Source organism: Dermochelys coriacea, chromosome 4 (genome assembly GCF_009764565.3).
Source record: "Dermochelys coriacea isolate rDerCor1 chromosome 4, rDerCor1.pri.v4, whole genome shotgun sequence".
In the NCBI taxonomy this organism is placed as follows: domain Eukaryota; kingdom Metazoa; phylum Chordata; order Testudines; family Dermochelyidae; genus Dermochelys; species Dermochelys coriacea.
The window spans coordinates 145,307,326-145,414,943 of NC_050071.1; the positions used below are offsets into that span (position 1 = coordinate 145,307,326).

General features: G+C 63.9%; 6 protein-coding genes across 31 annotated transcripts; 3 read left to right on the forward strand and 3 right to left on the reverse strand.

Moving 5' to 3' along the window:
• The first annotated feature begins 17,558 nt into the window (after positions 1–17,558).
• Positions 17,559–33,635, forward strand: LOC119854379 (drebrin-like). 12 transcript variants are annotated; one of them, XM_043512915.1, is made up of 17 exons: positions 17,560–17,782; positions 23,051–23,103; positions 23,675–23,787; positions 25,408–25,482; positions 26,540–26,677; positions 27,003–27,080; positions 28,418–28,569; positions 28,703–28,757; positions 29,093–29,167; positions 29,570–29,690; positions 29,983–31,183; positions 31,268–31,318; positions 31,361–31,386; positions 31,420–31,944; positions 32,338–32,489; positions 33,021–33,078; positions 33,276–33,635. In XM_043512915.1, the coding sequence occupies exons 1-17, from the start codon at positions 17,697–17,699 to the stop codon at positions 33,368–33,370; spliced, it is 3,054 nt and encodes a 1,017-aa protein (XP_043368850.1). In that variant the 5' UTR covers positions 17,560–17,696; the 3' UTR covers positions 33,371–33,635. The 12 variants fall into 12 exon arrangements, with proteins under 12 accessions (XP_043368849.1, XP_043368850.1, XP_043368848.1 ...); XM_043512918.1 differs by having other exon boundaries at positions 17,561–17,782; positions 29,983–31,093; positions 31,226–31,318; XM_043512920.1 differs by having other exon boundaries at positions 17,564–17,782; positions 29,983–30,589; positions 30,920–31,183; positions 31,361–31,944.
• Positions 26,476–63,099, reverse strand: RTKN (rhotekin). Of its 12 annotated transcripts, XM_038398652.2 has the most exons (14): positions 52,239–52,303; positions 51,124–51,567; positions 43,562–43,761; positions 43,380–43,441; positions 40,754–40,807; positions 40,521–40,638; positions 39,966–40,190; positions 39,795–39,889; positions 39,511–39,617; positions 38,747–38,878; positions 38,098–38,263; positions 36,357–36,461; positions 35,908–36,016; positions 33,775–35,503 (listed from the first exon to the last, which is right to left on the reverse strand). In XM_038398652.2, the coding sequence occupies exons 2-14, from the start codon at positions 51,226–51,228 to the stop codon at positions 35,497–35,499; spliced, it is 1,485 nt and encodes a 494-aa protein (XP_038254580.1). In that variant the 5' UTR covers positions 51,229–51,567; positions 52,239–52,303; the 3' UTR covers positions 33,775–35,496. The 12 variants fall into 12 exon arrangements, 10 of the variants coding, with proteins under 10 accessions (XP_038254575.1, XP_038254580.1, XP_043368861.1 ...); XR_006280676.1 differs by lacking the exons at positions 35,908–36,016; positions 51,124–51,567; positions 52,239–52,303 and adding exons at positions 26,476–26,487; positions 62,638–63,097 and having other exon boundaries at positions 34,299–35,503; XM_043512926.1 differs by lacking the exons at positions 51,124–51,567; positions 52,239–52,303 and adding an exon at positions 62,638–63,097 and having other exon boundaries at positions 38,747–38,875.
• Positions 63,100–69,186: 6,087 nt separating this feature from the next.
• INO80B (INO80 complex subunit B) lies at positions 69,187–75,845 on the forward strand. The gene is made up of 5 exons (XM_038398659.2): positions 69,187–69,393; positions 71,309–71,504; positions 71,884–72,002; positions 72,581–72,756; positions 73,152–75,845. The coding sequence occupies exons 1-5, from the start codon at positions 69,333–69,335 to the stop codon at positions 73,614–73,616; spliced, it is 1,017 nt and encodes a 338-aa protein (XP_038254587.1). The 5' UTR covers positions 69,187–69,332; the 3' UTR covers positions 73,617–75,845.
• Positions 75,846–82,082: 6,237 nt separating this feature from the next.
• On the forward strand, positions 82,083–88,460 carry WBP1 (WW domain binding protein 1). Of its 4 annotated transcripts, none has more exons than XM_038398657.2 (4): positions 82,083–82,200; positions 85,327–85,433; positions 86,024–86,185; positions 86,758–88,460. In XM_038398657.2, the coding sequence occupies exons 1-4, from the start codon at positions 82,124–82,126 to the stop codon at positions 87,435–87,437; spliced, it is 1,026 nt and encodes a 341-aa protein (XP_038254585.1). In that variant the 5' UTR covers positions 82,083–82,123; the 3' UTR covers positions 87,438–88,460. The 4 variants fall into 4 exon arrangements, with proteins under 4 accessions (XP_038254585.1, XP_038254584.1, XP_038254586.1 ...); XM_038398656.2 differs by having other exon boundaries at positions 82,102–82,207; positions 85,331–85,433; XM_038398658.2 differs by having other exon boundaries at positions 82,102–82,197.
• Positions 88,461–89,395: 935 nt separating this feature from the next.
• MOGS (mannosyl-oligosaccharide glucosidase) lies at positions 89,396–92,794 on the reverse strand. Its single transcript, XM_038398653.2, has 4 exons — positions 92,582–92,794; positions 92,290–92,507; positions 91,622–91,812; positions 89,396–91,436 (listed from the first exon to the last, which is right to left on the reverse strand). The coding sequence occupies exons 1-4, from the start codon at positions 92,613–92,615 to the stop codon at positions 89,699–89,701; spliced, it is 2,181 nt and encodes a 726-aa protein (XP_038254581.1). The 5' UTR covers positions 92,616–92,794; the 3' UTR covers positions 89,396–89,698.
• Positions 92,795–94,761: 1,967 nt separating this feature from the next.
• On the reverse strand, positions 94,762–101,560 carry LOC119854383 (programmed cell death protein 4-like). Its single transcript, XM_038398654.2, has 11 exons — positions 101,335–101,560; positions 100,054–100,327; positions 99,257–99,354; positions 98,888–99,001; positions 98,496–98,717; positions 97,883–97,980; positions 97,629–97,743; positions 97,414–97,521; positions 97,075–97,185; positions 96,650–96,789; positions 94,762–96,354 (listed from the first exon to the last, which is right to left on the reverse strand). Exons 1-11 carry the CDS (start codon positions 101,380–101,382, stop codon positions 96,303–96,305), a joined length of 1,380 nt encoding a protein of 459 aa, XP_038254582.1. The 5' UTR covers positions 101,383–101,560; the 3' UTR covers positions 94,762–96,302.
• Positions 101,561–107,618: the final 6,058 nt, after the last annotated feature.

Sequence of the window (107,618 nt, forward strand, 5' to 3'; positions counted from 1 at the left end):
ATGCTCTAATAAATTTGTTAGTCTCTAAGGTGCCACAAGTACTCCTTTTCTTTTTGCGAATACAGACTAACACGGCTGCTACTCTGAAACCTTACTTTGTGTAATGACACATCCACTCCCAGTCTCTATTCAATCCTAAATTAATTGTATCCAGTTTGCAAATTAATTCCAATTCAGCAATCTCTGGTTGGAGTCTGTTTTTGAAGTTTTTTTGTTGAAGAATTGCAACTTTTAGGTCTGTAAATATTTCCTGTGATCAGTTTTGAATTTCCCCCGACCAGTTCCAGCATGCTGTGAGGTGGGGAGAACAGGAGCTCCACTCCCCCTTCTCTAGCCGTCACTATTTTATAGCCTTAGCCTGCCCAACCTCATTGGTCTCCTCCCTCCAGCAGCAACCCCTGCCTGGTCAATGCCTGCTCATGGGAGAGTTTCTCCAGGCCCCAATTCATCCATATCAACCACCTCTGACCCCTTCTAGGTGTTTCCAGTGTGAGCCCCCAGGGATTGGTTCTCAGCCCTGTGCCATTTACAAGTTTTATCAGTGACCTGGCAGAAAACAAACTCATCACTGACAGAGTGCAGGTGACACTGTTAGCTGAGGTTCTTTCAACCCAAAGCTCTTGGTAACTTTTACTCTGTGCGAGGTGGTGTCAGGAAATAAATCAGGGGAGACACGGCCGTCCGATTGATAAATGGCTGGAACAAACAGGACAACACAAGAGTGCTTTCACTTAAAGCTAAACTTTACTTAGTCTCAAGCACTTTATACACACGTCCACAACAGGTTAGTAAAACATCCCCAACCCTTGATAATTAGCAAAGCTGAGTGTGGCTCTCGAGTGGCACAGCGCAGCCCGTCTGCTAGTGGGAAACACAAGATGCATCCAAAGGGAGAGTCCAGTCCTGAAGAGTCCCCCTACCTCAAACTTTTTCCCCTTATTTATACATTAGTAATAGAATGACGTCCCTTAAAGCATCCTTGTTAAGTAAGCAGTTTCAATGGTCAAGTGAGAAGTTCCTTCTGATTATCAATTAACCATGTGTGGGATTTTCCAGAGTTTGAAGCCTTGAGGCCCCAGTAGACAATCCTAGGGCACATCCTGCTCCTCTAAGATGCATGCATCAGCAACTTCAACACAGTTCTTATCAGGAAGGAGGTGGGGTCAAGCTGTCCTCTCTGTGGCACCCAAAACCCCCCCTCCCCTCCTGCCTTGGTTAAACTGAGAGTGCTGAATGGCCAATTTACAGCCTGCTGACTTGGCTGCTTTTAGCAATAAGCCATAGTGGTTTCAACACAATGATTGGGGGAGTGGTAAATAATGAAGCAGACAGGTCAGTGATACAGCGCGATCTGGATCCCTTGATAAACTGGGTGCAAGCAAACAATATGTTTTAATAGAGCTAAATGTAAATGTCTACACCTAGGAATAGAGAATGCAGGCCATACGTACAGGATGGGCGACTCTACCCTGGGCAGCAGTCACTCTGAAAGAGCTTTGGGGCTGGGGTGGATAATCAGGTAAACATGAGCTCCCCGTGTGACTCTGTGGCTAAAAGGGCTAATGTGATCCTGGGACGTATGTAAACGGGGGAATCTGGAGGAGCAGTGGAGACCGTGATTTTCCCTCTGTATCGGGCACTGGGGTGGTTGCAGCTGGAATGCTGTGCCCAGGTCTGGTGTCCACAATTCAAGGAGGATGTTGATAAATTGGAGAGGGGTCAGAGAAGAGCCAGGAGAACGATTAAATGTTTAAATGTTTCTATTCCAAAAACCTCCCTCGTCGTGACAGACTCATGGAGCTCAGTCTGTTTAGCTGAACAAAGAGCAGGTTATGGGGTGACTTGATCCCCGTCTCTAAGTACCTACATGGGGAGAAGAGCTCGGTGTGGCTCCAAAGCTCGTCTCTCTCACTAACAAAGATCTTACCTCCCCCACCTTGTCTGTGTGTGTGGAATAGAAATTTGGTAGCAGTGGGCTCTTCAGCCTCCCAGAGAAAGGTGTAACAAGGTCCAAGGGCTGGAAGTTGAAGCTAGACAAATTCAGCCTGGAAATAAGGTGCAACAGGCAGGGACGGGTAATTAACTGTTGGAACAATTTACCCAGGGTTCTGGTGGATTCGCCATCATGGGTCATTTTGAAATCCGGATTGAATGTTTTCCTAAAAGCTCTGCTCTAGTTCACAGTTTCCTAAAAGCTCTGCTCTAGGAATTAGTCCGAGGCCGGTCTCTGGCCTGGGCTGTACAGGAGGTCAGACTAGGTGATCACAGTGGTCCCTTCTGGCCTTGGGATCCATGAGTCGGACTGTCCTGGGGGGCGGGGAAGGGGCTCCCAGCACTGTGCACAGCATCTGGATGGGCCCCCGGTCCGTTTGTAGAGCAGTGTTTGAATATTCTCCGTAGCGTCCTCCCCATGCAGCCAAAGACTTTGTTTGCTGCTTTGCCCACAGCTGCACATTGGCTCAAGAACTCATTTAGCTGCCCACAGTGATGAGTTTCTTGGCTTGATCCAGTTATTCCAGACCCTTGTTTCCTCCAATGCGCAGTACTTTGCATTTGTCCACCTTGAATTTCATCTGCCATCCTGATGCCCATTCCCCTGGCTCAGTCAAGTCTCTCGGAAGTTCCTTACAATCATCTCTGGTCCTGACTAGCCTAAATAACGGTGTCAGTTGCACATTTTCCCACCTCCCTTCTCACCCCATCTTTCCGGATCATTAATAAATGTATTAAACAACCAGGGATCTAGTACTGAGCCTCATGGCTCCCCTTGCGAACCTTCCACTGGGATGGAAACTGTCCATTGAATCCTACGCTTTGTTCTCTGTCTCCTCTGCAGGGCTTGATCCCGGACAATACTTTGCCCCTCACCCCATGGTGACTCAACAGCCTCTTGCCCAGGATCCTGTCAAAGGCCTTTTGAAAGTCTGAATAACTATGTCAGCTGGTCTCTTTCATCCGTTCCTTTGCTGACACATTCACCACCCTGTTCCAAGAGACACAATTTCCCTTGGCAGATCCCTGCTGGTTCGACTGACCCCATCGAATCATGATTTCCAGGTGATTTGTTTTATTCGATATTTAATTATCAACTCAGCCAATGCCCCAGCAGCAGCTGGGAGGCTGACGGGTCTATAATTCCTTAGACCAACCCTAGCGCCTTTTGAAAATACGGGTGCAATATGTTCTGCCTCCTCTGGAGAAGCAACTGTGTTTAATGAGCAACTGGAATCTTTCTGTTAGCAGCTCAACTGTTTCAGACTCAAGCTCCTTCAGAACCTAGGGCTGGACCAGCTGGGTCCCGGGGCTCCCAGCCTTTCACACCCTCAGTTTGCTCCAGCACCTCTTCTTCTGACCCTCCACCTCCGAGATCCCCTCAGCCAGGCTGGAATAGGAAACCCCATTTTGACAGCGGTAGCTGTTGGCTCTTGGAAATCCATCTCATCCCTCTGCCGTATTGCTGGCTGTGGTCTGTGGTCTGTGCTCCTGCTGCTGTCTGTGTGGCAGTGTGCAGAGAGGGTCGGGGGTGGCCTGGTTCACTGGGGTGATGGCTAGGCACTGGGGGAGGGGGCCCTGCTGTCTGTTCCGAGGCTGTTGGGGAGGGCCCAGGACAGAGCTGGGGAGTGCTGGAGAGTGCAGGAGGCTAGGGCACTGAAGCGGACTAAGTGGCTAATCCCCCCTTTGTGGTGGGTGCTGATGGAGCGGGAGGGGATCGCATGCTCAATGCTAATCCCGCAGGGTGTGCCACTTGGCAGAGCTGCAGATGTGAGGCCAGATGGTGGGGATGATGGGCAGGATCCCCTGGGAGAATAACATGAGGGGGAAAGGAGTCCAGGAGAGCTGGCTGTATTTTAAAGAATCTTTATTGAGGTTACAGGGACAAACCATCTCAATGTGTAGAAAGAATAGCTAATATGGCAGGCAACCAGCTTGGCTTAACAGTGAAATCCTTGCTGATCTTAAATATAAAAAAGAAGCTTACAAGAAGTGGAAGCTTGGACAAATGACCAGGGAAGAGTATAAAAATATTGCTCAGGCATGCAGGAGTGAAATCAGGAAGGCCAAATCACACCTGGAGTTGCAGCTAGCAAGAGATGTTCAGAGTAACAAGAAGGGTTTCTTCAGATATGTTAGCAACAAGAAGAAAGTCAAGGAAAGTGTGGGCCCCTTACTGAATGAGGGAGGCAACCTAGTGACAGTGGATATGGAAAAAGCTAATGTACTCAATGCTTTTTTTGCCTCTGTCTTCACAAACAAGGTCAGCTCCCAGACTACTGCACTGGGCAGCACAGCATGGGGAGGAGGTGACCAGCCCTCTGTGGATAAAGAAGTGGTTCGGGACTATTTAGAAAGGCTGGACAAGCACAAGTCCATGGGGCTGGATGCGCGGCATCCGAGAGTGCTAAAGGAGTTGGCGGATGTGATTGCAGAGCCATTGGCCATTATCTTTGAAAACTCATGACGATTGGGGGAGGTCCCAGACGACTGGAAAAAGGCTAATATAGTGCCCATCTTTAAAAAGGGAAGAAGGAAGATCCTGGGAACTACAGGCCAGTCAGACTCACCTCAGTCCCTGGAAAAATCATGGAGCAGGTCCTCAAGGATTCAATTCTGAAGCACTTAGAGGAGAGGAAAGTGATCAGGAACAGTCAGCATGGATTCACCAAGGGCAAGTCATGCCCAACTAATCTAATTTCCTTCTATGATGAGATAACTGGCTCTGTGGATGAGGGGAAAGCAGTGGACGTGTTGTTCCTTGACTTTAGCAAAGCTTTTGATACAGTCTCCCACAGTATTCTTGCCAGCAAGTTAAAGAAGTATGGGCTGGATGAATGGAAGATAAGGTGGATAGAAAGCTCGCTAGATCGTTGGGCTCAACAGGTAGTGATCAATGGCTCCATGTCTAGTTGGCAGCCGGTATCAAGCGGAGGGCCCCCAGGGTCGGTCCTGGGGCCGGTTTTGTTCAATATCTTCATTAATGATCTGGAGGATGGTGTGGACTGCACCCTCAGCAAGTTTGCAGATGACACTAAACTGAGAGGAGAGGTAGATACACTGGAGGGTAGGGATAGGATACAGAGGGACCTAGACTAATTAGAGGATTGGGCCAAAAGAAATCTGGTGAGGTTCAACAAGGACAAGTGCAGAGTCCTGCACTTAGGACGGAAGAATCCCATGCACCGCTACAGACTCGGGACCGAATGGCTCGGAAGCAGTTCTGCAGAAAAGGACCTAGGGGTTACAGTGGACGAGAAGCTGGAGATGAGTCAGCAGTGTGCCCTTGTTGCCAAGAAGACTAACGGCATTTTGGGCTGTATAAGTAGGGGCACTGCCAGCAGATCGAGGGACGTGATCGTTCCCCTTTATTTGACATTGGTGAGGCCTCATCTGGAGTACTGTGTCCAGTTTTGGGCCCCACACTACAAGAAGGATGTGGAAAAATTAGAAAGCGTCCAGCGGAGGGCATCAAAAATGATTAGGGGGCTGGAACACATGACTTATGAGGAGAGGCTGAGGGAACTGGGATTGTTTAGTCTGCAGAAGAGAAGAATGAGGCGGGTTTTCAACTACCTGTAGGGGGTTCCAAAGAGGATGGATCTAGACTGTTCTCAGTGGTGGCAGATGACAGAACAAGAAGCAATGGTCTCAAGTTGCAGTGGGGGAGATTTAGGTTGGATATTAGGAAAAACTTTTTCACTAGGAGGGTGGTGAAGCACTGGAATGGGTTACCTAGGGAGGTGGTGGAATCTCCTTCCTTTGAGGTTTTTAAGGTCAGGCTTGACAAAGCCCTGGCTGGGATGATTTAGTTGGGGATTGGTCCTGCTTTGAGTGGGGGTTGGACTAAATGACCTCCTGAGGTCCCTTCCAACCCTGATCTTCAATGATTCTATGATTCTATGATGGGAGGGCATGCTCTGTGCTGGGGGCTCTCTCTCCTCACCAGGTTTGGGAGGTGAGGAATGAGTCGGTGCCCTGCTCAGAACTCCCCTGGGCCACAGCCCTGAGCCCAGTGCACTGGGTACTCCAGGCCCACTTGGCCCACGTGTTCCTGCAGGGTATGAAATGGAAACATAGATGGGTCAATGCTATGAGCCCTAGTTTGGGGAGCCCCTGTTGCACTGTATTCTAGCCAGCCAGTGGGGTGGGTATGGGGCTGGCTGGCTGGTAGTCAGGCAGCATATGTAGCTGGCTAGCTGACTGATGGGGTATGGAGTAGGCTGGCTAGCTGGTGGCATATGGGGCTGGCTGGTGGGGTATGGGGCTGGTTGGCAGGGTATGGAGCTAGCTGGCTGGCTCATGGGGTATGGGGCTGGCTTGCAGGGTATCGGCAAGCTGTCTGTCTGATAGGGTATGGGGCTGGTTGGCAGGGTAGCGGGTGGGTTGGCTGGCTGGTGGAATGTGGGGCGGGTTCCTGGGATATGCAGCCAGCTGGCTGGTGGGGTATGGGGCAAGCTGGCTGGCTGGTGGGATACAGAGCAGGCTGGTGGGCTTTGGGGTAAGCTGGCTGGCTGGTAGGGTATGGGGCAGGCTGGTTGGCTGGTGAGGTACGGGGCAGGCTGGTGGGGTATGGGGCAAGTTGGCTGGCTGGTGGGGTACAGGGAAGGCTGGTGGGCTTTGGGGCAAGCTGACTGGCTGGTGGGGTACGGGGCAGACTGGTTGGCTGGTGGGGTATGGGGCAGGTTGGTTGGCTGGTGGGGTACGGGGCAGGCTGGTGGGGTATGGGGCAGGCTGGTGGGGTACGGGGCAGACTGGTTGGCTGGTGGGGTATGGGGCAGGCTGGTTGGCTGGTGGGGTATGGGGCTGGTTGGTGGGATATGTGGGCCGGCTGGCTTGTGCAATTTGGGCGGGTTGCTGGGATATGCAGCCAGTTGGCTGGTGGGGTACAGGGCAGGCTGGTGGGGTATGGGGCAAGCTGGCTGGCTGGTGGAGTACGGGGAAGGCTGGTGGGCTTTGGGGCAAGCTGACTGGCTGGTGGGGTACGGGGCAGACTGGTGGGGTATGGGGCAAGCTGGCTGGCCGGTGGGGTAAGGGGCAGGCTGGTGGGGCAAGGGGCAGACTGGTGGGGTATGGGGCAAGCTGGCTGGCCGGTGGGGTATGGGGCAGGCTGGTGGGGTATGGGGCAAGCTGGCTGGCTGGTGGTATGGGGAAGGCTGGTTGGGTGGTGGGGTATGGGGCAGGCTGGTGGGGTATGGGGCAAGCTGGCTGGCGGGTGGTACGGAGAAGGCTGGTTGGCTGGTGGGGTATGGGGCAGGCTGGTGGGGTATGGGGCAAGCTGGCTGGCTGGTGGAGTATGGGGAAGGCTGGTGGGCTTTGGGGCAAGCTGGCTGGCTGGTGGGGTACGGGGCATGCTGGTGGGGTACGGGGCAGACTGGTTGGCTGGTTGGGTATGGGGCAGGCTGGTGGGGTATGGGGCAAGCTGGCTGGCTGGTGGGGTATGGGGCAGGCTGGTGGGGTACGGGGCAGACTGGTTGGCTGGTGGGGTATGGGGCAGGCTGGTTGGCTGGTGGGGTATGGGGCTTGTTGGTGGGATATGCGGGCCGGCTGGCTTGTGTAATGTGGGGCGGGTTGCTGGGATATGCAGCCAGTTGTCTGGTGGGGTACGGGGCAGGCTGGTGGGGTATGGGGCAAGCTGGCTGGCTGGTGGGGTACGGGGCAGGCTGGTGGGCTTTGGGGCAAGCTGGCTGGCTGGTGGGGTACGGGGCAGGCTGGCTGGCTGGTGGGGTACGGGGCAGGCTGGTGGGCTTTGGGGCAAGCTGGCTGGCTGGTGGTGTACGGGGCAGGCTGGTGGGGTACGGGGCAGACTGGTTGGCTGGTGGGGTATGGCGCTGGTTGGTGGGATATGCGGGCCAGCTGGCTTGTGCAATGTGGGACGGGTTGCTGGGATATGCAGCCAGTTGGCTGGTGGGGTACAGGGCAGGCTGGTGGGGTATGGAGCAAGCTGGCTGGCGGGTGGTACGGGGAAGGCTGGTTGGCTGGTGGGGTATGGGGCAGGCTGGTGGGGTATGGGGCAAGCTGGCTGGCTGGTGGAGTACGGGGAAGGCTGGTGGGCTTTGGGGCAAGCTGACTGGCTGGTGGGGTACGGGGCAGACTGGTGGGGTATGGGTAAGCTGGCTGGCCGGCGGGGTAAGGGGCAGGCTGGTGGGGTAAGGGGCAGACTGGTTGGCTAGTGGGGTATGGGGCAGGATGGTGGGGTATGGGGCAAGCTGGCTGGCTGGTGGGGTAGGGGGCAGGCTGGTTGGCTGGTGGGGTATGGGGCTGGTTGGTGGGATATGCGACCGGCTGGCTGGTGGAATGTGGGGCTAGTTAGCAGGGTATGGGGGTATAAGGCCTAAGGCCTTTGTCTGCAGCCAGGTTAGGAGAGCAGCAGCCATGAGCCAAGAAGCAGGATGTCACATCCTCACATTCCATCCAAATTACATTAAAACGATGTCATATCGGGCTGTTAAGGAAGCTCCTGTCCTAACAGCTCCCACCATCACCAGAGAGAGAAACAGAGCTTAAGATGGTTAAAGAAAACTTAGTTTCACAGAATTCTGTCTGGCAAGAAACCACTTATCAATAGTTGTGGTTGTGAAACCCTCATTTCTTTATTGTTTTGTCTTTATGGCCCCCATTTCTCTATTGTTTGTCTCTATGGTCTCTGTCTGGCTCTTTGATTGTTTCTGTCTGTTGCATAACTAATTTTGCTAGGTGTAAATCAATTAAGGTGGTGGAGTATGATTGGTTCAAAGATTGTTTTACAACATGTTAGGATTGGTTAGAGAATTGTTTAGTAATAACTTAGTACAACGATTGGTTAAGGTACAGCTAAGCGGGACTCAAGTTTCTCTATTTAAACTGTGGTCCAAGAAGGAGACCAGCAGAAGGAACAGAAGAAGAAGAAGAAGGAAAGACCTGGAAGAAGAAGAAGAACTCACCTCTAAGACACAGCCTAAGATCAGAGCTGTTAAGAATCCTCTGCATGACCGAGATGTGCAGCAACCAGAATCCAGACGAGACCGACCTTGCCTGGCCAACAGGGAAAGTCTCCCTGCCTGATCAGGACTGGTGAGCTTAGCACTGTATGCTTAGCGTGTGTATTCTGCTTGGTAATGGTTAATAAATAGAGGATAAGGATATTACTGTGTAAGGCTCTTTCACTGGTGAAAGGTCCTGCACAGAGAGTATGCCCTGAGCCCTAGGAATTGGGTAAGGGTGGGTGCCCTAGTGTGTGTATAACAGAGAATGTGTGCAGGTAACAGGGCGGGCTGGGTGACTGGTGGGGTATGTGACTGGTTGGCAGGGTATGGAGTGGGCAGGCTGGCTGGTGGGGTATAGGACTGGCTAGCTGATGGGGTGGGGGGACTGGCTGGCAGAGTAGGATTAGAAAACTTGCCTTATAAGTGATAGACTCAAGAAGCTCAATCTATTTAGCTGAACAAAGAGAAGGTTAATGCCTGAATTGATCCCAGTGTATAAGTACCTACATGGGGAATAAACGTTTAATAATTGGCTCTTCAATCTAGCAGACAAAAGTAGAACCTGATCCAATGGCTGGAAGTTGAAATTGGAGAAATTCAGCCTGGAAATAAGAGGTAAATGTTTAACAGGGAGGGGAATTAACCACTGGAACACGTTACCAAGGGTCGTGGGGGATTCTCCATCCCTGGCCATCTCTCAATCAAGATTGGATGTTTTGCTACAAGCTCTGCTCTAGATATGATTTGGGGCTGATTTCTGGCCTGTGCCATGCAGGAGGTCAGACTAGATGGTCACAATGGCCCCTGCTGGCCTTGCAAGCAACGAGTCTATGGATTAATGGATGGAGAGGGTAAAATTGTTACAATGATACAGAAAAAACAGAAGTGTTTCATAAATATTTATTTTTTATATCTGGAAAGGAGCAGGAAGAAGTATTCGTATCATGTGAGGATGATGAAATACTTTCCAGGCCATTATTAACCAAAAAGGATGTAAAACAACAACTACCAAGGGGGATAAACATTTTCAAATCAGCAGGCCCAGATAACTTGCAGCCATGAGTCCTGAAAGAGTTGGCTGAAGAGCTCTCTGGTCTGCTGAGGTTGATTTGAAATCAACCTGGGAACCCTGGGGAAATTCCAGAAGGCTGGCAGAGTGCTACCTCTATGCCACGCTTCCAGAAGGGCAGCTGGGCTGACCTGGGTCCCCATATGCTGGTTAGCCTGGTGTCAATCATGGGCAAAATCATGGGAAAGCCGATATGGGAGTCAAACGACAAAGAATAAAAGGTGGGAATGTTATTAATGGCAGATGACGTGTTTTTACAGAAAACAGGTTTTGTCAAGCAAACCTGAATCAATTCTTCGATGACATAAGAAGATTGGTTGGCAGAGGTAACTGCATACATGAAACATACTGACAGGTTTCAGAGTAGCAGCCGTGTTAGTCTGTATCCGCAAAAAGAACAGGAGGACTTGTGGCACCTTAGAGACTAACAAATTTATTAGAGCATAAGCTTTCGTGAGCTACAGCTCACTTCATCAGATGCATGCCATCCATGTAGCTCACAAAAGCTTATGCTCTAATAAATTTGTTAGTCTCTAAGGTGCCACAAGTCCTCCTGTTCTTTTTATGAAACATACTGTGAGACTTTTGTAAGTCATTTGACTTAGTGACGCAAAATATTCTGATTACAAAATTAGCTGATTACACAGTATCAGCAGAACACAAGCTGAATGGATTAAGAACTGGCTAACTGACAGACATCATAAAATAGTGGACGATCACCATTGAATGGGGGCATTTTTAGGGGGGCCCACAGAAATCAGTACGGGCCAGATTCTAGTCACTATCTTCATCATTGATCTGGAAGTAAATATGGAATCCCTGCTGTTACAATGTGTGGATGACACAAAGATTAGTGGTAAATAACAATGAGGACAGAGGACCAGAGACTTGGATCGCTTGGTATGCTGGGCCCATTCCAACAAATGGGTTTAATGCATCCAAATGTGAAGTTCTACATCAAATGATCTTGATACATTGGAGAATTGGACTGAAATGAATAGGATGAAATTCAGTAAAAACACATGCAAACTACTGCGCTTAGGAAGGAAAAATCAAACACCCAGCTACAAGCGGGGGACTCCCTGGCCAGACGGTCGCGCTGCTGGAAAGGAGCTGGGGGTCTAGTGGGTCACAGATCGAGTGTGTGCTGGTAATGTGGTGCAGTGGCATAAGAAGCTAAGATCTTTCTGGGGTATCTCAACCACAGGTCATTGTCCCGCTCTGCTCGGCACTGGGGAAGCCTCAGCTGGAGTCCTGTGTCCAATGCTGGGCACCGTGCTTTGGGAAGGAGGTGGACAAACTGAAGAGAGTCCAGAGGAGAGCAAGAAAAATGGAAGCCGGGTGAGAAAGCATGACCTGTGTGGACAGGTGGAAAGAATTGGGCATGTTTGGCCTAGAGAAGAGAAGGCTAAGGGGGGACCTGATCACTGTCTGCAGATATGCACCGATTGTTATAAAGAGGACGGTGACCAATTGTTCCCCATGTCCACCGTGGGTAGGACAAGACGTAATCGGGTTCGTTTACACTACAGGGAGATTCAAGTTAGATAAGAGGAAAAATGTCTGAACTCTCAGGGGAGCTAAGCTCTGGAACAGGTGTCTGGAGGAGCTTGTGGAATCCCTTCACTGGAGGTTTTTAACAACAGGTGGGACAAACTCGCATCAGGGGCCTCTGGATTTACTTGGTCCTGCACAGTCAGGGGCCTGGGCTAGATTTCCAGCCATTCTGTGTTGGAGGACCAAGGAACTGCAGGCCATAGCTACAGAATTGAGGCTGGATCCTGAACAAAGATCCAAGGGGTGGTAGTGGACAAGCATCTGAACGTGAGCTGCCAGGGCGCTGCTGGGAGCTATCAATGGGCTTAGTGAGCAGGAGCAGGGACATGCTTTTCCCTCTGCATACGACGCTGGATCCTGCGTCCAGTTCTGGTGCCAACATTTTTTAAAGATTTTGGAAAATTGTAGAGGGTCAGAAAGGAGCCACCGAAGGATTCAAGGGCTGGAGAAAACATGTGACGGTGAGAGGCGGAAGGCAACCTGGTTAGTTTAGCAAAAGGAAGATTGAGGGGTGATGTGATCACATGGGTAGATACCTCAGGATTTTGTCCCCAGGGACTGACGGGCTCTGCAGCCTAGTGGAGAGAGGCCGAACACGAGCCAGTGGCTGGAAGTCGAAACCAGACACATTCCAATTCGAAGGAAGGCCCCCCTTTTTTCACAGTGCGGGTGATCAGCCGTTGCAACAACTCCCGAGGGCAGTGGGCAAGACTCCATTCCTTGACGTCTCCAAGTCCAGCTGGCTGCCTTTCTGAAGATGTTTGAGCACAACACAGTAGGGCCCTGCAACCCAACCCCGATGGGACCCAATACAAGCCTTGGGTTTGGGTCAGGTCAGGAAATGCCCCAGCCCCAGGGGCCCATGGGTGGGGTTGAAGCAGTGGCAGTGGCTGCATGTCCCACTCCTGCTGGCCACCTCCCTGCACTGGGTGCGCTATGGAATGAGTGAGTCGCAGCGCTCTTCGCTGGGCAGCGCACCCATAGCAGGAGCGGGCACACAGCCGCCAGTGCCGGTGCCCACCCCATGGGCAGGAGGAGCCCACCCCAGGATAGGGGGCAGCGACACGGACTCAGGTTTGTAGGAAAGGGTCAGCGTCGGGTTGGAACATGACAGGGTTCCTGGGCTCGGGTGGGTTTGGGTCCGGATCAAACGTAACAACGTGGCCCTAGCTGACTTCTCCAACCCCAGTTATTGGGCTCCCAGGGAACAGGGGCCGTTCTCTGGGCAGCAGGTCAGACGGGATCAGCTAACAGTCCCGTCTGGCCATGAACTCTCACTGACCTATCCAAGCCTGTCCTAGGATCTCTGGGGCATCTCCCTAGGTCAGTGGGGGCAGGGACCTGCCCCCGGTCATTGCGGGCTCTGCTCCCCCATGCCAAAGGCATGCAGGGACTAGTGCCCCTCCTCCTCAATCTGGGTTACTGCCCCTGAGTTACTGCCCACCCCCTGGGCTAGGAGACACCTGCACGCTGACCATTGAGGGGCCTGCCCTGGATCACTGCCCTGGGGCCGGCTGCGCAGAGATGCTCTGAGCTCCCCTCCACCCAGCCGAGCAGCAGGGACAGCACCCTCCTCCCTGACCCATCCGTGGGGTGGGGAGCTCAGAGGAGGAGGCATAGGGTTGCAGGGGGTTCGGGGTGCTGGGTGCTTGGAGGAGGAGGCCTGGGGGTGCAGGGGGTTCAGGGTGCTGGGTGCTCAGAGGAGGAGGCCTGGGGGTGCAGAGGGTTCGGGGTGCTGGATGCTCGGAGGAGGGGGCCTGGGAGTGCAGCGGGTTTGGAGTGCTGGGTGCTCGGAAGAGGATGCCTGGGGGTGCAGGGGATTCAGGGTGCTGGGTGCTCAGAGGAGGAGGCCTGGGGGCACAGGGGGTTCGGGGTGCTCAGAGGAGGAGGCCTGGGGGTGCAGGGGTTCGGGGTGCAGGGGTTTGGGGTGCTGGGTGCTCAGAGGAGGAGGCCTGGGAAACAGAGAACTGTCCTCCACCCACCCCGCACCTGGGCGTGCCAGCCCCCCAGCCCAGCACACTGGAGCCCCGACTCCCAGGGGCAGGCTGTGCCCACAAGGTGGCGTCAAAGGGAAATTTATGAAACTAAAGGACTAGGCTCAGCACTGGGGCCCCTGCTGCCTGATGATGGGAGGAGATGGGGGATGGGTGCTTGGAGGAGGGGGTACTCAGATGAGAGGTGCATTGGAGTTGGGGGGCTGTGTGCTGAGATGGGGGCTGGGGGGCCGTGTGCTGTGATGGGGGCTGGGTCTGGGGGGCTGTGTGCTGAGATGGGGGCTGGGAGTTGGGGGGGCTGGGTGCTGTGATGGGGGCTGGAGCTGTGTGCAGGGATACAGGATGGCGTGTATATGGAACTGCACAGGATCATCTGTGGGCACTCGGGGTGGAAGTTGGGAGTGCCAAGGACCTGAGTCCTCTTGTTTCCCCCACCCGTGCTGGGCCCAGCCCCGCCATCTCACCAGCCCCCAAGAGGCAGTGGGGAGTAGCAGCCTCCCTGGGAGTGGAGAGTGCGTGGGAACAGGCCAGTTGCACAGCATGCCAGGGACACCCATGAGCCAGAGCCCTGACACCCGCACAGCAGGGGCCTGAGAGCGGATGCTGGGGGCGGCCCGCCCACCCACCGAGATCAGCCATGGGCAACTGGCCAGTGGCAAGAGAGGGAGTCTTCGAACAAGGCAGGATACCGGGGTAGATGGGCCCCTGGGTCTGGCCCAGGTTGAGGAGGGGATTACTGAGCTCGATGGGCCCATGGGTACGGTCCAGGGCTGGGGGTGGGGATGCCAGGTTGTAGAGAAGCGTGGAAGGAGCTGGGTGGCTGGGCCAGGCTCGGCTGAGATGGAGCAGGACTGTATGGCCCAGTGGTTTGTTGCGGGGGGAGGCAGCCCCAGCCACTCCTCCTGCGTGCCCGGGTGCGGCCGTGATGTGGCTCATCCCAGCTGTGGGAGCTGTGCACAGAGGGCACTGCCCCTGCATTCTTCCAGCTGGCCAGTCCTGGCTCTGCGAATATTTTCCTGGGGCTTTGGGGTTTTCGTTGGTGGTTTCATTGACCTAATAAGGGAACAGGCCACTCACTGCTGTGGCCTCTGCCAGCTGCCCCGGGGCCAAGGGCTGAGCAAATGCCAGATTCCAAATGGGGGGGGCAGCGCTGCCCCCTTCAGCCTGTTGGGCTCCCAGGATGGGAGATGGAGCCGTTGGGGAGCTGCCTCCCAGGGCCACATTGCCTGGGACAGTGACAGCCCCTGGGGACAGAATGTGGGGCCCGAGCAATGCAGCAGGCCCTATCAGAGCCCGGCTGCCCGTGTCATGGGACCATTCGCCCCCCAGCCTGGGGACCTCACACACTCGGCACACGCATCCTCCCGAACCCCAGAGATGTTGCTTCTGCATAGCCACTGCCCCCCAGTCCCCACTTGGGGGCCACAGCCCTTGGCATCCCAGGTAGTGACCCGGCAGCCCCGAGCACCGGTGCACCTCCTGGCTGCTTCAGCAGCACCTGAGTGTTTCCGCAGGCTCTACATACACTGGTTCTGCCACAGATTTTCAGCTGGAGACAAATGGGGTCTAGCCCCAGTGGGATCGGACAGAGAGAAGGACATGCTGGGTAATAAATGCCCCTGTGCTGGGCAGCTCCAAGCTCTATGTGGGTACAAAGGACTTGTCTACACCTCAGAGTTAATTTGGATTAAGTAGAGTACAAATTTAAAGTGCACCAGCTATTCTGGACTAACTCCATTGGGTGCCCAAGCCCCAACTGACTGAGTCTTGGAGGAGCTCCTGGATCAGAATCCCCACTGGACAGAGGGGGAAACTGAGGCACAAAGAAAGGGAGGGACTCACTCTAAGGCATTACACTGCGTCATGAACAGAATCCAGAAACCTTGGCTCCCAGCCCTCCTGGGCTCTTACCACTAGCCCCACACTCCCCTCACACTACTGGGGACAGAACCCAGGAGTTCTGGTGCCCCGCCCATTCCTCTAACCACTAGCCCCACTCACCTCCCAGAGCTGGGCAGAGAACCCAGGAGTCCTGGTGCCCTGCCCCCCACTCTAACCACTAGCCCCACTTGCCTCCCAGAGCTGGGGAGAGAACCCAGGAGTCCTGGCGCCCTGCCCACCGCTCTAACCACTAGCCCCACTCGCCGCCCAGAGCTGGGGAGAGAACCCAGGAGTACTGGCACCCTGCCCCCCGTTCTAACCACTAGCCTCACTCCCCTCCCGGAGCTGGGGAGAGAACCCAGGAGTCCTGGTGCCCTGCCCCCAGCTCTAACCACTAGCCCCACTCTCCTCCCAGAGCTGAGGAGAGAACCCAGGAGTCCTGGCGCGCAGCTCCCCGCTCTAACCACTAGCCCCACTTGCTGCCCAGAGCTGGGGAGAGAACCCAGGAGTCCTGGCACCCCACCCACACCTCCTCTAATCACTAGCCCCACTCCCCTCCCAGAGCTGGGGAGAGAACCCAGGAGTCCTGGTGCCCAGCTCCCCGCTCTAACCACTAGCCCCACTCCCCTCCCAGAGCTGGGGAGAGAACCCAGGAGTCCTGGTGCCCAGCTCCCCTCTCTAACCACTAGCCCCACTTGCCTCCCAGAGCTGTGGAGAGAACCCAGGAGTCCTGGCGCCCAGCTCCCTGCTCTAACCACTAGCCTCACTCCCCTCCCGGAGCTGGGCAGAGAACCCAGGAGTCCTGGCGCCCTGCCCCTCCTCTAACCACTAGCCCCACTCGCCTCCCAGAGCTGGGGAGAGAACCCAGGAGTCCTGGTGCCCCACCCCCACCTCCTCTAACCACTAGCCCCACTCCCGTCCCAGAGCTGACAGAGAACCCAGGAGTCCTGGCGCCCAGCTCCCCGCTCTAACCACTAGCCCCACTCGCCACCCAGAGCTGGGGAGAGAAAACCCAGGAGTCCTGGTGCCCTGCCCCTGGCTCTAACCACTAGCCCCACTAGCCTCCCAGAGATGGCAGAGAACCCAGGAGTCCTGGCGCCCAGCTCCCTGCTCTAACCACTACCCTACTCCCCTCCCAGAGCTGGGGAGAGAACCAGGAGTCCTGGCGCCCTGCCCCCTCCTCTAACCACTAGCCCCACTCGCCTCCCAGAGCTGGGGAGAGAACCCAGGAGTCCTGGTGCCCCACTCCCACCTCCTCTAACCACTAGCCCCACTCCCCTCCCAGAGCTGGCAGAGAACCCAGGAGTCCTGGCGCCCAGCTCCCCGCTCTAACCACTAGCCCCACTCGCCTCCCAGAGCTGGGGAGAGAACCCAGGAGTCCTGGTGCCCTGCCCCCGGCTCTAACCACTAGCCCCACTCGCCTCCCAGAGCTGGCAGAGAACCCAGGAGTCCTGGCGCCCAGCTCCCTGCTCTAACCACTAGCCCCACTCCCCTCCCAGAGCTGGGGAGAGAACCAGGAGTCCTGGCGCCCTGCCCCCCCCACTCTAACCACTAGCCCCACTCCCCTCCCAGAGCTGTGGAGAGAACCCAGGAGTCCTGGCGCCCAGTTCCCTGCTCTAACCGCTAGCCCCACTCGCCTCCCAGAGCTGGCAGAGAACCGAGGAGTCCTGGCGCCCTGCCCCCCCCCACTCTAACCACTAGCCCCACTCGCCTCCCAGAGCTGGCAGAGAACCCAGGAGTCCTTGCGCCCAGTTCCCTGCTCTAACCACTAGCCCCACTCGCCTCCCAGAGCTGTGGAGAGAACCCAGGAGTCCTGGCGCCCAGTTCCCTGCTCTAACCACTAGCCCCACTCGCCTCCCAGAGCTGTGGAGAGAACCCAGGAGTCCTGGCGCCCTGCCCCCTCCTCTAACCACTAGCCCCACTCGCCTCCCAGAGCTGGCAGAGAACCCAGGAGTCCTGGCGCCCCGCCCCGGCTCAGGCTGTCGGGCCGGGTTCTGCCCCCCACGGGGCCGCTCAGCCTGTTCCGGCGCCTTCCCCCGGGCACCTCCTGCCCCCGGGGCGCCCCTCCGTGCCCGGCCCCCTCCCGCCCCTTGCGTCCGCCCCCCTCGCGCAGCTGGGCTGGGCTCCCGGGTCCCTCCCCGCGGGCTGGGACCGGGGCCGGGCAAGGCGGGGCCGGCGCGGGGCTCCCTCGCCAGGAGCTTTCCGGGCCCGGCAGAGCGGGGAGCGCGGGGCTGAGCCATGAGCCGGCCCGACCTGGACACGCACCGCCTGGCGCTGCTGGCCGCCAGGGAGGACATCGTGGGCCGCCGCGCCTCCACCGGCTGGTGAGCGCCGGGCCGGGCCGGGCCGTGCGGGGGGTGCAGAGGGTGGGGGTGGGGCGCTGTGCGGGGGGTGCAGTGGGATGGGGCAGTGGCAGAGAAGGGTGGGGTGGGGCACTGTGGAGGGGGTGCAGTGGGATGGGGCAGTGGCAGAGAAGGGTGGGGTGGGGCACTGTGGAGGGGGTGCAGTGGGATGGGGCAGTGACTGAGAAGGGGCCTGGGACACTGTGCAGTGGAGTGCAGTGGGATGGGGCAGTGGCAGAGAAGGTGGGGCACTGTGCAGTGGGTTGTAGTGGGATGGGGCAGTGGCAGAGAAGGGTGGGGTGGGGCACTGTGGAGGGGGTTGCAGTGGGATGGGGCAGTGACAGAGACAGAAGGGTGGGGTGGGTCGCTGTGCGGGGGGGTGCAGTGGGATGGGGCAGTGACAGAGAAAGGGGGTGGGATGCTGTGCGGGGGGGCAGTGGGATGGGGCAGTGGCAGAGAAGGGTGGGGTGGGGTGCTGTGCGGGCGGGCATAATGGAGCGGGTGTGTGAGGAGCTTTGGGGGACAGAACAGACTTTCCCAGAGCCCTCTGCTTGGAGCTGAACCTCAGCGGCGCTCTCTGCCCCCCTCTCCCCGCGGTTGGGGTTGAGAGACCAGGACCCTCAAGGCAAAGCTGGTGTCACTGGCATTGCCTGGGGCTTGGGCACTGCCATGAGCCCAGGCCTGTGAGGTCCTGGGTCTTCTCCAGGGAGTCACTGAGCCCGTGAGCCTGCATTCTGTGCACTGTTCCCACGTGACAGGGAGCAGGAGCTGGGGAAACTGAGGCACGGAGCAGGCAAGTGGCTTGCCCAAGGTCACACAGCAAGTTAGTGTCAGAACCAGAACCCAGGAGTCCTGCCTCTCTATTCCCCCCCGTCCCTCTCCCCGGACTCCACTCTCCCCACAGAGGTGGGAATAGAACCCAGGAGTCCTGCCTCCCAGCCCCCGCTGTTCAAAAGCTCGCTGGACCGCAGGGTGTTTGGGGGAAACAGCAGCTGTCTGACTGCCAGAGAACAATTCCTGTTTTAACCCGCACCTCTAGCAAGGCGCTGCCAGGCTGCCTTTAACTCGCCCCTCCCAGCTGCCACTGCCCTCCCACAGGGAGTCATCTCCCCCCCCCCCCCGGCCCATGGCGGGAGCACCAATTGCCCCTCCCCCAGGACAGTGGGATTTCTGCGAGCGGAAAATGTCGAGGTTGCAGTTCTGCGGAGTGGCTGGCTGGGGTTTCGGGGGGGGGGCTAGTGAGCGAGGGAGGGGAAGATGGGAGGACCGTGGTTATGAAATGACCATGGATTTTGGACTTGTTTTCCAAGCCGCTTAAGAGGAGAGGAGTTCACGGCACTTGCCGGACAGGAGCTGGGCTGCTGAGCTCTGCTAATCCAGGGAGTGGCTCTGGGGAAGGCCATAGGGACAGGAGACAGGACCTCTTACAATTCTGTCACCACCCAGCAGGGGGTGCTGTGAGGGGTGGGGCAGGAGTGCTGGCTGGGCTGGGGGCTCCTGGCAACTCCAGCCCCGGCCTCTCCCAGCATGATCCCAAAGCGCCAAGTAGGGCCACAGGGCAGGGACTGTGGGTGCGTAGCTGGAAGCCAGCAGTGGGATTCAGGGGAGCTGTGCGAGTTATCCGGGTGAGGATTGAGCCCAGACTCTGGGGCCATCGCACTGCCCTGGGTGCTCCCTCTGGTCCCGCAGTGGCACCGGGACGGGCCCTGTGGAGACGCGCCGGGAGGAGGCGCTGGGGCATGTGGGGGCGTGGGGGTAGCGATGCTCCCTGGGCCCTTTAGTTTTCGGCCCTGGAGCGTGCTGCCAAGTCTTGCTCCCTCGCAGAGGGCGGCTCCAGCTAAGGCCCTGGCCTCCAACGAGGGCACTGGAGTTAAACAGACATTAGGGACAAGCAGCCGTCCCGTCTCCCGCACCCTCTCCAGGGGAGAGGGGCCCCGCAGGAAGGAAGCCCCCCCATTAACTTGCCCTCCTAGGCCAGACTCTCTGTCCCCGGCACAAGGCTGCAGGAAAACCCCCCACACTCCCTCCAGTCTCGCGTCCCCAGCGCCCCTCCTCCCTCGCCACGGTGCTGGGACGGGAGCAGGGCTTCCTCCAGAAACCACATGCAGCTCTGTGGCTTGGCCTGTTTCTCTTTGGGCCCAACTGAGCGGTGACGTCGCCCTGTGGGGACGCTGGGCACAACCCAGGCAGGAATTTAGGGGGCAGCGGCAGGCAGGAGCTGGGGGGGAGGGGCTGAGCCCCCATCACCATATCCCCCATCTTAGCCACCTTCCCTGCCCCCCAAGTGCATGGCACCACTGCTCTGCCCCTCAGCCTGACTCTGGCCAGCTCCCACCTGCACTGGGGTTCCCTGGCACCAGGGTGTTTTTACTGTCTGTGCAACGCCCTCCCCGAGGGGTTGGCACCCATTTCCTGCGCCCCGCCCAGGCAACAAGGCGCCTGTGTCAGTGAAAGCCCTGCCCAGCATCTGGCCCAGCCGTGCTGTGGGAAGCCAGAGCAGCTCCAGTTTTACACCAGAGCAGGATCTCGCCCCTGTCGGTCTCTGGCATGCCAGACCTGCCTGTGTTCAAATGAACACGCAGAGCCACATGCGTGTTCTCGGAGCTCCGCAGCTGCGTGTGCTCGGAGCAGAGCGTGTTGTCACATGTACTGGTAATTGGTGCCGCGCAGAGACAAAGGGAGCTGGGGGGAGCGCAGGCGGGTTGGGGAAGGCTTGGGGAGACAGCCTCCCTGGAGAGAGGGACTCGAATTCTCCGGGATCCGAGCCAGCTTCTCTCGGTTCTAGCGCCCTGGCCGCGGCTCCAGGCCCCTCCCGCCCCAGGGGCTGGGGCTGCTCACAGGCTCGTGCCCCAGTCGGTCTGGCTTGGCCAAGAGGCACTGAAAGGGGCCGTGATGGGTCCCGGGTCAGGGGGACTGGCCTCTAGGGCAGCTTCTGTGTACGTTACTCCCCCCACATTATCCCTCCCTTGCTGGGCCTCAGGATTGCTTCAGATGCACCGCAGCGGAAGCTGAGCAAATTAATTGAATGTGTCGTGTCTTGGAATGGCAGCATTGCAGGGAACAGGGCCAGAGAGCAGGGGGGGAGCTCCCGGCGACTCCAGCCCCGGCCTCTCCCAGCAGCGGGCACTGGGGGGCGGGCAGGCCAGGGCAGGAGCTGCAGAGGGGGGAGCTCCCAGCGACTCCAGCCCTGGACTCTCCCAGCAGGGGGTGCTGTGGGGCGGGAGTGGGGCAGGAACTGGGTGTGGGGGGAGGTCCCAGTGACTCCAGCCCAGTCTTTCCCAGCAGGGGGCATTGGGGGGGGGCAGGGCAGGAGCTGGAGCGGGGGAGCTCCTGGTGACTCCAGCCCTGGCCTCTCCCAGCAGGGGGCGCTGTGCGGGTAGGGCAGGAGCTGGCTGTGTCAGGAGGGAGATGGGGGGGGAATCAGTGTGGGAGTGCTGCCCATTGGGGGCTGTTTGTGGGCCATGTGCGCCCCTTTGCGCTGAGCCAGGCAGGGGGACCTGGCGGGGGTGCTCTTGCCACAGGTGGTCCTGCCATTGTGCCAGATCTTGCAGCCCCATTGTCCTGGAGCGGATGCTGTCGGATGCACTTCCATACACTGAGCCAGGAGGGGGCTGGGGTGGAGGAGAGGCTGGGACGGGGAGGGGCTGACCGGAGGGGAGGCCGGGGGGGAAGGGGCTGACCGGAGGTGAGGCCAGGCCTGCAGGTGTCCTGGGGGTCTCTGGGCAGGGGCAGAGCAGCTGGAGCTGTGGAGGCTGGGGGTGAAGTGTGTGGGGCAGGGGCTGGTGCTTTCCTGTCCCACTGGCCCCTGAGCGGGTGGCATGTGCCATGAGGGAACCCACGTGCCCAGGGTGGGGGAGTCGCCTGCAGCCCCTGGCCCCCAACCTCTTTCCTGTCTGAGCCTCTCAACGGCCTGCAGGAAAGGCCCATCCTCTGTGGCCATCCCTGGCGGGGGGGGGGAGGGTTGGGGGTGGGAGGGTTTGCAGGGGCTCGGCACTCGGGAGCAAGAGACCTTTGCAGTTTGACCCCTAGCACTTGGGGATGGAGCAGCCTGTGCAGGGGTGGGGCTGGCACGGGCGGGGAGGGCTCTGCCTGTGGCAGAGTGACTGGCATACGCCAAGGGCTGGCCCCCCGTGGGGGGTGGGGAATGCAGAGGAGTGAGGCAAGGTGGGATATGGTGGAGGGGGAAGCTAGACTGTCTCAGGCCACTCTCTCGGCGGGGAGATGGATCTGCCCCAGAGCCCCGGACAGGAGATGGGAGGGGAGCATGTTGCCTGACCCCCTTTGGACTCTGTATTGCAATAGACCTGCCGGGCGCTGGCCTTGTGCCGCCGCGTGTCAAACTGCCCCGTCCCGTACACTGCCCTACAGGCGGCGGTGCAGGGCGCAGAGCCCTGCAGGGGGCGGTGTAGGGGATGGGGCGGTTCTGACCCACGGCGGTGCAGGGCACAGAGCCCTGCAGGGGGCAGTGTAGGGGACGGGGTGGTTCTGAGACACACGGTGGCGTAGGGGACGGGGTGGTGCTGACCCATGGCGGTGCAGGGCGCAGAGCCCCGTGGGGTCGGTGTAGGGGACGGGGTGGTTCTGACCCACGGTGGTGCAGGCCGCAGAGCCCCACGGGGGGTGGTGTAAGGGATGGGGTGGTTCTGGCAGGCGGCGGTGCAGGCCACAGAGCCCCACGGGGGGTGGTGTAGGGGAAGGGGATGTTCTGGCAGGCAGCGGTGCAGGGCACAGAGCCCCGCAGGGGGCAATGTAGGGGACGGGGTGGTTCTGGCTGGTGGCGGTGCAGGCCAAAGAGCCCCACGGGGGGGTGGTGTAGGGGAAGGGGCGGTTCTGGCAGGCAGCGGTGCAGGGCGCAGAGCCCCGTGGGTGGCGGTGTAGGGGACGGGGTAGTTCTGGCAGGCGGCAGTGCAGGGCGCAGAGCCCCGCGGGGGCAATGTAGGGGCAGGATGGTTCTGGCAGGTTCGTGGCGCTGCCGTGGGTCAGAACCCCTGCTCTATGTTACACAGATGCCCCACGCAGGCCTGGGGTCACTGTTCCCGGGAGTCTGGACTGTCTCTGTCCTGCCAGACTCTGGATCCAGCCCCTGGTTCGGGCGGTCGGTATAATGGGCCAGTATCTGTGGAGGGGTTGCTGGGCTGGCAGCCCAGGGGTGGGGGGGAAGCAGGTATTTGAGCTGGGGGTGGTGGAGGAGAAAATTGGTTGCCCCAATACCCCCTGCCCCGTCTGACCTCCCCTTCTGCCCCACTCCAGGGCCATCTTTGCGTATGGGAAGCACAATGAGCTGAAGCTCCTGGACTCGGGAGGTAAGAGGTGCCGGAGCCCTGGATCCACAGCCCCCTCTCCCAGCCACCTGCTCCGCAGGAATCCGTGGCCAGCGCTGCAGCTAAGGAGTGGCCCCCTGGCGCTGCCACCCGGCAGCTCTCTAACGTCCCCCAGCAGTGTGGGCCGGCGTCCCGCTGAGAGACCTGCCAGCGCCCCCCATGCCGGGACTGCACCCAGATACAGGAGAGATTCATCGATAGTCACAGAACCGGGGCTCGCTGTCGCAGCGCCCTGGGGCCAAATGGGGCCAGCCCTGAGGGCTGGGGAGAGCCCCCCCTGCTGAGCTCCCCACTCTGCTCCCTGCAGCCCAGCGCCCCCTAGTGCAGCCCTGATGGCCCGGGGAGAGTGCCCCCCGCTGCCCCCCGCTGCCCTGCTCCCTGTGGCAAGCGCCCCCTGTGTGGGCAGTAGGGATAAGGATGGATAGGGAGGCTGCCCCAATACCCCTCTCGCAGACAGGAAGTGGGGGCAGCAAGTGGTGGGGGTCTGCCCCTGTATCCCCTGGAGCACTCTGGGGGGCTGGGCCCTGCTAACACCCCCCCGGTCTTATTGCAGCGGGCGGGGCAGACGAGCTGGCAAGGAAGTTCTCCAGTAGCAACGTCATGTATGGCCTATGCCGTGCCCAGGACCCCGGCTCCGGGCAGCCCCACGTTGTCCTCATCAGCTGGGTGAGATCACGGGACGGGGGGCACTTGCAGGCCGGGTGGGCATGGAGGGTCCCAGCCCCAGCTGGGGAGGGGGTCCCTTTGCCCTCTGCCAGGGGTCAGACTTGCTGGGGGTGCTTATAGCACCCCCTAGTGCCTGCCGCAATGCAGCACCCACCTGAATTTTTCTGGGTCCCTGTTTGGGGGTGCTGGGCCTGGTTGGGGCGCCGGGTCCCTGGTGGGGGGGCTGCTTGGGGGTTTGGGGCCTGTCCCAGGCTCCTCATCAAGTGCTGCGGGGCCTCCCCACCCGCTGACTCACTCGCTGGCAGGGCCCAGCTGCCACAACTGCTTCTCATTCCTGCTCACTGGGGTGGGGCGGGGGGGGCACGGGTTGGGGGGGACTCAGTGGATGAGTGGGGAGCAGGGAGTTTGGGGGCAGCGGGGGGGTCACATATGGGGCCCTAAGCAGCTCCTTGTCTCTCCCAGCCCCTTGGCATCCGATGGGGGGAGGGGCTCGTCTGGGCTGTGTACCCCCCTGCAGGCCTGTGTCTGTGTGCAGCCCCACCCCCCGTGTGTGCTGCCCCAGGTGCAGGGAGCTGCGTGTGCCCACGTGCCCTGAATACGCCGCCTGCTCTGGCATGGGCTGCACTCGCGTCACTGACATGGCCCCCACCTGGGGCGCAGGCTGTTCTCCGCTCTGCACAACGCAGCCGCAGCCCCCCTGGAGGGCCAGCAGTGGGGGGCTGGGGGCGGCAGGCCCTGGGCGCCCCCACTTCCACAATGAGCTACTCCAGCTCTGGCGTCTTGCAGCAGGGGGCACTGTGGGGAATGGGGTGGGAGCCCTGGCTGTGAGGGAGCCCCCCCATTCCAGCTTTGGCCTCTCAGCAGATTGGGGTGCTTTCTTGCCCCCGACACCTGACTCCCCAGTTCTGAGAGCTCTGGAGCCGGCTGCCAGTTCCCCCACACCCGGCCCTGGTGCTGTCTGAGCAGAGCCCGGCTGCGAATCTGATCCCTGGGGGAGCCCCCAAGCGAATCAATACTGTCCTGGGTGAGCTGTCGGCCCAGAGCCCCCCGGGGTCCGTGGTTCTGGGCAGCAGGGCCCCGCCCTCTGGGGCAGGGGGCATCCAGCTCTGGGAGGACGGACCCAGCGCTCTCCGGCTCCTGGCAGGCACTCCCAAAGACAATTGCACACTGCAGGGTGGGGTCAGTTGGGGGCTCGATTAAGGGGGCCAAGTGACAACCAAGGGGACATAAGGCTCTGCAGGATATCTGAGGGGAAATCAGGGGGACGGGGGGCAAGTGGGCACTTGGACGACTGAGGGGAATGGAGGGAAACTGAGGAAGGGAACCTTTGGGGTGACTCCAGGGACAGCGCCCTGCAGGGGAGTGGACTCTTAGGTGAGCCCCAGCCCTGGTGATGAGTGCAGGGGCTGCCTGCCATGCTCAGTGAAATTCTGTATCCACAGAGAGGCGGGGGAGCCGGGTCTCTTCTGGGGGGCCCCTTCTCCAGGGGCTGCAGGGGGAGCACACGGCAGCCAGCCATGGAGGCGCAAAGCCCAGCAGGGGGTGGAGTGAGCTGGCCTGGTCTGGGGCCCTGCTCTGGCACTGGCTGCCCGGCTGAGCTGATGTCTGCTTGGTGCCCAGGTGGGGGAGAAGGTGCCAGAGTCCTACAGACAGACCTGTGCGGGGCATCTGCCTGCCATCAAGGCCTTCTTCAAGGTGAGCTCCTGCCCGGCGGGTGGCACCACAGGGAACTTGGGCATTGCAAGGGGTACATGAGAGACAGGAGTCAGAGAGACTGTCTGAAAGGGGGTGCTGTGGGGGCGGGGCAGGAGCACTGGCTGTGGGGGAGCTCTGGGCTACTCCAGTCCCAGCCAGTTCGAGCAGGGGACGCTGTGCGGAGCAGGGTAGGAGCTGGCTGTTGAGGGGGCTCCTGGCCACGCCAGCTCCGGCCTTTCCCAGCGGGGGACAGTGTGTGTGTGGGGAGGGGGTGTCCAGCCTTTTTCGCCGTTTCAGCTCCGGGCTGTGGCTGTCTGGCTGCTTCCCCACTGCCCTAGCCCCTGCCACGTCCCTGGTGTTTGGCTTTGTTTCCGTCCCACTCGCTCCCTGGCTCTCCCCCAGCTCCCTCGGACACCCCTCATCCCCCGCCCCCGAGCTGGAACCCCTGCCCTGGGTGGCCCCTGGCCTTCGGACACTTTGCTCAGCACATTCCCACCACTGCTAACTCGGGCTCTGCCGTTCCCAGCCCTGGCCCGGCTCCCTGGCCCCGGAGCTGTGGGGCTTTCCCCGGGCAGGAAGGGGGTGGGGGAGCAGCTGGGGCCCGTCTGTTGCTTGTGTCTCCCCCGTTCCCAGCGCTGGAGCCTTCGCTCAGTGCAGGGGTGCTCCCCTCCCCCCAAGGGCCGGGAGCAGGCCCCTGGTGAGTGGCCCTCTCTGTCCCATCATCCCTCAGCCCGGGCACCCAGCCTCCTGCATGGCCTAGCCCCAGCAGCCAGAGGGAAACAGTCTCCACCATCTGGAGCCCAAGAACCTATAAACACCCGGGAATGGAGCCAGGGATGGGCAGGAATCTGCCAGAGACAGGCTGCAACCAGCCAGCCAGCGTCCCGCCCGATGCGGGTACGGGCCGGAGCTGGGAGCAGGCTGTATCTAGGGCCTGTGGCAGGAGAGCCGCCTTCCCCTCTCTCAGGCTGGGGTGGGAAGGACAGCTGGGCTCCCCTTGGGGGGCTCCCAGGCTGGGGCGAGCAGAGGTGAAGCTGTCCTCCCCTCCCTTGTGCAGGAGGCCAGCCTGGTGCTGAGCGCCCGCCGCCCCGAGGAGGTGACGCAGGAGGGGCTCCACCACGTGCTGTCCCGGCTCGCGCCAGCAGGGGGCAGCGTCTCCAGGCAAGCACCAGCCAGCAGCTCCGAGGAACTGGTGGTGAGTGGGGGGGGTGGGGGGGTGAGGGAAAGTGCGTGGACTGGGGCCAGACGGACAGATGCTGAGGGGTGCATGGAGGGAGGGGCCGCTGGGGTTTCCCTCTGGGCTGCATTGGCACTTGCTCCCTGCAGACGCGCCAGGCTGACATGTCCTGCACCAGGCGCAGATGGGAGCCTGGTTGGGGCAAGGGGGGCTGACGTGGCATGCAGGGCCCTGGGACCCTCCCCCCTCACTGAGCTCCCATGGCCCAGCACAGGGATGGAGATGTCCTAGGGAGGGGGCTGCTCTGAGCCCTCCTTGGACCCATTTCTGCATCTCACCGCAGGGCACCAACTACAGGAAAACGAACCCCGCCCTGGAGATCCGCAGGACCAAACGGGACTCGTTCTGGGCGCAGGCTGAGGTGAGCAGACAGTGCAGTCCCAAGAGACCCCCTGCACAGGTCATGAGCCCACCCCAGGCCCTGCCCCATGCCTCTGCAGCCGGGAACTGCACCCACAGCCAGGGCTCCTGCCCCGCTCCCCACAGTGCCCCCTGCTGGGAGAGGCTGGGGCTGGACTAGCCCGGAGCTCCCCCCATAGCCAGGGCTTCTGCCTCACTCCCCACAGTGCCCCCTGGAGCAGGTTAAGCAGGAGGTGCGGGAATGCTGAATGAGTGGGACATTTGGACTAGTCTAGTGGTTCTCAAACTTTTTTTCATGGACCACTTGAAAATTGCTGAGGGTCCTGGCGGACCCCTTAATGATCTTTCCAAATGTTGTTTGTCCCGTTAGCTCGCGAGTACAAAGCGCTTTGGATAAAAGTGCTACATACAAAAACTTAATAATAATTACCTTACTTTGTTCTACAAATAAAAGCACACAGCTCATATTTTAATATCAGTCATCTCTCCCCCCGCCGTGGCAGCCCCCAAGCTGGGCTCAGAAGGAGGGGGGTCTCCCCCCCTCACCCCTCTGTGGCAGCTCCCGAGCTGGGCTGGGAAGGATCGGGGGGTCTCTCCCTCTCTCCCCTGCCATGGCAGCCCCCGAGCTGGGCTGGGAAGGAGCGGGTTCTTTCCCTGGCCGCTGCAGCCCTGGAGCTTGAGGAAGTTGCCTCTTTCTCTGGACGCCGTCCCAAATTCCCACCCACCCCCTCTTCTCACCCCACTACCCCCTCCCACCTACGCCCTAGTCCTCCCAAGGCCACCACCGCACCTTACATGTGGTGGGCGACCCTTCGTTCTCTCGTGTGTGGCGGTCCAGGTGCGCACCTTAGAAGGGACTATCTGCGGACCACCTGACTTGAGTTTGCAGACCACAAGTCCCTCTGTGCTCCTTGCTCCCAGGGCCAGGCTCTGGTCTCCCAGCCTCAGGCTGATCCCTGCGGGGTTCTGGGCTCTGATCCTGCCCTGCCTCCCCGTGGCTCCCGTCAGGGCTGAGTCCCCCAAATGTTCCAGTGAAGGGGGGTCTCAGGCAGGTTCCCTGCAGTACTGCCCTGGGGGAGACGACTTGGGCCCCTGCCTTGGGAGCAGGGCTGGTTGGAAATGCAGAGGGAGGGAGCAGTACCCGGGCAGGGAGACTGGGCCAGGCGCTGACCTCCCCACCTTGCTCTGGGTGTTGGTGGGAGCTCAGCACCTGGACACGGGGATCGGTCCTTGCCCCTGCCCTGCAGGGATCCCCTCACTGCCCTGCCCCCGCCCCGGTGCTGGAGGCTGTTTGGGGTCCCCCGGAGCTCAGCCCCCAGTGCCCTGTGCTGCACCCAGAGGGAAGAGGAGCAGCGGAAGGAGGAGGAGCGCCGGCGGCTGCTGGAGGAGCGCAGGCGCTGGGAACGCGAGCGCATGGAGGAGGAGAAGAGAGAGGCGGCTGAGCGAGAGCGCAAGTTCAAGGAGAAGGAGAGGCTGATCGAGGAGCAGAGGTGAGTCCCCCAGGGCTGCCAGGCCTGGCACCCCGCCCCATCCCGCAGGCCTGCCTGGGAGCCCTGCACCCGGCCGAGCCAGGCCCCGCCAGGGCTCGCGAGCTCCTAGGCTGACCTGGGTCCCTCCCTGCAGGAAGGAGCAGGCTCGGCTGGAGGCCGAGGAGCGGAGGAAGGAGAAAGCCCGATGGGTGAGTGGAAGCTGTGCCCGCCCTGCCCCTACGTCAGGGAGCTGGCAGCCAGCACTGGGCTGGCGGTGAGGTGGGGCCGAGCAGGAGACGGGACCGGCAGGGAGGGCTGGGGGCCATGCCGGGGCCGGGGTGGGCACAGGCTGAGTATGGAGGGGCGCAGGAGATGGCACAGTGCGTCTCTCAGCTGGGAGCCAGCCCCCAGGAAGGAGCATGAACCAAGGCAGGCAGCGTGCAAGGAGCTGCGGGGAGAGGATGTGGGGGCCCACCCCCCCTCGAACTGCCCCCACTGCTAAGTGCCCCAGCTCTCTGAGGGTCTCTGCCCCATCCTGTCCCAGGAGCAGCAGCAGCGGGAGCACGAGGAGGCCATGCGGGACCGGTTCCGGCGTAGCGAGTCCATCGAGAAGGCAGTGGTAAGTGATGGGAGCCTAGAGACAGCAAGCACCCCCTTCTGGGCCGGGCCTGCCCCAGCCTCCTGCCCCCCACCTGGCCAGGACGCCCCCTTCTGGGCCGGGCCTGCCCCAGCCTCCTGCCCCCCACCTGGCCAGGACGCCCCCTTCTGGGCCGGGCCTGCCCCAGCCTCCTGCCCCCCACCTGGCCAGGACGCCCCCTGCTGGGCCAGGCCTCTCCTAGCCTCCTGCCCCCCACCTGGCCAGGACGCCCCCTGCTGGGCCAGGCCTCTCCTGGCCTCCTGCCCCCCACCTGGCCAGGACGCCCCCTACTGGGCCAGGCCGACGCTAACATCCTCCCCACTCAGGCCGGGATGCAGAGCCCCCTGCCCGGCCCCTCAGGCCCCCCCACTCTGTGTGTTGCAGGAAGCGGCCACGCTGGTCTCCCGGCGCTCACAGAATCCCCGGGAGTTCTTCAGGCAGCGGGAACACTCCAGCTCCACTTCGGGTGCCCAGTCGCCCCCCTCGCCCCTGGGTGTCAGGCCAGGTGAGTGTCTCAGCCCCCAGCGCCCGCGCTCTCCTGGGCACTTTCTGCTGGATGCGGGATTTGGCTTCACTTCCTGTCCTGAAATCCTGCCTTGCTGGGAGCTCTTGGATCAGGTTTGCTGCCTGCAAACCAAGCCTGCCATTTGCTGGGGGCATGAGGGAGCTATTAGGGGCCTACGGGTTAAGCAGCTGCTGTGTTCTCCCCCGAGGTGGCTGCATGACAGTGGTGGGTGATGGTGCGGGAGGGGCAAGGGAAGCAGCTGCTGACAATCTCCTCTGTGCTTTCCCCCCAGGAGCACCCCACAGGCCATACCTGCGCTACCAGCGCAGCCTGACTGAGTCTGCCTACATCTTCCGCCGGCCAGAGCCCCCCACTTCGCCGGGTGACTTCCTCCCGGCCCCCTCCAGCCCTCACACCTCTGAGTCCTGCTCCAGCACGGCTGCCCCTCCTGTCAGTCCACGCAGACCTACACCCCTGCCCCCCGCCAGCCTGCCTGGGACAGGGCCCTTGTCCCCCACCAGCCCAACTTGGGCCAAACCCCTACCTCCCACCAGCCCGCGCAGGACAGGGCCCTTGTCCCCCACTAGCTCACCTTGGGCCAAATCCCTACCCCCCACCAGCCCGCCCGGGACAGGGCCCCTGTCCCCCATCAGCCCACCTTGGGCCAAACCCCTGCCCCCCACCAGCCCACCCAGGACAGGGCCCCTGCCCCCAGCTGTTCAGCCCAGGACCAAAGATCTGTTCCACATCAGTCCAGATGGAACCATGATTCTGCCTCCCATCAGCCTGGCTGAACCCGGGACTCTACCCCCTGCCCCCTCTGCCAGAGCCAGGTCTCCACCCCTTGCCAGCCCTCCCACAGCAGGGTCTCCACCCCTTGCCAGCCCTCCCAGAACTTGGTCTCCACCCCCTGCCAGCCCTCCCAGAGCCGGGTCTCCACCCCCTGCCCCCTCTCCCAGAGCCGGGTCTCCACCCCCTGCCAGCCCTCCCAGAGCCGGGTCTCCACCCCCTGCCCCCTCTCCCAGAGCCGGGTCTCCCCCCCCTGCCAGCCCTCCCAGAGCCGGGTCTCCCCCCCCTGCCCCCTCTCCCAGAGCCGGGTCTCCACCCCCTGCCAGCCCTCCCAGAGCCAGGTCTCCACCCTCTACCCCCTCTCCCAGAGCCGGGTCTCCACCCTCTACCCCCTCTCCCAGAGCCGGGTCTCCACCCTCTACCCCCTCTCCCAGAGCCAGGTCTCCACCCCCTGCCCCCTCTGCCAGAGCCGGGTCTCCACTCCCTGCCAGCCCTCCCAGAGCCGGGTCTCCACTCCCTGCCCCCTCTGCCAGAGCCGGGTCTCCACTCCCTGCCAGCCCTCCCAGAGCCGGGTCTCCACCCCCTGCCCCCTCTGCCAGAGCCGGGTCTCCACCCCCTGCCCCCTCTGCCAGAGCCGGGTCTCCACCCCCTGCCCCCTCTGCCAGAGCCGGGTCTCCACCCCCTGCCAGCCCTCCCAGAGCCGGGTCTCCACCCCCTGCCATCCCTCCCAGAGCTGGGTCTCCACTCCCTGCCAGCCCTCCATCCCCTGCCCTCTCTGCCAGAGCTGGGTCTCCATCCCCTGCCAGCCCTCCCAGAGCTCGGTCTCCATCCCCTGCCAGAGTCAGGTCTCCCCCCACTGCTAGCCCTCCATCCCCTGCCACCCCTCCCAGAACTTGGTCTCCTGCCCCTGCCAGCCCTCCCAGAGCAGGGTCTCCATCCTCTGCCACCCTTCCCAGAGCCGGGTCTTCTCCACCCCCTTCCTTTTCCAGAGCCGGGTCTCCACCCTCTGCCAACCCCCCACACCCTGTCAGCCCTCCCAGAGCTGGCTCTCCACCTCTTCTCTCTTTACCCCTTGCCAGCCCCCCTTCCCCAGTGTCTCTGTCCCCCAGCATCCCCCATGGGGCTGGGTCTCTGAACCAGCCCCCAGCTACATTTCTGCCCATGGAGGAGGGTGCCCCTTGCATGGATCCCCTTTCACTCCAGGGCCCCTCTGAAAGCTCCCTCCTGGCAGAGTTGGTGCCCACTGAGGGGCCCCATGGCAGGCTCCCAGATGTGCAGACTGGGCCCCTCTCTGACCCCACTAACCCATTACTGGCCATGGGGGAGCCTGCTCCAAGCTGCCCAGTTCTCTCCAGCGCAGGTTCCCTCTCCGTGGAATCTCTGCCTCAGCCCGCACCCTCGTGGCCCTGGCAGCCTGGCACCTCCACGGCTGCAGCCCCCATGCCTGGCAAGGACCCCGGGGCAGGTGGGTGTTCGGGGCACAACGGCATCGTCACACGCGCGCGTGCGCACACACAGGGAGCTGCCGGGCTGAGTCAGCACTGGGGTCACCTGGGCTGGCAGGTCTGTCCCCCTCCCCCAGCAGGAAACCCCCCGGCAGGTCTGCCCCCACCCCCAGCACTGCCCCCGGCAGGATACCCCCTGGGGAGGGCACCACGCAATGCTGCTTGGCCGGCTGTCACGCGGGGGCGTTCTGCTCCAGGGGGAGGCGGCGGGATTCCTGAATTGCCGTCAGCCAGGCTGGCAGAGTGGGGTACCTGACGGAGCCCAGCAGCCCCTGAGCCAGCTTGGACTGCCGCCCGCTGCTCTGGCAGCAGAGCGAGTGCCAGGCACTCAGTCCTCACCCATCTCCCCATAGGTGGAGAGGCACAGGTGGAGCCCCCCCACGGGCCTCGCCCGGCACCAGGGGCCAGCCCGGCCGAGCTCCTCCTGGAGTCGGGACACAACGGCATAGCAAGGCAGGAGGCCAGGAGGTGGCCAGAGCTCACGGAGCTGGAGCCAGGAGAGACGGTAACAGAGCCAAAACCTATGAGGAACTTTAATGTCAGGGGGGGCAAGTTCAGGACGTGGGGCCTTTCCCCTCCAGGAGGTGCCAACTCCAGCTGGGGGTGGCTGGCTCAGGGAGTGGGGAATGGGCTACAGGGTCTTTCCCCTCTAGGGGCCGCTGGCTCCGATCTGCCCCAGGGCAGGGGACTGGCTGGCTCAGGGGAGCGGGGCATGGGGCCTTTCCCCTCTAGGGGGGAACCGGCTCCAATTGGGGCCCATGTCAGGAGCTGTTTCCATGTGGCATCAGCTCAGGCTCCCTCCGCAGGTGTCCCCATTGCAGCCCCCTCCCACCACCTGTGGCAGGCTGCATGGGCCCTGGACCCCAGAGTACCTGCCCCATGGGGGGCCAGAGGGAGCAGGGAGGGGGCACTTTGCCAGTCCCAGTTGGTCTGTTGGCAGCCTGGCTTAGTCCCACTGCCCAGGTGAGAGCTGTGCCCCTACCCCCAGTGGGAGGGCCCCGTCCTGCCCCCCTTCAGCACCCCTCTCGTCCCGCAGGGCGCCCTGAGTGGCGGTGCCAAGCTCCAGCTGCAAGCGGCGTGGGATCCCCCAGCAGGTACCGCGGCTCCGGCCTCCGCACTTCGGGACTCCCCCAGGGAGCGGGGGAGGGGCTGCCCTGCCTGGGATCCCCCGGGAATGGGGTTGGTGGGGGAGAGGCAGCCTGGCCAGGATGCCTTGAAGAAGGGAAGGGAGGGCTGGGGGGGTGATACCCCAGCAATGGCTCCTGTGGCTGAGCTGCCTGTCTCTCCACAGGGGGCACAGCCTGGGTCTCTCTGCAAGGCGGCGCCAGGCAGGTGGTGCTGGAGGGGGGGGAGGCTGCCGAGGGCCCCTCCCCCCCCACTGCATAGAAAGCAGGGGCTGCCGGACCCCAGCACTCGCCTCATCCCACAGGGCCAGCGTGGGCTCGGCTTTACTGACTGCAACTCGCCGCGGGGCTGCTCGGATCACCCCTCCCCCCCCACACACTCTGGGGTGCCTGTGGGCCCAACCCCTGCACTCTGAACCTCTGGCACCCTGTTCTCTGCTCGCTGGGTGAGCCCCCAACCCACCATGGTACCCAGGGACCTGGGCTGTGGCCTCCAAGGCCTAATAAAGGGAGCTGTGGGAACTTGCCATGGGTCTGGCTTTGGCTTCTCTGCCCCTCCCCTGCCCGTGAGGCTGGGGCCCCTGGACTCATCCCCACCATGGGGCTCAAGGCCACTGAGCCAGCCTGGTACAGGGGAGTTTTGTCGAGGCATGGCCCAGCCCTCCTGCTAGGGACAAGGCTCAAACGCTCGCCCCTGAGCCCCCAGCAGCTGTGAGCAAAACAGCCCCCAACCCTTCCATTCTCACCAGGGCCAGGGGTGAGTCATGGGGGGCCCAGTACCCGGGTTGGCCTCACAGGAAGGAATAGAGGGGGGTGTTGGCTGGAGGCTGTCGGGTGCTGAGCAGGGGGCACCCCACCAGCAGAGAGTGACCCAACCCCACCTGACCTGCTTTGGGGCGAGGGGGCAGGGCTCCCCCCTGTGGGGGCTGAGTTGTGTCCCTCTCCAAGCTAGCCGGACCCATGGGACCCAAACTAACCGGACTCTCTAGCTGTGACATCAAAGCTGCCTGCAGGGCCCAAGCTTATGGGGTGGGTGATGGCAGGTGGGGCCCAGTGACCAACCTACCCCTGGCAGGGCTGATCCTGCCCCCCTCCCCTATCACCCTTCTACAAATCAGAGACTGGGAACATTAAATACATTTTAATGCATATTAATGAAGTGGCTATAGCCTCAGTTCCCTCCCCCAGACAGACAGCCCCATGGGGGGAGGGGCTATGCATGCGCCTTCAGGGGAGCTGGTCTGTTTTTGGGGGGCAGCAGCTGGATGGGGCTGGTAAGAGTAAGTGAGGAAAAGCCGTTAGAGCTGGAATTTGGGAATCCTCAGGCCCCTCCCCTTTAATGTCACCTGTGGCAAAAAAATTCCAGTTTTTTTTGTCCCGAAGCCCCCTCCCCTGTTCAGCCTTTGCTCTGAAGCTAGATCGAGAACAGCTCAACCACCCCTCCCCACAACACGGGCACAAGGCCACCCTGGAGAGGGGGCACCAGCCCACAGGCTGCCCCACTTCCTGTGTGTCTGTCTGGTCAGTGGGGACTGGGGGGTGAGCTCAGCACCTCTTGGGCAGGCCCTTGGCTCAGGTCTCAGCTCAGGCAGGGGAGCAAGTAGGCCCCGGGCCCCAGGCTGGGGGCTCAGCCGGTTGTTCCTAACAGCCCTCCCCAGCAGATGCCAGGGAACTCGCAAGGGATGCCCCAGGTGGATACAGGGGGGCCCTGCTGTGGTCTCCCCACAAGCTAGTGCCCGGTGGGGTCCCTTGGCCCTGCGTGAGCGATGTCCCCTGGGGCACGGGCTCAGCGGGAGGACGGGGTGGGGAGGTGCCGCTGTGCAGGATGGAGAACAGACACTGCAACCCAGCACTCCTGGCTGGGGCAGGGAGGCCATAGGGCTGGCTGGGCCATGAGGGGGCCCCTGCTGGGAGCATCTCCCCCGTCACCTCCAGTCACCTCCTGTCCTGGTCAGGGTGCAAGTGCCAGCTCTGGTGCCCCCTGCTGCTCAGACCTGGGACTGCAGACAGCCACGTGGATCCAGATTGGGGCGGGTGGGGCAGCGGCCCTGGCGCTCCGACTCGGGGGTGTTGCTGCCGCTGCTGGAGGAGCTGGTGTGGGGGGGGCCAGCAAGCGGGCGCAGGGCAGGGGCCTGGCCTTTCCCAGCACGCCCCTTCAGCGTGCTGAGCCTGGCGTCCAGGGAGAGCGTGCGGGGCCGGCCCCATGCCGGGCGTGAGCGAGAGGGGCTGGGGCTGGCGCTGTCGGAAGTGATGCTGGCGTGGGATGCGCTGAGCAGGGGCCCCTCGAAGAGAGACAGCCATGGGGGGCAGCCCAGGTCCGACCGCAGCTCGAGGGCCGTCACCCGCTGCGTCAGGATGTCCGTCACGGCCTCAATGTCGTCCACAGGCTCAATAGCTATGGGGCAAGGAGGTGGGGGTCAGGATAAATGTCTCCCAGAACCACCAGCTCCCACCTGCCCTGCTTCCCACAGCACCCCCAGCTGGGAAAGGCCCAGGCTGGAGCAGCCAGGAGCCCCCCCCCACAGCACCCCCAGCTGGGAAAGGCCCAGACTGGAGCAGCCAGGAGCCCCCCCCCACAGACAGCACTCCTGCCCTGCGCCCTAGACTTGACCCTGAGTGGTCACTGCCCCGGGGGGAGGGCGGGGTGTCCCTGAGGCGACAGGCACGGGGGTGCCAGTTTGGTCCTGTGTTTGTGGTGGGGGCTACTGCCGATAAAGGCCACTTGGAGCAAGGGCCCTGCGGAGGTCTGGGCCCACCTGTGCCAGGCCAGCTCCATGCGCCCCCCGCCCCGTACGTCACCTGTCGCTGTAATAGGAGGAGAGAAGCGCCCGAATCTCAGCGGAGGCAGCGTTATCCTGGAGCAGGAGCCCCTCGCAGGCCGAGGGGGGCACCGCAGGGCCAGGGAGAGCTGGTGCCCGGGGGCAGCCCGGGAGAGGGACAGAGACAGAAGAAGGGAAGGGAGGCAGCGCCAGGAGGGGAGAGAAAGGGGAGTGGTTACAGAAACATACACCCAGGGGTGAGAGTCAGACAGGGGCAGTGAGTGGGGGGGTCACCCCCACAGCAGCGGGGTTAGGAGAGAGCGGGCAAGGGCCCTGCAGACAGGAAGCCAAGACAGACAGACAGACAGAGAGTGCACAGAACCGTGCCCAAGCCCCCCCACAGACTCCCCCGTGCCAGAGACCTCCTGCCTCCCCAATGCTGGGCCTTCCGTGCCCATCCCCAGGACGGGACCCTGGGGGGCCCCTTACCCATCTCGTGGTACAGGGAGCCCTGCTTGGCCAGCAGGGCCGGGGGCTTGCGTGGCGACGGCACCTCAATCTTCATGAGCTCATCGCAGCACTGCTTCCACTGGCCTGCCGGGAGAGGAGGGGCAGGGTCACTCCACAGCCCCCCTAAACACCTGGGGGGGTCAGTGCCCTGAAAATGTCAGCAGGGAAGGACAGACGTGCTCTGCCCCCATGTGGCTGGTTTGTGTATTGACACCAGCTGCACTTGTTTCAGAGTAGCGGCCGTGTTAGTCTGTATTCGCAAAAAGAACAGGAGGACTTGTGGCACCTTAGCGACTAACAAATTTATTAGAGCATAAGCTTTCGTGAGCTACAGCTCACTTCATCGGATGCATCATCATGTAGCTCACGAAAGCTTCTGCTCAAATAAATTTGTTAGTCACTAAGGTGACACAAGTACTGCTTTTCTTTCAGCTACACTTGGTGCCTCATCCCCCCTCTCCCCCAGCTTCTGGGGCAGCCCCCATGGGCAGTAACTCTGGTGCCCTTTACCCACAGACAGACGGGCTGTGGGGCCTGCACCAGGGCACTCCAGCTGGCACAGCTGCCCGTCCCAACTATGGCACGGCCTGACCACACAGCATCCGCTGTTTGAGCTCAGAGCACCTGGGGTCCCTGGAAAACACAGGTCCCAGCCCCACCCACTCCTCTGGGGGAAGGGCTGCTGTGACGAAGTGGGAATGTTCTTAATGTTCTCTCTGAATACTGTGTGGGTGCCTCAGTTTCCCCCAGGCATTTCTTAAGTATCCAGGTGGTTGGATAAGGGGGTGGGATTGTGGCAGAGCCCTAGGGCGCAAGTGTGATGGTGTCTGCATAGAGAATGGCCGACACCCAGTCTCCGGGCGGGCGACTGATGGCCTGGGCCCCTCCCCTGCAAGGTGAGAGCGAAAGGGTTGGAGAACAAAGGGATCAGGTGGCCTCCTGGCCCGGGAAAGAGACAAAGGCCAGAGGAGGGGCTGGAGAGTTTCAGTTTGGAGCTGGCTGGGGAAATGGAGGGAGGCCAAGATGGGGCTCTGGCCTCCCTGCCCCCCAAGACTGACCTGACTGAGGGGTCCTGTTCCTACAAGCTCTGTGTTAGACCATGTTCCACATCCGATGAAGTGAGCTGTAGCTCACGAAAGCTTATGCTCTAATAAATTTGTTAGTCTCTAAGGTGCCACAAGTACTCCTTTTCTTTTTGTGAATAAACCTTCTGTTTTACTGGCTGGCTAAGAGTCACGTCTGACTGCGGAGTTGGGGGGCAGGACCCTCTGGCTGCCCCAGGACCCCGCCTGGGCGGACTCGCTGTGGGAAGCGCACGGTAGGGCAGAGGATGCTGGATGCTCTGAGGTCAGACCAGGAAGGGGGGAGCCGGATGAGCTGTGTGTCCTGCAGACAGGCTGCTCCCAGAGAGGAGACTCCCCCAGAGTCCTGCCTGGCTTCGTAGGGAGCAGCTCCAGAGCATCGCCCGGGGACCCTGTGACAGCTGCCCAGGGTCCCCATCCCATTCTGTGTCGGCCTGGCTCTGCCCCGTAGCGGGCCTGGGCTCCCACTGGCTCCTGGGGTCTGGCTCTATTCCTGGGCCCCGAGTGCCCCCCCAGCACCCAGCTGTGCCCCTGCCAGCTCCCCTGCCCCCAGCTATGTCCCCCCAGGCTCCGGCTGTGCTCCCCCCAGCCAGCTGCCCCGCCCATGTCCCCCAAGTCCCTGGCTGTGCCCCACTCACTCAGATCATAGAAGTGCTGCCAGAAGGCCTCCATCCAGCGCTGCGTGTCGGCCCGGCTCTCCGCCAGCAGCGTGTGCGTCACCTCCTCCCCCCCATAGCGGTTGGTCACCGACATGCTCTGCAGCTTGTTCCTGGGGTCCTTCTCCGTGGCCCGGATCCGCGTCTCCTGCCACAGCAGAGACCCCTCAGCCCGGAGCCCAGCCCCCCATCTGCCCCCGCTGAGACCCCCCAGCCTAGCCCCAGCTCCCTTCCCCACCTCTGTGACACAGGCCAACCCAAGGCTGGAACCTCCCCCCGCAGAGATCCCTCAGCCCCCAGCCCCAGGCCCGACACCTCCCCCCGCCCCCCGACACAGGCCAGCCCCAGCAGCTCCCCCCGCCAAGCCGAGCCCAGCAGGGAATCCAACCCCAGCCATCCAAGAAGCAGCCCAGGGCAGGAGCCCCCAGTTCCACAGCGCCAGGCCCAGGGAGTGAGCTGGGACCCCAAGGGCAGCATTGTACCCAGCCCCCCAGCCAGGCTTCGCGGGGAAGGGGTTGGGATCGGAGATGCGGCGACAAGGTGGGAGGTTGAGGAGAGGCTGTAGGGACCAGCCCTGCCCCGATCCGCCCTCAGTGCCCAGGGGCCCTGCTGCCCACCCCCCGCCCCTCACCTTGTTGATGGCGATGGTAAGCGCCGGCTCCACCGGGGCCTCGGCGTCCTGGGGCCCGCGGTAGCAGAGGAGGTTGGAGCCCCGCAGCACGCAGTACAGCCGCGCCCAGCTCTGCTGCTCGCCCATCTGCTGCTGCAGCCGACACAGGCCAGGCCGGGTTAGGGCAGGGGACGCGCCCCGGGGGGAAACGTGCTCATTTCCACCCCACGTCCAGCCTCACGTGGCAGGGCCCAGCCTGATGGCTCTGGGGAGGGCTGGCTCCCTGCGCTGTTGCTGCCCTGTGCAGGGGTTTAAGCCCCGGGCCTTTGCCATAGTTTCTGGGACGTGGAAACCCTCACGCTAGAGACTGGGCTGGCGCTGAGACCCGGCAAACTCAGTCCTTCAATCCACAGCTGCCAGCTGGGAACGACCTCTGGTCACCTCAGAAGCGCTGAGCTTCTAAGGCACCAGGCGATCCAGTGTGAGCCCCTGCCTGGCGCAGGCCGAGGGCCCAGCCAGGGACACCGGGCTGGCTGGAGAGCTGGGAGAAACAGACGGCCAGGCTGGACTGAGAGATCCAAGTGATGGAAACATCCGCCAGGGTCCTGGGTAACATGAGGCTGGAATAGGGAACTCAGAGGGGAGAGACCCCGTGTCCCATTCCCCATCCCCGACCCAGCCTGCCCCACCAGGGAGCCAGATCAGGCCCGGCGCCCCCTAAGGAAAGAGGCCCCATGTCCATGCCCTCCCCAGCACAGGCTCTCCAAGCTGGGCTGCGAACTTACTTGCAATTTCAAGAAGCCGCACATCATCTGCTGGGCCATGCAGTTGGGCTGGGCAGCCAGACGGCAGCACATGCTGCCATAGAGGGGCAGCCAGAAGGAGCTCTCCTCTGCGGGGGAGAGACGGGGAGTCACCGGGGTTACACGGGGCTCTGTGGGGTGCAGAGGGGGCCAAGCAGCCAGCAGAATTCTCTGCAGGTATCACCAACTCCATGCCCTGCCTCCCTGCTCCTCCCCATCCCTTACCCTGCACTCCCTCCCCCCCCCCCCGCACCCTCCACTCTTACCATTGCTGGTGATGGCCAAGTCATGGGTGCGGAAGCTGTCCTGAACCTCAGCCAGGGAGAGCGCGGTGTGGGCCAGCAGGTGGTACTTGGGGCCCCTGAAAGGGGTGGAGAGAGGGTTAGGGTCCAGCGGGCCCTGGGGCACACGGCAATGAAAGGGGAACGGGTACTCACACCAAGCTGGGGGCCGGCAGCAGGAGGGGGCTGCTCCCCCCATTACTCACGGGGCTCCCCGGGGCCCCGTCCAACGCCGCACGCAGCCGTTTCCCGGAGGAGCGTCCCAGCGAGCTGCTCAGTTTGCTGGCCAACTTCTTCGGGGTGCTACCGAGCGCAGAGTCCTCCTCCAGCCCCACGCTGTACAGCTCCACCTTCAGCTCGAAGTCCGGGCCCGCCTCCGTGCTGCCGGGGAGAGAGCCATCACAGCCCGGCCACTGCCAGGGAGCTCCAGGCCAGTCCTCCCCGGCCTCTCCCAGCGGGGGCGCTGAGGGGAGCGGGACAGGATCCCAGGCTGTGGGGGGGGAGTTCCTGGCTACTCCGGCCTCTCCCAGAGGGGGCGCTGTGGGGAGCAGGGCAGGATCCCTGGCTGTGGGGGGGGAGCTCCTGGTTACCCAGACCTCTCCCAGCAGGGGGCACGGTAAGATGCAGAGGGGGGTGCTGGCTGTGGGGATCTCTGGGAATATGCCCCCCTGGGGAGGGGTAGCTGCTGCACAGGGAGGCCCAGTTACTCACAAGAGGACCCCATTTTCGAAGCAGATGTCGGTGAGCGTCCGGTCCACGAGCACCATCTCAGTGTCATAGATCTCCACGCCGAGCTGCAGCAGGCAGAACACGGCACAGCGGTGCAGGTCTGGCAGGAGGGAACCCGCCAGCGTCAGAGAGAACCCCACCCCCCTGCCGAGCCCTCCGCCAGGGCCTGGCCCCTCCACCTCCACAGTACCCCCAGCCCCACCCCTCACACTCACCTCCCTTGTTTTTGAAATACTCCGTGTCCTTCCACATCAAGGGGATCCGGAGATCTGGGGACGGAGGAGAGATGGTTACAGCAGGGGCTGGACTGGGAAAGCAACGAACCCACCACACTGCCAGACAGCTGGGGACGGCAACCAATGGGGGGGGGGGGAAGAGGCACAGAGTGCGCATGGGGTGGACACTGGGGGGCACAGGGCAGGTCTGAATCTCAATGCAGATTCGCTGGGCCTTTGAGTGACCCCCAAGCTGACCTCGGAGGCAGCTCCCCCCTCCCCTCACTCTCAGTAGCTCCCTCCTCTTTCCCTGTCCTCTGCTGCTCCCCAGACCAAAGCTTAGGGCCAGGAGCACCCTAAATGCCCCCCAGAGATGCTGCCCACTTGGGAGTCACCTTTCCTGGCTCTCCCAGCCAGGTTTGAACTGACACTGCAACCCGCCATAGCTGGGCGCCCCTCCCCGGGGAGCTCCCGGTCTCCTGGGCAAGCTGGCACCCAGGGTGGGCGAGCACCCTTGAGCAGGGATGAGTGCACTGAGGGCAGGCAGGGAGCGGGGGCCGGTCTGCAGGACCGGGAGGCGGCCGCGGGGCGGGCGGGGAGCGGGGGCCGGTCTGCAGGACCGGGACGCGGCCGCGGGGCGGGCGGGGAGCGGGGGCCGGCCTGCAGGACCGGGACGCGGCCGCGGGGCGGGCGGGGAGCGGGGGCCTTTCTGCAGGGCCGGGGGGCAGCCGCGGGGCGGGCGGGGAGCGGGGGCCGGTCTGCAGGGCCGGGGGGCGGCCGCGGGGCGGGCGGGGACCGGTCTGCAGGGCCGGGGAGCCGCCGCGGGGCGGGCGGGGAGCGGGGGCCGGTCTGCAGGGCCGGGGAGCGGCCGCGGGGCGGGGGCCGGTCTGCAGGGCCGGGGAGCCGCCGCGGGGCGGGCGGGGAGCGGGGGCCGGTCTGCAGGGCCGGGGGGCGGCCGCGGGGCGGGCGGGGACCGGTCTGCAGGGCCGGGGAGCCGCCGCGGGGCGGGCGGGGAGCGGGGGCCGGTCTGCAGGGCCGGGGAGCGGCCGCGGGGCGGGGGCCGGTCTGCAGGGCCGGGGAGCCGCCGCGGGGCGGGCGGGGGAGCGGGGGCCGGTCTGCAGGGCCGGGGGGCGGCCGGGGAGCGGGGGCCGGTCTGCAGGGCCGGGGGGCGGCCGCGGGGCGGGCGGGGAGCGGGGGCCGGTCTGCAGGGCCGGGGAGCCGCCGCGGGGCGGGCGGGGAGCGGGGGCCAGTCTGCAGGGCCGGGGGGCGGCCGCGGGGCGGGCGGGGAGCGGGGGCCGGTCTGCAGGGCCGGGGAGCCGCCGCGGGGCGGGCGGGGAGCGGGGGCCGGTCTGCAGGGCCGGGGGGCGGCCGGTCTGCAGGGCCGGGGAGCCGCCGCGGGGCGGGCGGGGAGCGGGGGCCGGTCTGCAGGGCCGGGGGGCGGCCGCGGGGCGGGCGGGAGCGGGAGCCTTTCTGCAGGGCCGGGGGGCGGCCGCGGGGCGGGCGGGGAGCGGGGGCCGGTCTGCAGGGCCGGGGGGCGGCCGCGGGGCGGGCGGGGAGCGGGAGCCTTTCTGCAGGGCCGGGGGGCGGCCGCGGGGCGGGCGGGGAGCGGGGGCCGGTCTGCAGGGCTGGGGGGCGGCCGCGGGGCGGGCGGGGAGCGGGGGCCGGTCTGCAGGGCCGGGGAGCCGCCGCGGGGCGGGCGGGTCCCAGGCCATTGACCCCCCCGGAGCCCCCCCACAAAACAGACTGAGCTGCATTTGTGGTGCTCTGGCACCACCTGCAGGGCCCCGAGGGGAGTGCGGTGCCCAGCCGGAGCACCAAGGCTTCGGGGCACGGGACGAGCTGGCCCAGTGGGCACGGCAGTGCTCCTCCGCCAGCCCTCGACCCACAGGACCCCTAGGGACGCTGCCACGCGCTGAGCCCCTGGGGAGCATGAGCAAGCGGGCAGGATGCCCTCAGCCCCGGGCTCAGCTGCAGCCTCGAGCTGCAGAGTCCCACTGGCCCTGTTGTCCCCACGGCCGCACCGCGGCAGCTCCCGTCCCGGCAGCCCTCATGCGGGCAGAAAGTGGCTCTGTGCCACGGTGGCACCCAGCCGAAGCTCGTGAGCGAGTCTGCGGCCTGGCGGGAGGCAGGGGGTGGGGCAGAGCAGAAGTTCCCACGTTCCAGGCCAGTCCCCCAACCACCAGACTACTGTGTGCCCCTCCCCCCAACCAGAACCCCTCCCCCTGCAAAGCAGCGGTCCTGCCCCCAGCCCCCGCTAGGGGCCTAGCGCTTCACCCACAAGCCATCCCTTAGTTTCCAACATGGACCCTCTGCAGGCTGAAGGCTCGACCCTCAGTGGGCCCCCCCTTGCAAGCCCCCCATGGCCCGGATTCACAGGGGGAAGGCAGGGGAGGGTGTGCCCTTTGTTGGGGCTGCTCCCCGGACTCACCGCAAGAGGGTTCCTGCTCTCAGCAGATGTCCCAGCTCAGGGCTCCCAGGGGAGCTGCAGGGCCCTGGGCACCGGCTCCGGGAGCTGGCACCTCCCCAGCATTGGTACTAATCACTCTCTGAGGAAGTTTGGTCTCTTTTCCTTGCAGACCTGCTGCCCCCGCCCCCCAGCCGTGGGGCACAGACCCACTCCCCTTACCTGACACGCAGACCTTTCCCCTGCAGGGTAAGCGATCATCCATGGGGCCAGCGTCCGAGGGGCTGCAGGGGAAACACAGAGCTGTGACCAGCACCCGGTGCCACTTGTCTGCCCCACTCCCGCATCCCAGCTCCCCCCAGCCCCCGTTCCCAGGTCCCTCTGCCCGCTCACGGGTTCCTCACCGCCGGGCCGTCCTCTGCGCCACCTGCACCTCTTTCATGCGCTGCAGCTCAGACATGTAGGCCATGATGCGGCTGTTGCAGACCAGAAGGCTCTTGGTTGCCTCCAGAGCCTGCTCCCGCTGTGTGCAGGCCGCCAGCAGCTTGCAGGTGCCTTCGCGCATCCGGAGCTCATGGTCAATCTTCTTTTGGATGTCAGTGTCCTGGGGAGACGGGAGGGGTCAGTGGAGCTGGAGGCACCAGGGGAGGGGAGATAGGGCCACTGAGGCTGGGAGTAATGGGGGAGGCAGGGCCAATGGGACCGGTGGCACCAAGGGAGGTGGGGTGAGGGCCAGTGCGGCTCTGGGCACCGGGGGTGGGGCCAGAGCTAATGGGGTCAGTGGGCACTGGGAGCAGGGTCAGGGGGGCTGTAGGCACCGGGGGTTTGGGGCATGAGTGGGCAAGGGAAGGGTAGGGCAACTGTGTACACCATGGGGAGGGGGTGGAGGTGGGGAGTAAACATGCAGAGCTGGACCATGCAGCACCTGGGGGCCAGGCCCACAAAGGATAGGGAGGATTCTAAGGGTGCCTGGGGAATCCCAGAACCCCCCAGCTGGGGAGCTGCAAGCCCCGAGGGGTACGGATCACCCCGCAGATGGGCCAGGATGGAGCCAGGCCCTGCTGTGGCGTATGTGGGGGGCTTGGGAGACGTCAGCCAACGGGGCCCCGTGGCAGAGCAGCACAACCTGCCCAGCACAGACACAGCAACGGGGCATGACTGGCACAGCAGGGCTCCTTGGGATACTCAGGAGAGCACAGACCCTGCCCACACAGAGACAGCCTGTACAGTGCCCCCTTGCCCCCACAAGGAGTTGAGCGACAGGTCCAGCCCCAGGTCACCCGGGCACACAACGGGACCCTGGCTGCCAGCTCAGGGGAACCACCCGGGGAGCCAGCATGGGGCACCCGTCACAGGGGCAGGGGTGGGGAGGGCACAGCGGGTCTGGAACTACAGCCATGTCAGAGCGAGGGGGGAGTCCACACCCAGGCTCCAGGGCAGGGCCGTGGGGTCAGGAAGGAACCCACCCCTTCTCCCAGGCAGCAGCTAAACTCCCACTGGAGAGCCCAGCCGTGGAAGGGCCAGGGCACAGAGCGGAGGCAGGGATCCCAGGGAAGGCAGCCTGAAGGCGGCCACAGGGAGGGGCAGGGCCCAGCGTCCCAGAGGGGAGCTGGCAGGTCCCAGGGGGGAGCCACAGGCTCCTAGGAACCAGCACAAGGGCTGGGGGGCAGGAGGAGGCTCCGGGAAGCAGCCCCAGGAGCTGCCTTGGCTAACCCAGAGCAGGGGGTGGGCCCGGGCCCCCTCCCAGCAGGAGGGCGGCGTGGAAGCCACAACACAAAGACAGGGCTGGGCTGAGAAGCAGCCCGGGGGGCGACGCTGGGACTTGTTACCTGGGAGGGGTCTGGCCTTGGCGCCATGGCAGGGCCGGACTGAGCAGCAGACGGACCCTTGTGCTCACCCAGTCTGACCCTGCAGACAGCCCAGGCCCGAGACCTGCCCCCAGTCACCCCGCAGCAGAGCACTTAGGAAATCAGCCCCCTGGCTCGGGGATGGAGAATCCCCCAGGGGCTACGGGGCCGAGGGCTCATTGCTCACACCATTGCAAATGGCCCCCTTCTTGCCAGGCTGGCAACAACGCCCAGCCATTGCGGCGTGTCCGACCCTTCTCGGCTAGACGGAGCCGCCCATGCTGAGATGTGTCCCCTGGCAGGTACCTACAGACGGGGATCAAGGCAGCCCCGAGCCTGCTCTCCGTGACGCCAACGGCTCCCGGAGTCTCTTGCTGTCAGGCAGGTTTTGAACCCTTCGGTCATTCCCGTGGCTCTTCTCTGACCCCTCCCCAATTTAGCAACCTCCGTCCTGAATAGTGGGCGCCAGGCCTGGGCACCGGATCCCAGCAACCGTGGCATCATGGCCAGACACTGGGGCCACTGCCGCGGGGGGTGGCCCCCGGCAGCACAGAGCTAGGGCCGGGCGCCGTGCAGCAGGGGTCCCCCCCCGCAAGCAGCAGGGCAAGCTGGGCTTGGGCCGATGGGGGAGGGGGGGCTATGGGACATGGGGGGCCATTGGTCCCATCACGGGGGGGAGATTAGGAGGGCCCACTGGGCCGATGCCCCTGCACATGCCCTGCCCAGCCCCCATACGTGGCAATGCAGGAGCCACCTGCACAGCCCCCATGGCCCTACATCCTGCAGCCCTACATCCATAGGTGGGGCCTGGCAGACGCCCACTTTCCCCTGGAAGCGACGTGGCCCAGACCTTGCCCTGTGCCAGGCAGGCAACCAGACCCTGCCCACACCTGCAGTCTCACAGGATGGGACGGGACCCGACCCAGGGAGGCCAGCGCCCAGCCGAGACACAGCCCCCCTTCGCCCCAAGTCCACCAGGTCCTGGGCACCCAGAGCCAAGCTCTAGTGGTGGAGGAAAACACAGCCGGCCGCAGGCCCCAAGCCCCCATCCCCGCCAAACCCTGCCCCCAACAGCAGAGTTGAGGAGGGGAGCAATTTCCTTCTTCACAAATCCTGTCCTGCCCTCAGGAAATAAGCACTGGTTGCTAAGCCACTATTCATCTGCCCCCGATTCCTCAGTCCCCTGCCAGCCCCCGGCACAGCTGGGAAATGCAGCAACCCAGGGCCAGAGAAAGAATTGGGGCCAGAGGTCCCATCTCTCTCCCCCCCATTTCATAAGTCACTGGAGAAGAGGATCGGGGTGGGGGGAGCCTGTAGGGCTGGAAGCAAGTCTAGACACTCCCCAGTTCCAGGTCACTGAGTGCTCCCCACCCCGTGACCCAGCACCCCACAGCAGCCCCAGTCCCAAGGGGGTAACACCAGCTGCCTCGAGTCCCCAGAGCACCCATCGAGAATAGCACCGCCCCTCCCGATGGACACTCCCCTCAGTGCGCCCCATAAGCCAGGCCTGCAGAGAACGGCTTCACAATCGCCCCCGCAGAGGGTGAGCTGCCCTGATGAGAAACCAGCCCAGACACACCCAAGCTGCCCCATTCACCTCCCCAGCGTGTTCACTCTGCACCCGTGTGAACACTTCGGGTATCACCCCCTTCATTGACAGACTGCTGATCACACCCAGCTCCCCTGCGGGCCATGGGGCCACCAGGTGCTCTCACACTTTTTGCTAGGGGGATGGGGAATTCAAGCTCCTAGATTTAATGTCCCCCAATCTCTGTCAAAGACGGGAGGAGAAAATGAGCCCCACCCCGGAGCCCTGTCTGCCCCTGGACTTGGTGCCTACCCTGGAGCCGTGGGGGGGCTGCACATCAGCACGAGCCTCCTCCCTGCTGCACAGAGCATGGCTGCAACCCCCCCACGGCAACGCTGCCCCCCTCAGCTCCCGCTGGGCAAGAGACTCATGCCCACCTGCCTCAGCCGAGGCAGGGCACAGGCCGGTGAAACACACGTGCCCATCACCCCGCAGCGCTCCAGGCACCGAGCCCCCACTTACAGCAGCAGCGTGCCAGACACTGGGAGAAAGGAACCCAACCGGCCAGCAAGCAAGACAGGCCCCCTCCCCGCCCGCGGGCACCGCCCTGCTGCAAGGTGTGCCAACTCTCACCACAGCCAGGGCGGGCCCAAGGAGGTACCTGCTCCAGCCCAGCCCCGGCAGGTGCCCAACGTCCAGCCAGGGGTGCTTCCCAGACTGCCAGGGATGGGCACAGGCTGAGCAGGCCCCTGGAGGAGATGCAGGGACGGCCCCACGCCAGGAACAGCCCCTGGGATCCAGCCCCAGCCAGGGCAGTTCTGCTCCCCACTCCTGAGGCGCTGAGCCCCCCATGCTGGGGCAGGCGCAGGGCCTGGCAGATGCTCTTTCAGGCCTGCAGCGTGGCTGGGGGTGGAGTGGCATCCCCCCGCCCCATGGAGCCTGCAGATGTGTTTGTGCCTGGGTCCCCTGTCTCCCTGGCCTTGCCCCATCTCCTCGCCAACCCGGTCTGGCTTCCCCATCCCTCTGCATCACCCCCCCGCCTGCCTCTCTGGGTCTCGCCTGCCCTCCGAGCCCATCAGCCCAGCTCCCTCCCTGCAGTGTCTCAGCGGGTGCCCCCAAGTCTCCCTGGCACTCACTTTGCCGATCCTGCAGCTGTCCATGCTGGGAGCTCCCAGCTGCCTGCGGGCTCCCCCTCCTAGCCGCGTGCCCCCCGCATGCCAGCGCCCCGGCCCATTGCCCCCAGCCTGTGCATGGCTCCGGGGCCTGGCGAGCTCTGCAGCGCTGGCCTGGCGGCTGACGAAGGGCGAGGGAGAGCTGAGCAGTGTGATGTCAAGCTCCCTGCGGAGCCAGTGCTGGGCGCAGGGGCGGGAGGGGGCCGGGGAGCCAGCAGGGGAAGGGGGATCAGCAGGAGCCGTTTCCCGGCAGCTCCAAGGCTGAGCCGGCGGCTCCAGCAATTCACACCGTGGAGAGTGCGGAGGAAATGGTGACATCACCAGCTGGCTATAAATAGCGGGGGGGGGGGGGACGACAGCTGCACTGGTGAGGGGGATGGACAGCTGCCTCCTTTCCCAGGTGGGGGGGGGGGGCACAGCTGCAGAGACCAGGGTGAAGCCAAGAGGGGGCAGCAGCTGCCTCCCACCCCCAGCTCAGGAGCATGGTGGGGAAAGTGATGGGGCGTGAGGCACCCCAAGGGGCATGGGCAGAGGGACCCCCAGCAAGAGGCATTCCCCACCCCCATCCTGGTCACAGGGAGCACCCACCCACAGGATGGGCTTGCCTTAGAGGTGGGGCCCCAAGACAGACACAGGGTGTCTAGGGGAACGGTTCCCCCACTCCCCAAGAAGCACGGCAGGGCAGGAAGGACAGTCTGGCCCTACTCTGGGAGGGATGGCCAGGTGATGGTGTGGGGAGGGGTACTGGAGGACAGGGTGGGGGCAGGTCTCCCCCAGCTATGCAGGGGCATGGCCTCTTGTGGGGCCAGAGCAGGTCCCCACCACTTGGCGCTGGCTAAGCCAGTTGTGTTTGGTCTCCTGCTGCCTGGGGCCTTGAGGTGATTAACAGCCGATTTGCTAATAGGATTGCTTGGTAAATCCGTGGGGGGGGGCAGGGGCGGGGGCAAGGGGCAGAGCTGGACAGACACTGGGTTTTCCCCCTAGCCAGAGTCTCACCAATTCCACCCCTGCCCCAGCAAGACAGCTCAGCAGAGGGTGCTTTCCCCCTGCAGGGCTGGATGGTCATGGGTTCAAATCCTCCCCTGGCTGGATCCTGGCTCAGAAACGACCCCGGCCCCAGCCCTGGGGCAGGACACAAACACCAAATTGCAGGCCTGGAGAGAGTGCCCAGCCAAGGGCACCCAGGGGCTCCCCAAAGGCAGAGACGCGGGAAGTAACACAGAGCCCCTGGCAGCTGGCCAAGGTGGGGCTTCCTACTCTATACCCCTGTCCCGGGGATCCCCAGCAACCCGGGAAAGGAAGAGCAGAGTGGATGGAGAGCCAAGGACGGGGTGAGGAGACTCTTTAGCATCGCCCCAGGAGAGACTGCAAGTGGACAGAGCGGGGAGGCACAAGACCAGGGCATGAGGTGTCTATATCTGAGATCCCTGCAGAGCTGGGAGGAGCAGCGTGGCACAACTGGGGGGTGTGAATGGGAGATGAGGAGAGGAGAGGAGAAGGGGGCTGGATGTCAAGGGGGCTGGGGAAGCAAAGGATAATGGGGAGGGGTCTAGGATTAGGGGGCTCTGGCTCACAGGAAGCATTACACTAATCTGCTGCACTGGGGAGGGGGAGACCCAGCCCCGGGGAGGGGGAGCAGGACCTGGCCGGGAGAGACTCAGCCCTGGGCACCGGGAGACACCTCTGGGGGCAGGGGCACTTGGTGCTGACGGAGGCCGTGCACCCCCTGCAGGCAGAGTGGGGGCCCAGCTCCTTGCCCTGCAGCGGGGACTCCCCCAGGCACACAGCTCCTGAGTGTGCCCCACTCACGTCTGCTCCCTCCACTAAGCCCCCACTGCCGAGGAGCTGCTCAGCCCCCCCGCCCCACTCTCCTGGATACCCGGGCACCCCACTGGCTCACACACCCCCACGGCGGCCGCCCCCTTCACAGTCACAGCCATGATCGCCCGACGACGTGGAAATCCGAAGCAGACAGCGCCTGATTAAAAGCAGCTTGGAGCACCAGCAGCCAGGACCCCCTCCCCCAGCCCGCAAGGGGAGAGAGCGGAGTCCCCACAGCCACCAGCCCCTGGCTGCCAGTGTCCCCCACCCAGCATTGGGCACAGAGGGGAAAGGACGAGGCCCCAGTGACAGTGAGTCATGGCAGAGCTGGAAAATGAACCCTGAGTCCTGGCTGCCAGCACCTCCTCCCATGCTCCAACCTACCAGACCCCACTCCTCTCCCAGAGCCGGGGCCAGAACCCAGGAGTCCTGGCTCCCAGCACCTCCCCCACTGCTCCAACCTACCAGACCCCACTCCCCTCCCAGAGCCGGGGTCAGAAAATGGTCCCAGGGGCTGGGTTTGCCCTGAGAGCAGGAAGCTGGTGAGCAAAACCTGCTGCAGCAGCTTCCTGGCAGTATGGAGGGCGAGGGCCAGGCCCCGGCCTGCCCACATCCTTTGTGCCGCTGCCCAGCCAAGGGATGCCCGGACACAACCCGGGTGCCATCCCCCATGGCTCTGTGCTCTCCCCAGGGCTAGAGTACCAAGGGCCAGGGGTGGTCCTGTGGAGACTACAGCTCCCGCCAGCACCAACCAGGAGAAGTCGCCGGCTGGAAAACGGGGTCTCCCCATGGGAGCAGACGCATTTGGGCACATGCTCTGCCCAGGGGCACACACTGCCAGCCTGATCTTTGCAGTCAGAGTCTGGTCTTGGCCCCTGCACCGGACTCCCTCCAAGGTGCCATCTGCACATGAGCCCCTCACACCCGCACTGATGTGCACCCCTGCCAGGCTGCCCCACGGAGCCAGGCTGCGCGCGCTGCCCCATGGATCCCGATACACACAGGAGCCCACGCACCGCCCTGGAACCATGCCAGCCTACTCCACCCCAGCCAGGATCCCACACGCAATCTTGAGCTCACTGCCCACAGAGAGATGCATGCTGCAGGCTGACTGGGTGGTGGGAGTCTGGGGTGTCAGAACCCGGGAGTCCGGGCTCCCAGACCAGTGTTAATCACCTCACTGGGATCCCTCAGCACAACCGTTCTGCTCCAGTGTGCCAGCCCGAGGCACCTGCTGCTTGCAGCCACGGGATGCGGGACACTGCCCCCAGCAAAACCACCACCAGCCAAGCCCCTCAGCCATTTCAACATCCCAGCAGCCCCTTCCATGCCCAACAGCCCCAGCTCTGCCCTCGCTCGTCCCTGCAATAAGACCCAGCATGGGCTGGAGCTCAGCAAAGCCAGGTTGGCTCCCTGGACCCCCGTCAGGGTAACCATGTGTTCTTGGCACCGACAGGCCATAGGGCTTCCAGGACGGGCACCCTCCCTGGTGCTCCCCCACACTCTGCCATGGCGAGTGCCAGGGTGAGATGCAGGAGCCGCCCCTAGTGCAGGCTGGGCACTGCAGGAGCCTGGCAGGGGCACCACAGGAGCTGTACCTGCAGGCTGAGCGCTATCTGCCGGATGTACAACATGTTGAGGTCTTCAAGGATCCGAAGCCTGTCCTGCATCTCTGCAAACCTGTCCCTCGCCGTCGTGTCCATGGAACCCGCTACAGCCCCGGCCCGGCCCAGTCACTGGCAGCCCCAGTGCCCCTGTACAGGTGCCTGCTCGCCAGGGCACAGCCAATGCCCATATCCACCCTGCAGTCCCCGCTCTCCCCCGCCTGGAGGGTCAGGTGCAAGGTGCCTGCGAGCAGTGCCCCGAGCTCTGCCCCGCTCTGGCCGAGCAGCACAGGACAGGGCTCCCCGATCTCACCCAGAGCCCTGGTGCAGCCTCTCCAGAGCAAGAGGGTACGTGGGGCGGGCTCGCTGCCTCCTCGCGTTCCCCCGGCCCCCGGCTGTCTCCGTCAGCGGATTCCCAGCCACCAGCCACGGGCCCAGCTGTGAAGAGAAAAGGCCCATTCATCCCAGCCCCAGTAACGCGAATTTTCCTCCCACAGAACAAGCAGCCAGTGTGCAGGGGCCAGGGCAGCGCCCCCCACTCGCAGACCAGTGCCAGAGGGGGGGCAGGGAAGAGCCCCCCACTTGCAGCCCAGTGCCGGGGAGGGCAGGGCAGGGCACGGCAGTGCCCACCACTTGCAGCCCAGTGCCAGGGCTCAGGGTAGTGGCCCCCACTTGTAGTTCAGTGCCGGGGGGGACAGGACTCAGGGCAGTGCCCCCACTTGCAGCCCAATGCTGGGGGTGCAGGACAACATCCCCCACTTGCAGCCCAGTGCCCCCCACTTGCAGCCCAGTGCTGGGAGTGCAGGGCAACATCCCCCACTTGCAGCCCAGTGCCCCCCACTTGCAGCCCAGTGCTGGGAGTGCAGGGCAACATCCCCCACTTGCAGCTCAGTGCCCCCCACTTCCAGCCCAGGGCCGGGGGGGCAGGGCTCAGGGCAGGCCCCCCACTTCCAGCCCAGGGCCGGGGGGGCAGGGCTCAGGGCAGGCCCCCCACTCGCAGCCCTGCACACAGGTCAGGGCTCGGCCACAGCACCGTGCCCCAGAGCGCTGCCCCCCGGCTGGGCGATACCCCCTCGTGCCGGCGGCCCCCGCACAACCCGGCCCGTTACCTTCGCCTCCTCCAGGCGCCGGTTCCCCGCTGCCCGCGCCCCGGCCGGGCGGCCCCAGCCCGGCTCCCTCCCCGCCCAGCCCCCGCCCGGCTCGGGTTACAGGGGCGGCCCCTCCGCGACGGGCTGCGGGGCCGGGCCCAGCCCGCCGGCTCCAGCCATTGGCTGCCCCTCACCCGGGCCTCTGGCCCGATCTCGCTGCGGGGAGCCCCGGGGTCCGCGCTCAGCCTGGCTCGCGGGAGGGCCCCACCTGGCGGGGGGGGCCGGAGCCCACGGGGATGGGCAGGGCGCGGCTGGGCGCCCGCTTCCCTTGGCACGTGGAGGGGCCTGAGCCGCCCGGGCCCTGCAGGGGGCTCCCGGCCCGGCCCGGCCCGGGGCGCCCCCTTCTGGTGCAGAGCGGCCCTGGCACGGGCTCGCCCAGAGCCACGCGGCCACTTCGTGGCAGAGCGGAGGGGGGAGCCCGGGGGAGCCGCCTGGCGCCGGGCAGGGAGACTCCCTGGCTTGCGGGGCCCCCGGGCTGGCAGGGGGCAGAGCCACTGCTGGATCTGTGCCCAGCACACACGCCGGAGCAGCAGCCCACGGTGCCCATAGCCGCGGAAACTAGGGGTGCAGGGGGTGCTGCAGCACCCTCGGAGGCCTGGCTGCCGGCCCAGCACCCTGGGCTTTGCTCCCAGCCTCAGCTCGGGGGCGGGGGGGCTGGGTTTCAGCACCCCCACTATTAAAAATGTTCCAGCTCCACTGCCGCTGTCTGGCCCATGCGTGGCCCTGGCGCCCCCCCTCCAGCAGCCTCCATGCCCAGCCTTCACCAGGGGGCTGGGTACCCAGCCCAGTCCTGGGGTAGCACAGAGGGGCCAGGCAGGGAATCCACTGAACCCAGGACCAGCGAGACAGGGAGATAGGGCCCATCCTACAACCTGAACACAAGGCCCAGCCCGCACGCTGTTGCTTCCCCATGCAGGACTGATGGATCCAGATGGGAAACGGCACCCCCGTCAGTGCCCAGACACAACCCCCCCCTCCCGAATATGACACTGTGTCCAGACAGCCCCAACCCCCCGATAGCGCTCAGCACCCAGACAGCCCCCAAACCCCAAAAGGGCACTTGGCTCCCAGAGAGCCCCCCTTCCCCAGAGAACACTTGGCACTCAGACAGCCCCCAAACCCTAAGAGGATGCTCAACACCCAGAAGGCGCCCATGCTCCAAGGTGATGCCCGGTGCCCAGATGGTCCCCCTTCCCCAAGAGGGCACTCGGCGCCCAGATAGCTCCCAACGCCACCCAAATAACGCTTGGCATCCAGACAGTGCCCCTATACCTCAGAAAAGGCTCAGTGCCCAGACGCCCCCTCCCCCACATCCTGAGATGACGCTCAGTGCCCAGACAGCTCCCCCACATCCCGAGATGACGCTCTGCGCCCTGACGCACCCCCCCCCGACCCCAAGATGACGCTCTGCACCCAGCCTGCCCTCTCTCCTCCTAAAATACTTGGTGCCCACACAAGGCACCTCCCTGCCAGGAATTTTCAGCACTCACACGGGGTACCCACCCACGCCCAGGACTCTCGGCACTCACACGGGGCTGAATGTTTGGCACCTAGTCCCAGCCCCACCCCCAAACACTCAGGGCTCAGGCGCTGCCAGCTCTACCCAGGCTCCAAGGGGGACAGGTATGGTTTGACCAAAGCCCATCCCCCTGCCCAAATTGCCCCCAGAGCCAGCACAGTTGTCAGAGACGCCGTGCAACAGGCTCCCAGGTGCCACCATCAGGTGCCACCCACTGGGGGCAGCTGCAGGTTCCAAGCACTCTGAGGGCACCCCCGTGGCACGGCCCAGAGCCACCGGGCAGGGGGAGGGGATGGCACTTCCCAGGGACCAGCAGGGATGTGAGAGCTCCCGACAGGCAGGAACAGTCTTGCCAGGCCACTCCACTTTGCCTGGGCTTCGTGCCAGCGCACAGGCCCCCATCCTCCCCCTCTAGGCCCCAAGGAGGCAGATGCTGCTCCAGGCGGGTCTGTGAATGAGAGCCCCAGCCAGACCAGGTTCCTGGCACCCCAGACCGAGCACGCCCGGCCCTGAGCAGCCTGCCAGGAGCCCCCACAGCACTGAGCAGGTGGCATCAGGCATCCCCAGCCCATCAGCACCGCACACAGCTCTGGGGACACCACAGGGCATGTAGCCCCCCCATGCCACTGTCAGGCTGCCTTAAAATCCACTGTGGCAACCACCCTCTAACCCCTGCCCTTCGCAGGCCTTCTGGGTCCATGCCAGAGCCACCGAGGTACAGCCAGTCCCCAGCATGCCCCCAGACACGCAACACGGCCCACTGGTCTCCTTGGGGGAGAGGGGCATCATCTCCCCACAGCCCTGCCCCTGGGGATAGCAATGGGGGGACGGAGCCCTTTAAGGGGGCAGTCTGTGGAGCTGAGCAAGGGCTTGGATGAAGAGCTGGCACAGCTGGGGAGGGAGGAACTGGCAAGAGAAATAATAGAAGCGCTTCAGAGGGAGTTTGGCGACTCCCCTCCCTGTGAAGGGAGAGATGGAGGTGCCTGGCCCTGGTGGCAGAGGGCAGCAGGGGTGAATGAGGCCAGTGAACGGCCGAACACTTCCCCTCCTCCCCCGCCCCATTGGCCTGGGCAGTAAACCAGGGATAAGGACCAGCCTGGAGAGAACCAGACTAAAGACTCCAGGGAAGATGTCTTGAGGGTCAGTGGCCTGGCAGGAACAGGGACTCCAGGGAAAGAGCCCTGCAGAGCCCGGTAGAGGGTGCAGGGGGCTGGGGACTGAGTCCAGGGAGGTGAAGAGTTTCCATTCCTCGGCATTTAGCCTGGACTTCAGGTACCCTGGAGGAGCGAGAGCCCCCAGGCCACCTGGCACGCCCAAGGCAAACTGGCTGCAATGCTGGGTGTTGCCATCAGGGCTGCTCTGAGGTGGTAAGGCTCTCACGGGCACTACGCCCAAACCTGTCCCATCGCGCGGCTCCTGGAGTGGCCATAAGAGCTCTCACCTGCACTGACGTGGATCTGCACACCAGGGGGCACTCAAACCCCCCCTCCCCTGTACAGGGTGGAGCCAGGGAGACACACCTGGGCAGGTACCTGGGGATGGGATGGGTGGGACCAGCAGGCATATCCCAGCTCCCCATGGGGATTCTATCCTGGAGCCCCTGCACAGAGCTAGCGATGCCAGGGGTGCAGGCTGGCCAGGGCAGTAGGGCCCATAAGGCCTGGCCCAATCCGTTGGTGGCAGATCCCAGACCCATAATCCTCTGCAACTGAGGCAGGGAGGAAAGCCACACCAAGTCCTGGCCCTGTGTGAGCCAGGCTGGGGACAGGCAGCCTCTAGGTAGGAGATGCTGTCCTGGGGCCCTGCCGTGCACACACACTACAGCTGGCCGTGAACCCATTCTCCACTGAGAAATTTCAACAAACATACATTTCTTTTAGTTGAAGGGGGGGGGGGACAATACCTGGGCACGTGTAGGTGTCCACACCCAATTAACAGTAGGATACTGCACTACATTGATGACATCATCATCTGGACCCACGGGAAGGAGGCCCTTGATGAATTCCACCAGGATTTCAACAATTTCCACCCCACCATCAACCTCAGCCTGGACCAGTCCACACAAGAGGTCCACTTCCTGGACACTACAGTGCAAATAAGTGATGGTCACAAACTCCACCCTATACCGGAAACCTACTGACCGCTATACTTACCTACATGCCTCCAGCTTTCACCCAGATCACACCACACGATCCATTGTCTACAGCCAAGCTCTAAGATACAACCGCATTTGCTCCAATCCCTCAGACAGAGACAAACACCTACAGGATCTCTATCAAGCGTTCTTAAAACTACAATACCCATCTGCTGAAGTGAAAAAACAGATTGACAGAGCCAGAAGAGTACCCAGAAGTCACCTACTACAGGACAGGCCCAAAAAGAAAGTAACAGAACGCCACTAGCCATCACCTTCAGCCCCCAACTAAAACCTCTCCAACGCATCATCAAGGATTTACAACCCATCCTGAAGGACGACCCATCACTCTCACAGATCTTGGGAGACAGGCCAGTCCTTGCTTACAGACATCCCCCCAACCTGAAGCAAATACTCACCAGCAATTACACACCAGACAACAAAAACACCAACCCAGGAACCAAACCCTGCAACAAACCCCGGTGCCAGCTCTGTCCGCATATCTATTCAAGAGACACCATCATAAGACCTAACCACATCAGCCACACCATTAGAGGCTCATTCATCTGCACATCTATCAATGTGATATATGCCATCATGTGCCAGCAATGCCCCTCTGCCATGTACATTGGCTAAACCGGGAAGTCTCTATGCAAAAGAAAAATGGACACAAATCTAACATCAGGAATTATAACATTCAAATATTAGTAGAACACTTCAGTCTCCCTAGTCTCTCAATAACAGACCAAAAAGTAGCAATTCTTCAACTCAAAAGGCAAAAACAGACTCCAATGTGAAATTGCAGAACTGGAATTAATTTGCAAACTCAACAACATCAAATTAGGCCTGAATAAAGACTGGGAGTGGTTGGGTCATTACAAAACCTAAATTTCCCACTTACTAATTTCTCCCTACTGTTACTCACACCTTCTTGTCAACTGTTTGAAATGGGCCACTCTCATTACCACTACAAAAGTGATTTTTCCTCCCTTGGTATCCTACTGTTAATTGAATTGTCTCGTTAGACTGACCTCCCACTTGGTAAGGCAACTCCCATCTTTTCTTGTGCTGTGTATTTATACCTGCAACTGTATTTTCTACTCCATGCATCTGATGAAGTGGGTTCTAGCCCATGAAAACTTATGCCCAAATAAATTTGTTAGTCTCTAAGGTGCCACAAGGACTCCTCATTGTTTTTAGAAATTAAAAGATACAGCGCCAAAAGTGAAATCCCTCCAAGCTGCATGGAAACTTTTTAAAGACACTATAATAGAGGCTCAACTTAAATGTATACCCCAAATTAAAAAACACAGTAAGAGAACCAAAAAAGTGCCACCGTGGCTAAACAACAAAGTAAAAGAAGCAATGAGAAGCAAAAAGGCATCCTTTAAAAAGTGGAAGTTAAATCCTAGTGAGGAAAACAGAAAGGAGCATACACTCTGGCAAGTGAAATGTAAAAATATAATTAGGAAGGCCAAAAAAGAATTTGAAGAACAGCTAGCCAAAGACTCAGAAAGCAATAGCAAAAAATATTTTAAGTACATCAGAAGCAGGAAGTCTGCTAAACAACCCGTGGGGCCACTAGATGATCGAGATGCTAAAGGAGCACTCAAGGACAATAAGGCCATTGTGGAGAACCTAAATGAATTATTTGCCTCGGTCTTCATGGCTGAGGACGTGAGGAAGATTCCCAAACCTAAGCCATTCTTTTTAGGTGACAAATCTGAGGAACTGTCCCAGATTGAGGTGTCATTAGAGGAGGGTCTGGAACAAATTGATGAACTAAACAATAAGTCATCAGCCTCAGATGGTATCACCCAAGAGTTCTGAAGGAACTCACATGTGAAATTGTAGAACTACTAACTGTCGTCTGTAACCTCTCATTTAAATCAGCTTCTGTACCAAATGACTGGAGGATAGCTAATGTGACGCCAATTTTTAAAAAGGTGTTCCCAGCAATTACAGGCCAGTAAGCCTGACTTCTGTACCTGGCAATCTGGTTGAAACTATAGTAAAAAACAAAAATCGTCAGACACATAGATGAACATAATTTGTTGGGGACAAGTCAACATGGTTTTTGTAAAGGGAAATCATGCCTCACCAATCTACTAGAATTCTTTGAGGGGGTCAACAAGCATGTGGACAAGGGGGATCCAGTGGATATAGTGTACTTAGATTTTCAAAAAGAAAAGGAGTACTTGTGGCACCTTAGAGACTAACAAATTTATTTGAGCATAAGTTTTCGTGAGCTACAGCTCACTTCATCGGATGCATTTTCAGAAAGCCTTTGACAAGGTCCCTCACAAAAGACTCTTAAGCAAAGTAAGCTGTCTTGGAATAAGAGGAATAGTCCTTTTATGGGTTGGTAACAGGTTAAAAGATAGGAGCAATGGGTAGGAATAAACAGTCAGTTTTCAGAATGGAGAGAGGTAAATCGTGGTGTCCCCTAGGAGTCTGCACTGGGACCAGTCCTATTCAACATAGTCATAAATGATCTGGAAGAAGGGGTAAACAGTGAGGTGGCAAAATATGCAGATGATACAAAACTACTCAAGATAGTTAAGTCCCAGGCAGACTGTGAAGAGCTACAAAAGGATCTCTCAAAACTGGGCAACAAAATGGCAGATGACATTCAATCAAAATATCATGTTGCCTCTATATAAATCCATGCTATGCCCACACCTTGAATACTGTGTGCAGATGTGGTTGCCCCATCTCAAAAAAGATCTATTGGAATTGGAAAAGGTTCAGAAAAGGGCAACAAAAATGATCAGGGGTATGGAACAGCTTCCGTATGAGGAGAGATTGATAAGACTTGGACTTTTCAGCTTGGAAAAGCGATGGCTAAGGGGGGATATGATAGAGGTCTATAAAATCATGACTGGGGTGGAGAAAGTAAATAAGGAAGTGTTGTTTACTACTTCTCATAACACAAGAACTAGGGGTCACCAAATGAAATTAATAGGCAGAATGTTTAACACACACAACCCACAGTCAACCTGTGGAACTCCTTGCCAGAGGATGCTGTAAAGGCCAAGGGTATAACAGGGGTCAAAAAAAGAACGAGATAAGTTCATGGAGGATAGGTCCATCAATAGCTATTAGCCAGGATGGGCAGGAATGGCGTCCATAGCCTCTGTCTGCCAGAAGCTGGGAATGGGTGACTGAGGATGGATCACTTGATGATTCCCTGTTCTGTTCATTCCCTCTGGGGCACCTGGCATTGGAAGACAGGACTCTGGGCTAGATGGACCTTTGGTCTGACCCAGTCTGGCCATTCTTAGGTTCTTATGAGGGCGGCCTGATTTAGTGCTACCCCCAAAATACAGTTCCTCTGATTGACCGTGGACTTTTAACGAGTCTCTCAATGGGGTGGGCTGAGCAGGAGTGTTGGGCTGAGCTGTTTTCTGGTTTGTGGAACTAATACGAGTGTTTTTAGGTGGTGGGTGCAGGGCCAAGGCGGGCCCCTGGTGCTGGGGGCAGGCCAGGGTTGGCTGGCGGGGAACAAGGCCAGGCTAGTGCCATCAGCACGGGATGCTGGGGTCAGGTGAGAGAGAGGCTGCGGCTTGCTGGGGGGCGGGGGGCATTAGCCTTCAGAAGTGCCAGCCCCAGCCTTGCCCTAGGCAGCAGAGCGGGAATTCCCAGCTCCAGGAGAGAACAGGGGCCTTTGTTCCACCTGCTGCCAGGTGCAGCTCCCCTGGGAGAGGAGCAGGTGGCAGGCTGGAGAAGGAGCTGGAGTTAACCCTTTCCATGCCCAGGGCTGGGCATGGTGCTAGACTGCCTGGGGACTCTCCAGCGTGAAGGGGAGAACCTGGGACCCAGCACCATTCTCTGGGGGTGCAGCAAGTCCCTTGTGACCCAGGTGTCTCTCCGCTTCCGTCCCCCACCCCATCCCCAGGAGCAGGGGATGGGCAGGTGACTCAGGCCTGATCTACACTAGGAAATTAGGTCGGTTTAACTCCATCACTGAGGGGTGGGGAAATCCCCAAATGGCGTAATTCAGCCAACCCGAGTCCACGGGTGGCCAGTCCTGGGTGGATGGAAGAACTCGGCCGTGGAGCTGGCTGCCGCCTCTCGGGAGGTGGATTAACTGCACCCACAGGAGAGCCCCTCCTTCCCCACAGGGCAGGCAGCGTCCTAAGGGTGGACCAGGCCTCAGTGCCCCGCGTGCTGGCAGACGGCTGCTCCCATCCCAGGGCACACACGGGGCGGGGAGATTCCTGTGCCCTGTAAGCAGCCTCAGCCTCCCCCCACAGAGCCCAGACACCCGGCCTGGCTTGGCCACCCATGCACCCGCCTCAAGGTAAGGCTGCAGAGGCAGGCAGCCCAGCAGCAGCCCCCCGACATGTGGGGAGCAGCAGCAGTGCCCACAGCCCAACTGGGAGCTAGAGGAGCCTGCGGAGGCCCGTGGTCGGGGACCCATGGGCACTTCCTGGGGCACATACTTTTGCTAATAGGGATGGGAAGTGGGGGGGAGCAGAGAGCTCTGCCAATGACCCTGCACCCCCCTGTCCCCATGGGGCTGGCCGACACTCAGAAGAAACGAGGATGCTCTGCAGCCGGGCACAAGGTGGGCACGGACTCCTCATCTGTGGGGCCACAAGCAGCACTGGAAAGACTCACCAGGGATGCAGGGCAGGAACCCAGGCTGGGACATTGCCAGAGTCTTCCTGCAGCCCTTTCCCACTCCAGAGCCTGCTTCTCAGCATGACCCAGCATGACTTGCAGGCAGGATGCAGCTCTGAGCCACCCATGGGCCCTCCAGCCACAACCAGTCCAGGCATGGCTTCCCCAGGAGCTGTGCTGGGTGGGGCACGCGCCCCATGGGATTGCTTTCCACCAGTCTGATTCGCTCAGCAAGACCCAGGCCCCAGGGCGTGGTGCCCTGTGCTGCCATGCAGGGACCTGGGTGCAGTGCCAGGCCTGGGGCTCCAGAGGAGCAGTGTCCTGTGCTGCCATGCGGGGAGCTGGGGGCGGGGTGCAGAGCCAGGTTTCAGTCCTAGATCTCGCCCCCGCGGCTGGGGATGCTGGGCCCAGCACCATGCCGCTTGCAGCTTGCTCTGCACTCCCTGAGTCTGCAGCGGCTGAGTGCCCCTGTGTGACACCGACAAGCCAGGAACCGCACCAGCCAGAGCCCACCCCCAGGTGCCTCCTGCCCCCCGAGTCACTGACCAGGCCTGGCAGGGAGGGGTTGGGTTTGAAATCCCACACGTCCCAGAGAGAGATGGGAGGCCTGGCCCAGCTCAGCCTGGCTCCAGCAGAGAGAAGGGGCTTGCCCAGGCTCACACAGCCAGGCAACGGAAGGGCCAGGAGGAGAACCCAGGAGTCCTGACTCCCAGTCCCACCCTCTCCCTGTTATAGGGCTGTATCAGGGTTTAAAAGAGAACTGGATAAATTCATGGAGGTTAAGTCCATTAATGGCTATCAGCCAGGATGGGAAGGAATGGGGTCCCTAGCCTCTGTTTGTGAGAGGGTGGAGAAGGATGGCAGGAGAGAGATCACTAGATCATTACCTGTTAGGTTCACTCCCTCTGGGGCCCCTGGCCCTGGCCACGGTCGGCAGACAGGACACTGGACTGGATGGACCCTTGGTCTGACCATTCTTATGTTCTCCCTCCTAGCACCCATCAAACGGCTGCTCGGCTTCACCTCTCCGTGTCTCAGAAAGGGCACTGACAGCACCCGCCCTGCAGGAGGCAGAGCGCTGTGCCTGGGGGGCAGCCACCTCCCCCCAGCTGCCAACAGGGGGCACTGCCACCACGGCAGCACAGCCGACCCACAGCGGGGACCCCACATGGCAAGCCAGTGACACCCCTCGCCGGGGGGCCAGGCCCCTGCCAGTCCCCGGCTGGCTTGTTGCCCAGTTAATGCAAGTCAAATGGCCTTGAAGTCAGCGAGAAACCCAGTTTTCCGGTCCCATAGCTGGCAGCCGCGTGGGCATGATCTCAGCAGGGTCTGGCTTGGCCAGTGGTGGGTGGGTCTCTGGAGGGGGCGCTCTGCTCTCCCCTCCCCGTCCACGCTGACCCCAATGCTCCAGCGAGGCGCCGCGGGGTGGGGGGTCAGCAGGGACCATCTCAGTCTCTCCATGTGCCGCAGGGTGCGAGGAGGCCACTCGCTCAGACTGGAGAGGGTGGACTAGGGGCTCCTAGGTCTTGGATGGAAAGAGGAGGGTCAGGTGGGGGGGAATCTATCCTCCCACTTTAAGTGGTGCTTTGCAGACCCAGCTGACCCCAGCAACCCAGCACAGCGCAGGCACTGTGCTACAGGGATGGGGAGCTCCGTAGGGGGCACTTTCCCCTGGCAGTGCTAACCCCAATGCTCAGCGCTGCACTAGGGGGCTGTGGGGCAGGGGGCTCTCTAGGGGACGCTCTCCTCTGGCAGTGCTGACCCCAATGCTCAGCGCTACATTAGGAGGCTGTGGGGCCATAACAACGTCTGTTTGTGGAGCCTCAAAAGCCCACGGAGGGTCCCTCAAACTTCCCAGCCCCAGAGCTGCCCAGGTCGGCAGGGGCAGGGGCAGCCCCCGGGCTGGAGCGTGGCGCGGCCGCAGGTGAGAGCGGAGACCGGGGAAGGAGAAGCCGGAGACGGACGAGGCGCAGGGAGAAGCGGGGGACCCCGGCGCCCCCCGGGTGTTGGAGGCATCGGGGTTCGGGGCTGGCAGGGGCGGGGGCTTGCGGCGGTGCATGGCGGGCGGGGACGATTCCTACCTGGGGGGTGTCCCCGAGGAGGCTGAGCCTGAAGCGGCCCCTCCGGATCTCCATCTCCAGGGCTGAGCCCCGCGCCACGGTCACTCGGCTCCGGTGGTTCCGGCAGAACATCCTGGCGCAGCAGGGACCGGCCCGATCCAAATGTCTGGGGGGTCGGAGCCGCCGCAGTCTGGGTTGCAACCCACGGCGGGCGGGCGGGGAACCTGCGGTCCCGGTTCCGACAGTGCTACCCCGGCCAGGTCCCCACTGGTTCGGTCCCGAGCTCACTGCCCCGGCCCGGCCCGGCCCGGCCCGGCCCTGCGCGCTCAGTCCCGGTCCGCTCCCGATTCCCACGGGAAGTTTCACTCTCGGCTCCAAACTTCGAGTCAAACTCCTCCCCCCGCCCCCGGGCGGCACCTGGCGGGGGCGGGCAGCGCTGCAGCCCCGAACCGAACCGAACCGAACCGGGCGGCACCTGGCGGGGGCGGGCAGCGCTGCAGCCCCGAACCGAACCGGGCGGCACCTGGCGGGGGCGGGCAGCGCTGCAGCCCCGAACCGAACCGAACCGGGCGGCACCTGGCGGGGGCGGGCAGCGCTGCAGCCCCGCACACGTGGATATCAAGGAGCAGGCTCCTTTGATAAAGAACCACCCAGGGCGTCCCCGGAGGGGCACAGAGAGAATCATGAAGCCAGCTGGTGTGGGCTGACCCAGGGGTGCTGGTTCCCTAGGGTGGGGATCTCTGGACCAGAATCCCCTGGGGGGGCCGAGGCTGGCTGCCACGCTGGGGAAGGGCCTTGCAGAGCTAGGCAGCAGCAGGCACCGGGAGCCCCTGCAGAGAGTTGGCAGGAGCCTGTGGCACTGCCAGGCCTGCAGAGGGGACAATGGGACAGTGTGAGACAGCACATGGGAGCGTGTCAAAAGGAGCACGGGGGGAAAGGAGTGTGAGTGTGTCATGGTGAGGAGGACATATGTGTGTGGGTGTGCCAGGGGTACCTATGTGTGTTCCCATGTGAGTGCACTGGGGGATGTGTGTCATTGTGAGGGGATATACGTGTGTGAGTGTGCCGGGGTACTTGTGTGTGTTCCCATGTGAGTGCACTGGGGGATGTGTGTCATTGTGAGGGGATATACGTGTGTGGGTGTGCCGGGGTACTTGTGTGTGTTCCCATGTGAGTGCACTGGGGGGTGAGTGTGTCATTGTGAGGGGGATGTACGTGTGTGGGTGTGCCGGGGTACCTGTGTGTGTGCCCATGTGAGTACATGGGGCTGTGAGTGTGTCGTGAGGAGGATGTACACGTGTGGGTGTGCCAGGGGTACCTGTGTGTGTTCCCATGTGAGTGCACTGGGGGGGGTGTCATTGTGAGGGGACATACATGTGTGGGTGTGCCGAGGGTACCTGTGTGCGTTCCCATGTGAGTGCACTGGGGGGGTGAGTGTGTCATTGTGAGGGGGACATACGTGTGTGGGTGTGCTGGGGTACCTGGCATGTACCTGTGCGTGTGCCCATGTGAGTGCATGGGGGGTGCACGCCAGGATGTGGGCCCATGTGTACCTGCATGCCTGTGCGCGTAGATGGATGCCTGCTATGCCCATGCCTGTGTGTACACCAGTGTGTGTCTGTTGGTGACTGCCCCCCACACACACACACTCGGGTATGGAATTGGCCCAGACACTGTGGCCCCAAAGGTGCTGGGCTGATTCCTGGATTGGCTCTGCCCAAGGTTGCACAGCCCTGTGCCCCTGTCCCCCCTCCCGAAATGGCTGGAGCGGCACGGTAGGGGCCCCCTGTCCCACTTCTCCCTGCAGTGGCAGACTAGAAGCCTGGCACCAGCACACAAACGCCCCATGTGTGTGTACACAGCCACATGCCTGGACATACCCACGTGTAACATCCTGGTACACACACACACACACACACAGAGCTTTGTACACACATCACGTTTACACACGTGACATGCACTATGTCTGCACACACCACAGTTCCTATTTCCACCCACACCCTTCACATATTTGTTCACTCTTATCATGTCCCCTCTGTGCCAAGCCAGACAGATTTAGCTCCTTTAATCTGTCCTCGGGCAGTGACCCAACCTCCGCAGCTCTGTGGCGCTTCTCTGAGCTCCCTGCTCTTCCTTTCTCTGTGGGGCTGAGGGGCCTGGAGCAGCACACACCAGCCTGGGTGGCTCTCCCCGAGCTGCATGGAGAGCTCCCGGCCCAGCCATCCTTTGCTCCATCCATTTCTGGCCTTTACTCTAGTTCGACTGGGAGCTCTCTGGGACCGGGACTGTGCCTCTGGGTCTGTACATCTCCCTGCACAACAGGGCCTGACCCTGGCTCTGGCCCTTGCACCCACTGCAACAGAAGCAGTAATGGCAGTGGGGCAGGGGTGGGGAGGGTTGAGCCCTCCGGAAGCCTGGAGGGCCCCTGGGGCGGACAGCTCCCTGGGAGATGGTTGGTTACAGCAGGACTATGTTGCTGACCCTGCCAGCTCACAGTGATATATCATTAACCCGTGGAACTCACTGCCACAGGCTCTCTCTGAAACAAATTGCTTAATGGGGTTCCAAGAGGATTGGATGCTCCTAGGCAGCAATTGTCAGGATCAGCCATGCCAGGGATCCCAGGCATGAGCTTAGCTCTCCTAGGGACAGGAAGGAACATGGTGAAATAGGGCATCTTTAGAAATTCCGGCCTCAGGGGCTATTCCCTTTCTTTGCATCCTGCCCACGGCTCCTCCTGCTGGCTAAGTGGTGGGGCCACACAGCAGCTCCATAAAGCTGTGAAACCCCCAGGGAGAAAAAGCTCTCCCTGAATAGGCCCCCTGTGATACCAGCCATGGAGGGGAAAATCCAGCATCCTGGGCTGGGAGGAGCAGAAACCACTCCCCGCCCCCACCCCTGCACCGTGCTAGCCCTGCCCACCACTCCGCTCACCCCTGCATTTCACAACCCCTGCATACAAACAGGGGGAGGGCAGGTGGAGGCTGCACCATTACACCGACAGCAGCCGGATCCGGGGCTGTATAAGCTGCCAGGTTGCCTTGGGCTGTGAGTGTCTCAGATCTCATCAGCTAGGCTGGGTCAGTGCCTGGATGGGCAACTCCAGGGACAATCCAAGGTGCTTCTGGCAGTGTGGGGGAGGGGTCCAGTGGAGGGCGCTCTCCCCTCCCAGGCAGTTTAGGCACAGTGCTGTGGGGTGGGGAGGGGCGCTCTGCCCTCTGAGTCCCCCCATTCAGCTCGCCTTTGCCCTGGTGCTAGTACAAAACTTGACAAGCCTTAGCTGAGAGCAGTGCTTGGCCTGCCTTGCCTCGCTGGTTCCTCATGCTGCCCCGTCCGTCCATCCGTCCGTCTCTGTTGTCTCTTGAGTCATGGGCTGGTTTGGCTGAAAAGATACGCCAGCTCACCCTGTGATCTCCTTCTGTTCATGGGTCGCTGTGACTCAGCTGGGCACAGCCGCTCACAGGCTAACGGCCACCGGAGCGTTTCAGGGACCATCAGCTCATCTCGCCTGTCCTCCTGTGTCCCACAGGGCCTTCGCCTTTCACCAGCTGCCCTTGTAGTGAGCCCAGGATCTTGGGCTGCACGAAAGCGTCTTCCAGACGGGCCTGGTGAGGACCTGGGGCTAAGGACGTACCAGGTACACATTCGGATTGCTATTCTGAAGCTGTATTACGAAAATCGGCTGCGTCAGCAGTAAGGTGTGCGGATCCAGCACTGCTGGCAGGGCCCGATGCATGTACCCCCCAGACAGACACAAAGGGAAACAATGTGGATACGGCACTTCGACCTCACAAAGGTTATTCCGAAAATCATCAGCATCCTTAGAAAAACTAGTTCAGCTGATTCCTCTGGAGGGAGGGGGGAAGGGAGGAGCAGTGGAAACTTACCAGGAGTAGAACAAAAGAGACCAGGTGACCAAGAGGAGGTTAAATCAAGAAACACACGGTCAGGAACGTGCCAGGGGGGCATCTTTTCTTCAGTCCAGGAGGGAGAGATCACCCAGCAGAGAGCAGCTTCCTGGGGCAGCAGAGGCATGCAGGTTTTCCTGAGCCCAGATAGCCCCAATAATTCTGGACAACCCAAGGGACTCATGCCCTAGCCCAGAGAATGCCCTGGACTGGTGAGGAAACTGAGGCAGGGGCATGCATTTAGTGTGTATTGCTTTGTATGATCTGTGCTCTCCTGTGCTTTCCATGATTAAGTATAAAAGAGAATAAATGTGTTAGACTGTGCAAAGTGTGAGCCTGTGTTGACTGCTTCACAACTACTGCTTGCCCCTGAGAGTGAAACTGACCAGAACTATCACGCCTTTGGGTGGAGTTTGGGGCAGGGGTGTGTTTAAGTAACAGGGACTCTGAAGGGTCGGTGCTACACCCAGAAGTGCTCGACAGCAGGTTTCAACACTCCGAGGGTCTGCACCTGGAGAATGTGCCTAAAGACCCTGAGATTGGGGCAGTGGCGGGACTCCAGGCTCCAGAAGCATAACACACCCCAGGGTATCCAGAGCACAGAGACCTGGATTCCTCTCACAGCAGTCCTAATGGGTGGCCAGGCTGGGGGTGCAGGAGGATCTGCGATAGGTATTCAGTCTGGCTTTGAAGCCATCAAAAGATAGAGAATCCCCCACCTCCCTTGGGAGTTTGTTGGAGTGATTAATCACCTGCACCCTTAACGAATTGTGCCTAATTTGAGGGATCTTCACCATCAGAATGAAGGGCTGTGAATTCCTGGGGGGTGAGGTGGGGGCAGATTGCTGTGTGAGGCTGGCCTGGAGGCTAATGGTTCCAATCTCAGTGCCTTGATGGAAAATCCCCCAAGCAGCCGCACCTGTAAATTAACAAAATTGTATGCGTGCAGATTTCTGCAATATTGGGAACATGCCTAGTGCTGTATAGCCGGTGGGCCTGTGCCTAGCAAGCACTGGGCTCGAGCTATGATACTGCCAGTCCTTAGCTAATGCCCACATCCTGGGCAAGATCTGACATCTGGCCTGGCAGCGGCACACATGGGACACGCCGAGAGAGCGCTGGCCCTTTATCCAGTGCGTCAGAGCAGGAGGGTGGAAGGGACTTTGATTGTGTTGAATGGGAGGCAAGCGAGGGAGCTAGGAGTGTGCGTGGGGAGACTTTGGACCCTCTGGGATGGATGTAATCAGGCAACACAAGACCTGGGGAAAGGCCAATGATCACTAGGAAGTCAGCAGTAATGGGGCAGGAGATTGACCCTCGCACGGGAGGGCCTATGCCCACTGCAGACACACTGCCCCAGGAAGGCCGAAGTGTCAACACCTACTAGAAATGCTGGGTCCCTTTGCACAGCTCCATTCCTACAACATTGCACTAAGCAGACGCGGGGACAGCGTGTGGCCAAGGGAGACCCTTGGTTCACGGGCAGGGTGCATGAATGCCCCTCATTTCCATACCAGGCAGCTGGCCACCCTGCAATCTTCTTCGCAAATTCATCTTCATGCTCTTCCCCCCATTTACAGGTGGGAACCAAGGCCCAGGCAGACCAAGGGACGTATCAAAGTCACAGGGAGTTTGGGGCAGAGCAGGAACTTTACCCCAGGCCTCACAGGCTAATGACCTAAGCCCTGGACCATCCTTCCCCTCATGTCACTAGCTGCTTAAGGCAGTGAAATCAGACACTTCTGTGCATGGACCCCCAGTTGCATTGCCCCCACTCCTTCCAATGCTAGAGAAGCCGCTGGCCCTCCCAGTGCACACCCAGTGAAAGTGCGCACTGCACTGGCTGCCCTCCATGCCCCTTCTCCCCCACTACAGTCCTCTTTGCAAATCTGCTCACCCTATTCCTAGGGCCTCTGCCTGCGGGGTGGGGAGACTTGTGCCTTCTGTTGCCCTTCTCTCTATCTAGGCACTTCCCCGAGCCCTATCAGCATGATATGAGCTTCACAATGGAGGTAGGCCAGGGCTACCCTCATTGCACAGGCGCGAACTGGGGCACAGTGAGTCTAAGTGACTTAGCTGAGGTCACACAGGGAGTCTTGAACAGAGCCAGGAATTGAACTCTTAAGTCCCAGGGTGGGAATCCCTCCTGATCCCTTGTCCCAGGCCAGTGCCCTTTTCTCATTACTTATTATTTGCGCTGCGGTGGTGTGTGGGCCCGTCACGGAGCAGGACTCCCTCGCGCCAGGCACTGTACCAGCATAGAACAGCTGACAATCTAGACTCTTCTTCTCCCTTTCACCAGCTCGGTAGCTCCCCACGTGCAGGAGGCAGCTCCCCAACCCCCTAGCCCCAAACCCACATGCCCTGGAGTAGCGCCAGCAGCAGGCTGTGTTGGAAGCTGCTCTGCCAGTCCCTGGGGGGAATGGGTCACACCCCCTAAGCCAGGGATGAGGGGAGGCTCCTGCTGGCTGGGACAGGGTGGGAGGGGGAATTCTATACTGGCTGCCAGTAGGACAGAGCCTGGCTGGGTTTGGGGGCTGTAGGACCCCGGTGCTGCTCGCTCGTGCGCAGGCCACACACCCCACTTGGGCAGCTCCTCCCGGACCTTTACTCTAGCCCGGTCACAAAATGCCCAGAGGCGTGTTTCTAGAGGGAGCCCTTTAGCGGCGGACTAAGCCCCGAACAAAGATGGCCGCTGGCCACGAGGGACCGTTCAGTGACTGAGCGCTGTGCGGGGCGGAAGCGGAGCCCGGGTCCGTCGGGAATAGTCCTCCCGGGGCTGCCGGCCCGTAGCTGAGCCTGGCCCCGATGAGCAAGGCGTGGCGGCGAGGGGGCGCCCCCGGCGGCAGGATGGAGGGGGCCGAGGCGGGTGAGGAGCGAGCGCGGTCCCCAGCCCCCCCCTCGCTCGCTGCTGACACCTGGGGCCGGGGGTCCCCCGTCTCCCAGCAGTAACGTCTCGGGCTGCTGGGAGGGGCCGGGGGGGGACTCGGGGCCCGGGGGGAGCGGCCGAGGGGGGCCGGGGGGAGCGGCTGGGGGGACTCGGGGGCCCGGGGGGGGAATCGGGGGCCCGGGGGGAGCGGCCGAGGGGGGCCGGGGGCCCGGGGGGAGCGGCTGGGGGGACTCGGGGGCCCGGGGGGAGCGGCCGAGGGGGGCCGGGGGGAGCGGCTGGGGGGACTCGGGGGCCCGGGGGGAGCGGCCGAGGGGGGCCGGGGCCCGGGGGAGCGGCCGAGGGGGGCCGGGGGGAGCGGCTGGGGGGACTCGGGGGCCCGGGGGGGGGACTCGGGGGCCCGGGGGGAGCGGCCGAGGGGGGCTGGGGGCCCGGGGGGAGCGGCTGGGGGGACTCGGGGGCCCGGGGGGAGCGGCCGAGGGGGGCTGGGGGCCCGGGGGGAGCGGCTGGGGGGACTCGGGGGCCCGGGGGGAGCGGCCGAGGGGGGCCGGGGGGAGCGGCTGGGGGGACTCGGGGGCTCGGGGGGAGCGGCTGGGGGGACTCGGGGCCCGGGGGGAGCGGCTGGGGGGGGCCGGGGGGAGCGGCTGGGGGGACTCGGGGGCCCGGGGGGAGCGGCCGAGGGGGGCCGGGGGCCCGGGGGGAGCGGCCGAGGGGGGCCGGGGGCCCGGGGGGAGCGGCCGAGGGGGGCCGGGGGCCCGGGGGGAGCGGCTGGGGGGACTCGGGGGCCCGGGGGGGGAACTCGGGGGCCCGGGGGGAGCGGCCGAGGGGGGCCGGGGGCCCGGGGGGAGCGGCTGGGGGACTCGGGGGCCCGGGGGAGCGGCCGAGGGGGGCCGGGGGGAGCGGCTGGGGGGACTCGGGGGCTCGGGGGGAGCGGCTGGGGGGACTCGGGGCCCGGGGGGGAGCGGCGGGGGGGGGCCGGGGGGAGCGGCTGGGGGGACCTCGGGGCCCGGGGGGAGCGGCCGAGGGGGCCGGGGGCCCGGGGGGAGCGGCCGAGGGGGCCGGGGGCCCGGGGGGAGCGGCCGAGGGGGGCCGGGGGGAGCGGCTGGGGGGACTCGGGGCCCGGGGGGGGAACTCGGGGGCCCCGGGGGAGCGGCCGAGGGGGGCCGGGGGCCCGGGGGGAGCGGCTGGGGGACTCGGGGGCCCGGGGGGAGCGGCCGAGGGGGGCCGGGGGGAGCGGCTGGGGGGACTCGGGGGCTCGGGGGGAGCGGCTGGGGGGACTCGGGGCCCGGGGGGAGCGGCTGGGGGGGGCCGGGGGGAGCGGCTGGGGGGACTCGGGGGCCCGGGGGGGAGCGGCCGAGGGGGGCCGGGGGGAGCGGCTGGGGGGACTCGGGGGCCCGGGGGGAGCGGCCGAGGGGGGCCGGGGGCCCGGGGGGAGCGGCCGAGGGGGGCCGGGGGGAGCGGCTGGGCGGACTCGGGGGCCCGGGGGGGACTCGGGGGCCCGGGGGGAGCGGCCGAGGGGGGCCGGGGGGAGCGGCTGGGGGGACTCGGGGGCCCGGGGGGAGCGGCTGGGGGGGCGGGGGCCCGGGGGGAGCGGCCGGGGGGGGACTAGGGACCCGGGGGGACCTCAGGACCCGGTGGACCGTTGGGGAGCGGGGGTCTCAGCGGGACCTGGGGGTTATATAGGGCCTGCACTTGCTCCCTGCCCCAGCCATGGGGGCCCCAGCCAGCGAAGCAGGAGCTGGGGTGGGAACGGGACGGGGGCAGAGGAGCTGGGAGGGGCTGGTGGGTCTCACCCCCTCCCCGGGGAATCAGGGCAGCTCATCGCTTCAGCCTGTGGCCCGGCGCCCGGGAATGCCCCAGGCCAGCGAGGTGAGTGAGCGTCTGCGCGTGTCCCCAGACCAGGATGAGTCCAGCGGGCACGGCTCCCACAAGAAGAAGCACAAGAAGCACAAGAAGAAGCACAAGAAGAAGCATCACCACGAGAACGTGGGCACCAGCTTCTCCGCCGAGACCCTGGAGTCCAGCCCCTTGCTCCCCAAGCCCCAGCTCAAGCTCAAAATCAAGCTGGGGGGGCAGATTCTGGGCACCAAGAGGTAAGGGAAGCCCCAGCGTCTGCTCTGGGTGACGGGGGTGCTGGGCAGGATGTGTGACATTTTTGGGGCCAAGGCTTATATTTTAAAACAGGACTCGCTGTAGTGACCAGACCAGGGCCAGGATTCGTGCCTGGATCAGACCAGCCAGGTTTCTCCCTCCAGGCCCTATCGGATCAGCAGACCCCCCCTTGCCCTGTGTCCCCACCCTACCTCCCACCTCCCCAGAATGGACCAATGGGCCCTCTGCCCTGGAGCCATTACAGGGGCCAATGCTGGTGTTCTGCGGGAAGACACAAGCCCACAGATCCTAGTGTGGCTCTCTGCGTGGGCGAGCAAGCTCTGCCCACCCTAACGGGCAGGGTCTGGGCTGTCTCTCCAGTGTGCCGACCTTCACAGTGATCCCCGAGGTGCCACGCTCGCCTTCCCCCCTGATGGTCGAGGATGACGAGGACGAGCCCATGGAGGGGGTTCCCATTGAGCAGTATCGGGCCTGGTTGGGTGAGTGCTAAAGGGGGACATCCTCGCTGTGCAGCTCTGCAGCGTTCCCAAACAGCAGGCAAGGAACCCCAGCCCCTGATAAGGGTGGGGAGGGGCCCATGGGGCAGTCAGGTGGCTGGGGGGAGCCCTGGGGTGGAGTGAGGCCCCTGGGGCAGAGAAGTATCAGGTGATCCCACATTCGCCTGGCCAAGCTCTGAGTGCTCTTGTTTCCCTCCCATAGGCAGTAACAAAATAGCTGTAAAGAGCTTTTGGGGACCCCAGCTTCTCCCCCGTGTTGGGCTGCTCTGGAAGGCCGGAGGCTGCTCCCTTGACTCTGTTCCAGCTTGGCTGGTGAGGCTGTGGGTGCTGCCCGGGGAGCCAGGGCTGAGCTTTGCCATGCTCTGGGGTTTCCCCTGGTGGGAGACAGAGACGGATCCAACGCCCCGGGGCCAGAGGAAGTGTAAAGCCAGGTCCTAATAGGGGTCTGTTGGGCATCCGCCCCTGGAGAGAACAGTCCCTTGGGAGCAGGCCAGCCACTGGGAGTTACAGGGGGCCCAGGACAGGTGGTAACACTGTGTCTCCCTCCCGGGGCTGTGCAGATGAAGACAGTAACCTGGACCCATCGCCCCTGCCGGACCTGGACTCTGAGAGCTGCTTCCCTGCCCGCGAGGACGAGGAGGAGGAGCGCTGGCTGGATGCTCTGGAGAAGGGCGAGTTGGATGACAACGGCGAGCTGAAGAAGGAGGTGGATGAGTCGCTGCTCACTGCCAGACAGGTAAGGGGGGCTGGGAGCCTGAGCCGCGCAGCCTGGGAGCTGCTCCTATAGGGGTCAGTCCCTCCCTCCTATGTGGCCTAGGAAGGCTGTGGGTGGCCCATGTGTCCAGGACAGTGGCTGAGACATGTGCAGGGGTTGTGGCTGCAGCAGCCTGCTTGGTACAGAGAGGAGCCGGGGTAGCACAGAATCCCCTGTGCCCAGAACCCTCCCATGCGTGGGGCTTCAGAGCCCCGTGTCCTGCCGGGCTCCCTGCCTTCCTTGCACAGGGAGGTCCTGACACGCACACTCCCCAAAGCCAGCCAATCTCCCCCCAGCCGGGGCTGGATTGGAGCTCCTCCCCCAGCGGGGAAAAGCCCCCTCAGCCTGACCGTCCCTCTTGCTCTGTGCCCCCGCAGAAAGCTCTCCTGCATAAGCAGCAGAGCCAGCCACTCCTGGAGCTGCCCATGGGCTACAAGGCGAAGGAGATGACGGAGGAGATGCTGGTGAAGCGGGAGGAGCGAGCCCGCAAGCGGCGCCTGCAGGCAGCCAAGAAGGCGGAGGAGAACAAGAACCAGACCATTGAGCGCCTCACCAAGACCAACAAGGCCAAGGTGAAGACACTGCGGGAGCGCAAGGCCAAACAGGCCCCGTGCCCCATGATCCGCTACTGCAACACTGCGGACCGGATCACCGTGTCCTTCCCGCCTGGGGTCACCCTGCCCCTGCTGCCCTGCACGCTGCCACCCATGCCCGCTCCCACCACCTGTGGGGTCAGTGGCTGCTCCAACCGCAAGCGTTACTCCTGCTCACGCACCGGCGTGCCCCTCTGCAGCTTTGCCTGCTACCAGAAGAACCTGCAGCTGCAGGAGGCGGTTGGCTAGGGCTTCTGGCACTGACGCTTGCTGCTGGGCTCAACCTCTTCGAGGGCATGGCTGAAGATCCCTGTGTCCCTCTAGGGAGGTCCAGGAGGGATATTCGCTCTCCATGAGCTCAAGATGCAATTGCTACCCTTATGACTGTGAGCTGAGGACCCTGGCATCTGGGACCCCTACTAGGACTGGCTCATTCCCTGAGAGCTGAGTCATGTCTGAGCCCAGAGTCGCCACAGGGTTGGACCTGTCTGCCCCAGGCCAGCCTGGGGGCCCCAGGCCAGCTTAGGTGGCTCCGTGCAGCCTGGCCTCTCCATGTCTCTCCCACCCTCCCTGGTGACTGGGGGGGATGTGAAACGGCATGAGCAGGCACTGGGCTCGGTTGCGTGGTGTCACCAGGCCCTGCCATGAGGAGGCGTATCCCGCCGTTCGGAGTCTGCCTGCCTGCAGTGCTGAGCTCTGCTGTGCTTGGGGGAGGGAGGGAGGGTTGTGGGTGGCTTCTTCCAGCTGTCAGTGGAAGGACTGACTGAGCCCATACACCGAGGAGCTGTTCGCTCTCCTCTGCCCCAGTACAGGAGTCTCTGGATGTGCTCAGAGAGCCCCTCCCACCCAGGGCAGGTGCTGTGGGGCCAGGGGAGGCCCTTGGAGATGTGGGTGACCCCCCTACTGCCACTCACATGCAGTAACTCTTGATGTGGGGTCAAAGCAGTTGGCGGAGCTTGGTGGGGATGGGATGTTTCTCCAGGGAGTGGGCTTTGGGCTGCCCCAAGACCGTCAGTGCATGGCTGCCTGGCGTGGCTCGCTGCCTTCTTGCTCCAGCTCTCAGGAGCTCGGACCACCGTGTTTGTGCACAGGAAGGTGGGAGCATGTCTGGTGGGATGCTGCAGGGCAAACTCAGGTGTTGCTTGTTGCCCTCCTGCAGGGCCCTTCATGCTCTTCCCCCCTCTGCTCTCTTTGGGGCCAGGGGTTTGGACCCAGGGACGCTCGTTACCTGTAACGTTCATTAAACCCCATAGTACAGAAGGAACATCTGTTGCTCCCTTGACGTGGGCTGGTGGGAGCCTCTCTTTGATCTCGGGGCTGGGCTGGTGCGTTTTGGGGGAGCTCTGGGCTTTCGGGTTCTGTTGGTGAAAGCAGGCTGGTCTCTGCTACATGCAGAGGGGGAAAGGCTGCCCAGCCTGTGACCTCGGCCACCGCACTTCCAGAGCCCCTTGTACCAGGCCCAGAGGACATTTCCAGAGCACCCTGATTTCATTATCAAGTCCCCTGGGGGAGCGGCCGGGGCAGTTAGTCTTGGGGTAAGGCAGAGGCTGTGGGACCTGATCCCAGAGCCGAGATGTAGCCAAGGGTCACTCGCCCAGTGTCATTCACTCTTCTCATGTCTCCCGCTGCTGTGCCCCAGCGTCTGGTGACCAGCACTAAGCAGGATTCTGGCCTGTGGCCCAGGCTGGGATTCCCACCTCGTGCTCTGAGCTTGTCCTAGGACAGTCGCGCTCTTGTGCACGTGAAGTATCGTCCTAGAGCTGCAATTCCTCACTCTTCCCCTCGTCCTGAGCTGGCAGCACCTGTGCCCACTCGCTGGCGCCCAGTGACTCTGGGCAGAGCACTCAGTGTGGAAAGTCTGTTTAACTTGTGGGGTGTAGTTTTTGAGTTTAGGGCTGGCAGCCCTGGTGCTAATGGGGACCCTACAATAACACAGGTGTGTCCAGCATTCAGAACAAACAGTTTTACCCTCCACCGTCGCAGGCTCCCCTTCCGCCTGCGGAACTGTGGGAGGATCAGAGGGTTTGGGGTCTTCACCTCTAGGAATGGCCACACAGCAGCAGATCACCTGGCCCCCTTGCCCAGGCTCCTGTCTCTGGGGTGCCAGGCCAGCTCTTCGCAGGAAGATGCGAGAGGGTCCCCCCTACCCCCCTTGGACTGTTATGGACCAACCTGTTCAAAGGAGAAGTCCCTTCCTGTCCCGCAGTTAGGGTCTCCAAGTGGTCAGGGATGGCTGGGGCTGAGTTGACCCCAGCCCTCACCCGGTCCATGGCGCAGATGCTGGTTAACAAGGTGGATCCTTAACGCTCGTGAGCTAACCTTGAGCTCGGCCTCCTCCCCAGTCTGCCTTGAGCTCAGCCTCTCCCCAGCTGCCATCTGCCTGTCCTTCCTAACCAACCTCATCCCCTCTTGGGGGTAGCAGGGGAGGGGCTCGTGACACGGCCATTCCTTCTCTGCTTCCTGCAGAGATCTTGATTTCAGTGGCACCCTGCTCTGTCCTTTCCCCAAGCTGGCCTGACCATAACTGGACCCCAGGCCCAGGCGGCCCATTGACTGCCACTAGATCGGTTTGCCTGTTATCCTCCCCCCCTCAGTCTCTCTGCACCCCAACAGCCCGTCGGCCGCTGCCAGCGGGTCCTGCCCTGAGAACTGAGCTCTCAGAAGGTGCATGAGGAGGTCAGATTAAACCCTCCAATGTGCCTTACTTTGCATCTGTCAGCCCTGAATCCCAGCTGCCAGGGTGCTGCCCCTTCCCCTGGCTGGCTCTGACGTTCCTCATTGGGCTTCTCCCTGTCCTACAGCCTCCTTCCACAATTGTGTGGCCTGCCCAGCAGTTTATGTTGGTTTCAAGGCCCCTTGCAAAGAGGAAGGACAGAAACTTTTCTAAATACAGAGCTGCTTCCCCTGCAGTTTCTGGCTGCTGCTGTCCAGGGGCTGGGCCCAAGCTGTCTGTGTGTGTGGTAGGGAGGTGCAGCCTGGCAGTCCTTTGGGGTGGTGCTCCCCAGGTTGGCTCTAGGGACCTGGCTCTGAGCCCTGGCTGGGTGACACCTTGCCCCTTCAGGCTGCTTGGCCCATCGCAGACCCCAACTGGACAAGGCAGCAGGTGGCAAATGTCATCAGATCCCACAGAGGCACCTCAGGTAAACAAAAGTCATCTAAGCACAGAAACCAGAGCCAATGCGAACAGATTTTATGCTCGTTAACAGACCACAACAGAGCAAAGGCTTCCCACAAGCACTCGCCGAGACCTGTCCCAGGACATTTCACCGTTCATGGGGATGAGGTCACGGATGCAGAAGCCCCTGTCTTCCCACTCCTTTCCCTTGGACGCTTGCAGGTCACCTCTGCTCCCACCCACCAGCCGGTTACACCTGGGCCCTGCTCTGCGGTTCAGCTGTCAGTGTCGAGGACATCACAGCCCAGCCACTGCCCTGCGCTGACCATGCCCTCACTAATGCATGGCCGGAGCTCTCCCAGCTCCCCGGCAATGAGACCCGTGACTCTGATTTCACCACAAAGACATCACCAAATCCTTCCAAGCCTACGCTGAGACCATGGGTGGCACGTGAACTCGGGGAGGCTAGGGCCCCACCCCGCCCTGCAGCTGCCAGTTCCCCAGCCCCAGGCTGCCTGAGCACCTCCAGCCCAGAGCGCTGGACCCAGCTGCCCGGGCCACAAGCCCCCAGCCTGGCCACAAGGGAAGACTGCCAGCAGGCAGCAGGAGGGTACCTGGGGTGGAGCGTGGGTGGGCTGTTTGGGGTGACTCAGCCTCCCCTGGCCTGTGATACCTGCTGCCCATGACTGAGGCTGTATTATAGGCAAAGAGAACCTGGTTTCAGCTTCCCCCAGCGGTTCCTTGGCCAGGAGCTGATCTCACCCAGGCAGTGAGTCCAGCGGGGCGAGTGTTGTGGTCGTGTGTGGGGACGGGTAAATAGTGCTGTGTCATCTGTGTATTACTGGCACTGACTCTGTGTCATCTGATCCGTTCACCTGGCTGCAGGTAGATGTTAATAGGAGTGGGAAGAATAATGGAATCAGAAGATCAGGATTGGAAGGGACCTCAGGAGGTATCTAGTCCAACCTCCTGCTCAAAGCAGGACCAACCCCAACTAAATCATCCCAGCCAGGGCTTTGTCAAGCCTGACCTTAAAAACCTCAAAGGAAGGAGATTCCACCACCTCCCTAGGGAACCCATCCCAGTGCTTCACCACCCTCCTAGTGAAAAAGTTTTTCGTAATATCCAAAAGTTTTTCCTGATATCCAGGAGAATTGATCCCCAGATAAGGGGCCTATTGATGGAGGCGCAGATTCTCATCTCTCCTCAGGAAGGACTCAAACCATTCGAGTGCCTTACCCTGGGCCCAACCACCACAGCAGCATCCCATGGGCGACAGTGTCAAATGCTGCAGAGGGCCCAGGGGGATGGGAGTTGAGCTGGTTACAGCAATATGCAGGTGAGACACAGCTCTATTATTTATCCATCATCATGCACGACCACAATGCTAGCGCCAGGTGTGGATGAGATGGGCTCAAGGTTGAGGAACAGCTGACGGAAGCAGAAACCCAGCAAGAAGGAGGTGATGCTGGCGGGCAGAGGGAAGCACTCTGATGAGTTTGCAGCCACGGCATAGTCCCCGTTAGTGGAAAGTTCATGCCCACAAGTGGTTGGTTCAGTCTGTAGTTTAGGAGGCTCCTAGATTCCTCATTGACACTGAAATCTCACAAAACAGCACTCACAAGTAAAGGTTTCTACCCCCTCTGGCTGGCTAGGAGACGCCGTCCCATCCTGGTGGCCAGTGACCTGGGCCTGGTTAGACAAGCCTGCATCACCTCCCAGCTGGACTACAGCAATGCAGCAGCACTGGGCGTGAAGCCACCAGCTTTAGGAAACTCCAGCTGCTACCGAACACTACAAGGCATCTCCCCAGCACTGTGCCCAGCAGGTCTGTCCTTGGTTCTCTGCACTGGCTTCTCATAGACCGCAAATCAAGTTCAAGGTAAGAGATCCCTTATGTCTCTAGAACTCTACTCCACTGGCACAATGGCCTCTCTACAATAAGGAAAAGAAGGACTTGTGGCACCTTAGAGACTAACAAATTTATTAGAGCATAAGCTTTCGTGAGCTACAGCTCACTTCATCGGGTGCATCTGTAGCTGTAGCTCACGAAAGCTTATGCTCTAATAAATTTGTTAGTCTCTAAGGTGCCACAAGTCCTCCTTTTCTTTTTGCGGATACAGACTAACACGGCTGCTCCTCTGAAATCTACAATAAGGGTAAAGCTCATTGGTTCAGGAGACAGCGCTTTCCTGGGGCCAGTCCTGACTATGCCATGAACATCCCAAGACAGGAGCTGGGGCAACGTGGGATATGCCTGTATCAACTTGTGAAGTGTTCTGTGCCTCCGCTGAAATATTGGCACTGTGGCTGCACCACTTCAGACCTGCCCAGCCTGTAGTGTTGCAGTCTAGATGGCTGCCCTGCCTGGGAAAGGTATTTAACACCTTAGAGGGAAGAGCCTGGGGGTGGGAGGCATCCACTCTGTATGACTCTCAACCACTGGCCCACCCCCATGGAACATCAGTCTTTCCATACAAGGGGCCAGAAGGGAGATGGAACTTCAGCGTGGGAGCACACGGCACAGAGATGGTGGCCCTGTTTAAGAGCAGGGTTCTGCTGGCAGGCTGTGGCCACTTGTAAGAAGGGCTTGCACGAGTGAGAGGGCAGAAGGGACTTTGCCTAGCGTGACTCTGAAGGAGGGACGGATGTCTCAGGCCTTCTGTTGTTTTCAAAGAGCTGTAATACTCCAGGACTTTCTGGGTAAAGCGGCTGGGTTAAGAAATCCCTCTGCTGAGGCTGTGTGCCTTGCTTTCCTGCCCTTTGGCCGCACCGGGGTCAAACTAGGTGCCCCCTGCGACGTTAGGAGTGTGATATAGTATCTCATTGTAAGGTGACACAAGGCCAGAAAGAGTTAATTACCTCCCAGACTGACCTGACCTAGGGACCAACTTTAAAGACTGGTTAGGAAGAGATGGAAATGAATAGAGCTTTGAAACGCAGCCGGCAGGGTTAGAGATAGAAGGGGAGATGTTGGCTCAGGTCTTGTGATCTAAGCAAACAAGTCTTGTCTATTGCTATGGCTTTGATTCAAAAATCAAAAAAGGAATATTAACATTTAGGAAGACACTTGAGTGAAATAGTATTATTGTCTATATGTCTCTTTGAAGGTTGTGATAAACTGTATATGAACTCTTTAATGGAAAAATTACCCTGTGCTAATTGCCAGAATGGTTGGGAGGCAGATTACACTTATTCTCTCAAGCCAGAAAGGCTGCTGGATATGTATAAAAACCCTGGGACACGATCCTTCTTCATGTCATATCTGCTTTGGATTTCAAGAAGGGGAAATCCTAAGCCATAAGAATTGAGATCCCCAGTCACTTGGACATTGCACTATAACCTAGGGACTATTTCGAAAAGAACTTTTGGCAGCTACAAACTCACCACCTCTGCTATGTAACTGGACCTCAAAAGATTGAACTCAAGTCTGTCTGTATATTCATCTTTCAACCAACTCTCTCTCTCTCTCTCTTTTCTTTTTGAATAAAAAGAATTATTTTAGTTTAGTTAATAAGAATTGGCTATAAGCATCTATTTTGGGTAAGATCTAAGTTATCATTTGACCTGGGTGTGTGGCTGATCCTTTGGGATTGGGGGAACCTTTTCTTTGATATGATGAAAAAAGAAAAGGAGTACTTGTGGCACCTTAGAGACTAACAAATTTATTAGAGCATAAGCTTTCGTCTAATAAATTTGTTAGTCTCTAAGGTGCCACAAGTACTCCTTTTCTTTTTGCGAATACAGACTAACACGGCTGCTACTCTGAAACCTTTGATATGATGAAGTACGATTTTCAGAATTTATCATAATATATTTGATGTGTGTGTGGATGGAGGCCTGAGGCCAGGCACTTTAAGGGAACTGCGTTGTTTGGACGTCTGAGTACCCAGGGAGGTGATACAGAGGCCGTTTTGGGCTGGTTGGGTAAATCTAAATATTGAAATATCTACCAGCCTTTGGGGTTTGTCTGACCGGTTCTGTTTGCAGTTCACCCTGATTGAGTGACCTCAGCTGGCTCCCATGGGCAGCCTTGTTACAGCCCGAGTTAGAGGGAACTCGGGGAGAGCCTCTGTAAGTGACACAAGGTGGTCTGAGACACTGAGTGCAGGGTCAAGGCCTGCTGGGCCCCACATCCCAGGGAAGGGGGTCAGAGAAGAGGTCTAAGTTTGGGTGCCTGCCCTAAGGCCCCAGAAGGAGAAATAGGGACTAGACTGTAGCCAGACCCTGCTGGCTTGGAAGTGGTGGGACGTCTGTGAGTGACTCCACTTGCAGGAGCCTAGTACCTGTACAGAGGGCATTGGGCCAAGTGCTAACACCAAGGGACATCCCCACCCTCTGACCCAGACACATGGCCCTAGCCAGCCTCTGCTCTGCCCTGTGCATGAAGCAGCCTGGGCAATCAGAAATGTGCCCTGACTCCTTGTGCAGCACCAGTGCCTGGGCACAGTGCCCCAGACCCCCGCCTGCCCCATTGCACAGGGACCCAGACCCCCGCCTGCCCTGGGCACAGTGCCCTAGACCCCCGCCTGCCCCATTGCACAGGGACCCAGACCCCCGCCTGCCCCATTGCACAGGGACCCAGACCCCTGCCTGCCCTGGGCACAGTGCCCTAGACCCCCACCTGCCCCATTGCACAGGGACCCAGACCCCCACCTGCCCCATTGCACAGGGACCCAGACCCCCACCTGCCCCATTGCACAGGGACCCAGACCCCCGCCTGCCCTGGGCACAGTGCCCTAGACCCCCACCTGCCCCATTGCACAGGGACCCAGACCCCCACCTGCCCCATTGCACAGTGCCCCAGACCCCCGCCTGCCCTGGGCACAGTGCCCCAGACCCCCACCTGCCCCATTGCACAGTGCCCCAGACCCCCGCCTGCCCTGGGCACAGTGCCCTAGACCCCCACCTGCCCCATTGCACAGGGACCCAGACCCCCGCCTGCCCTGGGCAGAGCGCCCCTAACATTGCACGCGCCCCAACCCTGCCCCGCCTGCCGGCAACCGCCAGCAGAGGGCGGACTGTAGCCTTTAGAGCCCGAGAGGGTTGCCCGGTGGTTCTGTTGGCTGACTCCCTTGTCAGTCACGTCCATAGTGGTCAGTGTGTGGTTTCCATTGCTCACAACTCCTGTCAGTAAGAATTTAGAGGTGGATCTCTCCTTCCATTGGGCAGGTGCTTGTTGAGTTCCACCCAGAGGGCGGGTGTCCATCTTCCATTGGTTGTCTTATGTATCAGTCACTCACCGAGACCGAGATCAGCCCTTCGTTTGGCCAGACCTGCTGGCAGTCACGTTTCGGAGAGGCGGGAATACGATGTCAATGGGCCAGGCTTCCTGTCAGTCATCGCCGGGGGCGGGTCTCGGTCTCTTTGTCTCCTGTTGTTGGGCGGGAGGCTGCAGGTAGGTTGCCGCTGATTGGCTGAGGCAGGGCGGGGGGAGCGGCGCCGATTGGCGGCGGGCCGCCGCGCGGGAGCGGATTGGCCGGAGGCGGCGGGCGGGGCGGGGCGGCGCGATGGCGGCGGCTGAGGGGACGGGCCGGGGGGCCGGGATGGCGGCGGCCCCGGGCCCGGGGCGGCGGCGGGCGGTGGGGGCCCGGGCGGCGGCGGCGCAGGAGCGGGGCCGCGGGGGGCTGTAGGCGGCGCCATGGAGCGGCCCGGGGGCGGCGGCGGCTCCGAGGGGGCCTGGGCCGCGCTGCTGGGCCGGCAGCAGCAGCAGCAGCAGCAGCAGGTACCGGGGGCTGGGCCCGGCTGCTCCGACCCCCGCCCCGCCCCCCCCCGCCAGCGCCCGCCCCCCCGGGCCTCCCGCAGCCTGCTCCCCCCCGCCAGCGCCGCCCCCCCGCCTGCTCCCCCCCCCGGGCCTCCCGCAGCCTGCTCCCCCCCGCCAGCGCCGCCCCCCCGCCTGCTCCCCCCCCCGGGCCTCCCGCAGCCTGCTCCCCCCGCCAGCGCCGCCCCCCCGCCAGCGCCGCCCCCCCGCCTGCTCCCCCCCCCGGGCCTCCCGCAGCCTGCTCCCCCCGCCAGCGCCGCCCCCCCGCCTGCTCCCCCCCCCGGGCCTCCCGCAGCCTGCTCCCCCCCGCCAGCGCCCTCCCCCCCCGCCAGCGCCGCCCCCCCGCCTGCTCCCCCCCCGCCAGCGCCCGCCCCCCGGGCCTCCCGCAGCCTGCTCCCCCCCGCCAGCGCCGCCCCCCCCGCCTGCTCCCCCCCCCGGGCCTCCCGCAGCCTGCTCCCCCCCGCCAGCGCCGCCCCCCCCGCCTGCTCCCCCCCCCGGGCCTCCCGCAGCCTGCTCCCCCCCGCCAGCGCCCGCCCCCCCCGCCTGCTCCCCCCCCCGCCAGCGCCGCCCCCCCGCCTGCTCCCCCCCCGCCAGCGCCCGCCCCCCCCGGGCCTCCCGCAGCCTGCTCCCCCCGCCAGCGCCGCCCCCCCGCCTGCTCCCCCCCCGCCAGCGCCGCCCCCCCCGGGCCTCCCGCAGCCTGCTCCCCCCCGCCAGCGCCCTCCCCCCCCGCCAGCGCCGCCCCCCCGCCTGCTCCCCCCCCGCCAGCGCCCGCCCCCCCCGGCCCTCCCGCAGCCTGCTCCCCCCCGCCAGCGCCCGCCCCCCCCCGCCTGCTCCCCCCCCCGGGCCTCCCGCAGCCTGCTCCCCCCCGCCAGCGCCGCCCCCCCCGGGCCTCCCGCAGCCTGCTCCCCCCTGCCAGCGCCCGCCCCCCCCGCCTGCTCTCCCCCCCCGCCAGCGCCGCCCCCCCCGCCTGCTCCCCCCCGCCAGCGCCCGCCCCCCCCGGCCCTCCCGCAGCCTGCTCCCCCCGCCAGCGCCCGCCCCCCCCCGCCTGCTCCTCCCCCCCGGGCCTCCCGCAGCCTGCTCCCCCCCCCGCCAGCGCCTGCCCCCCCGGGCCTCCCGCAGCCTGCTCCCCCCGCCAGCGCCGCCCCCCCCGCCAGCTCCCCCCCCCGGGCCTCCCGCAGCCTGCTCCCCCCGCCAGCGCCGCCCCCCCCGCCTGCTCCCCCCCGCCAGCGCCCGCCCCCCCCGCCTGCTCCCCCCCCCGGCCCTCCCGCAGCCTGCTCCCCCCTGCCAGCGCCCGCCCGCCCGCCCCCCCCGCCTGCTCCCCCCCCGCCAGCGCCGCCCCCCCCGCCTGCTCCCCCCCGCCAGCGCCCGCCCCCCCCGGGCCTCCCGCCGCCTGCTCCCCCCCGCCCGCGCCCGCCCCCCCCCGCCTGCTCCCCCCCCCCGGGCCTCCCGCAGCCTGCTCCCCGCCAGCGCCCGCCCCCCCTGCCTGATTTTCCTCACCCCCCCGCCTGCTCTCTCCCCCGCCCCGGCCTGACCCCCCCCCGGGCCTGCTCTCCCCTCCCCCGCTCCCCCTGGGCCTCTTCCCCCCATCGGCCTGATCCTCCCCCCCAGCAGGGCCAGGGGCTCCCGTCCGCACCCATGCGCCTATACGGGGACCCCAGCGTGGCAGGGCCGTGTCTGGGTCTAGACGTGGCCTGGGACGTGAGCCGGGGCCGAGGCCAGGCTGACCCCGGTAGAGTGACGCTGCTGCTGGGGGCTGATGGCTCGTGTCCTGGCAACCTCCCGGGGTAGCGCAGACCCTGCTTTTGCCATGCCCCGATGGGATCCGGGGACCTGGTTACGCCGTGCCAGCGCTTCGGCCAGCAGACGTTCCCTGCCCTGGCGGGGCTTGCCCCCGTGCGGCTTTCCCAGCGTAGACTGGACCAGAGCGAAATCAAAACCAGTCGTTCTTACAGCGAACGAAGAGCATCTGTGTAGGGACCCGTACCTATATCAGGGAACTGCCCTGGCTTCACTTAGGGTTTGAAACCAGTTTAGGGACCTGGGCGGCCTCCTACCGTGGTAGTCTGGTGTCTGCTTAGGTTCAGTTGATTTCTGACTGACTGAAGCCAAACCACAGTAAGCCTGGTTTCAAGCGAGATAGACCAATCATACAGGACGGCGCACTGACTGGACGAAATCAGTTTAAAATCTCACCTTTAATCCAAATGGCGCAGCTCTCTCATGAGACTGGGCCTGTATTGGTTTCACATCACACCTAAAGTTAAAGTGGAGCAGGTCTGTGTAGACAAGGTCTCAGAGGCTTTGAAAAGGCTCAGGACTGCTCCGGATGAGGAGGAGACTCCTTACAGGAAAGGGAGGGAGACAGCCATGACCCCAGCTTAGAGAGCGGGACAGCCCGCTGGGGCACCCTTAAGGGATGTTGATGATGCGACCTGAAGAGAGGCTCGGTAGGGGACCTTGGAGAGCCAAGTGCCGGTGAAGAGAGGGGCCCCCTGGGCAGAGTGCCTGGCTCCAGTCTTGTGTAGAGAGGAGGTGCTGCAGTGGGTGGGATCCCTTTAACCGGGTAGGGACACTTCCCCCTCAGTGGCAGCTGGTGCTGCAGCAGATTAATGCTAACCTGCGGCCCTGGGGTGGTCTGCTGGCCCCATACATTCCTCTGTGTGTTGGGGATGAAGGACCGGTGGGGTGGGTTCACCTGCGTCAGCCTGACCCCTCTGTGCGCTTTGGGGGACTTGGCCTGGCCCTGCCCGTAGTTGCACGAGAGGCCCCACCAGAGGCTCCGTGGACGCCCGGCCTGTGTCCTGGAGCGCTGCTGCGGGGCATCATGCGGCTAGGAGACCCTCAGCCATTGCAGCTGAGCAAGGAGCTCAGCAGGGTCTGTCGGAGCCTGCTTCTGAGCTGTGGCTCGTTCAGCCTGCTGCCAATCAGCCGGCAACGTAGGCGGCTCCTGGGCTCCCCTGCAGACGTGCCGGCAGGGCCTGGGCCCCAATGGAGTGCCAGTACAGTGCCATGGGAGGGCGACACACACTATGGGGAGGGAACTGGTGGGGTGGTTGTGGAGTGTAATGCCAGGTCCTCTCCCTGCAGGCTCGGGAATACTGCCCAGGGGTGAAGAACCAGCCCTATGTGTGTGAGACGGGCCACTGCTGCGGAGAGACTGGATGCTGCACCTACTACTACGAGCTGTGGTGTGAGTGGGGAGGAGATGGCGCGGCACTAGGCTGCTGAAGGGTTGGGGCCAGCACCTGCCTCTGGGGGATCCTTATTTATAGAATGGGAGAAGATCAGGGTTGGAAGGGACCTCAGGAGATTCTCGTCCAACCCCCTGCTCAAAGCAGGACCAACCCCAACTAAAGCATCCCAGACGGAAACTTCGATGGCAGTTACTCAGCCTCTCCTGGCAGAGAGCGGGGCTGGGGTGCTGGCTGTGCGGGGGGAGCTCCCAGCTGCTCCAGCCCTGCCCTGGCCCAGCAGGGGGCGCTGTGGGGAGCAGGACGGGGGCACTGATGGGGGGAGCTCCTGGCCTGGCCCAGCGGGGGGCGCTGTGGGGAGCAGGACGGGGGCACTGATGGGGGGAGCTCCTGGCCTGGCCCAGCGGGGGGCGCTGTGGGGAGCAGGACGGGGGCACTGATGGGGGGAGCTCCTGGCCTGGCCCAGTGGGGGGCGCTGATGGGGGGAGCTCCAGTCCCAGCCTTTCCCTGCAGGGGGTGCCGGGGGCTGCTGTGGACAGGAAGGTGGCTCCTGGAGCAGGGTTGTGCTCACGTGTTCTCCTGTCTGTAGGGTTCTGGCTCCTTTGGACTGTTCTCATCCTCTTCAGCTGCTGCTGCGCCTACCGGCACCGCCGCGCCAAACTGCGCCTGCAGCAGCAGCAGCGGCAGCGTGAGATCAACCTCATCGCCTACCACGGTGCCTGCAACTACCCCGCCTCCGTGGTGGATCTCAGTGAGTGCCCCAGCCTCCGCTCTTCTCCTCTCCTTCCCGCACTCAGCCTGGCCGGGCAGGCTGGCAGCTCGGCCCGGGCAGTCTGGCCATGCGTGCTGGCGCTGGCCATCCCCACCCTGCCCTGCTGGGGCTCTCGGACCCCTGAGCAGGAGCAGCAGCCTAGGGCCTACCACGCGCTCGCTGGAAAGTCGCGCATGGCACCAGATCCTCCACTGGGGGCTATAGGAACTGGGTCGGGGAGCGCCCTGGTCTGAGGCTAGACTTCCTCACCAGCTCAGGTGTAAAATCTCTGGCATGGCGCTGGCCCCAAGGGGCGGCCAGCCCGGGGAGCACAGTGAGAGCAGTAGCTTGTGGGGTGAGGGGGGCGGGGAGGGCTGTGGCCGGGGGGGCAGTTTCTGTGGGGCATAGGGGGCAATGCCAGGAGCACACAACTGGGGGCTGACAGGAAGGGCAGCTCCAAGGCCTGGAGGTGGGCTGGGCTCACAGGGTGGGAAGCAGGCTGGGTTGCTGGGGGGAGGGCCGTGGTTGTGGCTGGCCCCCTTCGGGTTCTCAGGTGACTGTCTCCCCTCTAGGGATGCTGGCTTCCTTTAAGCTGCCCGCCTACGAGGAGGTGGCTCACCGTCCCAGCACCCCTCCTCCCCCCTACAGCACCATCCTGGCCCAGCTGGGCGGGCCGCATAGCCGCCTGGGCTCCAGTCCCCTGACCCTGTCTCCCAGCTCGGAGAACTTCACCAGCTGCTCATGCGACTCAAGCTGCCTCACCTCCCCCAGCAGCACGTCGCTGTCGGTGCAGGTCACGGATGAGACTGAGCGCAGCCAGGCCAGCACGCCCAGTGAGGAAGGTGGCAGCAGCAGCACGGGCACGGGCGCCAGCTGGGAGCTGCCCGAGGAGCCGGCCCCCTGCGAGGCCCCAACCAAGCAGACCCTCTTCTCCTCCAGCGTGGATTTCTTCGAGGCCGACTACCACCGCTGCTCAGACATCGAGGAGGAGGAGGAGTGTGTGGGGGAGGAGGAGGGCGCTGCCCAGGGTGACAGCAGTGAGCACTTCCGGCACCGGCGCCTGACGGGCGATTCGGGTATTGAGGTGGGGCGCTGCCAGGAGGAGGAGGGTGGGGAGGACAGTGAGGAGGAGACGCAACTGCTCAGCAAGGTGGGGCCTGAGTCCCCCCAGCTCTCGGAGCGCAAGAGTCTCTGTGGGCTCCAAAGCGATGGGGGCAGTGAGGAGCCTGGCTCACCTGCCCTGCCTGTCTGAGCCCTGAGCTGGGTGCTGACCCTGTGGCCAGGGCTGCCCCAGACAGCAGCTCCCCGCTCCCTGTCCTGTGACCCCAGCTCCCCTCCCCGTAACCTCCATGGTGCTGGAGTGGCCCTTCCCATCAGCCCCCACCTCTGTGCTCCTGGCTGAGGCGGCTGAGCTGCTGCTCTGGCCCCTGCCCCAAGGGGCAGAGGTCCCTGCGAGCTGGCTGTCTCTGTCCCATGCCTTTACCCTGTTTTGATGGGCTGCCTGGGCATCCTGCCCTCTGGTGTGGGGTGTGTAGAACTGTGTGGGGCTGAGAGGCTGTTCCTGTTCCTTGGGGCCCCTGGCCACCTCATGCCAGGCAGCGAGGGTGGAGCTGGGGCCAAGGCGGCTGCCTCTGGGCCCTTTCCTCTCCTGAGCAATTGTGACTGGGAGTGTTGGGGCTCTATGCTCACCAGCGCCCTGGGTGGGCTTTCCCTCCCTGGCAGGCAGCTCCTGACTCTGCAGTGTGGGGCCCCACCTGCCCCGCCCCCAGCTCTGCTTGGGCTGTGTGCTGGCTCTGGGACAGTTTGCACCAGCACCATGTGGCTGACCGACCCCTCCCTGGGGTGTGGACTCTGTTGGCATGGAGCCCCTGGGGAGAGCGTGTCCCCCCCAAACTGACTCTCTGTAGACGATGTGTGTCCCTCACTCTGCGTGCTGCTGTCATTTGTTGGGTACCATGTGTAGCGCTGCCCTGCCAGGGCACATGCCCCTGGCCGGATCCTTCCCCTCCCTGTAGAGTTCCCACTGGGACTGGATTTCTGTGGACTTGCACGAATCAGATTATTCCTGCCCAGCACCCCCTCCCCCTGTGCTGCTTGTGGGGAGCCTGGGGCACCTAGCAGGCCTTCCCCATGGCAACCTGGCGCTTGGAGGGGGGGGTGGGCAACTGACTGGCCTGGGCTGGGGGCTGCCTGCTGCACTCAGCTCTGCTCCCAGCCTGCGGGTCTGTGCTCTGGGGGACAGTAGTTCTCATTATTAAAGAGATGTGGAATTACAGCCTGTGAGAGTCTGCCGGGGGGAGAGGCAAACCCTCGTCCTGCTGCTTGGGCTCTAAGCTGTGTGTGTGGGGGGGTCTCCTCTCTGCCTGGGGGAGCGGGGCCAGGGCAGTCCTGGGCAGGGAGTCCAGCTACCACTGTGAAAGGGCCATTGCAGGGCGGCCAGTGCTACAGGAACAGCAGAGTCACTGCAAGGCTTGAAAACAAGGGGGGCACTTTCTTGTGGGAGTGGAAGGGACACTGCTGCCTTAGCTTGGGCCTGATGCTGCTTGTGTGTCTCTTTCTCCCCCCCCCCCCCTTCTGGGGGTGGTGACAGACTGAGGAGGAGCAACCCTCTGCTGGTTCCCTGCCTGGAGGAGCTGAGGGCAGGTCCAGGGAGCTGCAGCAGGCAGGCTGAGTGCCTGGAGGGCCCCACCCCACCTGCCAGGCTAGGAGGACTGTTCAAAGATACAACCCCTGAGCCAAGCAGGTGCTACAGGGCTGTGGTACAGAACAGGCCCTGGCCCACCCTGGGGAGGGGAGTAGTGGTTACTTCTGGCTGGAGGGCTCACTGGGGGCTCTCAGCTGTGGGAAGAAGGCTGCTGGATTTTCCCCCACAGGCCAGGCTGTCTGTCACCAGCAGTGGAGCAGCACCATGGGCCCTCCCCATGCCCCAGGATTTTGATGGGGGGCTCCCTGCTGCACAAGAGGCACCTCCCCTTCTGGGCCTCTGCTCCTTGCAACCTCCCGGCAACGTGGCCTGCCAAGCCCCAGTGTAGCCCTAGCTGCAGGGACAGTGGCAGCTGTACCCCTAAACATGACAGGCCCCTTTCCCCCTTCTAGCCCTGCAAGCAGCTGTGTGTGACCTGCCCCCCCGAGTGCCCCATGGCTGGCTGTGTCCACCTTCCCCACCCCCCCCGGCTGCTGATTCCCAAAGATGGCAGCTGCCAGAAGAGGGTAAAGCTACTCAGCTTTATTCTTAAAAAAACAAACAAAAAAAAAAACCCCTCTTCCCCCCCAGCTAGGGGTGGGCAGGAAGGTGCAGTGACCCTCACCCCTCAGCCTTGAACATTCATATTAAAACACCTGAGAGAGACTTGCAGGGGCAAAGGCCAGGGCAGCACATGGTAACCCAGTAGTGCAGCAAACCCACTGCTCCACTCAGGGCTGGCAGCCCTGGGCACCCCCAAACCCCAAGTGATAGTGCTCAGCCCAGAGGTGGCTGCGGGTAGCTGGAACCCCCCTCTCCTAGCCTGGCCCCTAATACTCCTCGGCCATCATGAGCACCACCAGGGCAGACCAGCCCGTGAAGGGGTAGCAGCCCTGGCCCTTGCCCGTGCTGTCGCTGTACTGCTCCCACAGGTAGCCGCTCTGCTGGTACTGGCGGTACAGGTTGGCAATGAGGTTGGCACGCAGCTCTTGGTAGAGCGCAGCTGCCCGCTGCTGGTAGGGCCCCTCCAGGCTGGCGTAATGGTGCAGCGCCCGCACGGCCAGGTAGTTCATGTTGATCCAGATGGGCCCCCTCCAGTAGGGGGGGTCGTGCTCCGTGTTGTGTTTCATGTATAGGGGACTGGTGCGGGCGAGCGAGCGGAGGCCGTAGGGGGTCCAGAGCTTCTGCTCGCTGCGCATGTCCCCCAGGATGCTGCCCAGGTGGGGCGAGCCGGGCTGCAGCAGCTGCAGCAGGAAGGGGAAGAGGCTGACATAGCCCAGGGCCCCCACGAACTGCAGCTGGGGGGGCTTGCGGACCACCCGCACCAGCCGCGGGGTCGGGAACTGGTGGCGGGGCTGCCCAGGCGCCACAGCCACCGCCTCGCGCTCCAGCCCCACGGCCTGGCTGTGGTTGCCGTAGTCGGCGAACATGCCCAGCTGCTCGGCCCAGTGCTGCTGCTCCAGCAGGGCGTTGTCCCTCAGCGCCTGCTGCATGCGCCGGTACTCGGCCGCCGGCTCGCCCAGCCGCTCGGCCGCCTCGGCCATGACTCCCGAGGCTAGCGCCATCCAGCAGCGCAGGTCCAGGTGGCGCTCGGCCGGCGAGGGGTGCGAGGCGCGAGGGTAGTCGTCCAGCCCCGAGGTCAGCGTCTTGGGGTTGAGGAAGAGGTCGGTGTCCTGGTCCCGGCCCCGCCAGCGGAAGGTGTAGGGCAGTGGCCCTGCCTGCGTGGTGTTGTACCACTCGTACCACGTGCGCAGACGGGGGAAGAGCCGCTGCAGGTAGGAGAGCTCGGCAGGGCCCTGGCCCGGCTCCCTCAGTAGCTGCTGCAACACCAGGAAGAGGGTGGGCGGGTTGGCGGCCTCATTGTGCTGCAGGATGAACTCGGGGGGCACCTTGGCTCGCGCCTCGTCGTCCAGGATCTGCTCCCGCGGGATCCAGCCCTCCACATTCATCAGGTCCAGCCAGTGGGCGACGACCTCGCGGCTCAGGGCTGGGTCCCAGCGCGCCAGCAGCAGCTGGTGGAAGCCCTCGTCCCAGAGGAAGCCGCGGGGGAAGAAGGAGCGGGAGGGCACGGCGGTGAACAGGGGGCCCTCAGGGTAGGGCAGCGGGTGCTGGCTGTGCACGGACTGCACGATGGAGTGCCCGTGGAAGTAACCCATCCCCCCCAGCATGTTGCTGAGGGCAGCCTTGGCAAAGCGCTGCTCCTGGGGCGTGAAGCCCTTGCGGGCCAGGGAGAAGGTCTCCTCGAAGCGCTGCTCGAAGGCGGCCACGTGCCCGGCCAGCTCCTCGCTCAGCACCCCCCCCACCAGCGAGCCGGGGCGCTCGGCAAAGCTGCCCGACTCAAAGGTCACCTCCACGCGGCAGGGCAGCGGCATCGTCACCTGGTGCAGCAGCAGGTGGCTCTGGGGAGCTTGGTCCGGCTCCCCTGGCAGTGCCCGGTATGTGTCCACGGCAAAGTAGCGGCGCTTGGGCTTGCCGGGCGCCACGTAAAGAAAGCGGTTGCTCAGGCTGCTCTTCACCACGTCTGTCAGGCGGTGCAGCCCGGGGCTCCTGGCATCCAGGTGGTTATAGCTGCAAGAGAGGGTGGGTCAGGGCCAGGGAGGGAGGCCGGGCTAGGAGAAGCAGGAACACCCCACAGTCGGAGCTGGTGCCCTGCTCCCCACAGCGGCCCCTCCTAGGAAAGCCTGGTCCCCAAGCAGCCAGGAGCTTCCCGCACAGCCAGGGCCCCCGCCCGGCTCTGAGCCCCCGCAAGGTACCTGGCATATCTGAGGGCTTCCCCAGTCTCGGTCGTGGGCTTGTGGAAGGTGATGTTGAAACGGCCGAGTTCCTCCGACGTCCCAGTCACAGACACCAACCGCGTGTTCTCCAAGTGCGGCTGCAGCGTCCCCTGCCCGTCGGTGGCCACATAGAAGAGCAGGGAGAGGAGGGAGGCCTGGTCGCCCGTACTCTGCAAAGAGGGAGACGGACACTGGGCATCGCTCAGCCCTGCAGGTGCGTCTGTGCTGGAGACGCCAGGACCCCCCTACGCAGCCACAGGGCGGCAGCCCCCCGGAGCCCCTGCAACCATGAGAAGCCACCTACAGTAGGAAACACTCCAGGCTCTCTGGGGACAGCGACTGGGGCAGGAGAGGAACCGCCACAAAAGACAAGAGGCCCGGTGCGCCAATCAGTCGGGAAAACCGGGGCTCAAAGCAGAGAGTCCCCACGGCCCGGGCCAGGCATCGCTCCGCTGGACGCAGGGAAGGGGCCAGCACGAAGCCCTACGGGGTCCGGACTCCCAGCTCTGGGCGGACACGGGCCCGGATGGTGACAGTGGAGACTTGGGGGGAGGGGGAAGCCCAGGACTCCTGGGTTCCATTCCCAGCAGCTCCGTCACCGACTCGCTTGGGGACCCGGGCTAAGCTCTTCATTCCCGCGGCCCCACCTCCGGCATGGCCGTGACCCGCCAGCTCCAGTCCCCGCCGTGCTCTCCGCCCGGCCGCTTGACGAACTCGGTGCGCAGCGTCAGGCCCCGGTCGCGGATCTCCTGCGCCCCGAAGCGCAGCCCGTCGTGCAGCAGCCAGCCGTAGCCGGGCAGCCCGTCGCTCTGCTCGCACGTGTGGCGCAGCCGGGCCTCCACCGCCTGCCGCAGCCACATGAGGCCTAGGAGAGAGGGGGAGACTGAGACCGGGCAAGGGCCGCCGAGCCCCGCGAGGGAGCCCCGGCCCGGCCCCTACCTGCCACGGGCGGCCGCGGGCTGCGGGGCCGCATGCCGAAGTAGACCTGCGGGCGGTAGGAGCCCCAGAAGCGCTCGGGCGCGGCGCGGGGGCCGCTGCTGCCGGCGGGCAGGACGCGCGGCGCCGGGTGCGGGGTGACCACGCGGCGGCCCAGCCGCCAGCGCCCGTAGAGCCCGTAGGCCAGGCCGGCGGCGCCCAGCGCCAGCCCCAGCAGCGCCAGCAGCGCGCAGGCACGGCCCGGCCCCGCCGGGGCCCCGCGCTCCCGCCGCGCCGCCTGCGGGCCGCGCCCGCCCTTCTCCGGGCCGCGCCCGGCCGCCGCACCGCGCCGCCTGCGCTCCCGGGCCATGGCGCCGCCGCGCCGAGCCAGCCACCGAGCGGCTCCGCCAGGCCCCGCCCGCTCCCGGGCCGGCCAAGCCCCGCCCCGCCCGCTCTCCAGCGGCTCCGCCAGGCCCCCGAGCCCCGCCCCGCCCGCTCCGGACCCGCCCCCGGGCCGGCCAAGCCCCGCCCCGCCCGCTCTCCAGCGGCTCCGCCAGGCCCCCGAGCCCCGCCCCGCCCGCTCCGGACCCGCCCCCGGGCCGGCCAAGCCCCGCCCCGCCCGCTCTCCAGCGGCTCCGCCAGGCCCCCGAGCCCCGCCCCGCCCGCTCTGGACCCGCCCCCGAGCCGGCCAAGCCCCGCCCCCGCCCCGCCCCGCCCCGCCCGCTCTCCAGCGGCTCCGCCAGGCCCCCGAGCCCCGCCCCGCCCGCTCCGGACCCGCCCCCGGGCCGGCCAAGCCCCGCCCCGCCCCGCCCGCTCTCCAGCGGCTCCGCCAGGCCCCCGAGCCCCGCCCCGCCCGCTCCGGACCCGCCCCCGAGCCGGCCAAGCCCCGCCCCGCCCCGCCCGCTCTGGACCCGCCCCCGAGCCGGCCAAGCCCCGCCCCGCCCGCTCTCCAGCGGCTCCGCCAGGCCCCCGAGCCCCGCCCCGCCCGCTCCGGACCCGCCCCCGGGCCGGCCAAGCCCCGCCCCGCCCCGCCCGCTCTCCAGCGGCTCCGCCAGGCCCCCGAGCCCCGCCCCGCCCGCTCCGGACCCGCCCCCGGGCCGGCCAAGCCCCGCCCCGCCCCGCCCGCTCTCCAGCGGCTCCGCCAGGCCCCCGAGCCCCGCCCCGCCCGCTCCGGACCCGCCCCCGAGCCGGCCAAGCCCCGCCCCGCCCCGCCCGCTCTGGACCCGCCCCCGAGCCGGCCAAGCCCCGCCCCGCCCGCTCTCCAGCGGCTCCGCCAGGCCCCCGAGCCCCGCCCCGCCCGCTCCGGACCCGCCCCCGGGCCGGCCAAGCCCCGCCCCGCCCCGCCCGCTCTCCAGCGGCTCCGCCAGGCCCCCGAGCCCCGCCCCGCCCGCTCCGGACCCGCCCCCGAGCCGGCCAAGCCCCGCCCCGCCCCAGCCAGCTGCCGCCACGCCACGCCGCCGGGCCCCGCCCCCAAGCCCCATCCCCGGGCCCCGCCCCCGCGATGACGGCTCCAGCGACGCTCGCTGACGGCACTCGCTCGCGCGGCCCTTGGACGTCACCGTCCTCCGGGGCGCGCGGCTGGAAGGGCTGAAGGCCCCGTCACCGCATCTCCCGGCATGCCCCGCGCGGGGCCCGGGGACACCCGACAGCTCCCCGTGCGCAGCGGCCACTGTAGCCCGAAGAGCACGTGGCTGGGAGCCCCGCCGCGCGGCATGCCGGGAGCTCCCCAGGGCAGCGGGCACAGCCGGGCCGCCCCCGGAGGGGGAGGGGGAGGGGGCCAGGTGCAGTTCGGTTCCCAGCCGGGCGAGCGAGAGCCCGAGTCCTTCGCCCAGACCTCGCCAACCCGGGCTCAGGCTGCGGGGGGGAGGGGGCGCGGCCCGGGGGCTCTGGGGGGCACAGGCCGCGGGTGGGGGGGGCGGCCCGTTCCCCGCCCCCGGGGAGCACCAGGGCCCCCTCAGATCCTGCTGGAACACAGGGTGCCCTGGGCCTTGACCCAGGCCCTGGGCTCTGTTGCCTGCAGCTCTCAGGGGTCAAATCTCACCCCCAGAGCCACTGCAAAAGCTGGGAAGACGCTAGCTGAGCCCCGGCCCTTGGGGCTGCCCCACTAGCTGCGGGGCATCAAGCGCCCCCGTACGTACATTAGGGTCAAGCTCCTCCCCCCCATAACACACGGAGTGGAGGACAAACCCAGTCTAGACCAGCAGTTCCTTTGGACACATCTTTATTCTGTTTCTGCATCAGCATTGCCCCTTCCCCTGCTCGAGCCAGGGAGGGCCATCCACTGCTGGGCACCTCAGCACCCAGCTGCTGACTCCCTGCTGCTCCCCAGCCCAACAGTGGGGCCAACCAGGGGACAACAGCCTCCTCAGGGGGCTGGGAGAGCTGGAGTGGCCCCACAGGTCCCACCTTGCTCAAGCGCTGGGGTTTAAGGCCCCTGCCCTGGGAGATGAGGCCAAGCCCATCACCTCCCTGAGATACCCCCAGCCACCCTAGTCCTACAGGCTCCCTGGCTCCATACCCTTCAAACACCTGCCCTTCGTCAACTGGGCTCCCTTAGGCCAGGCAGAACCCCCCACTCCAGCTCTCATGCCCGGTGCTCCTGCATGCAGCCCATACTGGTGGTCGGTGCAGTGTGATGAGTCACTGTAGGGTAGTAAAGTAAGCACAAGGCAGTGGACTGTGGGTAATGCTCAGCTGATCAGCCTAGGGGCAGAGCTGAGGCTGGCCTCTGGGGCAGTCCTTATGTGGGTCCCAGGGTGGATCTCTGCTTAGAAGAAGAGCAGAACTGAGATGTGGAGGGGTGGGTGTAGCCCCCTTACCTGTGTCACTGCCTATGAGGCAAGCTGATTGGTGTGACCCAGAATCCTTTGCTCTGGAGACTGTTCCTGGCCCTTGGCATAAGATGCAAGGAAGCAGCTTGTCCTGTGTGGCTGGGTGCCCAGCACAAGGCGGAGGCCTGGGCACATCTCTGGCAAGCCCCCAGCTCCGGCCCCCGGGGCAGAGCAAGGACATGCTGCCTTCCCCTAAGACAGGCTGGTCTCACCCAGCCCATTCTGCAGGCCAAGCCCTGGGCTCCCTGCCACTCCCTGGTGTGGGAAGGGGGGGGTGCCAGGGAGCCCCGGCAGCTGGAGTTACAGCCAGGCCTGCACCACTAGGGCCCCCCAGCTGGACTGACAAACTGGGTGACCTCAGTGGCTCCATTGTGGGGAAGGCAGGAATCCCAAAGCCCCCAAAACAGAACTCCTGCCCCAGGGTAAAGTAAGAACCAGGCCCTGTCCTGAACTAGCCGGTATAGGAGGCTGCTAGGAGGTGGTGGGGATGCCCACTGCTAACCCCACTGCATGGAGCCAAGGGGAGCCAAGCTTGGGGGGCACAGACACAGCATGGTTAAGACACGCAGCCCCACTAGGCGAGGGAGGGGCATCTCCCAGCTGGGACTGCAGGGAAGTGGAGGGGGCAAGAGTCCTGCAGCTGTGCCTAGCCCCCTGTTCCATCTCCAGCATAGCCCCAGCTGGAAGATCAGCCCACCAGACCCTCCCTGCTCCTGGACCCCACCTTACTTCCCTCCCTCCCTACCCCCCACCCCCAAGATCCATCACAGCCTCCGCACCATCCCCTCTGGGAGCTGGCGCTGGGTGGTTCCCTGGTGCCCTTCCCAGCTGGAGACAGACAAGGACGAGCTCCAGGGCTGGGGATATCAAACACCTCCAGGGGACTGTCGGGCTGGGGGGGACGAGACGGCCCGTTACTGCTTGATCTGCCCCCCATCACCCTCGCTCACAAATCGCTTCCGGCCCCTTGGAGAGAGGAAAGACACGAATGTCAGTGAGCCAGGCCCTAGACAACCCAGCCCGGGGCTTTCCCCACACACAGCTCTATTAGCGCCCCTCACTCCTGACCTGCAGCCCCCTGCTACAGCCCTGGGCTCCCCCCGCAGCTCTGCTGGTGCCCCTCACTCCCAACCCATAGCCCCTGCTACCCCAGCACCCCTCAATCCTGACCCCCAGCTATCCCAGCACTGGGCTTCCCCCCACCTCCAACCCACAGGTTCTACCAGTGCTTCTCAATCCTGACCCCCCATGCTGCAGGTACCGAGCTGGGCAGGTGTCTCTCAGCTGCTTGGTGATGACTCCCTCCTCGAAGCAGAGATCCACCAGCCGCTCCAGGATACGGTGAGCGAGGGGCACATCCAGGCTGATGTCTCCAAGCTCGTCATAGACTCGCTGAAAGCCCTGGGGGATCAGGCGAACTGGGATCAGGGCCAGAAATGCTGGGGCAGAGCAGGAGGGGCCACGATGCCCCGTGGAGACCTCGCTCCCTGGGCTAGGAGTGGCAGCCCGTGCTGCAGTCATTCCTAGAGGCTGAATCTGCCCCTACAAGGGTCCCCGGCCCAGACCCTCCTCACCCTCTGCTGCAGCTGGCCAGTCTGCCCAGACTTCACGGCTGGCTCCTCTCCCTATTCATGGCACCAACCCAGCTCCTTTTCCCTGGGCTCCTGTCCCAGCTCCAGCACTCACCCGGTTCATCTGGTCCAGGGTCACCAGGCCGGTCTCCCACAGCACCTTGAGCAGTTTTACCATCATTACGACGGGAGTCTCGCCTGTGGACTCTAGCACCATCACTACAGCCTGCGGAGGTGGGGGAGGGGGCGTCAGCACGGAGTGGGCAGCACCGGATACTGCTGGCATCACGGACACCCGCCCAGGACCCAGGAAGCGAGCACAGCTCCCACGGCCAGGCCACAGCAGCCACCACGGGTGCCACAGGGACTGCCCCCGTCAGAGCTGGTGATCACAGCACAGCCCCCAACAGACACCCCAGGGACAGGCCCCGCACAGGCCAGGCCTGCACCCTACCTCATAGACCAGTTCATGATGGAAATGAGGGACCTCCAGCTCCCGCAGGCAGTGCTCTGCCTCCGACACCTCCCCAGACAGCAGGTACTCGTGCAGCAGCAGGCTCATCTGCAGGGAGAGGCACCGAGGGCTCAGCACAGGGACGGGCAGGTGCCCATCCAGGCCCTGTGCAGCCCTGGGGCCAAGCCAGCCGGTGAGGGGAGCAAGGTGCTCACCTCTCTGATGAGATGCTTCACGGGCCTCTGGCCACCCCCCACTCCCCACACGTTGTCCAATCGGTTCACATCCCGCTTGATCCGGAGCAGAACTGCGGCACGGTCCAGGGCAGCCCTGCAAGGAGGAGACAAGTGAGGGGCAGGGGGCTCTCCCCGGAGATGCTACCAGCTTCCGGCTGGAGGCAGAGCAGACCAGGCTGGTGCCAGGGCAGGGCAGCGCTCTGACAAAGGGTGGGGGGGAAGGGGACACTTACCGGGCATGCTCGCAGTCCACGCGCCCCTTGTAGCGGTCCAGGAAGTCCAGGGGCAGCGCATGGTCAGCCACGGCCCGGGCAATGAACTGGCCCAGCATCTGCAGAGAGGTGAGTGTGGGGTCAGATGCCACCCAGGGACCTGGCACAGCACCACCTCAGCCTGGCAAGACCAGGCCCTAGAGCCCCCACCCAAGCCCAGCGCCCCCTCAGCTTGCTGGGGGTCAGTCCCTGCCAGCTCCTGACCACCATGGCATTCCCAGCCCCACCTGCAACCAGCTCCCACCCCTTCCCATGCTATCCCGCCTCCCCAGGGCATTCGCAGTCCTGCCCCCACCCTCCAAAGGGCATTCCCCGCCCCGGCCCAACCAGCTCCCATCCCTTCCCATGCCCTCCCAGGGCATTCGCAGTCCTGCCCCCACCCCAGCCAGCTCCCACCCTTGGCATTCCCAACCCTCACAGCCAGCTCCTGCCCCCCTGCAGCCAGCTCCCCACCTGCCCCCCAGGGCATTCCTGGCCCTGCCCCCCAGCCAGCTCCCCACCATGTCTCCCCCAGGGCATTCCCTTCCCTGCCCCGCCCCCGCCCCCCCAAGGGCATTCCCAGTCCCGCCCCCACCTGTGGAGCCTCAGGAGTGTCCAGGATGAGGTCAGGCAGGTCTTTGAGCATCTTGTCAAAGGCCCTGGCGATATCCTCCGAGGTCATGACCTTGCCCACGAGGTCAGAGAGCAGGCGGGAGGTCAGCTCCCGATGGCTGGCCTTGCCCTCCAGCGCCAGCGCCACAGCCAGCGAGGGGACGGCATGCTTCCTGGTGCCCAGGTTCAGCTCCTTCAGCAGTTCCTGCACCCAGCACAGCACGTCAGCCCAGCCCCCGTCCAGCTTCCTTCCTCAGCCGCTTCCAGCGCCCTCCCCTGGCATTGCAGGGGCCCCCGGGCCTAGCCAGACGGAGGTGGCCCCTGAAACTCTCTCAGCCCAAAGCCCGTGGAGGAAGAGGGACTCCCCAGACTCACCATCACCTCGAGGGTGTCCCCATGCTCAAAGTACTCCAGCACCATGGGGTGCACATTCTTCTCCAGCTCCCCCTCCTCCAGCTCTGGCGTCACCGTGGCATAGACCGTGTCGCCCTGCAAAGAGGGGCAGAGGGGCTCATGGCCAGCGGTACCCACACAAGCACCAGTCCATGAGGCCATGGAGAGGGGGCAGAGAGAGTGGCTGGCATGGCTGAGTGGGGGCAGGTACACAGGCCGGGGCAGCAGTGCCCGGGTGAATGGGTGCTGGGGTTCCACTTTCTACAGTCCGAGTTCTGTGACCCTGGGCTCCAGAGGGAGGGAGGAAGAGGCCCGGGACTGTACCACGCTGCACTGCCCTTAAGAACGTACCTGAGATGACTCATCATAGTTGGGGTCCCGAGCGTCAGGCTCCTGGTACCCGTACACCAGGCCAGGTGCACCCCACACACCCTTGCCCCCAGCACCACCTGCAGGAGACACACTGGTTCAGCCACCCCCATGTGCCACAGCATCCCAGCCAGGCACCAACTCAGCTCTGCCCACTAGAGAAAAGGGACTAGGGGGCTCTGGGCAAGGGTAGTGCACTGCTCAGCACCCCCAGCCCAGAGAAAAGCTGGGTACCAGAGCAGCAGTGGTTCACCGCAGGCTCCCAGCCTGAGCATGACTGTGTCACAAATGTACTGAGTTCAGTGGGGTCCAGCAAACCCACAGCACGTGGCAGGAGTGGCTCCCAACTAGCACAGGAAAAGCAGGGGCCTGCATGGGGATTGAGAGAGGTAAAGGGGAGGAACCCTGTGTCTTTGGGGCAGTGGGGAGGGAGCAGAGGCTGCACTGTGGGGTGGGGGGGAGCTGCACTGTGGCGGTGCCCTATGGCAGCAGCAGCAGGAGGGACTGCAGGGTGTGTGCACTATGTGACAGCCAATGGGGCCACAGGCTGCACCATGGGGCAGGCTTGTGCCCCATGGCAGCAGGAGGAGCCAGGGGGATGCAGGGCGGGGCAGCAGGGGGGATCAGGGAGCCTGCACTGTGAGGCAGGGATGTGCCCCATGGCAGCAGGAGGGGCCAGAGGGGCTGTACCGGGCAGCAGGGGGGATCAGGGAGCCTGCACTGTGAGGCAGGGGTGTGCCCCATGGCAGGGGGGGCTGTACCGGGCAGCTGTATCTCACCTTTCTTGGGGAGCCCGCGGCCCTTCCCCATGCGTGACTTCCTGTCGCTGGTCTTGCCCTTGGGGCTGCTGGGGTCAGGGCTGGGCTCCCCCCCCTCGGCTGCCGGCTCCCGGGTGCAGTCCCGGGATGAGGTGCGTCGCAGGCGCCGTTTGGCCTTGGCCTTGAGCCGAGCTTCGTGCAGGGCCTTCTCCTGCGGGGTCCAGGGGCGGGACCCGTCGCCATCCATCAGCTCCTCCTCCAGAGCCTCATCCTCCGAGCCTGCCTGGCCCGGGGCCTGCAAGGGCATGGAGGGCTCAGAGACGCCCCGTGGGCACCTGCTGCACCCGAGCAGACCCATGGCTGCTCCACAGAGCCCCGCTGGGAGAGGCGGAGGAGCTAGGAGCTGCCCCACACAGCGCTTCCTGTTCCTATTCACACACCCCTACTCCAATCCTGGCCTCACCCAGCCCGGGGTGCTCTAGGGAGCAGCTGGCTGGGGGCGGGGTGGCCGCGAAGTTGCACAGCTCCAGACAACCTCCCGCCCCAGGGGGAAGTGAAAGAGCCACGGCCCAACCCGCAAACGTCATCCCAAGCAGAGGAGCAGCCTGGTGTCCTGGCCTGCAGGCTGGAGGGTAGTTGAGGGGCTGCCCTATTCCCCTCTTCCCCACAGCAGTGTCCAGCTTCCCCAGAGGAGTCCAGACAGCTCCAGGACAAGTCTCTTCCCCAACCTCACTATGGGTGTAGCATCCTCCTGCTGCACCCCCAGGCAGGGGGCAGAGTCCCTCAGACATGCCACGCTGCTGGCACCTCAGGCCCTGCTGACCCCAGGGCATGGAGACCGGGCTTGGGGGCCTGTGAACGGCTGAGCTCGCCTCTGGGAGAGAAGACGGAGAATCGGGCAGGAGCCAGACAGGACTGGGCAACCCCGAACCCCAGCAACGCCCCTCGCTCCTGACCTGCAGCCCCCGGGGCTCCCTGACTTGCAGCCCCGCCAGCCCCCCTCGCCCCTCGCTCCACCCCACCGCTGCCCCCCGGGCTCCCCGCCCCGCAGCCCCCCCAGCTCCCCAGGCAGCTCGTGCCCCGTGGCGCTCAGCCCCGCCCGCGCCGCACACGGTGAGAGGGCGGGAGACGCCCGGCAGGCGATGGGGCCGGGGAACGGAGGCACTGGCGGAAGGCGGGGGAGGGGCGCGAGGACCGGCGCGGGGCGGGGGAGGGGCAAGGCCTGGGGGGATCGGGGCGGCGGGGGGAGGGGCGGGGCCGGGGGATCGGGGCGAAGGGGGGAGGGGCCGGCCCGGTACTTGCCAGGGCGGGGCTGACCGAGCCGCGGGCGGGGCTGACCGAGCCCGACATGGCCGCAGCTGCGAGCCGGGCCCGATCCCGATCCCCGATCCCGATCCCGAAGCTGCGCGGGGCCCAGCTGCTTCGCGCGCCCGCCCCTTGCGGAAGTGACGCACCCGGGGGCGGGGACTCCAGCCCCCTCCCAGCAGCCGCGCAGCCGCAGCGCGCCAGCGGCCACGAGCCCAGGCTGGCCCCGCCCCCAGCCGCGCCCCCCCAAACCCCCCCCGCCAGCAGGGGCCTGGGCGAGGAGCGGACTGACCCATGGCTGGGGGGGGCGGGGCAAGGAGCGGACTGACCCATAGCTCGGGGGGGCGGGGCAAGGAGCGGACTGACCCATAGCTCGGGGAGGGAGTGGGGCAAGGAGCGGACTGACCCATGGCTCCGGGGGGCGGGGCAAGGAGCGGACGGACCCATGGCTCGGGGGGGCGCAGGGAGCAGACTGACCCATAGCTCGGGGGGGGAACGGGGCAAGGAGTGGACTGACCCATAGCTCGGGGGGCGGGGCAAGGAGCGGACTGACCCATGGCTGGGGGGGCGCAGGGAGCAGATTGACCCATAGCTCGGGGGGGGAGCGGGGCAAGAAGCGGACTGACCCATAACTCGGGGGGGCGGGGCAAGGAGCGGACTGACCCATGGCTGAGGGGGCGCAGGGAGCAGACTGACCCATAGCTCGGGGGGGCGGGGCATGGAGCGGACTGACCCATAGCTCGGGGGGGGAGCGGGGCAAGGAGCGGACTGACCCATAACTCGGGGGGGCGGGGCAAGGAGCGGACTGACCCATGGCTGAGGGGGCGCAGGGAGCAGACTGACCCATAGCTCGGGGGGGGAGCGGGGCAAGAAGCGGACTGACCCATAGCTCGGGGGGGCGGGGCAAGGAGTGGACTGACCCATAGCTCGGGGGGGCGGGGCAAGGAGCGGACTGACCAAAGGCTGGGGGGGCGCAGGGAGCAGACTGACCCATAGCTCGAGGGGGGAGCGGGGCCAGGAGCGGACTGACCCATAGCTCGGGGAGGGAGCAGGGGCAAGGAGCGGACGGACCCATGGCTGGGGGGGCGCAGGGAGCAGACTGACCCATAGCTCGGGGGGGCGGGGCAAGGAGTGGACTGACCCATTGCTCGGGGGGGCGGGGCAAGGAGCGGACTGACCAAAGGCTGGGGGGGCGCAGGGAGCAGACTGACCCATAGCTCGAGGGGGGAGCGGGGCCAGGAGCGGACTGACCCATAGCTCGGGGGGGGGGCGGGGCAAGGAGCGGACTGACCCATAGCTCGGGGGGCGGGGCAAGGAGTGGACTGACCCATGGCTGAGGGGGCGCAGGGAGCAGACTGACCCATAGCTCGGGGGGGGGAGTGGGGCAAGGAGCGGACTGACCCATAGCTCGGGGGGGCGGGGCAAGGAGCGGAATGAGCAAAGGCTGGGCGGGCGCAGGGAGCAGACTGACCCATAATCCCAAGGGGGGCGGGGCCAGGAGCGGACTGACCCATAGCTCGGGGGGGCGGGGCAAGGAGTGGACTGACCCATAGCTCGGGGGGCGGGGCAAGGAGCGGACTGACCCATGGCTGGGGGGGCGCAGGGAGCAGACTGACCCATAGCTCGGGGGGGGAGCGGGGAAGGAGCGGACTGACCCATAGCTCGGGGGGGGAGCGGGGCAAGGAGCGGACTGACCCATGGCTGGGGGGGCGCAGGGAGCGGACTGACCCATAGCTCGGGGGGGGAGCGGGGCAAGGAGCGGACTGACCCATGGCTGGGGGGGCGCAGGGAGCGGACTGACCCATGGCTCGGGGGGGGAGTGAGGCAAGGAGCGGACTGACCCATGGCTTGGGGGGGCCGCAGGGAGCGGACTGACCCATGGTTCGGGGGGGAGTGAGGCAAGGAGCGGACTGACCCATGGCTTGGGGGGGCCGCAGGGAGCGGACTGACCCATGGTTCGGGGGGGGCGGGGCAAGGAGCAGACTGACCCATGGCTGAGGGGGGCGCAGGGAGCAGACTGACCCATAGCTCGGGGGGGGAACGGGGCAAGGAGTGGACTGACCCATAGCTCGGGGGGGCGGGGCAAGGAGCGGACTGACCCATGGCTGGGGGGGCGCAGGGAGCAGACTGACCCATAGCTCAAGGGGGGAGCGGGGCAAGGAGCGGACTGACCCATAGCTCGGGGGGGCGGGGCAAGCAGCGGACTGACCCATGGCTGGGGGGGCGCAGTGAGCAGACTGACCCATAGCTCGGGGGGGCGGGGCAAGGAGCGGACTGACCCACAGCTCGGGGGGGGAGCGGGGCAAGGAGCGGACTGACCCATGGCTGGGGAGGCGCAGGGAGCAGACTGACCCACAGCTCGGGGGGTGAGCGGGGCAAGGAGCGGACTGACCCATAGCTCGGGGGGACGGGGCAAGGAGCGGACTGACCCATGGCTGGGAGGGCGCAGGGAGTAGACTGACCCAGAGCTCGGGGGGGCGGGGCAAGGATCGGACTGACCCATGGCTGGGGAGGCGCAGGGAGCAGACTGACCCATAGCTCGGGGGGGGAGCGGGGCAAGGAGCGGACTGACCCATAGCTCGGGGGGGCGGGGCAAGGAGCGGACTGACCCATGGCTGGGGGGGCGCAGGGAGCAGACTGACCCATAGCTCGGGGGGGCGGGGCAAGGAGCGGACTGACCCATAGCTCGGGGGGGGAGCGGGGCAAGGAGCGGACTGTCCCATAGCTCGGGGGGGCGGGGCAAGGAGCGGACTGACCCATGGCTGGGGGGGCGGGGCAAGGAGCGGACTGACCCATGGCTCGGGGCGGGGAGCGGGGCAAGGAGCGGACTGACCCATGGCTGGGGGAGGGAGCAGGGGCAAGGAGCGGACTGACCAATGGCTCCGGGGGGCGGGGCAAGGAGCGGACGGACCCATGGCTCGGGGGGGCGCAGGGAGCAGATTGACCCATAGCTCGGGGGGGGAGCGGGGAAAGGAGCGGACTGACCCATAGCTCGGGAGGGCGGGGCAAGGAGTGGACTGACCCATGGCTGGGGGGGCGCAGGGAGCGGACTGACCCATGGCTTGGGGGGGCCGCAGGGAGCGGACTGACCCATGGTTCGGGGGGGGCGGGGCAAGGAGCAGACTGACCCATGGCTGAGGGGGGGCGCAGGGAGCAGACTGACCCATAGCTCGGGGGGGGAACGGGGCAAGGAGTGGACTGACCCATAGCTCGGGGGGGCGGGGCAAGGAGCGGACTGACCCATGGCTGGGGGGGGCGCAGGGAGCAGACTGACCCATAGCTCAAGGGGGGAGCGGGGCAAGGAGCGGACTGATCCATAGCTCGGGGGGGCGGGGCAAGGAGCGGACTGACCCATGGCTGGGGGGGGCGCAGGGAGCAGACTGACCCATAGCTCGGGGGGGCGGGGCAAGGAGCGGACTGACCCATAGCTCGGGGGGGGGAGCGGGGCAAGGAGCGGAATGACCCATGGCTGGGGAGGCGCAGGGAGCAGACTGACCCATAGCTCGGGGGGGGGAGCGGGGCAAGGAGCGGACTGACCCATAGCTCGGGGGGGCGGGGCAAGGATCGGACTGACCCATGGCTGGGGAGGCGCAGGGAGCAGACTGACCCATAGCTCTGGGGGGGAGCGGGGCAAGGAGCGGACTGACCCATAGCTCGGGGGGGCGGGGCAAGGAGCGGACTGACCCATGGCTGGGGGGGGCGCAGGGAGCAGACTGACCCATAGCTCGGGGGGGGAGCGGGGCAAGGAGCGGACTGACCCATAGCTCGGGGGGGGCGGGGCAAGGAGTGGACTGACCCATAGCTCGGGGGGGCGGGGCAAGGAGCGGACTGACCAAAGGCTGGGGGGGCGCAGGGAGCAGACTGACCCATAGCTCGAGGGGGGAGCGGGGCCAGGAGCGGACTGACCCATAGCTCGGGGAGGGAGCAGGGGCAAGGAGCGGACGGACCCATGGCTGGGGGGGCGCAGGGAGCAGACTGACCCATAGCTCGGGGGGGCGGGGCAAGGAGTGGACTGACCCATTGCTCGGGGGGGCGGGGCAAGGAGCGGACTGACCAAAGGCTGGGGGGGCGCAGGGAGCAGACTGACCCATAGCTCGAGGGGGGGAGCGGGGCCAGGAGCGGACTGACCCATAGCTCGGGGAGGGAGCAGGGGCAAGGAGCGGACGGACCCATGGCTCGGGGGGGCGCAGGGAGTAGACTGACCCATAGCTCGGGTGGGGGCGGGGCAAGGAGCGGACTGACCCATAGCTCGGGGGGGCGGGGCAAGGAGTGGACTGACCCATGGCTGAGGGGGCGCAGGGAGCAGACTGACCCATAGCTCGGGGGGGGGAGCGGGGCAAGGAGCGGACTGACCCATAGCTCGGGGGGGCGGGGCAAGGAGCGGACTGACCCATGGCTGGGGGGGCGCAGGGAGCAGACTGACCCATAGCTCGGGGGGGGGAGCGGGGCAAGGAGCGGACTGACCCATAGCTCAGGGGGGCGGGGCAAGGAGTGGACTGACCCATAGCTCGGGGGGGCGGGGCAAGGAGCGGAATGACCAAAGGCTGGGCGGGCGCAGGGAGCAGACTGACCCATAATCCCAAGGGGGGCGGGGCCAGGAGCGGACTGACCCATAGCTCGGGGGGCGGGGCAAGGAGTGGACTGACCCATAGCTCGGGGGGCGGGGCAAGGAGCGGACTGACCCATGGCTGGGGGGGGCGCAGGGAGCAGACTGACCCATAGCTCGGGGGGGGAGCGGGGAAGGAGCGGACTGACCCATAGCTCGGGGGGGGGGGAGCGGGGCAAGGAGCGGACTGACCCATGGCTGGGGGGGCGCAGGGAGCGGACTGACCCATAGCTCGGGGGGGGGAGCGGGGCAAGGAGCGGACTGACCCATGGCTTGGGGGGGCCGCAGGGAGCGGACTGACCCATGGCTCGGGGGGGGAGTCGGGCAAGGAGCGGACTGACCCATGGCTTGGGGGGGGCCGCAGGGAGCGGACTGACCCATGGCTCGGGGGGGGAGCGAGGCAAGGAGCAGACTGACCCATGGCTGGGGGGGCGCAGGGAGCAGACTGACCCATAGCTCGGGGGGGGAGCGGGGCAAGGAGTGGACTGACCCATAGCTCGGGGGGGGCGGGGCAAGGAGCGGACTGACCCATGGCTGGGGGGGCGCAGGGAGCAGACTGACCCATAGCTCAAGGGGGGAGCGGGGCAAGGAGCGGACTGACCCATAGCTCGGGGGGGGCGGGGGCAAGCAGCGGACTGACCCATGGCTGGGGGGGTCGGGGGAAGGAGCAGACTGACCCATAGCTCGGGGGGGCGGGGCAAGGAGCGGACTGACCCATAGCTCGGGGGGGGAGCGGGGCAAGGAGCGGACTGACCCATGGCTGGGGAGGCGCAGGGAGCAGACTGACCCATAGCTCGGGGGGTGAGCGGGGCAAGGAGCGGACTGACCCATAGCTCGGGGGGACGGGGCAAGGAGCGGACTGACCCATGGCTGGGAGGGCGCAGGGAGTAGACTGACCCATAGCTCGGGGGGGGCGGGGCAAGGATCGGACTGACCCATGGCTGGGGAGGCGCAGGGAGCGGACTGACCCATAGCTCGGGGGGGGAGCGGGGCAAGGAGCGGACTGACCCATAGCTCGGGGGGGCGGGGCAAGGAGCGGACTGACCCATGGCTGGGGGGGCGCAGGGAGCAGACTGACCCATAGCTCGGGGGGGAGGGGCAAGGAGCGGACTGACCCATAGCTCGGGGGGGGAGCGGGGCAAGGAGTGGACTGTCCCATAGCTCGGGGGGGCGGGGCAAGGAGCGGACTGACCCATGGCTGGGGGGGCGGGGCAAGGAGCGGACTGACCCATGGCTCGGGGCGGGGAGCGGGGCAAGGAGCGGACTGACCCATGGCTGGGGGAGGGAGCAGGGGCAAGGAGCGGACTGACCAATGGCTCCGGGGGGGCGGGGCAAGGAGCGGACGGACCCATGGCTCGGGGGGGCGCAGGGAGCAGATTGACCCATAGCTCGGGGGGGGAGCGGGGAAAGGAGCGGACTGACCCATAGCTCGGGGGGGCGGGGCAAGGAGTGGACTGACCCATGGCTGGGGGGGCGCAGGGAGCGGACTGACCCATGGCTCGGGGGGGAGTGAGGCAAGGAGCGGACTGACCCATGGCTTGGGGGGGCCGCAGGGAGCGGACTGACCCATGGTTCGGGGGGGGGCGGGGCAAGGAGCAGACTGACCCATGGCTGAGGGGGGCGCAGGGAGCAGACTGACCCATAGCTCGGGGGGGGGAACGGGGCAAGGAGTGGG

Bases quoted from the DNA above. Each gene is read 5' to 3' on its own strand.
- WBP1 (XM_038398656.2), top strand. From the start codon at position 82,124: ATGGAGCGGCCCGGGGGCGGCGGCGGCTCCGAGGGGGCCTGGGCCGCG. The intron at 82,208-85,330 runs GTACCGGGGGCT...CTCTCCCTGCAG, and splicing joins AGCAGCAGCAGCAGCAGCAG to GCTCGGGAATACTGCCCAGG. The intron at 86,186-86,757 runs GTGAGTGCCCCA...TCTCCCCTCTAG, and splicing joins CGCCTCCGTGGTGGATCTCA to GGATGCTGGCTTCCTTTAAG.
- MOGS (XM_038398653.2), bottom strand. From the start codon at position 92,615: ATGCGGCCCCGCAGCCCGCGGCCGCCCGTGGCAG. The intron at 91,813-92,289 runs GTGGGGCCGCGG...CCCTCTTTGCAG, and splicing joins GGGTCACGGCCATGCCGGAG to AGTACGGGCGACCAGGCCTC. The intron at 91,437-91,621 runs GTACCTTGCGGG...CCTCTCTTGCAG, and splicing joins GAAGCCCTCAGATATGCCAG to CTATAACCACCTGGATGCCA.
- INO80B (XM_038398659.2), top strand. From the start codon at position 69,333: ATGAGCAAGGCGTGGCGGCGAGGGGGCGCCCCCGGCGGCAGGATGGAG. The intron at 72,003-72,580 runs GTGAGTGCTAAA...GGGGCTGTGCAG, and splicing joins GCAGTATCGGGCCTGGTTGG to ATGAAGACAGTAACCTGGAC. The intron at 72,757-73,151 runs GTAAGGGGGGCT...GTGCCCCCGCAG, and splicing joins CGCTGCTCACTGCCAGACAG to AAAGCTCTCCTGCATAAGCA.
- RTKN (XM_038398647.2), bottom strand. From the start codon at position 62,748: ATGTTCTGCCGGAACCACCGGAGCCGAGTGACCGTGGCGCGGGGCTCA. The intron at 43,762-62,637 runs GTAGGAATCGTC...CCGTCTCCCCAG, and splicing joins TCCTCGGGGACACCCCCCAG to GACACTGACATCCAAAAGAA. The intron at 36,462-38,097 runs GTGAGTGGGGCA...CTCTCCCGGCAG, and splicing joins GCAGCACTTCTATGATCTGA to GCCAGTGGAAGCAGTGCTGC.
- LOC119854379 (XM_038398643.2), top strand. From the start codon at position 17,697: ATGAGCCGGCCCGACCTGGACACGCACCGCCTGGCGCTGCTGGCCGCC. The intron at 29,168-29,569 runs GTAAGTGATGGG...TGTGTGTTGCAG, and splicing joins AGTCCATCGAGAAGGCAGTG to GAAGCGGCCACGCTGGTCTC. The intron at 32,490-33,020 runs GTAACAGAGCCA...CTCGTCCCGCAG, and splicing joins AGCTGGAGCCAGGAGAGACG to GGCGCCCTGAGTGGCGGTGC.
- LOC119854383 (XM_038398654.2), bottom strand. From the start codon at position 101,382: ATGTCGGGCTCGGTCAGCCCCGCCCGCGGCTCGGTCAGCCCCGCCCTG. The intron at 99,355-100,053 runs GTGAGATACAGC...TGTCTCCTGCAG, and splicing joins CCGCGGGCTCCCCAAGAAAG to GTGGTGCTGGGGGCAAGGGT. The intron at 97,981-98,495 runs GTGGGGGCGGGA...ACCTCTCTGCAG, and splicing joins ACACTCCTGAGGCTCCACAG to ATGCTGGGCCAGTTCATTGC.